Source organism: Barbatula barbatula (assembly GCF_947034865.1).
Source record: "Barbatula barbatula genome assembly, chromosome: 11".
NCBI classification, from domain to species: Eukaryota; Metazoa; Chordata; class Actinopteri; order Cypriniformes; family Nemacheilidae; genus Barbatula; species Barbatula barbatula.
This window is the reverse complement of record NC_136774.1, coordinates 11,921,671-12,065,849: the sequence shown is the minus strand read 5'-3', so window position 1 is coordinate 12,065,849 and position 144,179 is coordinate 11,921,671. Positions and strand designations below refer to the sequence as shown.

Here is a 144,179-nt window from a genome sequence, read left to right as displayed (position 1 = left end):
ACACAAACGTTTATTCTGGATGCAATTAATCACGATTAATTGTTTTTTCTCAATAATGTTTTTAGAAAAAAGATTTATAATAAAAAACAGTTGAACAGTTGACACAAATATATTAATGTAATAAATCAATATGCACTATGAATAACAGTACAGTTTTTAAACAATAGTTTGATCAAGTCATTGATCCACTACACTTAGGTCTCACACATCAATTCTTCTAGAAAAGAAATTAGAAATTAAAAAATATTTTAACAATCATATTTAGTTTTATTTTCAAATAGCAATACTTGTTTCTCGCCATGAGAGTTGCCATACAAGCTGGCATAAGAAAAATAAAAGAATTTGCAACGAATAAACAACGAGCAACAAAAGTCTTGTTTCAACCTTGATTTTAACTTCAATCCTAGCTTTTAAAAAGCAGCCTCTTATCCCCTCATGCCTCTTAGGAGGCAGTTTGTCTGATTAAAAACAAGCTTAACACAGGAGATAAATGAAGATAAAGAAGACCTCTGAACATGAAACACTACAAATGAAACACTCTTTTTTTTTCATCCGTTCCATTGTTGTTAGAATTTCTCATTCACTGCCTGATCCTTACAGCTCTTCTGTTCTGATGCATGAATGCAGCTTTGTGTTATTCCTGCTAGTGTTTCGCGGATATGTGCGTTTGCAAAAACCATCAGTCGGGGGCAGAAACCATTCCATTGACTGATGGATCACAGATCATGACTTTCTGTCATTGCCATGCCTAAACAATCCCTGTTTAGTGAATAATCTGTGCACACACATAATGTACAATGTATAAATTACAGTTTCATATAAAAATGCAAACTCACATGATCCTCAAATTTCTATAGGAGTGTTCATGTGAGTTTCTTCACATCATCGATGGGGTTGATGGCTTTTACCGTTATTTTGGCATGAGTGATATAACCTTATCCATGTCATCTAACCTCTCATCTCTAACTCCATAACCGAAAAAAAAAGAGTTTTGTTGTAACAGCTGAACATACAGTAGATTGACTCCTGTCTTTGTTTGATTCTGTTGTGTCTCAAGCTGAGAAGTGTCCTCCGCACTAAGAGCACTATGCGGTTTTTGGTAGGAAAATCCTCCTTTCGGATGTAGGCTATGCTGTGGTAGATTGCCGTCATTGTCTTGTGCTTTTCAGCCACAGTAAATGTTGCTAGAGGTGGCAGAATTCATTCATTAGCTTTTATCAGTTTGGTGTGTTATTGTACAGTAGTTACTATTAGAAGTTTTCTATGCTCTTATCAGACATGTACGTGATTCTAATGCCAGCTTCTCTTTCTCTCTCTCTTTGTTTCCAGGCTAAAGTAAGAGAACTGGAGGAAAAATGCCGGACACAGAGTGAGCAGTTTAACCTGCTGTCAAAAGAATTAGAGAAGTTTAGGTTGCAGGCTGGGACGTTAGACATCCTGAGCAGCAGTCAGCTGACAGGAGGCGACTTGCCCAGCTCGCCCACTAAACCCCTCTCACTCTCTCAGCTCCTCAACGGCCTCGCTGCCCCCACAGGGAAAGGTACACATACTGATGAAAGAACTCAATTTTATTGACACTTTAATTGTTAAACACTTTCAATGTGTCCTTATACACAGGGGTGGGAAAAATAAAGAATCCACTCCAACATTTGTTTTCCTGAATTTTCTATTTATAGATAGGCTTTCATCATTAAGTGAAATTATTGTTTTATTCTGTGAACTTGTGACAACATTTCTCCCAAAGTCCATGCATTTGTTAGCAGAATAAAACAAAGAGATGCAATGTGTTAGATCTTGAATACTACAAAGAAGTCAAGATGATATTAATGTTAAACAACACTGTGATGTATTTGTATTATATAAGTATTTCACAGGATACCCCTGATGGCATTCTCAGTTTTTCACATCGCTGTTTGTGACTTGTTGTCGCTCCTCATTTTTTCCAGAGCTATTTACAACTCAAGATTTTAAAATTAAGAGACCATTTCTAAGTCCAATTTTAGGTTTTCTGAATTCACTATTTATAAGTTTGTGTTTAGGTAAATTATTATTATTATAATTTTTGTTTCGTTCGTTGCACTACCAACAATATTTCTCCCAAATTTCATATACAAATATTGTTTCTAGTTGCTTTTATTTGCAAAACATGACAACTGGTGACAACAAGATGCTCTGTATTTTTTCAGAAATACTGCAAAGAAAACATGTTCATGTTCACTTTTAAGCAAAAGAACAGTAATATTTGAACATTGTATTAACGAAAAGTTCACGAATAGTTTTTTATGCGATAGCTTTTATCACAGCTTTTATGTGTCTTCGTGTCTTATCAAGCTGTCCGTCTTCCACATTGCAGTTGGATGCGACTCCTGATTTTTATGTGACTCCTGAGGTTTGATTTTGTTGATATTCAACACCGTGGACTGAAATGATATACGCCTAGAAATTATGATTAAATGGAAATTTGGAATGGTCTCTAATTTTGTCCGTGGCTGTATGTAGATAATGAAAGAAACTTTCAAGCAAAGCATCACAGAAAAGTAAATAAACTTGTTACGTTCAAAAGAAAGAGAAAACACTTTCTGATTGTCAAACTCCATTAAATGTAATTATCTAATATGACTAACAACGTCTGTGGTTACTTTACTAAAACACCTGACATCACATTCATTGAAATCATACATCCACTAAAACTATTTTTGCAGTCGGACTCCTACTGTATGTTTCTGTGTTAATGTGCTGGATGTGGAGGAGGATAGAGGTTTTCCGGCGGGTAATGAAGCAATCACTCACCTTCCTGTGTGTGTGTGTGTGTGTGTGTGAAGGTAATGAGGATCCTGTGAGTAAGATCTCCGAACTCATTCGGCCTCTGCAGATGAGTGAGGGGGAGAAGGTAGAGCTCCTGTCTGTCAAACCCACCTTCCTGTCTCGCAGCATGCCCTCCACCCCACGACGGCCTTTTCTCTCAGAGGTGCGGCCTGTCATCGCTGCTGCTGTAAGTACCATCGACCAATCACTCAACTTTTTACTTCAAGGAAACCTTTAATGTCAGTTCTTGTAATCTTGAGTTTAAAGCTTGAATGAAAGATTAGATGTTCAATTGAATTCAACTTTAAATCATAAATAAGTCTTGAGATGTAAATTTGCTATATGTCATCGTAGTTTTCTGAAAGCTGATTTGGTTGTGCACTTGTATTCTGCATAAAAATCAACAAATAGTGTAAAGTATCTCCTCAGTGTGACTGTGATTTTAGGCTGCAATTTTTTTAGACAAATTCTGTTATTGACCAAGTACATAAAAATCTGAACTTTGTCTTACCCCCAAGCAGAGATGGTGAAAAGAGGCAAAAGTTACAGGTTTCAGCTTTAAATAGACACAGGCAAGGCCATCATTAGCTCACTTAAAAATGAAAATTCTTTCATATTTTACTCACCCCCATGAAATCCCAGATGTATATGACTTCACTTGAACACAAATTAACTTTTTTATTTTAAAATGCCATCATGTTACCCATCTAATACAAAATATAAAAATGGTAATGCTCCAAGTAAATGGATTAATAAATGTCTTCTAAAGCTAAATGAAATGTTCGTGAGCGACACGATTTTTAGCTTGTTTCGCAAAACTGAAATGTAAACAAGAAGATTCCAGCGCTAAATTCAATAATGGCAGCATGTTGATAAAATCTCATTGGTTCTCGCATGTCTGGTGATTAGTTGTCATATGTGTTTTGTCATAAGATACGGAAGATGTTATCTACATGTGGTCACATTTGAATTCCTGAAGCAAAGCTGGAGTAGAATCTGAATCAGTCCATGGAATGGCATGGCATAGAACAGAATAGAACAGAAGAGAACAGAATAGAAGTAGATTCTAGACGTGTCTCATGTACCCCAGTGCTTTTGCGGTTATGAGAATAATTACAGTATACAGTGACAGGTTGTGTGTGTGTGTTAACAGAGTGTGTGTGGGTGTGAATAGTCCAATCTGTCTGTTCAGACTGTGGTCTGTTGGCGTTATTGGCTTAATCTCCCACATTATCAAATTTCACACTGGAATTTGCTCTCAATTATTTCACACTTTGATGAAAAATCTTGGAAAAAAGGATCATCCAGTTTTTCAACACATTTATTTGTTCATAGCTCTGTGTTGGGTGTAATCTCTTAGTGCTTTGAGCTACAATATTTAAATGACTACTCTGATCTGTCTTTTTGTCTCCCTCAGATGGACAAAGAAAGCACCTTGTCTCCCAGGTCTAAATCCAGATACACAGGCAAAGTCCGATTGTGTGTTGCTCGCTACAAGTGAGTGAACTTGCTACAGCTGTTGTAATGTGTTACACATGACATGTTATTAGGCATTGTAACAGGTCTAATGTTTATCACTAAAGGGGTTGGCTTTATAAGCGTTCTGGCAACGCATGTTAACTGGCACGTCCCAGGCACGTAATAGACCAAAAATCGAATAAGAATAACAAAAACATGTAGTAATAATTTTGTGAACTTTATTTAAAATGTATATTTGTTTTCCTATTCGTAATTGTTTTACATTCTTTTAAATACAGGGAAGTGTTAAGGGAGTGGTAGTTTTGGTATTATTGTTTCTGTCCAAAAAACTACTTTTTAAAACGTTGTTATTCGATAATCATTTTATGTGAATTTTATGTCTATAAATTTAGTTCATTGCAGTTGTAAAAAAAAAATTTATTTGGCCTAAGTGTTTAAAATCTGTCCTGGGTTTTTACATTGACATGATAAAGTACTTGCACTCTGAGAGCACAAATGACAAAATCTTAAAAAATATCTCAAAATATATTCTGATTTAGCAAAGTGATGATGCATTCACTTTCATTTACTTGGTATCAGATCGTTACCAAATTTTGCAGTATCGCCCATCCCTAACTCGAGGTCCTTTGCCGATCCCACTCGCTACTCTCGACCGCACACTTTCCTGTCAAATTCTTCCATCCTGTCTAACAGCTTGAAAAAGGCAAAAAAAAATATATTCGTATCCTAGAATTTTTTTTGCCCTGAATATACAAATAATGCAAAGCCACGTGTTCTGCAATCTATGTAACAACGTTATTTTCACTGTGTAGTTACAATCCTTACGATGGCCCGAATGAGCACCCTGAAGCAGAGCTCCCCCTGTTAGCTGGGAAGTACTTGTATGTTTATGGGACCATGGATGAGGACGGATTCTATGAGGGTATGTCACGTTTCAGACTTAATAGCTGAATACAACTACTATTTATCACAATGTTTACAAATCAGTGACATATTCTTTCAAAGTTGTGAAACAAAAAAAATAAGTCATTTCCCCACAAGAACTGAGGAGGTTTAATATTCTCTGTATTTTCTTTATATAAACCACTTTGCAACACATAAATAACACCAGTCCAGAATCACTACGTGATTAAAATTTCTTCAATCATTCTTATAAGTCACACATGTTTGTGACTGGATTTTGCAAGTATCTAACCAAAAAAAAGCATTAAATATGCATGTCAACTTTGTCAACACAGTACTTCAATCATCTAAAAAGTACAGTGTTTTTTTCCATTTCCTTAAAAACAGCAATTTTGGACGGTTTTGAAAGGACAGCATTAAACAGGAATTAAACAGAAAGCGCTTCTGGAAAGTGCTTATTTTTGACATCTTGCAAAATTTTCAATACCGCATTTCTCATCGCTTTGTCTGCTCTGTCTCCCTATTGCTACTTTTCATTTCTTCTTCTGCTCTCCAGGGGAGTTGTTGGATGGGCAGCAGGGTCTTGTCCCCTCCAACTTCGTGGACTTTATCCAGGATGAGGAGCTCCCTTCGGTTCCTCTCTTGGACCGCATCAAGGAACCGTCCTACCTCAACCACAGCCCCGCGTCCATGCCGAGCAGCGCCGTGAGCACTCTAAGTACCCTGCTGTCGGAGAAGCTGGATGCCTTGGGCTCGGGTACCGGGACTGGCACCAGCAGCAGCAGTGGAGTGAGCAGCCTGGGCGTAAGTACTTTGGGCATGAGCAGCTTGGGCATGAGCATGGGGCTAGGCATGGACTTCATAGGATCCTGCAGCAATGGCACGGGCACGCTGGACGTGAACATCGACGAGATCGGAGAAGACATCGTGCCTTATCCCCGCCGCATTACCTTGATCAAGCAGCTGGCCAAGAGCGTGATCTTAAGCTGGGACCCGCCGGTGGTGCTGCCCGGATGGGGTCCCATCAACGGTTATAACGTGCTGGTGGATCAGGAAGTTCGCATGAGCGTGCCGTTCGGCGGCCGCACAAAATCCTTGATCGAGAAGCTGAACCTGGCCTCCTGCACGCATCGCATCTCAGTCCAGAGCGTGACGGAGCGCGGGCTCTCGGATCCACTGCGCTGCACCCTGCTGGTGGGGAAGGATGTGGTGGTGGCTCCCTATTATCTCCGTGTGGAGAACATCACGCAGGTGACGGCAGAGCTAGTCTGGATGCCGAGCAACAGTAACTACAGCCATACGATCTACCTGAATGATGTGGAGTATGATGTGGTGAAGCCTGGAGGATACAAGTATCAGTTCTACAACCTAAAGCCCACAACGGTGTATAAGATACGGGTGGTGGCCAGACCTCATCAGATGCCCTGGCAGCTGCCTCTTGAACACAGGGAGAAGAAAGAGGTCTCGGTGGAGTTCTGCACACAACCGGCAGGTGGGTTTTAGCTTTAAATACAAATTAGATTTTACTCAATGTTCATTTTGTATCAACAGGTAGACTGAGACTTAGTCATCACTTAGTCATACTACTAATTTAATGTTTTTTAAAGAGTACTCTATGAATGAATTATACGAAGAACAAGATTTTGTTGTTGTGCTACCACCACTAAGGTGTCCTAACTGATTTTGAGCACGGTTATGAAATAAATAAATGAGATCTTGGAGAGATCTGCCATCTGTGGGCAGGTGACAGAAAGGTTCAAGTGTTTTCATTTTATGTTAGTGAATAGAAGCTCTACGTCTATTTTAGGTCTTTTCAAGCTGTTTCTGTGAAGGTGAACATTCTGTGTGCTTTGATGAAGGATGAGGCGATGACACCCTGTTCACAGCTCGTGCTGTATATATCTTCTGTGATGTATCTATATGCAGAACTCACAGCTGTCAGTGGATTGTGCTTGATCAAGACATGTAACCTTAATGATTGCCTGTAAACTGCCAGACGCACTGTCAATGAATGAATTGTTGTTGGATCAACGTGAAAATTTGTCGAAAAGAAGACATAGTAATAGAAGGCATAGACATAGTAATAGTTTAGATGATCTAACAAAAACAACCAGTGCTTTCATGGGAAGTCTCCAGCTGTAGTAGAAGACTGTGAGTTTCGAGCTATAATGAGCTTCTTAATCTTACCCTAGAGAGCCTCTAAAGCATATGAAGCCATGATTAAAACAACCCTATGACACATTAGTGTACAAACAAGTGCAGCGTCTGCTCCTGTTTCCATACAGCAACTATTAAGCAGACGTCTACCTGAGATGTTGATCCGACGACTTGCATTTTGCTTCTCTTCATCTTGATGCGTTTCCCCAAGGACCTAAGCTTTCCCAGCTTTGGAGACCAGACGAGAGACAGCAGAAGAAATGAATGAATGCGCGATGAATGGAAATGGGCCGAGCGTTTGCCGCAGTAGGGAAGCAGAGCGAGTGGTGATGAAAAAATATCAGAAAGGATATGAGGAATGGGGGGAAATGAGGGGGATGCCCAGAATTCAGCTTCTGAAGGGAGTCCTCTCTCTTTTTTTAGTCCGCCTCCCACGCATGCACACACACACACACACACATATACACACTCGCTGCAGTGCCAAAAAACAGAGCTGACATGCATATGAAGATGGTTTCAGTGAGTTCTCGCCAATCCAGAGAGTGACTGCCATTGGCAGCAGTCGAAACTAAAAGGTGTCAGAGTTAATGCAGGTCCCTGCGGTGCTGTGGCCCTCAGCGGTCACACTAGACATGATTAAAAAAGTATGATTAAAATGACGCTTGAATAGATAAGGAATATGACCTAACAGTTTAGGGTTTCAGAAGAGTCATACAGCACAGTATAAATAATCCTCTTTAGATGGCACATAACCATAAAATGTTTGGTTATGATATATTTCTTTTATGAATTTAAAGGGATAGTATTTATCAAGAATACAAATGTAATCTCTTTTGCAGAAAACAAAAGAAGATATTTTAAAGAATGTTGCTAACCAAAAAACATTGGCTCCCATTGACCTCCTGTATGGACACAAAACCACTGAGACATTTCTCAAAATATCTTCTTTTGTGTGCCACATAATGAATACTCGCATACATGTTTTGAACCACATGAGGGTGAATAAATGATGTCAGACTTTTTATCCCTTCAAATCGATTCTGCATTTGCATTCATTTTCCCAATTCCCACCAGCAGCACAAGCTTTAATAAAACTTAAAGGAACGTGTGCAAATTTAACACCATCTCCAAGCTAGCAATCAATATAACAGAAGCAGCATCAGCAACTGTGTGTACCCAACCCTGAAGAGAAACTACATGAGAAGCATCACCTCCCCTGTGCTACATTTCCTCTTTTCAAAGATCATGAACTTATACTTCAAACTGGAAACAGTCCAGATGTTAAACTTGAATGTGAAATGAAAGGCTTTCTCCTGCTCTCAGTAATTGTGTTTCATTGTTGTGTAAATTAATTGATATTTAGTGTAAGGGACACTGGAATGATGAAACGGACCCTATTGCAGATTATTGGATTTCCACAATAGTGCTTTGCATAACTCTGTCCATGCATTATGTTCTACTCCTCCATGTGTGTGGCAGAGGTCTTTTTTAGGTTAGTTTTTTTAGTTTCATGTGGTTTCATTCATATTTTTCAGTAGCTTTTATTTTTTTAGTCTTCATATTATTTTTTAGCAATTTTGTTTAGTTTTAGTTTTTCTTGTTTAAGATTGCATTTAGTGCGACTCCAATAAATGTTTGTGTTCATATAATATACAGCCACATAACAATTCTAGGGACTTCTCAAAATTTTCATTAAATCAGCCTTTTTAGATGTTCACATTTACATTTACATTACATTTAGTCATTTAGCAGATTTGCATTTTCTGCAAATAAATGCAAAAATTAATATTTTTTGTGGAATTTAGTAGACCTGTTGTCACTAGTTCACAGACTGAAATTAAAACGATAATTTTACTAAAACACATACCTATAAATAGTCAATTCCTAATTTTCATTTAGCTAAAGTTTCAAAAAAATATTTGATGTTTTATTCAATTAACAGAATTTTCATAGTCTGAAAACAACACATTTTGTGTGAACAACACATTCTGTGGGCTTCTTTCATTGTGTGCCACTTCCACGCTGGATGCACCTGCAGACATCTAACCACATAGACGAAAGCCTGAATGGATGAAGACAGCCTTTGAGCTGTATTCATTTACACACCATTGATCCCGTTTCTCTGGATCAGCTTCGCAAATGACATGATCCAAGTTTAGCTCTTGCACAGGCACTCGAACAAAGACATAACTCGCTGGTTAACCACCATAGTGCCATGCACCGTTTGAGAAACTAACCAGCTACTCATGACTGTTTCCCAAAAACATAGTAACTTTGTCGCACTTGTGTCGTTGGAAGCACATTGATTCCAAAACATAGTTGATGACATCACATAGGTGGTGGAGTAAAACCGTCTTCTAATGAATCCGTTTGGATTGATTTGATGTCATATTATTGCCGTAAATAATGTACACTGCATCTGAAAACGAACTCAATTTAAACTAATAACTCTCTATTGTTTTATTTTACGACATTTAACGCATTCAAAAGTTTCCTCCTACGTAACTGTGCCCAGGGATTCCCCAGGGTCCTAGAGCATGGTTGTCTGTCAGTCATGCATTGAGTTCTCCCATAATGATCTATCATGCGGAGGCCAGAGGAGCAATCATGGGGGATTAGTGAGATCCATGAGCAGAATCAAACCTGTGGTCGGACTTCCTGCTTTCTGGAATAAAGCCAAGATAACTTATCTCAATTAGTTGTTTGATAGTGAGAGGTTGTCATTGAGTCAAGAATATTAAGTTTTATCAGATTTAGGACATATATAGGGTAAAAACCTATAAACACAATTCAATGTTGATGTTAAATAAGGTATCTTAGACGTTTATTTCAAAGGTTAGATCACTAAGAATGTTCATTTTGCACTCTTGTTCACTTCAGCAGCGTTACATTAAACATTTGTGATGTTTAGTTATAAGTGAATGTGTGTTGTAGGTGTGAGATGGTGCGGCTCTATTGCCGCTCACACATATAACGTGTATGATAAAAACAATTCAGCATACATAAAATGAGTCCTGACATAGGCAAATACTGTGAAAGTCTGCGGCCAGCTGGCGGCCCTTTCATAATGTGCACGCACCCCCACACATTGCCAGGCTCATTACAAATGCATCATATTTTCTCCATAGGCATGTATGCGTTTTTGCATTACAGCTCATGAACAAACACAAATAGAGTTGCAGTTTCAGTGTATAGCAAAATTTGGTTGAATCTTGGTATATTGTAGCACACTAATTTATGGAACTTCTGTCATGTTTTGTTTGTGTGTATCTTCTTTTTCTCACAGGACCTCCGTTGCCTCCTCAGGACGTGCAGGTTCAGATGGGACAGACTCCTGGAGTCTTGCAAATTTGCTGGAAGCCTCCTGTTCTTACACCTGCCGGCACATCCAATGGAGCCAATGTTATTGGCTATATAGTCTGCACTAAAGGTCAAAAGGTGAGATGACGTTATATCTACTGTAACTAGGGATATGTCCATTTTGGCCTATAACAATTACTGATAATTCTCTATCCTTGGAAGCCAATAACCGATATATCGGAAAATATACATTTTTCCTGAGCCTGGAGTGGACTTCTACCTTTATTTTAAAACATTGACTGCAGAAAACAGGGTAACATTTAGTACAATTTTTCCTAAAAGTCATTTTCCATGCCTATACCGTCGGCCTATACCGATATGGCTGGTAATATATTGTGCATTCCTAACTGTAACATCAGTCATGTAATTTGCATTTAATAGAAAAAATACAGAAAAAAACCTGAACTTTTAATATGTCAGTTTTTTTCTTTTAGACAATGAACAACTGGAAACTCTAAATTATTAAAACCGCTATCAGAGCCATAAAATAGGTCCAGGATCAGTTATTTGAGGTCAGGCATGCTATTTCATATAGAACATATTGATGTGCTTTCTAGGTAACTGCAGGAGTGAGGAATGGAATCATTTCATTTTGCTCACTGGCGCCATCTCGTGAGCATTTCTATCATTGGCAGCCAAATGTCCCAGTGTGCAGTGAGTGTTATGTAATGCAGGGGTTTATAAAAGTAATTTGGACAATCTTACTTAATACACATATTTGAACAAAATATTAGCTGTACAAAAAAAGTCTAGCAGTTATATATTTTTTGACAATTTTGGACAAAACTTCAGTACATTGACAACAATTTTAGGTGATATTCATTTTTCTTATCTCCTTATGTAGTGATATTGTGTAGCCATTCTCCTGGGTCTTGCTTTTGTAAAGCCACTGAAATTCTTCTCAAAACTGATATTCGGATTTTAATCTAATCACAAATACACATCATGCATTGGATCTTTTTGAGACATCTTTGATAATAAGGGCAAAGATGTCAGTTGTGTAAAGTTGGCTATCACTTTTGACCACTACTGTAATGTGGCTGAAATTTTGAATATCTCAAAAACATAAATAAAAATGAAAAAATAAAACAAAATATAAAAACTATAAATATGAAATTCAATATTATCAAAATATTAGTTTTCTAAGGAAACAGTAGCTCATATGAAATATGTTTGCCACAAAATATGTAGTAACATTTTTTCCACAGAAAAATTTGCTCTTGTGGAGCAGTTTAAAATCCTTATCGTTGAGGCCTGCAGATACATTTGTTCATGCTGTATTTGTTTTGTTTGCTTGTTGGTTTGTTTTCAGATAGCAGAGGTAATGTTCCCCACAGCGGATTTCGTTACGGTGGAAGTGAACCGTATCCAGTGTCTGGAAGCACAGGAGGTTGTCGTGAGGACAATATCAGCACAAGGAGAGTCTCAGGACTCTCCCGCGGCCTCCATTCCACACACCGTCCTGGTGCCTCACCACCATTCACACCCGCACCTCCAGTCTCATCCTCCACCTCACCCCCAGCCTCATTCTCAGACACAACCACCCCCTTACCCTCAGGCCTACCCTCCAACCCACCCCCAGCCACATGTCCAACCTCACAGTGCCCCGCCACCCCAACCGCCACACCCTCCGCCTCACCCTCAACCCCCTCAGCATCACATCCACCCCTCGCCCACACAGTACCCCATGTCTAAACCCAAACTCCTACCAAGTGCCAGAGACCCCCATGCCAAAGAGCCAGAGATGGGCAGGCGACTGGGGCAGCCCTGGGAGCCACATCCTCGGGCACCGTCACCCTTACCGCACCGGGGGCACACGCTAGAGCCACCTCACATAGAAGGCCGACGCTCACCCTCTCCCCAGAGGATCTTGCCGCAACCTCAGGGAACGCCCATATCTAACACGGTGGCTCGTGAAATGGCCCGCCAAGCGGCGCAGAGGAACCCTCCAAACAACAGGGTGAGTCCAGAGAAAACAGATGTACTTTGAAAGTAGAGATCCACTGATACTAAATTTATCCACCCATAGGAGTTATATTTACAGATTCTGAAGATTACCATTCTTTAGATGCCATTGATTGGTCAAAACATCGGTACATTTTTATATATGATAGTTGTGATGCGTTTCAGGTGGAGAGGAGGAACATCTTCAGAGAGAGGGGTAATGTCTTGCACTCATTAAACTCGGATGAAGAAGAGGACGGGTACGACTCCCCCCACATCAGGCGAAGAGGAGCTTCTGTGGATGAATTTCTCAGAGGTTCAGAGCTGGGCAGACACGTGAGTCTAGAGATACTCTCAAATGCTCTTCCAGTTCTTCATGTCCTCACCAAGTGGCATCCTTCCTCTCTTGAAGCCAACACGGAAGTGACTTAAACAGCAATTCGTCGACTGGCCGATAGAGACTGGCTCCAAAACAGAGCAGAATCTCATTGAGCCCCGTGTTAAAATGGCCAGAAACAGCAGAAAAAAACATGTTTGCAGCCTGGTAAAAATTATATTTTGGTCTATATAGCTAATTTTACCTTTCATAACAACTGTGAGTAGGGTGATTTAATTTATAACTCACCTGTTTAACTTATATTAAGCCTTAAAATTCAGCAAATTGGGTAAGTGGCCAGTTAGGTTGAGTGACAAGGCGCCTCAGCTCAAACCACATTCCGCCTGTTTGCTCATTATCCGTGGGTGACACGTTACTAAAATGGCAACGGCCGGCTCCACCCACTTTAAGCTTCAAAACAGCTCATCAGAAACCTTGTCCATATGTTATACAGTCTATGGTCCTCATACACAGTCAGGGCCAGTGGTAGAATTCATGAGCACCAGGACAAAATCAGAAGGTTGGACCACTGTTTCTATACATCCAGCAGTATATATTCAATTTAAAGGGATAGTTCATCCAAAAATGAAAATTCATCATTTATTCACCATCAGGTTTGTTCCAAACCTGTATTAATTCCTTTGTTCTGCTGAACACAAAGATAATTGTCAGTAACCAAACATTCCCATTTACTGCCATGGATAGGGAAAAAAATACTATGGGAGTAAAAGGGGATGAGATCTTTTACTTGTGTTCAGCAGAACAAAGGAATTAATACAGGTTTGGAATAACCTGAGGGTTAGTAAATGATACATTTTCATGTTTGGTTAAACTATCCCTTTACTTTAATGATCTCCCTTGTCACAGGGTTTTTAGTGTTCTTAGCTATTTCTGTATTTTTTATATGGTCCTATAGTGGATGTATGAAGTTGTTTTTTTCAACTTAAAAGTTTAAGTTAATCACAGCTATGTATATTGTGTCTAAATGCCTTCGTAAATCTGAACAGTACAACTATAATGTTATATTTAAAAACATAACATTCATAAATATCCTCTCAGCATCATCACTACAGTCATGGTGAGGATTACTTCACGGAGAGCAGTCGGGGCTCGGATCTGTCTGACATCATGGAGGAGGATGAGGAGGAGCTGTACTCAGAGATGCAGTTGGAAGAAGGACGACGACGCAGCATCAACTCGCACAACACGCTAAAGGTATGGAACAGACACCCTACGGGCCGCCGTCTGTCTTGGGCGTGGGCTGCAGTGCCGCAGGCTAGAGGCTGGGACAGACGCAGGGGGATGGAGTATGCAGTGGTCAGTAGGGGTCCTCGGAGGGGGTACTATTAGACAGTTGCCACTTCAACAGTGTAGAATCTGTTTTTAGCAAAAATCTTAAGTTTTATCATTGTTTACTCAGCCTAATGTTGTTTCAAACCTGTATGAATTTCCTGGTTCTTGAGTTTAACTCTCTAATGACATGGGGTTGAGTAAATGGGTGAGTATTTCTTAAAGGTGTCATGAATTAAGAAATACATTTTAACACTGGCTTTTTTATATGAAAGCTCATCGTATTCAAACGAACATCCGGTAAGTGTCAGAACTGAAGACGTCCTTGTTACTGAAATGACAACTTTTATTTAAAAAAAAAGAGCCGGCCCTCAAAACTTGTTGTTGAAAATAAGCTATTATTTGTTGATTTTAATGTTTTTGAATGTAAAAACCATGTGAACGTCATAAGTAGACCTCAGCCAACATTCTAAAATAATTACAAAGGCCAGTTCATGACACCTTTAACGTTAGGCTGGTTTTCAGAAGCAGCGGAGGGTGTTAAAAATGGTAAAGCAATTGGGATTTTAATTTGGGGTTGTCTGATGTCCTGTTTAAAGTTTGAGCATCTGAAAGCTGAGGGTAGTTGGAGGATCTAAACAGATCACCCCATCCTCAGTCTCTCCTGGGTCCTAAAGGTGGGTGGGTTTGCACTGCCGAACTTCGACATCAACCATTTAGCTAGCTTTGTATAAGCCTGTCTAATCATACAAAGCGCAACACATCTGAATGGCTTAAAGTGCAAGTGCATTGCATGAGTAGAAGATCTGAAATGCTTTTATACACTCCACTTGTTTCCAGCTTTAGGTATTGCATCACTATATATTTATATCTAGTAGTATTAGATCTGGATTACTTGATGTTACAGTACATCTAGTAGATACGGTGTTTGTGTTTATACAGACAGGATCAAAGGATTATGAAACAGATCCTATATAAATACAAATTGCATATGACAATCCTACATGTGCAAATATACGTTGTGAATTTGTTTGCTATGCCTGAGGTGTTCCACATCGATTATAATGTATTTTTTTATCATTATTGACAGGTTTTTATATTTGTGTATTGCATAAGCTTGTGTAAAATCGGTTGTGGGACAAACTGTATCATGAGCTAAAATACACATATCATTCCGGGGCGTTTTGGGAATCTCATTTAAGTAACGTTTGCTTAAATGACACGATTATTCACTTTTGGTTTGTTTGTCTCATAGTTACACTTATGTTAAAATTTGCTTTGTTTTGTGTAATTTTCAATCTTGTAAATACGTGTCTCTTCACGGCAAATGTTATATGAAATCTAATACAGTATAATGCAGGGTTACAAACTGTACAGTATGAATATATGAGCAATAAATGGTATGTTGTATTTCAGTTTTTGTCATTTTTGTTTTGAATTATCTTTGGAGACCTGAGCGGCCATTGGAATTGTGGTATGATATATATTCTATAGATTACAAGATTCTGTTTTTGGGTATGTTTTAAATGTAGTGAACTATGCTGACATTCAGCGTGATGTCAAGATACCTGTCAAAACTTCACTTTCAACGTTATATTTTGTTATGAAGCAGTGAAACAAAACTATTGAAAAACAACTATTACTATTTATAATGTGGCTTCTCAAAGGGATAGTTCACACAATAATGAAAATTCGTCACCATTTAGTCACCCTCAAGTTGTTCCAAATCTGTATACATTTCTTTGTTCTGCTGAACACAAAGGAAGATATTTGGAAGAATGTGAGTTTTTTCAGTTCTCATGGACTACCATAGTATGAAAAATAAATAGGGTGTCAATGGTGCTGCAGAACTGTTTGCTTTCCTAAATTCTACAAAGTATCTCATTTTGTGTTCAACAGAATAGATGTAAATGATGTCCATGAACTTTTTTTCCCCAAATATATTTCTTTGTGTTCAACTGAACAGAGAAATGTAAACAATTTTGAAACCACCTGAGGGTGGGTAAATCAATAATTTTTGGGTGAACTGTCCCTTTAATGTAGTAATTTTTACTAACCAAAATATCTGTTAACAGTATTTTTTATTTCAGGTTACTGGCCCAATAACTGTGTATTACATACAAAAAGACAATAACGTTGTCACAATTTGCTTGGCAGACAAATCTCCATATTGTTTGTTTGTTTGTTTGTTTTATTATTCACTTGTAGTTTGTAGATTCTTTCCGTAGATTCCTTTGATCGCCGGTTATTGATTTATTTTTGTTCTGTGTTTGATAATTTCTCATCACGATTTTCTTTTGGGATTCTGCTTTGCCCTCCACAATTAATGTGATACTTTCCAATTCCCATTTTCTGTACGGTTTGCATTTCCTGACGTCTTCCGCCAACAGATTCCCTTCTGTTGCATGTCATGTTCATCACGGAATGAGATTGCATGCCCAACATTCGGCCATGACCTCCGATAACTAATTCTACCTTTATTTTGTCTTTCTTTTCCCATTTTGTTCTCTATTTGCACACTGTTTTATCTTCTCTGCCTGTTCTAACACCATCAAAACAAAAACAATCCCGATTTTAACTTGTTGAAAAACCAAACCTTTGGCTCGTCAATTACCCTCTCTGGCCTCCCAAAGGCGTATTACAGGCGTCAGGACCTCGCCGTGGAGCGTGATAGTTGGGATCTCCAGCGTGAGGTGGTGCGGCAGCGCTCCTTACGCTCCCATAAGCGGCTCCACAGCATCCCGGAGGTGGCAGAAGAGGAACCGGACACCGAGGTCATGGGCCAACGTCTGCGTTTCGAGGAAACCCATCCGGGCACTCCGTGCATGAGCCCCCGGCCTTATGACCAGGACTCTCGGCAGCCAAACCACCTGTCACCCAGCAAGTGTGTCCGTAGGCTGCAAAGGCAACGCTCCTCTCCGCGTTACACCTCCATAGATGAGAGGGCTCCCGGAGGTCCATGCTGGAGCAGCAGCAGTAGCAGACAAACCACCAAGAGCCCGGACAGCGGACTTGACTGTGGCAGTGAGGAGGAGGGCTCGCTCGGATACCGAGGAGGGTACCATTCCTACACGGGGGGCAGCCCGCTGCGGGTGGGCTCTGGCCACAACATGCGGATCATCCACAGCGAGGGGCCAGCGGAGCGTCGTGCGCTGGCTGCCGGCAGGAAAAGGAACCTCGCTCGACAATGCAGCATGGAGGAGGACTTCCTGGACGTCATTCCGGAGAGGAGGAGCATGCGGGAGTCGTATCATCATTACCACTATTATCCGCATCATCACCATCCTCAGCGCAGGTTCCAGAGCGAGGGCAGGCTGAGCGAGGTTGGCAGGACCTATCACGGGGACATTAGGGCCTACTCTGTTGCCAGGCTCAACAGGGCAATGGATGAACCCCTGGTGTGTGTCTCCTACCCCTCCTGTCATCATTCCGCTCTCCTCATCCACCTGCTGCTTTCTGTTCTCATCGACAAGCAATACAGCCATTCTTATTATCATGGTCTTCCACCCAGTCTCTCATTCGTGTGGTTGTAGTTTTTTGGTTCGTCTTTTGCGCCAGATGTTGCTTATAGTTTTTATTTTTATTTCATATATTTTGGTGTTGTTTTGATTGTTTTCTTTGGGGTGTTGTTTTAGCTATGTGATTTATTTGAGAGATGTGACTTTATTTGATTCCTAGATTGTCGAGTGAAATTTTGCAAACATGTAGTTTTGTTTTGATTACCTAAAGGCCATTTCTCAGCGTTTCTTGTTTCTGTGGTAAGAGATTTTTCGAATCAAATAATACTGTTGCTCACGTCACAGTCCATCAACTATATAAATAATTTATTTTACATGGTTAATGTACTTTAGAGCTTAAGGAGTGCAGGAATATCTCATTCAGCAAGGTTTTTGTACTACTATCAAGAATATAGACCATTTTGCATGATGTAAACACTGGTCCAGAATCACTGCTGTTTTCAGTTATTTATTTATTTATTTAATTAATAAAATAATTTTTTATCTTAAATATATGATAAAATCTTAAAAGATATTTGTTTAACATGTTCTGTTTGTTGTAATTTGTTCAAACATTAGAGTAGTGTTAAAAAACTGAAACAGGCAGTCCTTCTGGACCAACGTTGGACTAGCTTTGTTCACGTCTTCCGAAGTGGTCTATAACCAAATATTCAATATTAGTTGGGACCAAATGAGAATGTACAAATTATTTATTGACAAACGATTTGTGTTAACCATATTTAGAATAGGTGATATGTGGTGGTTATGGCCCTTACTACATATGGACATCTGTGGTCCATATATAGTAAACTTTCCAAAACATTCCCAGACGTTCACAAACTGATACGGTGCAGAACAAAAACCAAAATGGTCTTTAATTAAGCATCTGATTTCTGCCAAAACCCTGCTCATATTGTTGTCAGAGTTTGTTTATGTTCTGATTGTTTATGTTAAATGTTTTGCTGGGTTCATCCTCCTTGTTTTGATTCTCACCTGGGACTAGAATTTTTAGAAAGTACCAAACGTATACATTTTTTGGGTTGAATGAGATTTATTGGATATATCCCTTTATGTAGAAACCACACGTTTAAATAACATTTCAATGTTTGCTCTTGAAGATTATAGGGAACTCTCCCTCAACAGGACGCTCGGATCGATATGACAACCATGGCCGTAGGATGAATCACGGCTGCCCGCCCCCTCAGAGACGACCGATCAACGTTCCTTCCATTGGTTAGTGCAGTCACATGATGCTTGGGGTCTACCTGCCTTCCTCAGTCCGGGTCACACCTATTGTCTTTTCTCCATCCCCCCTCTCCCTAATTTATTCCATAATACGGTAACAGTTATGGTGTCAGTACGCCCTGAAGTCTCTAAAAGAAGTTGTTGAATCTGTGGTGTTTATATCACTTCAGATTCACATACTGATTTAACTTCATTCATATGTGTGTTACAGGCCACACTATCACCTATAAAATCATCATTATTTCAATCATTGCTGTTTTCCACTGAAGCACTCAAGCATGTCAGCTGGTTTTCAATCCTGTTCTAAGATCAACATGCCATTTTTTCATTATAAGAATGCCATTCCTGGTCCTTAATCGTTTGGTCCTGGACCAAATGTCATAATCCACAACTAGAGGGGGTGTGGATGGAATACTAAAAATGATTGGTGTTTCCATAGAGATCACCGTGGAGAATAACAGTGAGGGGAGTGAGGGGAACCTCTCACCTAAGGACGATGTTTACTATGCCAGTGTAGCCCGCCACAGGAAATGGCCCGCACAGCGAGCAGAACACCGATATGGTATGTGGCAAGGGCCTCCATGGGAAAAAATGATAAACAATACCAAAACAATTGAGCTAAAATATCAGATAATTGAAGGTGTATTTTGATTACAAGAAACATGAAAACAGAACAGAGGCTGCCCAACGTGGTATAGATGTGCTGGGCACCAGAGCAGTCATTTATTGAGCTACAGTGGCCCCAAAATAATATCTGAAAGCTTTTAATGTCAAAACATGAGATGTTTTAGACAATTAGGTATTTGTGAAGATCTGCTTGTCAGACATTTGTATAGCGTGACCCTATAATCTAGTAGAAAATGGTCAAATCTTGTCACTGGGGCGGTTACCTTTAAAACAGTCCTATTATTTACAATTGAGGGACAGATGTGTATACATTTGGTACCAATATGTACCTCTGGGTTGCTAATATGTAACTTTGAAGAAGAAATATGAACTCTTTACATACTGTACATTTGCAAATGAAGAATTTATTTGCAAATAATTAACGATAACACTTTTGCGTTTTATTGTGTTTTTATTTACTATTACTTAATTAAAACAACTCAACTGCAGTTTAATTGATATTACCTGGAATGTACAATAGAAACATAATTGTAAATAAAAAAATATGAAGTCATCTGTTTTGCAAATAAACATATACAATATATGATTCATGTACACAATTATAAAATATTTTGCCTAATTTTAGTAATCCTTTCAAATGCGAATAACATGAATAACGAGTGCACAGTAGCACTCTCATCTTACTATTTTTAACTACAAAATGTGTAGAGGAATTCTACAGATATACCTTTTGGGGCTGCTATATTTTCAATTCAGCCTTCTACTTTAGGTGATTTGAGTGTGCCGTAAACCGATAAATGTTTGTGTAGGCTATAATCAAGAAAGGGTTATGTATTGATACAAATATCTAAACCACTTTCGTTTCATATTTGTTTATTTATTTGTGCACTTTATTTTTAGTTTTTTAGTTTCACATAATGAGCACTAGGTTGTCAGTCAGGAATAGGAGTTTCAGTTCCCTTCCCTGTGTTCTCATTGTGTGGCCTAAAAACACCAGACAGTGTTTGTGATGACACACCACTCCCCCCAAATTGCTTTCCTTTTTGTTTCCCCCCATCATTGCTGAGCACGAATTAGCATGGATGTTAGTCAGTGTATCAGGACACCTCATAAGCTTAAAGATCTGAAGCGCTGCTTGTGAATGTTCCACACATGTTCATCTCAGTTGTAGGGCTGTTAAGCTCAGTTTTGACAGCTTCACTTCCAGTTTACTGGGATGGTCCACTATTTACATCATCTTATTCTGGAAAATTATTAACCTTAGAGGCACAGAATTTTTACTTGCAGTATTTAATCTGCATTTGTTTGTTATTTTTTCAATAAAACTCTTTATAAGATCAAGATAGAACATATAGCTTTTACAAACATGAAAAGCATAGAAACTAGTCGAGTAAATGCAAACCTGAAACATATATTTGTTTATATTTTACAAAACAAAAGAAATCAGCATTTGGTGGGTCTATCAGTCATTTTTGTCCAGTTATGTTCTTTTAAAAAATATATATAAAATAGCTAAATAAACTCCAAAAGAAAGATCATGTGACGATATATTTTTCAGTTTCTAAACCAGATTTTTTGTTTTGAGCTGGTGTGATAAAATAAATGAATTTTGACTGTCCATATATAAGTCACTGCTTGGTTTATATTGGATCATTTCAGTTAACTAGTAAGTTGGTCCATGTCTGTGTTAGGTCTGTGTGTTTTGCCAGTAAAACAGCAATGTGTTTATCTCAGTTTTTTATGCATGACATCTTTTGAATATGCTTGTATGGTGATTGCCGGTGGTTTTACTAAACAGAGAAAATTATATTTCATGGTATGAACGTCATATAATAGGGTGTGACACATTCATTAGGTATGATTAGTATTTTAATCAGTTTATTAGGTACTGTATTTAGTTTTTAGCAAAGTCGTGCTGCAATGTCATCTTTGCAAATTGAATCCACTAGTCAAGAGTGAACTGATGCTTCTGAGGGCATGCAAATCAATTTTTTTATGATTTTTATTTGAAAATGTAGACAGAAAGACTACGGCATGGCTGGGTTTGGATCTGTTATTTGGGTTCTCTACTTTGCAGATGGTTATGGAGGCCGAGAACGGAGGTCTTCAGACTATTATGAGTTGGAGCGAGACGACCTGCCACGATTATTTGTCGCCATGTTTGACTACGACCCCCTGTCCATGTCTCCCAACCCTGATGCTGCTGTGGAGGAGCTCCCGTTTAAAGAGGGCCAGATCATAAAGGTTCGAAGTCAACAGACTATTTTTAACGTGTGTTTGTCCTCATTTAATTTCACCAATTTGAAGTGTTGCTTATACAGTACTTCACTTCAAATATTTGCTTTAGTTCATAATAGCTGTTTTTGTTCGTTTACATTTTCCATGTGAGTTTTGTTTAGCTGACAAATTGTGTAAAAGTGCATTTACATGTTCCTGCTGTGTTGTGCAGGTATTTGGAGAAAAGGACACAGATGGATTCTACCGGGCGGAGGTCTGTGGCCGCAGGGGGCTCATTCCCTGTAACATGGTCTCAGAGATCCACACGGACGACGATGAAATGATTGACCAGCTGCTAAAACAGGGATTTCTGCCTCTCAACACCCCCATTGAGAAAATAGGTATGAGCTTAGTTAGCTTTTAAAGTCCCCCGTGCTGGACCCTTGCCATCTCAGCCTACTGTACTTCATTTCCCCTCATCTATAATCTTTCATCAACTCCCTCTTTTTTATGTTGTATTTCTTTTGAATACAGTCTGTGCATTGCTTGCCTTTATTGTTTCCTCGCGCTCTCCTTCATTCTCTACTTACTCTTTTCTTTTCAAGTGAACTGTAATAGGTTCAGAGATGGCCGTTCAATTAACCGCAGGTCCCGGAAATCCAAGAGAGGTTTGTGCCTCTTCAGAGTTTCTGTATCAGTTTCATTCAGTCCTTTTTTCTGGTTTTCATTGAAGTGGCTTTTTTATAGCTCACCTCTGAACTTTCCTTTGGCTCTTGAATGACACTTTAATTGTGAGCATGGCTTGTTCGTCACCCATGACACTTCAAACTAATAGAAATATTTACTTGGGATTTACACTGTGACCCAAAATCTGACAGTATGAGTGATAATGCTCATGTTATTTGTTTGTGTCTTGTACTAACATGTTTTATTTACACATTATAGAATCAGCGTCCGAGTAAAATATATGCTCCTGTTGGTTTAATAACAGCATGCGCTGGCACGGACTCCATGCATTTTAAACTTTTATTTCCGGATTCAAATGTGTTTAAATGTTGTATCACACCTGATGTTTCCAGTGACACTACTGTATTTGGTGCTGAATAGCGAATATCAGAATTACAGTATATACAGCCAGGGAAAGAATTAAGAGACCGTTCCACATTTTCACTTATACAAATAATGTGTATGTTTAATATCAAATAAATCCAACATCAGGATTTCCAACAGCAATGTGAAAGACTGATTTTTTGGAAATGAACAGATAATACCCTCCATTGCTTAAAAGTGAAAATAAACTTGTTTTCTTTGCAGTATTTAAGTTCTGAAAAAATACAGAGCATTTTTTCTGTTATTTTGACCCGCTTCTCCAGTTTTCATTTTCTGTAAAAAAGAACAACAAATAGAAACTGTTTTTATTAGAAATTTGGTAGAAATATTGTTAGTAGTTCACAGAATGACACAAAAATGAATTTTCCGCAAACACAAACCTATAGATGGTAAATTTCCGCAGCTGTAAAATGTCTTAAATAATTTTTCACATCATGACTTGTGTATTTGTTTATTTTGAGTAATTCAAGAGAAAAAGTTTTGCATGTGTCACAGAAGAACAACCGCACCATAACAAGCAAATTGATCCTTACAAAGGCTTTGTTGTAGGTCTGTCTAATCTGCAATGTCTTTTTCTGTCCATTTATTGTGTAACTTGTCCTCAGAGCGGAACAAGAGGAGTGGAAGGCAACACCAAGTTTCGACGCGAAGAATGGTGGCCCTGTATGATTATGACCCCAGAGAGAGCTCTCCAAACGTGGATGTGGAGGTACAGACAAAAATTGCCCACCAAATAACGGTCAGCCTGTGTTGTTTCGTTGTAGGGTAATCATCCTAATCGGTTTACTTTAACTGTCTTAATCTTGCAAATGAAATCATATTTTAAAGTACAAATGAGAAAGCATTTAATATTTGGTCTTTATCGTCGACATTTAAATGGAAAGTTTCCAAAATTACAATTACGCACTAGTCCAGATCTGTGTAAATGTCTTTGTTTGGTTGAACACAAGAGAAAGATATTTGAAGGAAGGCTTGTAACCAAACCAATGGTAGTCAAAAGTTTGCTGTCCTACATTTCTCAACATATCTTTTGTGTTCAACAGAAAAAAGAAATAAAATATAGACATTTTCCCTACTATGGTAGTCAATGGGGTCTTCAAACTGTTTGGTTACAAGCATTTTTCCAAATATCTTTCTCTGTGTTCCTCAGTCGAAGATGTTCATACAGATTTGGAGTAAATAAAGGCAGAATTTTCTTTTTCGGGTGAACTGTCCCTTTAACATCACTTACTGTAACAGTTCACAGATGAAAACCAATGCCATAGTGGTAAAGTGAACGGTTTAATAATCAAAATGTGAACTCAGGAACAAAAATAGGGAAATCCAAAAACAGGGAAACATCCTAGGGAATAACAGTACAATCTGCAAACATCCACGGGAGCAAAATACAATAATCCAACAGATAATAAACTGCTACAGAACTAGTAAAAACGAAATACAACTAGACCAGACAACAAATACTGGGTAAAGGGAGAACAGAGTGTCCTGTTGATGAGGTGCAGGTGAAAGTCATTATCATTCGGGTGAGCGGAACAATCAATATGGCCGGAGGAGTGCAGGTGCAAAGCATTTTGGGGGATGTAGTTTGTGAGCTGTTACACTTACAAGGTGGAAAAATGCTGATGCATTAAATAGTGTACATTCTTGACCAATAAGTCCAGAATAGATTAATTACAAGTCAAATAGACTAAACCAATTGCTATGCCAAATGATTAGGCTGTTTATGCATATTTGCATCCGTTTCACTTTGAAAATGCAATTTCATATCAAATGTAAATTATAAAAAAACGTTTGAGTAGTTCTTGGGTAAAACACAGATTCACCAGTAAACCCAGACAAAATGTCATCCAGTGCTATAAAGAACTTGCAGAACAAACCAGGTTGATGCTCAGTAATGAATGGAATCATATCATTAGCATTATAAGTCTTTTCCACCCCATTGTCACTTACTGTCACCTTTGCATTGACCCTGGCACACAGGCCCGCTATGAGGGCAGCTTGCCGAGTGAGGAGGTGAGTGTGGAGAGAGAGACAGTGAGTCTAAACTCACTGGGCTTGTGCCAAATGACACTCTATTTCCTGCTGAGGGATCTCACTGCACTGTAACAGCACATGTACTGTCTGTGGATCTCTCACTCACACGACCCAAAGCTCATAATGCAATCAAAACACATCTGCATTTCATACTTAATGGGTTCAGTTTGAACATTTATGGCCTTCATAATTTGCCGTAATGATTCTCCTAGAAACGGCATAACGGGACGTTTCATTTTCCGTGATGGTAGTATCAGTGTAATGCTATAGTGAATAAAATCTGCATTTAAATGGATTAAACTGTGCACGCATGCTTCTTACAGTTATTATGAATCATTATAATGCATTTATGAAGGCTTTATGTAGGGTTGTTTTTTTTAAGTGCTGTAAGTGGGTGAGTTCCTGTTAAAGGAATAGGGAATGGTTATTTGTGACACTGAGATCTTTGTGTGTCTGCTTTTGCTGTTGTCGGACTGGGGGGGGACACTTAAAAGTTACACAGTCACTGTGGTTTATTATCACAACTCCCAGTTTGAATGAGAGGACGGCTTGTTTTGATTGATCTGTGTTTGTAGTTCACATGTTTGGTGTATGTATGTTGTTTGGACCTGAACTAAACATTTTGTTTAAAATAAAAAAATCGATTATGTTCAAATCTTAATAGATGATTTATTCAATTATTTGTTTATATTGATATTAAGCTTGTGTAGATTGAATATTACATGAAACATGTTTTGGATGGGTGGATTGATGGATGAAGAGAGAATAAAAGATATTGAGATGGATGGATGGATGGATGGATAGATAGATGGATGGGAAGAAAGAAAGAGATATATATGGGTGGTTGAATACATGAAAAAAGATAGAGATGATTGACTGGATGGATGGAAAAAAGAGATATGGATAGATGGATAGAGATAGAGATAGAGATAGAGATAGAGATAGAGATAGAGATAGAGATAGAGATAGAGATAGAGATAGAGATAGAGATAGAGATAGAGATAGAGATAGAGATAGATGGAAAGAAAGAAAGAGACATGGATGGACAGATGAATGAATAGCAAGAGAAAGAGATGGATGGATGCAGGGAGAGAGAATGAAAGGGATTGAGATGGATGGATGAAACGAAAGAGATAGAGATGGAGATGGATGGACGAAGAGAGAAAGAAAGAGATTGATGGTAAGAGAGCAAGAACGAGATAGAGATGGATGGATAAATGGAGATATGTATGGATAGATGTGATGAAGAGAGGAAGAGAGATAGCGATAGATAAATATAGGGATGGGTGGATGAAGAAAGAGAGAATAGGAACGTATGTATGTATGGATAGATAGACAGCTCTGTGACAATATTTTTAATCAAAACTAACTAGTTTATTTTTTTTTCTCAGGCCGAGTTGACGTTTTGTGCAGGTGATGTCATCACTGTGTTTGGAGAGATTGATGAAGATGGCTTTTACTATGTAAGTAGACTATTGTATTTACCCCATCGGTGTTTCATTGCTAGCCCCTCTCTTGTATTTTTCAGATGTTTTCTCAGTTTCAGTGGATCTTTTGTCATCTTGAGATGAATCCCGTTCCACATTTCAGCTTTAAACACAGTGCTAGTAGTCTGGGATTTACATCTAAGTGGGCTCATACAGTAAGTGCAACTTCTGTTTTTCTTTTAGGGAGAGCTTAATGGACACAAGGGTCTAGTCCCCTCCAACTTTCTCGAAGAAGTGCCTGATGACGTGGAGGTTTACCTCACCAACACCCCAAGCCGTCACCCCCAGGACCACCACCCGTCGCGGACAAAGAGCAAAAGGGTACATCCTGTTTCACACTAGTCCTGTCATCCATCCGCTCTTTTTGTAATCTCCTTCCTGCACCGCTGTTTTTTCCCTCTTCTCCGTCTGTGTTTCTGTTGTGTGACCGCCGGTTGCTTTTTTTGATGGATCATTCGAGGAATGCAGAAAACAAAAAGGAAATGGAGACAGTTGCTAAACCAAGAGCTGGCCATAGAGACGTACTATGAAGCATCATAATACAAGGCTGACAAGCCTTTATTTTGATGTAAAATGCTCCATTCAAGGAGAAATGAACTGTTATTGAAATTGCATATTCATAAAGCATTGTTTGCAAAAAAATACACGCAGAGGGACGTGTCAGATTTTTCCTTGTTTATTGTGATCATTTATGAAAAAAAGAAGCACTAAAATAGACTTTATTATTTTTTACCTAAGTGAGAAGTGAAGCATTGTAATAGGTGCTTTATGAATGTACCTGTGTTGAAACGTGAATCAGTTTCTAATAGAGGAGGTAGTTTTGATGTACAGACAATTGAACCCATGTAGAACTGTAAAACATTGCATGCTTTTATTTCAGAATGCTTCAAAAAGACAGTGAGACTTTTTTAAAGGATTGAGAACGGTTAAGAAAAAACCAGAACAAAACCTAAAACCTTTTGTATATGTTTCCAAAAAAATTGTTTTGTATATTGATGATATATATATATATATAAGACTATCAAGCATACAGAAAGTCACAAAACATATGTTTGCATAGTAGAAAGAGATATAAAGAATGATTTTATGTGTAGATGTAGATATTGTACAATGGTCTGTAAAAAAAGAGAAAATATAATGATGGGCGTTCTGCTCGAGTGTCAGGACCCATCGAGATTTTTCTGTACTGAAAGTTTTGTGAATCTTTTCTCATAGTCATTGTGCAGACGACTGAGATGCATTACATCACTGCATTGTTTTTTTTTCTCACCTGCTTGGCAAAACAGAAGAAGAGTGTTCATTTCACTCCGTAACGGCTCGATATTGATCACGTAAGTGAGCAACTGTGGATACCGCACGTCATGTCGTCCCTGTCTAATGCAAAGACGCTGGTCCTTATGTGGCTCCTGGTCTGGGAAAGATATAGATCACGCATAGGATTTCCAATGAAAAGATGTAAAGCGACGTGTGTTGCTTTAGGTGCAAAAACAACCGCAGATATTCACAAAATCTCTCGTTCATGCTGATGTATATGGCATTTTCCACAAACATTGTTTGGTATACTTCTTAGTGTCCCATTACTTTATTTTGTCCATACTTAGCTTATGCTACAGTTATATGAACATGAATATATGTTTATGATTGTTGGAATTGTAAAATACAAATAAATAATTATATCTATTAGTTGTTTAAACATTAAGAATGTGGTGTTCACATAAATACAGTTTAAAATGTCTTATTAAAGGATTTTAGTGTTTTTCATTTATGCATGTGGTGAGACCTCGATTTATCTTTAGTTTTATAAATTTCCCTGACATGCTTAACATTTACTTTACAAATCTATATTATTTTAAGTGTTTAGAAACAAAGTATTTTAGTTTCTTTGAGTTTTGGTAAGTTATCATGTCATATTTTTGCTCTATAATTTTGTCTTTCTAAATTAACAAACTTATTTCTCCTGTAGGTCAAATACAGCATACTGTATCAGAGATTCATAAAATTATATACATTTTATTCTATTTAATGCAATTATTGATATTATTGGTCACACCACATGACATGTGGTCATTATAAGTCATTAACCACTATATATATTATTATAAATTATTAAAGATATATATATATATTTATTTACACATATATATATATAATATATAGGTGTTATTTTGGGGGGTTTGTTAGTTAGTTTTATATTTATTATGGTTCTTTTTTATCACACAAAATCAGGGTTTGTTTATAAAGATTTAAACAAATCTTGGTACTTTTGTGGTTGCAAAAATTGCTAATGACATACAGTAAAATGGAAAGTAAAATTCCTCATATAACCTTTCTGAAGGTTAAGCAAAATAAAATAAAAATAAAAGGACCTAATTTGTACCAAAAATAATGGAAATTGCCATATACCATCACCAACATACTGTACACACAGGAACATTAGTTCACAGCATCAGTAGAAATAAAGCTGTGATTGGTCCACCCAACATCATGCACCCTAACCTATGCATTAGACGGGCACAGCTGGTATCTTCAGTTGTTTCTCTGGGTGTTGTCCATTACAATGTTCGTATTTCACTGCCTCCTACTGTAAGACGCTACAAGTCCATTGTTGCACGGTCAGAACAGGACCCTACCCCTCACCCCTTCTCTTCTTTGTTGTGTGCAGTTTAGTAGGCTCCTAGTGTAAGTGCCGGGACAAACCCTCTCCTCTCCTTATACTGTATACTGTAGCTGTGCACCTTGTCATACTGATCTCAGAACAGATTCACTCAAATTGAAAGTTGGCATGGTAAACCAGGTTATAAATGTGTGTGGCGAGTGCACGTTTCATCCTTATAGTAATGATCAAGACTATCAGATGGGTATATATATTACTTTAACCAATAAGAGAACTAGATTTGGGTTTATCATTCTTGGTTTATCTCAGATTGATTGAATTTCTTTTGAAGATGATGCGTTCTTTTATAAATGAAGCTTTTTTAAAGCAGGTTTGATTTGGCTCCAAGACCCTTGGTGAAGTTACCGTGCTGAAAAGTGATAGATTACTTCAGAGGACTGGTAATTTAAATCTTTTCTCTTTAACACCATTGACATCATAGATTAATTTCTTAGATTCTGAGATTAAATAGAATGGACTTGCCGACGTGTATTGTGCAAATACACAGCAGATATTAATAAGGGCAAAGCATACAGGTTGTGTTCTTGCTGTTGATGATTTCGAAGTGTTTTAAAAACAGTTGTTACAAAATTGTGTCAAGAGTCGGATAAATTTCATTGAATAGATCAAGAAGTTACTAACTTAACTTTATGAGATGCAACATTTCTATAAATTCCCTGTCCATAACAATGACCTCTAACTCATAGATTAGTGTTTTAAGAGCTTCCCCAAATTCTGTATAACACAAAATGTACTCTTCATTTCAAATTGACTCTACGGTGGCCCTGCTGAGACAGAAAGGACTATGAGAGGAGATGGGGTGTCTGATGTACATGACTTTAGATGCTTTAAAAAGCAAAGAAACAGCTTCTTTTCTTTTTAAACATCTCGCCCTGAACTGTCCCTTGCGGGTCTCCCATTAGGTACCCGTGGAAAAAACGGGCCCTCCCGGAAGAAGTGCCACTCCCACAGTGCGCCCGCACATCCCGGGGCCCGGAAGTCCCGTCCGGCACCCCCTAGCCGAGAAAACAGGACTGCTCTCCAAAGGAAAGAATCTGTTGAAAAGGCTTGGTGCTGTTAAATAGTCAAATAAACGTTGCCTCGGATGAGCTAAGGATGTTCGAATTATTGGAGAAAAAAGGAAAATGTTGTTCCAGTCTTGAGTTTTTGTTATCAGCATGGAAAAGAGAATGGGATGTGGTGGAAACTAGGGTTTTCATGACCACTACTTAATGGGGGGTGATATTAGTTTTATCACAATTGAAATCGTAACCCTGCCCATTTTAAATTAAAAGCACAGACACCCTTTTTGTGTTACCAAAATGTCCAGGAGATGTTCTTGGTCAACTTTAAAGTTTAATGATTCATGGATGGAAGGTAAAGAAATGTTATTTAAAACGAAAGAATATTTATTTCAACCCAAGAGACCTACATTATTTTATTATAAATTATCACATATATTTTATTGAATTGTAGAATATTTATTTTCGCACGTGTTTTAAGATAGTCCTAGCACAAATTTTTACTTCTAAGCACAAATGAGAAATGTGGATTTTGCAGTGACCAGACACCACGAAGAAAACCGATATGCTCTCTGACTGGATTTTCAGCCCTGAAAGGTCATGAAATGCCTAGTGGAAGCAAGCCTCCTTATATTTGCCTTATACGATGCACAATGGTTTGTGTTGTGTCCAGTCATTCAAGTGAGATTTGTCCGTGTTGTGTACAGTCACATCAATGCTTCTCATGAACCAGGTGTTGTGTTGTTGCAAATCTCACCAACGAGATGTGTCAAAAGTATGAAATGGGGAACTCTCTCATCTTGCTTCCACTTTACACGTTCTTTGCACAATTTATCCTTCATTTTTTATGAGCTCGGTTATGTCTATTTTCATGTTTTAAAGGGATTAGCATGTTTCTGAGAGAACATGATCGCACATATTCTGCACTTGATGAGAATGATAAATGTGAAATTGTGAATGTATGGCCAAGATAAACCTTCCCCAAAACATTACCAACAGTTCTGCAAGCTCCAAAACATGTAATAGTGATCCTTTTGCTCCAATCTGTACTGTATGTTTTCTCCGTAAAATGTTAGATTTGCGAGTTTGGACCGAGACTGCCAAAAACAGGAATGTATGAGAAACATTCTGTTTATCTTGTACAATTTTACAGCCAAATCAGAGGCATTTAAATTCATCCGAATAACTGTATATTTTATTTTTGTCATTTAGTCATAGATACGTTACAGAGTATCGCTTCTTCATGTTTGAGTGACTTCTGCTCTTTTTGTACTGTTTGTCCATTTGTACATTTCTTTTTAAATGTTTATACTTGCTTTTCAGACTGCCTTTTTTGTACATTAAACTTGATAATCGGACAGTGCAAGCTTTCCTCATGGTGTCTTCGAACCATAATGTTTTCAAGTCTGCAGTTGTGTGCTAGCTTTATGGAAAAGAATTATAAGCCTATATTGATGGTTATCAAATATTGTGTGAGTGTGCATGTGCAGTTTTCTATGAAAATAAATTTGATATTTTATACACATTGTTTACGTGTTTGTTTCACAAACTTTGAAAGCATAAGAGGTTGTTGTACAGTTGCACGGGTGAGTAGGCCTACCTGTGATTTTTTTTGTGCAGGTCAATCAAATATAATCGTGTACTGCCACTAGAAGGCGCCCTTAATTCAGATTTATCTTGACTTTTATTTTGTTTACTTTTCAATGTTTTGTTCAATATTAAAATGAAATCATTTATAAATTTCTAGTTTATTTGAATGGTTTATCATTTTTTGTATTCAAACACAGACACGGCGCTTCTAATTTCGTTGCATTCAATTAAAGTAGCCTGATTAAAGCTACAATAAAATATTTATGCAAGAAACTTTTGGAGAATTGCTATTGTTTATTTGTTCTTAGTCACGCAGCCCTACTTGCGTGTTTTTAATACATTAAGAAACCTTGAGTGTAAAAGTACTCAAAACACGACTGGATGTGCCACAAATAATCTATGTAATTGTCCATTGCGTGTCTAAGTTCAATGTAAAATGAAAGAAGTTTTAAAGTTTGTAAATGAAATGGGACATCATGGGCTGCGTTGTTGCTTTTCTCTTCCCCTGTCAATATAGACCAATCACAGACGTTTGTGATTACTTGATGTGGCGCTTAAACCACACAAGAGACGGTGGCCAGTCAGATTTTCAATTTTCTGCCAGGTACCCATTCTTGTTATAAATATGTGTACGTTTTAATTGATAAGATGTGAAGAATCTCAAGCGCCTCCTCCGGGAGGAGAAGTTTGTGTTCTGCATTCACCGCCCAATGAGCTCAGCCCACTGCTGAGGGTGCGAGAGCAGCGCGTGCTGTTCATCTTCAGTAGAGCTCGAGCGCTGTGAATCAGACTGACGGACTCTTCCAACACGATGGATTACAAACTCCTAATGATTTAGTTTACAATAACATTACTGATCTTTATACCACACTGATCACTTTTCAGCATCACATTCTGATGAGCTACGTACTTAACAAATGACATATGAATTCGTGACTTCGTTATGAGTGCCATGATTTGCGCATTTAACATTTACAGCGCAAAATAGATTCGGTTATTTTGTAACCTGCCTTTGATGCTTGAAACTCCTCTTAAAACAATGGACTTGGTTTGCTGTAAAGTCCTACTTGTCATGACTCTCCTGAGCGTTTTCCAGGTAAGACTCATTATTTTAAAAGCAAAACAAGTTTTCGTATGTTTGTCATAAAGCCACTTGAGAGGTTGGATGCTTTATTTCTTACAGGTTGGTAGTGATACGGTTTCACCGTCCAAACATCCAGGTACAATATTTTATTCTTTTTTTTAACTTTTTTGGAATTTGTAGAACAATACATTGTTACAATTCAAACTATTATTCGTTCTGTTTTGCCAACATACATAAACAATGTGAACTATATACATTGTGCATAACGCGTGTTTTAATTCGTTGTATTTATTTACGATATATTATTTTTGTATATTCTTTCATCATGAATCGGATTGAGAATGTTGTCCCAGTTATGTACTGTAAATCCTAAATGTAGCCTATTTCGGTGTTCATTTAGCCTAAATATAGCAGCCTAAACACAATAATCACACTTCGGGAAATATATGGACGGAAATGGACTTTCCATTTGTTTAGTTTTTATATTTTTCTCGTGTTTTTGTTCTAAACCACTGAAGACGAAAGACGGAAATTTAGTGTAACGATCGTTCTCCTTAAGTTTTGTTCACTGTCAACAAATGTAGACCAACACCCTCTTTCCTTCATTTATACAAAATCTGTTTTAAATGATCAATTTATTATGCATGAAAATAAAAGATTAGACTGAATGATGAAAACAAACAAACCTTCCCTGTAAGATTCTATTATCAAATGTTCATGAATGGCATGTAACTTTGATCCAAATGGCTGATGGACAATAATGTGGTGTATTAAGCTTATAATAGCTTATGGATAGATTATGCCATATATTTTTTATCTAAATGGATAGGAAAAGTTAAAACAAAGTGATAATAATAATAACAATAACAAAATGAAAAATGTAATCTTTTTAGTTTGATAGTCTATCCATATTACACCAGTGAAGAGTCTGAATGGAAACTGTGTATTTTAGTTTCATTGGATTGCAAACTCATACCATAACGATTTATATATGTGTGTGTACATTGTGATTTTTGTGTGTTGTGAACCAGGCCTTGAGGTGTTGGCGACCGCTTCACACTACTGGCCTCTGGATTCAGTGGAGGGCATCTACGGTCTATTGGACCAAATTGGGAACAGAACAGGTCATGTTAATGGGACTAACATAAGTATGTGAACATGCTGTTGTGTCACACTTGCTCTTTCATTCTTTCTTTCTTTCTTTCTTTCTTTCTTTCATTCTTTCTTTCTTTCTTTCTTTCTTTCTTTCTTTCTTTCTTTCTGTGTGTCTGTATTTCTTTCTTTCTGTGTGTCTGTATTTCTTTCTTTCTTTCTTTCTGTATTTCTTTCTTTCTTTCTTTCTGTATTTCTTTCTTTCTTTCTTTCTGTATGACTTTCTTTCTGTCTGTCTGTCTGTCTGTATTTCTTTCTTTCTTTCTTTCTTTCTTTTTTTCGTCTTTCTGTCTGTCTTTCTTTCTTTCTTTCTTCCACAGCTGTCTAACATTCTTTCAAGCTCACGTCTTTCTTAGCTGCACAGATCTGTGTTGCCTTGCAGCTGTCCTCGGTTCTTGAAATGGACCCATTTTGTCATTTGAGTATAAATGTTGTGGAATTACTCAGAAGATTACCTCAATCATCAATGGGGATAAATTACAATGACATTTAAGGGTGTTAAAAGTAAATCACAATCTCTTCCAGTGATTTACCGGTCCACTTTTGTCTGAATGTGTGTGTGTGTGTGTGTACGCTAGTCCAAGATGCAACGCTATTCAAAAAGCTGTGCAATGCTCAGTTCAAAATACTGTAAGTGAATAAAAAGCGCATGTTAGAGAATCATCCACACATCAATTCATTGCTGGATCTTCTATTGGAGTGTATTCCCACTATGAGTACAGTATGGCATTGTTCTGGCTAATTCATAACAAATGGAGAGCTGAGAGAAATTCTCGGGGCCTCTTAGACATTACACATTTGTGGTCGGCTCAGCTTTTCCCCGTGTGTTGAGAGGAGAGATGATTTATTACGCTTGTGCGAGTGTGTTTGTGCATAAAATCATCTATTCGTCACAACTGTTTAGTCATTTTGTCCATCGTGCTTGTCCCTGTCTCATGTCTCTGTGCTCACACTGTATATGTCCTGTATCCCAATCACCTGTTTTGTGTTCTTTCCCTCTCGCTTTCTTTGTTGTTTCCACATTCTCTCCATCACAGCTCTCAGAATCCACAACCACACTGTCCTGACTACCCATAATTCCTCTTCTGTGTATACCAATGACTCCACCTACACTAACATTTCCGCCACAGTAGGTGAGGCTCTCCTGCATATTCACTGCATTCTATTACTGAACGTTTGTTAGGACCCAACGTGATGTAATAAAGCTAGGGCATCGTAGAATGATGATAGATCAGTCTGGTTTGTATGTGGGGTCCTGTAGCTTGTCGCTTTTGTATATCAAAAGGACGTCATTAGGAGAAGAAATAAACAAAACCTTATATTACAGTTTACATTATGCTAACTGAAGCATGTATTGTTTGGTTACATTAAGTTCTGGACTCTTTCTTTGTAAACAACTGATTTTTATTGGACATCTGTGCTTGAGAATCATGCAATATTTTGGAATTCTTGTTGTATTTGAGTCTTTGGAAAAACACAAAAGGAGATATTTTGAGAAATGTTGTTTGGTTACCAATTCTTTAAAATATCTTCTTCAGGTTTTAACAAATACTGTACAGTTCTTCATAAAATCATGCCGATACCTCAAATCTCACTGCATAGATGGATGTTCAGACCTTACTTCTGTATATCTCCTACTCCACAATACATTTCCTAAGCCTCTCTAAACTCATTTTCACTTGCTTTACACTTCTGTCTTTCTGCCGTTGAACACGCTTTTCCACCATCATTTCATTTCTCAATACATCCATTCATGAGGTGGGATGGTGCTACGGCTCCCACTCGTATTCACAGATCCTGAGCTTTTAAATCTAATACAGGAGCATTTACAATACAGTCATTGCAGAGGAACTACTTGCCATTGACAAAACTCATACCGTCTTGACTCATCAGAAGTTGATTTATACAGATGGGAGCGTTTCGCTTCCTCAGTTTGTCAGTTTATTGACTTAGGTGAAGGCTGTGAAGCGCACACATGTTTTTAACATATGGGTCTGGGTGAAAGGTGGGGATTTCCCCTACAAAGTATCTGGTTAGTGTTACGTGAACAAACGGCATTGTAGAAATGCAAAATAAATAACCGTCGTTCATTTCGGCCATTACTGGTTATTCACCCGTACCTAATCGTTCCAGGTTTTGTTTTAGAAGAAAGTGATCATTTCAAGGTTGACATAATCTAGTAATGCGCATGAGGGGATTATGCATTGTAATCTTTACTTAAAGTCATTTCAGAGATTGATTTCAAGTGTTATAATGTTGTGGGTCACTATCTCATGTCATCGTGTAGATATCGTAGAAGGAATGGTGAACAAAGGCATCTATCTGAACGGTGATAATGGGGCCACCTTTCTTCACTTTGGCAACTATAAGGATTCGTGTATTAGTGATCCTACACTGTGTGGACCTGAAGGTAAATTCTTTCCGATCACAATTACATGAATATTATTGAAAATAATATCCTAATATTCACTATAATAAAAATAAGTCACCATAATAAACTATAATAATATATATAAGAGAAGGTAATAATAGTCATGTAAAACTACAACCAACCAAAAAGCGATTCATTGACATCCTATTCAATTAATTTAGGTCAAAAGGACACTAATGGTTCAAATGTTTTTTTTGGCAATACAAGATACTATATTTGTTGCATGAACATACTGTAGATCAGCTTACATAAATCTTTTTGTGCATGAAAGCTGATATCATCTGTTATTCATCTAGTATTGTATCAGTCAACATTCATTTCATCACAATAACACAGAATACATTTTATCCATATTCAGGGCTTGACCAAAGCAAGTTATATTGTTTGTAATAAATTGGCTTGGATCTAATAACAAACCTTTTTGTTTAAAGTTATATATCAGTCGATATTGGAATAAGGACATGGTGTTTGGTAATAGTCAGAGGGTTATGGAAGTCAGACTGTAATGCCAATGGAAGTACTTTAAAACGCCCTGCGTTATTCAATGTGTTGAGGTCATTTTAACCGAAACAGTAAGACATTGCGGATTTTATTGAATTGTGTCACAGCCCGCAAGTATGTGGTTGACACTATAACATTGAAGTTTGATAGTTTTCAGCGGTTTAACAGTCACAATGACACAGCCTTTCTTTGCTTTCTTATACTGTAATGCAATTCATTGGCCTAAAAAAGAGAAAAGACTAGATGTAAAAATTGTATTTGAAAAGAATGAAATTTGTCAAAAAATGAATTGGACAGATAGCATAATGTTTTATTAAATAATTCCGTAGATATCGCAGTAAAAAGTATTATCATGAATTCTTTTGCCCGCTATCCCTGGTACCAGAATGATGTCACCAAAATTCTAGAAATGCTTCTGGGATGCATATAATTATGAAATCTGAGTTTTGTCTTTGTTTTGAAGCACGCTAGCTAATATAGAACCATTTAAGATCAATAACAGCTAAGATTCTTGTACCAAAAGCCACAGAACATCAGTTTGGGTTTCACAGGGATATTAAATATTATTATTGGTACGTCACTGTCTGTTACTCTGCTATGGACTAGATTTTAGTTTTTTACCTTCAGTATTTTTCTTTTTATATCACATTCAGACATGCTCACACAGGAATAGCAATGCTAATCATTCAAACTATTATATATTTGTTATATATATTATATTTTATATAATAATAATTTGATATAATAATATATTTAATTGTTGTTTGTGATATACTCATATAGACCTTCAAATTGTTGTTTTACAGTTATATGGTTAATTTAGGTAAAACACAAAACGTGACTGTTTGTCCTGAACAGGAATCACTTTCTCCTTCTTCTGGAAACACCATGAGGTAGAGTCTCGCTTTGCAATCGCATCCGGTGGTAAAGTTGTGTCAAGCGGTTTCTCCGTCTATTCCAATCCTCATGGAGGGTACGTGGAGTTTTACACAAGAGGAGACTCCAGGACATGGAAAGCACATATCAAACTCCCAGGTATTTGTTTGGAGTGTGTGTATTCATGTGCGTGTTTTTGTGTGTTGCTGCTAGTTCAGGATGTGGAAAGTGTAGGATTGTAAATGGCTTCTGGGGACATGTTTTGCCTTATCTCTAAAGCCAAAAAAGATTTCCCATGCTCTCCAATTTACACACACATGGACTCGTTTTGAAATACGTTCGGGTTTGGAATTACATTTGTGATCTGACCATAAATATTTTGAATATGTAATTATCTGCATAATTATATTGATTACATCCAGATGTCTGAAAGTGCTTTAGGTCAAAATACTTCAGTGTAAACTTTGCCATTGAACTTGTGATGAGTGGTTTAAGTTTGTTTCTGACTTTGACAAGAAATAAAAAATGTGATTGAAAAGTAGTTTAAGGCAAATCATTCAACTTTCCAAGAAATCAATCATCTCTCTTTCATCTAAACTATAGTTTTTCTCAACCGTTTTGGGGAATGACATCATTCCCGGAGTATATTTATGTCTAAAGCACCCTTATTTTTGTAACCATCAGAATATCTGCTCTCCACGGATGGAGGTTGTTGTTGAGTATACTTTAGTAATTAAATTACTCAAAAGACATTAGGTATAACATCAGCTATGAAGTCTAACAAAACAAATAAAACATTTCTGCATTGTCCATCATCATCTTTTTACCGGTTTGTGTTTTCTTGAGAGTCAAACCCATGACCTGGATATTGCTATCAGTTGAGCTGCAGGAAATCTCTTGGCTTCATTGTAACCTGAATAAATCCATTCCACATGCTGTTTACACATCTCCATTTCTTTTCATTTTAAACGCATGTCTAACGCACCCATGGGTAAACCTGGAAGTAATATTCCAAACAGTCAAAACATGGAAATCAAAGTTAAGTTTGTTTGAAATTTCATTTGGATCTTTTATTCAGGGCCCTACTGGACACACGTGCTCTTCACCTGGACCAAAACGGACGGCTTGATGGTATACATTAATGGGACCTTCAGCAAAGGAGACCCCACAGGAAATGTTTCTTATAATTACGGCGACCCCTACGCCGACCTGGTCATTGGCACGGGAAATACTGGAAGTTACGGGCACTACGCAACAGGTGCTTTTGATGAGTTTGTGATTTGGGAGAGGGCGCTGTCTTCTCAGGATATCCGGCTTTACTACAAAGCCACCATTGGTAAGTTATCCTGCGACTCCACTTCACACAAATGATGTCATGTCAACAATGTTCGCTTGGTGTAACCAGGTGCTTTCAGCTGGTCATTGTCATTGTTATGTGCTTTCAGCTGGTCATTTCAGCTGGTCACAGTCATTGACAGGGTTTCTGAAATAAGCTTTAATAGGGGTTTGGTTTCTTAGGATTTCCAGATCTCAGCTTATCTGGAATATTTGTTGTAAATGGTACATCTGTCTTTTATTTATCAAGTTGAAATAGGTGGACCCAAAAAGACATTTGTGACCCTGGACAACAAAACCAGTCTTATGGGTAAATTTTTCGAAATTGAGATTTTTACATCAACTGAAAGCTGAATAGTTAAGCTTTTTATTGATATATGGGTTGTTAAGATGGGACAATATCTGGTGGAGATACAAGAGTGTAAAACTCTAAATCTTAATATAGAGAAAAACGCCTTTGAAGTTGTTAATCCGAGGCACTGTAGCAGGCCATCCACTCACAAAAATGAAGTTTTTATATATTTTGGGTTGAAAATGTACAAAATATCTTCATGGAACATGATCTTTACTTAATATCCTAATGATTTTTGTCATAAAAGAAAAATCTATCATTTTGACCCACACAATGTATTTTTGGCTTTTACTAAAAATGTTCCCGCGCTACTTAAGACTGGTTTTGTGATCCAAGGTACCATTTCAGCCACACTTAAATAAACAGTTCATCATTTACTCACCCTCAAGTCCAAATCCGTACAAACAATGCTTGTAACCATACAGTTCTTGGCCACAATTGACTACCATAGTAGGAAAAGTTACTTTATAAATGTATTTTTTGTTGAACACAAAAGAAGATATTTTGAAGACTGTAAGACAGCAAACAGTTCTGGGGCACTTTTGACTACCATTGTAATTATTCCTTGTAATTTTTCCAAGAAGTGTTCATCTGTGTTCATTAGAACAAAGACATTCATACAGATTTGGAACAGTTGGTGAGTAAATCGTGACAGAATTTGTATTTTTGGGTGAACTATCCCTTTAAAACTGTATAAAACAAGTGCCATCTGCAAACAAATATTGCTTGGCATTTCTCATAACTAAAATGTCTTCTTTGGCATTTTTGCAATGATTTTAACCAGTTGTTGTCAATGTCATTTTAGTGGATTTATTGTGTCTGTTCACACAGAAGTCTATAACAGAACCACCACATGTGCACTTCATTACATTTAATATTTTCAATTACATTTGACAACCATGTCCAAATATCCTTTGTGTTAACCCTTGATCACTTAATAAGCTATTGTTTATATTTTAACAACCTATCATATGTCTTTTGGTGTAATGTAGGCCATTTTTCTTTCATAAATTGTTTTGGTATTTTCTTATATGACATTCATTTTCAGGTGTGGCTTACGTGTGTCGAGACAATTTTTAGGGCCACTGAAGATGTTTGATGACGCACATTAGTTTTTGGTTAGGATGTGCTGAAATGCCATCGATGGCTGAACATTGGTTTTCGTAACATGCTGCTAGACTTTACGGATATGAAACATCTGTGATGCTGACGATTTGCTATTCTACTATTATCGCTGGAGTTATTGCTGTCCCTGAGGGTTATTACACATAGGAAGAGACAATTTCCTAAGGAGACGCTGCTCCACATTCCACCAGTTCTCAATTGGAGCACAGTGAAATACCACATCATAATATGAGAGTTCATACTTGAGTGTGTGTGTCCTTAGGGACAGTTTTGTTGACCACTGGACGTATCTTTTCTTTACATGTATGTGCCAATGGGCTGGCGTTTATATAAGGGGGCTTGTTTTGTTTTAATGAAAAATCTGTCATCATTTGGTTACTTTGGTAAAATGTCGAAATATTTGAAGGATCTCTTCAGCTTTTTTGTTGGTAGTTAATATTTCTTGCTACAGTATAATTGATTGTCAGCATGTTTCTCAAAGCTTCAAAACTGTTCAAAAGTAACAAAAATCTAGTCCGTTCGGCTGTTGTGTGCTACATTTTAGCCAATTATTATATATTTAACTCTTTCTCCAATGATAATGCTGAAACTTGCATTTCGCTGGCAAAATCACTTACCACACACAAAAGAAAAACTGATGGTGTTTTTGCATCAATAGTGATGCGATTTTTTACATGGTAGCAGACTCAGAGCTCGACTCAGAATTTAGCATGCTTTGATAGTTGTACATTCTCCATTTACGGTGTTTGACATGCATTATCAACTATCCTTCTATGGAAAGAGCTGTGAAAGGTTTCAAAATTGCTTTTTTAAGGGGAAAAAATTAAATCATAACAGTTTGTAACTGAATGAGAGTGACTAAATAATGGAGGCACTTTCATTTTGAGATGAACTGTACCTTCAAGAGCAAACAAGATGTCTTCAGTGCGATGGCAATAAGACAGATACAAATTTAAGCTCCAATGAGGCTGCTAATGGTTAACATAAGTCTCCAGAGGATGAGAGAATACATGTGCTGGTTGTGTTGGTCTTGATAGTCTTCTGTAACGGAGACCAGACTACATATTTTGTTGGTTGTGGTTTGAAATGAAAGTTACAATGGACACACTTTTGTGATTATAAATCCAGAATTTAAAAGCATAGCTCACCCAAAAAATTATTCTATCATCATCTACTCATTTCAAACCTGTATGACTTTTTTCTGCAGAACACAAAATAAGATATTTTGAAGACTGTTGGTAACCGAACAATAGCAATACCCATTGACTTGGATTGGTTCTGTGTCCATACTATAGAAGTTAATGGGTGCCACCATTGTGTCCATTCTTAAAAATTTCTTTTTTCTGTGTCCTGTGCAAGAAAGAAAGCCATACAGCTTTGAAATGACAACAGGGTTGTTACATGAAGACAGAATTATCGTTTTTCCGTGAACTATCACTTTTAATCGTATAAAATGTATTCCATGCTTAAAGTTAAATGGATGTCATTGGAATGATTTAGGGCTACTTTTGGCAACGCAGGCGGGCTATTGGCTACCACATTGGCAAGTGTAGAATATACCCCCTAACTGTGCTGATTGATTGTTTGCCACAATTTAAGAAAAGAGCATTTGTTATTGATCAAAAACACAACGAGGTGTTGTGGTAGAAGTGAAAATCTACTGTTGTTTTGCACACGTCCAGATGCAATAAACTCTAATGAGGGACATAGTACAGAGTCATTAGAGAGCTTCTTTGCCAGGGGCTCTATAAACCAGCCTTACTGCAATTGATATCTGTATACAGGGATAGGTATCGCATATGTTTCCAGGTGAAGTATTTGTTGTGTATGAGAGAAAGAACATTTTCTCATGAGTGATGCTTTAGATGGAGTGAGTTTGGCATTGTTTTTTATGTATTATTACAAAGCTCTTTGGAATACTTGATTTTGATTGGTCAGTCTCCGGTCAGATTTTTGTGTGCTGACATAACGCATAAACTGTATTGACTGTCACCCTGGTAACTGATTTCCTACATGTGCATGTAAATACGCTGGTTTTATATCTTTCTTACATTATAAAACAATTTCAACTGAAATAAATATTTCATGTGCATTTTTTATTTGCTGAGTTACTGTGAAAAACAGAATAATGTGCAGTCATCCGGTCATCACTGCAAAATTAACCTTTTCAGAATAAAACAAGGAATAGCGTATTTTTCAACAATGACCGGTTGACTTTACATAATCCCATGCTTATAATATTCTTTATTTATATTTAGTTTTCATTGTTGTTTAGATTTTATTTGGGAAATATACAGTAATCCTTCTTATCATCTGTATCACCATTATACCTAATAGTAAACCTGATTTTACTATACATTTTAAAATGAACATGCCCATTTCTACAAACATTTTAGTTTTACTGTATTTCCTTTGTTTTTGTCACTACAGGAGAGAAAGTGATGTCCACATTCCCGACCGATGCCTCCATCAAAGTCAGTACTGGAACAGATTCTATGGTAAATTTTTCAGATCTGATGTCACTCATACTGTAACTTTCTAAAACCGTGTCTACCAAACTTCATTGAAGACAGACTGAAAACAACTGCATGATGCATTAGTCTGAATTGACCGAAATCTCCTACGTGGTGCACCTGGTTGCCCGCATGTACTTTTTGAGGTGCCCGCCATGCACAGGACTCAACAATAAGAGCTGCACATGAATGATGCTCAGGGCTACAAAAAAGTATGCGCTGAATTAAGTCTGAAACCTTTTTATCCGACAAGAAGAACAATTAAATACGAAAGAAAAACATTTACAGAATACACACCTCAATGCACATCCAGCAATGTATGTGTCTTTTCTTAATTGACGGTATAAATGGACTAACCAACTTGTGCTCCATCTCTGCTCTCTTTACAACAAATCATTTATAATATAAAATATAGCCTATTTATGAAATAAGACAACCTTCAGTTATTAAATTGCAGAAACCAAATTTTTTCTTACTGATATTGGGCACCTGATTATAAGGAAGGTACTTTCGTTGGCCGTTTCGTAATATGCGTCCTTCAGCGGTCTTGTGTCCTCATGTTCTCGCTCTACGTCATCAATAATAAAAGTCTGTTTCAAATATTTAAGAACAGAGAACGCATGAAAGTAACCGGATGTGTTTTTGATATCAAGGATGCATCGTATGCAGCCTAGCACGAATACGGAATCCGCTTGAAGTCCCGGAAGTCACTGCGGCACCTCCATCCAAGTTCGTTCTTCTGAGGCTGCATAGTTCCTGTTAGACGCTGGGTATCGATGTAATACATAACGGTCCACAAACTACATTAGCAACTTAATCAAAACCCATCGAAATCTAATCATAACATGTTCCTGTACAGAAGTTACCATAGCATCATCCTTGAAACCCTTATCTTCCGTAGTTGCTCCCAGTGTGGAAAAGCAACACGGATTAAAATCAGTATAATAATTGCATCGAGGGCAATGATTGGCAAACGTTTTTTGGTCCTACACCTTTCAGAGACGATGTATAATTATAAAAAAACCAATGTATCACTTTACTTATTGGTTGCTATCAGTATTTTAAGAGACTTCCAACCAGCATGACAAAAACAATTTCTGGAGAGGATGGCCTACTCAACCTTTAAAGTGAAGTTAGGATTAATGTTTATTTAAATTAGAGTCACGTTCATGCAGTGTTATTTTACATTTTTGTATCTAACCCTTCTGATACACTATTCTGTGAATGGTTATGGTGGTATAACTAAGATGAAATTTACTTTAAAAGTCATGTATAACAAAAAAGAATGCATCACATTATGCATCACACAATTTAAAGTTTGAAATTATTTTCTTATTATATCCGACAGACCTCTGGATGATTTTATCTCTTTAGTCGTGCCCTCGCTTACAAAAAGGTTGGAGACCCCTGAATTAAGAGATTACCCATTGGCAATAATGCTTAGTAGGTCATGACTCATGACCAATAAACATGAACCGAAAAGGTGGGAATTTCAGAGATATTTTGTTTGACCAATGTATGCAGATGCATCACAGAAGAGAATATAAACTGACCTGTTTCTCTCTCTTTGCCCCTAAAAAACAAAGAAAGTTGATGGATTTGTTATTGTCTTATTTGTTTCTAGAATCTGATTATTTGCGTTTATTGAAATGACCACAAATGCAATATGGAATTTCTCACAATCTCTAACTTCTGCCTCTATATCGCCATCTCTGATGGAAATGTAAAATTACAAGTTAGTTTACATCTGTCTGACTGACAAGATTGACATTTCCTGCGAAATCCAACGCGACAGCTCAATTTATACAAGATTATTATAAGCTCACTGTTGTGAATTGTTGTAAGAGACTTGACAGACAAATAAAGAAAAAAAAACGTACACTAACCCTCTTCTCTTAACAGGTAGTGGTCTAGCTTTTGTTGAAACTAGCAACTTTGTGTTAGCCCATAATGTACTGTTGCTCTTTGTATGACATATCGCTTATTGCTCCCCGAACTCTTTGTAAATCACTTTGGATAAAAGCGTCGGCAAAATGACTAAATGTAAATGCAAGATACGTTTTTTAAGTGGTTGCACTTGTACATGTTATTGTTTATTTTAAGCCGTAAAACCAACAAAATCTCACGTCAAAAATGTAGTTATTTCACGATGTGGCTAAATTCATGAAATTTTCCATACGTTTGGCTAAATTCATATGAATTCGTATGGTCTCATTCTGATATTTTAGTACAATTTGCTTTTGCGCCAGTGACGTTAGATTTAGGGGGGGGGTTAGGGGTGGAGCTTCATTTCTGCTTCTTTTCTTGTAATTTAAAATTTTTGTACGATTCAATCACAAGAAATATTTACACATTTATACGAATTAGCCACTTCATAAAATAGTTACGAAACCCATTAAGATTGGTAAAACTTAATTGCAGCTTTAACATATATTTCTTGTGATCTCTTCATGACTCAGGAGATGACATGGCAAATTCTTTTTTTATATATGTACTTTGAACAACAGAAATGAAACATTTTTGACACAAAAGCGTAGAGTTATAGTAGATGTTTTAGTTGGCATGGTAATTTGGTTTTAGGAGTGGTTAGTGACAAATGTTTGACATTAATTGTGCTACATTCGATTGCCAACTTTGACATCTGGGTAAATCAAAGTACAATCCGTGACATTGTTGGGACCTCTTCTAAATCTCTCGAAGTAAATGACTACATTACACAAAACTAAATCAACTCTCATTATTTCCAAGGCCATCTTGAAACAACGAATGCTGTTTCAGTTTGCTGTTGTCGCAGTGCAACACAAAAATTCTAAACAGCATATGTGTGAAGTAGTGACTGTGAAGTTTATTGGTTATATATTTAATTTACTTCTAAATGCTTCAACAACACCAGCTTGTGATGGAATTATGAAGCTAAATTAAATGAATTTGGAGGTTCAAATATGTTCTCAACTCATAACACTCGTAACCAAGCCTGCGATGCTGCATGTTTATTTGGCAGGTTATGTAGTAACGTTGAGTTACATCATCGTTCAGCCCTGGACTCAGTGGAAACGCAGGTTCTGAGAAAAGGGGGATGAGAGCAGTGCACTCAGAGCGTTGACTTCATTTCGATGGTAGTAAATTACGTCGGGTTTTCAAGACATTGACGTATCCTCTAAAGACTCTCAGCGGTGTCGCGCACACCTCCTCTCGCGGGCCTTTAAACTGTCTGCTCTGATTTGTTTCATGAGCGAGAATGAAGTAAAAAGAAGGTACACAAACACACACTTCGCGGTATATAGACTCACACACTCTTGTTGATTAGGTGTTATGAAGTCTACACAGACGGTGCCCTGGGACCGTCCATGTGTGCACACGCCCTTGGCGGACCGACCAGAACCCAGCAGGAAATGAGGTGGAGGCCGAAGTTGTAAACACAAACAAATTGACATCTTTTGGAACTTTTGTTGCCTCTCGATTCTGAGGAAATGGAAAGAAATTGCAGATTGAATGCTCACGCAAGCGACGCCGCTGCTTGTTATTGAGTAAAGAGGTCAGGTGCTGTAGGGGTTTAAGGAAAGTTTTGTATCTCGGTGGTTGTTGTTTGTAGCTTACGAGACTCAACTGAGCTAATTTTTGTTTTATGTTTCTCCCATAAAAAATAAACACAAACTAGACTATTGTTGACATGCAAGTACTGAAAGAGTATAAAGTTTTAAATATCGGAACACTTGATTAAGACCTCCGCAAAGAATCAACAACTATTACATTTAATGCAGTTGATATTCAATAAAATACGAATGTGCATTATTATTCATATAAATGAAATATGAAATATACAGTCCGGAAGTTAACTCCGGATGAAACCGTCTAAAGATGAAATATAATTCAATGATAAGACAAGTAAATTACAGGAAACTTCTAGAACATCTTTTGAATTTCACTTTTGAACCACACAGAGCCATTACGTGTGATTTCGGTCGTCTTTGTGGATTGCTGTTAATACTATATTTCTGGATTTGTGTGTATGTGTGTTAACAGAGAACCACTGAAAGGTCTCATCCTGTCTCCACAAACCTGGTAGATAAAGTTCATGAACCCATGCGACTAGATGCATCAGATTTTCTACAGTCTCTGTCTTTTAATCTACCAAACAAGACAATACACCAAGATACAGCCAACAATCTCACACAGGTAATTTGAACACGTGCTCATTTAAACAAACATATACCCACATACATTTCATAACAATCTTTTATTTTGCTATGTGTGTTTCAGTCTTTACTCAGGAGCGTGGATGAGGTCATAACCTCCTCAGATTGGAAAGAAAACTATGAAGTATGTTATGTACACATATTATATTGAACTCTCCTTCTGATACCATCTGATTTTTATTATTTGCCACGACCTTCTGATTTGTATTTATACTATCTGTGTCTTGTTTGGGGTTGGAGCAGTGGAGTCCAGTGGTGAGCGGGCTGGTGGAGACGGTGGATAAAGTGATGGAGCACATGGCGTCCAGACTTCAGTCCAGCGCAGACTCTGTGGCCCCTCTGTCTATCGGCGGCATGAGCTCTGTAGCAGGTCTGTACATACTGTACACTCCCACATTTTCACAATATCTGCTCTTAGGAATTCACGACATCTCTTCCTCTACAATACATGGCTGGCATGAAGCATGTGAAGTATGCATTGGAGGTGGAAATTGATCTTATACACACATTGCCGCTGCTAGCCATTTTGGTGCCCTAAGCATAATTCCATTATGATAAGCACAGTTGTCTGTTAGCAATGTTGTCAATAATGTTGCTGTATAAGCTTCTCTGAGAGCAGTACATGTGAATTTGTTTACTAAGCTGATGGGACCAGCGAATGCAGAAACGTCGTTTGGAAACCATGTCACACTCTTTCAAAGGCACGGGACTTGCAACCAACTGAAAATGTAAAAAAAGGATGCACTTCTGTAGATCCTTGCAAATTACAATGCGGTGTAATAATCGTTTCACCTCGATTATTTTGTTTTTGCTTTTGTTTAAACTTATCATAATGTCCCCAAATTAAGAATCACCCAATGTACATGTCTATCATGCATTTTGTATCAACCAACATGAAAGTAAATGAGTTAGACATGAAGCAATGCGTCTCTCTCTCTCTCTTCCTGAATCAGGCCCTATCAACCTTTCTCTTTCTTCTGTTTATCTCTTCCTTTCGTTCTCCATATCCCATCTTCCCCTGTGCTCTGATAAGACTGCGTCTTAGGGTCATGAGCAAATATTGGCCTACACTGTTAAAGTCTTCATGGCATAAATAAACACAAGATCACAGATATAAAGAGAGCAGGATCATTTGTCGGCGAACAGTAGATGATAAAGATTTTACCCAATTGTGACAGCGCTAATTATGTAACAAACCCACATTCACTTCCTTTTGACTTCTGTAGATTATTCCCTGATGAAAATCCCTCAGAACTACAATATGCCCAACTACCGGTTCCCCACACAAGGGAAGAGTTACATCTCAGTTCCAGGAGTGGCTCTCTCAATGCAATGTGAGTAGATAACATATATGATGTAAACCATTGTTTATAATTAAAGGTTCTGCCAAGTGTGTAAAGCACACATACGAAATACCTCGGAGTGCTTGAGACTGAGGTCAAATGATGTTGTTTTCGCACAAGGACAATAGGGCATGCATTTATCGTCTTTCATGTGTTGTTTGTGGCTTAAAGACAATAAAATGACAATGAAATAATCTCTGATGCCTTCCCGCTGCTCTCAGATTAAACCTGTCACTCACACAAATCCCTCGAGGAGAAAGTATTGCGTAATCTAGAGGGGTTTGGTGCACAGTTTCGTGAAAAATAGGGTTACTAACTCGTTTTTAATATGATCAAAAGTTGAGTGTTGCAATGTGTGTTTCCCACGTGGCGGCAGCAATTATGAGGCCATTAAACGTTTTGTTTGTTTGATACCATTTTGGGGTCAACTCCCCTTAGCTTTTTTGGCTCAACGCTGAACCTGAACCCCGATGTTTTTATTATAAATCGTTTTAATAATCTATTAAACCTCTGTTATCAGAAATGGAACATAAACGGCATGCTGGCATTAATGTGCCACTGATCTGCCTCTCCTGCGCACACGGACTCATGTTGTGCACTTCATTAAAAGAACCAAGCAGAGGTTTTATACAGCAATTAAAAGCAAGGAGTGATGGAGCGTGTTGGAGCGGCGGCCAAGTTTCTTTAAGTTTGAATAAACATTTGTTAACATTATGCATTAGCTAATACGAATAACAATAAACAATACATGAGTACTGAAGTTGCCTTTAAGTGTATTTTTTTGAATGCAGATGAGTTTTTAGGAGCAGAGCGTAAAATATTTTCCTCCTCCTCGCGCGTGGCGGTCTCTCAGCGCGTGTGTGTGAACACACATCTTTCCCATTAGATGTGCAATGAGAGGACCACATGCAGGGCCTGTGATAATGAGTCTGTCCACCCTCCGCATTTCAACAGCAGCACAACACATTCTTGAACACAGATGCGCACACGCGCGCGAAGGAATTGCATGTAGATTGCGATCGCGGCAGTCAAAAGTTAATAGCTTTTTAATGCTTGTGTTTGTTTTACCCTGCAGCTCAGACCACAATCGTGGGCCTTTTCTACCACAAGATGCACAACTACTACAATAAGATCAGCCCACTTCAAACAAGGTGACGTGTGTGTGTTAGTTAATGGTGGACTACACAACTTCCTGTATAGAAACATCATCTTATGCTCTGCAGCATCTCTGTATATATTCTACTGTATATTATAGACCTAATAAAGTGAATGAGAATTCCTCATAAGGATAGTAATAGCATTATGTGTGTGTGTGTGTGTGCGTGTGTGCATGCGTGTGTCTGTGTGCATGTGTGTGTGTTTCCTTTTGGACATGTTGTTCCTGTGAGCATGTCTTTAGCAATCTGTCTTTCTTTCTCATCTGGTCACTTTGTTCTCAGTGTCTGATACTCCCAGCCATTAAGTCGACTGATAACACTCGCCTCCCATCTTAACACAGATGTGATCAGTACTGAACTCATTTTAGCTCAGCTCCGGGACTCAATGGCCTCCTTTTACATAACAGCTCTGGCTAACAAAGCAATGTGTGGTCAGGGTATATTCCTGTTGACCTCTAAACATATCAATGAACCTGAAGATGTGACACAGAATTAGTTTTGTGCTTATTACTGTATATTTTTATATCCGTCTTTGCTCTGTCTAGCCCACATTCTGTATATGTTGATCTTTAAGCATATTTTAGCTTAAAGATATGCACATTGATAGAGGTGTAAGCAATAACTGACTGTTTGTCCATGCAGCATTAGTGAAGCAGTGGATTTTAAAGATTATAAAATCCAAATGGCCAGTCACCTTATCTCTCTGAAGGTGGAGCCATATCCAGCGCTGTCACTCAACCTGTCTGCCGAGCCTCTCATCAGGATCGTCCTCACGCACCAGCTGGTAGGAAAACATCATTTGTCATTTCAGTCCGTTTTTATGTTTAGTCGGGTGTTTGTGTGCTTCTATTTGTGTTTAAACTTAAAGGAAATTTTGTGTTATATTTTACTCACCCACATCACGTTCAAAATGTTTTAGGAGCTCCCGGAGTCTTCCGAACACAAATAAAGATATTTAGGTGACATCCAAGAGATTTCCAGGCGTCCTCGTAGACATAAGGGTTATAGTTGTGGTCAAGGTCCAGAAAAGACATACTTAAATTGATCCATCCGCTGCTAGTGGCTCAGTTGAATTGTTTTGAAGCGACGACAATACTTTATGTGTGAAAACCAAACAAAATAATGACTTTTATCAATGAATTGAATTGTCCTCTGGCTTGTCAGTCTATGGTGCACGTTTGACGGAGAGCACTTCGACGCATACGCATTCGGTGGGGGCACATGCCGGAAGCGCATCTCTCTGTTTACAAGCAGACGCACGCTGTATTTAAGCTGATCTTCGCAAAATGTCTGAGGATTTCAATATTGAGGAACTCTTGCACTTTTTTTGCACAACGGTACAAACCGAATGCACATGCGTCAAAGTGCTCTATTGAACATGCACCATACTATTTTTGCTTAATGTTTAATGCATAACAATACGTTGGTGCAAATAGTACCGTTATCTGCCTCTGTTTATAAGTACCAGTAGCATCTAACTACTATTTCTACATAATCCATAGAAACAGCTATTTTCGGTTACATTAAATAACATGTCGCTTAGAAATACTGTTATTTCTATACTGTTAATACAGCTATTTTCCCTTAGTGTAAACAGAACCTACTGCTATTTAAACTTAGCGTAAATAGTCGCTGCCTATTTATTACTGTTATTTATTGTCAGTCCCTGGTCACGATTCACTTTCATTGTATGAAGCGGCGTAGTGTGAAGAAAAAAATGATTACAATTAAATGTAAATTCGCTCTTTACTATGCCTCGTGAAAAGACTTTCAAAGACCATCATTCCTCTGCTGCTCTTGTGGCTTTGTTTTTCGGTGAGCCGTGGGAGCCTTGTTACATGAGAATGCCATCGGTGGTGAGGAGAACCGCCAGCAGTAACCATGAAAATCCATTTCGGTATGTGGCGTCCCTCGCTCCTGTTTTTCAGTCCTGAAGCGGTCCGTGCATTTGGCCAGAAGAAAAGTTGTTCTGAGCGCTATTAAAAAGGAAAAGATGATTTGGTTTAACAAGAAGCCTATTTGGCACGTATGTGTGCAGATGCAACGACTCCGTCGAGGACACGTCCATCTGCCAAATTTCCATGGGAAACCCTTCAGAAATGGACACAGATGGCATGTAGACAAACTTAACCAGTCGGGCATGTTTAAAGAGGGTACTTGCTATAAAAAAGATGAAGAGAAAGCGTTCACTGTAGCATTGGATTTCCCACTTATCACTACAGTCTGTAACATCACATAAGAGATTCTAAACATGGCATTATGTCACAATCCTCTTATACAAAGACTTGAATCTCATAAATAAAAAAAATAAAGAAACTCATCCACTTCTAGCCACTCTAACTCCGTCCTAGAAAAATCACAATTCGCTTGTTATTTGATCAGTCATTAAATTTTCCCTGTGTCTTTTTTCAGTGTTCTTTTTAAAGCACTTTAACTGCATTTAAATCAAAACCATGCTGGCATGCATGTAACTATAGAGACGGACGTTTGTTTTGCTGGCTGGTTCATGCTTTTGTGAGAAATGTTTATTTCAGGGATGTTTGATTTACTGTGTATGTGCGTGTGGGATTGTAAGAAAGCTATTGTAATAAATGACAGCAACCTTCCGTAAGAGAAAGACCCAGTACCTCAGTTTTAAGGTTATGGACGTCACTGGGATTTATGACATCACTGCCCGCAGAATTATAATACGTTTGTTTATTCCTTTATTTTAATAGGACACAAGGTATAGACACAATAGGATAGTAAAGGGTGGAGAGAGGGGATTCAAACTTGGGTTGCTGGAGAACAGAATTATACGAATAATCAAATAATAATTAATTAAATAAAAATGTAATAGTATTATCTGGAATTAGCAAACAAATACTTAAAATGTTTAGGCATTTCAAGTTGAAGTTTTGAATTGAATTGAATGGAATTTTGAATAGGCTACTTTTTCAAAACTATATATCAAACTCAAGTCATACAAATGGCATGAAGCAACCCGCATGAAAAATACTGTAGTATACATTTGTAAGAACTTTTTTAACTCAAGAAATTGTCCAAAACAGTCCTTGTTTAACAATGTTACAATTAATAACTTCTTGCACGCAATGAAACCCTAATTTACGCCTCTTGGGAAAACAATGAATCATGCTTGAATGTTGATCGTTGATTTACACTGGCGTGACATGACGACTTTGAAGTGTAAAATTCAGATTCTTTCCTGTGATACAGAATTATGTTTTATAGAATGTGCCCTATTCCTTAATCCCATAATGACTTGCTTTAGCACACCCATTACCTTGTGAGGGAAATCCAAAAAGGGGTACATTCTCAAAAACAGGGGTCTCGGGGCTCAAAAACAGCAAGAAAGAAATAAGGTAAATGTTACATTTCCCCAAAGTGGGTTTTGGTCAAATTTATGGTACATCAGTGGTACTGGATAAATTGGAGATACAAGCAAAGATACAGCTTACATTTTAACAGGTACTTAGAAAATGTGTCACTGGATTCCCCTTTTTCATTTGTGCTGGTTATAATTTAATGACAACATTTATTTGAATGTGTTTTGTGCATCTTGCTACCATCATTGACGTTGACCTCAATAGAGGCATTGATATCTGGGAAATGTGTCATGGGGAATACACGTGAGCTTTCTTGATCTCTGTGTCAATAATCTGTCTCAGTGTGTGTGATGGAGTAGTGTGCTAAGACCTTGTTTAAGATAAGACCCTTTGTGCTGTGTTTTAATCAATGGCCTATTAGGAAGAATGATCTGACATATTAAATATTTGGGCATGAGGTTCTTCTGTGGCTTGGTGTGTGACAACAATGCTGTTGTGTGTGGAGATGGTTCTCACGGTACGTTTGACCATGTGATAAGAGCGCTGGACTCGATTTGTGTGGATTAATTAAGTTTAAAGTATACTAGAGATAAACAAAAATGAGGGGATGTGGGGATTTACTGTTCTGATGTTTAAAGTTTCAATTATTTTTTTTTTTTTACAAAATTGGTGTTGTGGTTGCTGTAGTTTATAGTTTAAAATGAACAAATCGTCCTTTTGATTTATATAAAATATTGTCCTGTTTGACTTATTGATTGTTGAAGTCAACAATTTTGACCAATGAGAATTTGAGATTTTCACAATTTCATTATATTCTGTAGTCTTTCCTACTAATAAAAAATGAGCAGTTTTGAGTTTTTGCATTCCATTTGACTTTGTTAATAAAACTTTTTAGTTTTCTAAAGAAAGTCCTAAAATGTATGCAATGTAAAGGATCAAACATCACATAATGTTAATGCAAGTTGTCACGGACTAACAATATGTGAATAACTTAGTTTTGGCCAAAATGTCAGAACATTATAATCCCAAGGTGACCAAGAGTTGTGAACATTTGTTTTTATGCAATTTGTGCTTTAGGCTGAATTACTGTTTAATTGTTGATGGGACATATTATGTTTCTATTATGGTTTTAGCCAGTGATTTTAGAGATATCAGGTTTTTTTAACATTCAAGTCAATAGGACTGAAATAGTTGCCTGAAGGTGTTTCAAAAAGCCTCTAAACAATCATGGCTTAAAAATTAGATCAAGTCCCAAATGAACCGGTCAGGCTCCTATCTGTATTGTCTCCCGTCTCTAACGGCTGAAACGCATGGCTTGAGGTGAACGAATGGAAAGAATGATTTCATGTGCAATTCTGGCGGCCCTCAAAATCAAGAGGATTAAATAAAGATTTCTGACAAGCCCCCGCTGCATTTACAACCTAATAAAGCTTTAGCAGAGCGGACACGAACACAGAGAGATGCTGCTGGACGGAGCACGAGCGCACAAGCTGGCCTCGCAGTATGCATGTGCTTGCATTTGTTAAATGTTTACTCTAACCAGTACACAAGATGAAGAGGCCCGACATTCATTGTTTTTATTGCAAAGGACCTAAAACCCTTGAATACAGCTCTGTAATGCGTTAAGATTAATATAATTAGCCATTGTTCTGTGTGTTTGTGGGGTTTGGTGCCCATTAAACTGTCTGTAAAGATTTCTGTGGGAGAATCACTTAACCACGAACAGTTCTGCTCCGAGAAGAATTTCCGATTTACTTCAAATATAATCACGAATTCACAGAGACCTAATGGCTCTTGCAACTTATAAAAATCTGACACACTGTTTGCTGTATGACTGACTTGTTTGTCTAAAGTACAGTGAGGTACTTTAGCCCTTTTATAAGGTACAATAATGAAAGGTCCTGAATACCAAATGCTTTTTATAACGCACACACACTCCTAAACACACTCGTTCACTAACTTGTATGCTTGCTTGGTCACTTGCTCATTCACTATAGATCACTCGCACACTTATTCACTCACTCACCCATTCATTAATTCTCTCTCTCACTTTCATTCATTCGTTTAGAGTCTTTGTCTTAGTTCAACTGCAAGTTGGTCTGATTTACTCTCTCTTTATTTCTCCCCTCATGCTTTCTCAGATGAGTCTTTCTAATCTATAGCAGATGGTTTGGTTCAAGCGATCCTTTTGTAGCCAACTGCCTCGGATTGTGTGGCCTCCTCATTCTCTCTCTCTCTCTCTCTCTCTCTCTCTCCTGAAAACTCATTGACATTAGCTTTTAAAATGGTCAGTTCTGCTTTGCCTTGTTGGTCTGTCCATTAAATCTTTAGATCAATCTCCTATTATAATTTGCACCAAGCAACGTTTCCGCATATAAGAGATTTCCATCAGGGTTAGGTCAGAAATACCATTCAACTTTTAAAGCTTCCTCACACGATCACCTGAGCAGGGCTGGTTGAAGTTTTACTGCATATTTGGCGCTCCGTGGAGGCCTAAACCATTTCCCAGTTTTTCCAGAGTTCCGGAGGACGACTGACAACTGGCTGACCCCCCGGAGGACTTCTCTGGGTTTCTCTTCACCCCGCTCACATACAGATGTTGTCTTACCAGCGTCAGCCAAATATCGCCAAAGCCGCGTGCAGGCGTGTACTTGTGTTTTTTTACAAAGGCACTGTCCCAACAATGCATGAATATATACAATAGACTCGCATAGTAGTCATGTTTACATGTTTCTGATTTATACATGCATAAATAAACTATATCTTTCTGCAAACTTTCGGCAATGAAAGTGTAAGGCTGTTTTGAAATCTTAAAATAAGAACTTTAGATATGCTAATTTAAGTCATGGATCTTGTTTTGTGCCCTGACAAACATGATCAGTCCCATTTCCAACCCTCAAACTGCTTAAAAAGGAAGCTCAAAACTCACGAAGCATTTGGAAATGTGTGTTTTCATTGAGTTTACGCATTCATTAGTCGTTGTCTTCTCCGTGTACAGAAGCAGTCGCTTTAAATTACAGCCCAGCCCGTCCGCAGATTTGATTATACAGCTGTGAATAGAATGGGAGCGACCAAAAACCCACATTTACTCTTCATCATTTATCTTCTCTGTTAAGCTCAGACGACACACCTCTCTGCTTTTAAATTTAGCCCAGTCGGCTTTATTTAGACCGAGCAGTTCTTTAAATATACCCCGGTGTTCTGCCACTACCCGGCGTGCTTTATATTGTGCGTATGCGACTGGGTTTGGTCTCAGTCAGAAAATATGTGAGAGTGTGTGCGAGATGTTTAGCAGACCATTTTTCGAGCGTGTGCTCATACGTATGGGGCTGAGGGGGGAAGCGATTATAGGAATAATGTGTATTTCACCCGAGGGAGTTTAAGCTGTAGGGTTGTTCTTGTGTTGCGTAAGTGATATATAGGATTCATTGGATTGTTTTTGCTCAGTTTTTCCTTCACTTAGTCAGTGAGTTATTCATACAGGCCAAGGGTCCCGGCCCAACATTAGGCTAAGCTCCATTAAAAACACAGATGAACCTGAATAGTTTTTATTAAAATACAGTTTTAACGGCTGTTAGTTTCATTTATTTTGTAATAAAAATGTGACAAAATGTGTGACAGACCTAGGATATAAACAGCACAAAATGTAGACCAGCATTCAATTTCTGACGCATGCTTTCATCCACATGAATTCAGATATTTAAGGTCGAAATGAGTAATTTTATTTCGAGGATCTATTGACAGAAATGCATATAATATACATAACAATGACTTCAGAGGTGTATGAAGACCTTACATAGTGAAGCGTTATGTTTTGATTATCTTAGAATGAGCTATTTCTATCTACATACATAGCCCCCTTACATGGAATTCACCATGTTGTAGCACTAGACAGACAAACTTCTCTAAAGAGCACGTTTTGTAAATATGTTATCTCCTTCGGTAAAGAAGCAAAAACGTGACGACATCTTGGTTCTGTGTCAGCCATCGAAGTGCTTCGAAAGGGAGATAGGAGGAGTGGAGTGAACCGTTGTTTGCAATTCGCAACATCACCACAAGATGCTGCTAAATTACATACACTGGACCTTTAAATGTTGGTCTACAGCTTTAATACATATAAACAAAGCAACAGTGCAGAATACAGACAGTACAGAACAATCTCTCAGTTTTGACCAGGAAATGGGCCACAACAGTATGCAGCAATAAATGAAAAGGAAAATGAAGCAAAACATAATGAAATGAAATGTATTTTAATAGCCCACATTTCAGCATCACCTCCTACACTGACAAGTGCACTTAAATGGGCTATTTATTATCAATAATGTGAAATATTAAATAATTGTGTATAATTTAATTAATGTTCACAAGCTAAGCAATCATAATTTTATGATGTCATAACCAGCATCCCCAAACGGTCCCCACTTTTTTTTTAAATCCCGCCCATAGAGCGATTACTTACCCGGGTGTGAAGTGTGACAGCGTTTGACACTTAAGTGAAGCTTTCAGGAGACCTTGAAAAAAACTCAAAAAGAGCAAAGCCTTGGGCCTATTCTCTAGAAAGTTCTGACATAGTTAGCTTGAAGACACTTTATATTCTGACATAAGAGATGAGACGCTGGATAAGCAAGAAATTATTTGATTTCTCTGTGATTTATTCTGACATGATGTGCTTTGAGAAAAGTTTAACCATATTAAATTGAGCCCAAAGAGCTAAATCCAGCTTATGTGCCTTGACTGTTTTCCAAGACGGTCAATTCGATCCAGGATTTTCGTCCAGATTCGTGTTGTTGTCATTCTCCACATTCTCCTAAATGACAATGCAAAGTTTCGCATATGCTTGGAATTACACATTTCATCCAATCAGAAGAGAGACTTTGACGCCATTGGCACAGATAAGAGTGTTAACGCTTCAATCACCATGACAGCAGAAATCAAATGTGTTTTTGCTCAAGTACGAGCACATGGTGGGTCTGAACAGACCTGTAGTGTGATTACACGACCCGCTGCCATCTGATAGGCTGGTGAGAATGATGTCAGAGCAGCTGCCAAATACCCCAAGCACTCCGCCAAATCAAAGCTTACATAAGTGATATGTACTAGCGAAAGTGCACTTTTCAGTCCCGTTTCAAGTGTTTATATGTTTTTATTCACACAAAGAAGTCATAATCATCTACCTGTGTGATATTGGTCTCTTCACCGTTGGCTAAGTTAGAAAAAGCGCATTCCTCCGATACTGCTTGCTCTTCTGCAAGCCTTTTGTTGTTAATAAAGTGCTGGAGTGTTTCACGCTTCCCTGGCAAGTGCTGAGCACCGCGGGGCAGGGGGGAGCCGCAAACACATGGCCAACCCCATTCGTGTTCATTTGACTGGAGGGAGAGAGAGAGTTAGAAATGATGATGGAGCTGCAAAAATAGGGAGCCGAGGACATGATGTATTTTTGTATGCAAAAATCCCGGAAATAAGCATTTTAGGACTTCCGGATTCATCGCTCCAAAGTCTATGGGTTTTTTGAATGGGTTTTTGGTAGGGCAGGGCAAAATTATCAGGGAGAAGCAGCACATTCAATTCACCATATGGCTTTCGATTCGCGAATAAAAGAATCCAGTAGAAGCGTCTGAACAAGTTCTGAAATTGCAACTCAAAAACTATAAATGACGATGACGTCACAAATATGTTAATGCACACAGTTCCACAAATTCCTAGCGGAAAGACTGCATGTTTGTGGCTTTTCATTTCATTTTATTAATTCACCATTGTAATCTGAAACAAAAGTTCAAAGCTATGCTCCTGGCCTACAAGACCAACACCGGATCTGCACCATCGTATCTCCACTCGCTAATGCAGATCTATGTTCCTGCCAGATCACTGCGGTCTGCAAAGGAACAACGACTAGTGGTACCATCCCAAAAAGGAAAAAAGTCACTCTCCCGTACCTTCTCTGGATCTGTTCTACATTGGTGGAATGATCTACCTGCTGCTACAAGATCAGCAGCCTCGGTTGCCATCTTTAAAAAACGCCTAAAAACGCATCTCTACAGTCAACACGTCGCTGATTGATTTTTCCAAATTTTCTTCCCTTTCCTTCTTTCAAAAAATAAATAAATAAATACAAAAATTACTAACCTCACTATTCTTAGCTTTGTATACTGTGCTAGGCTTTAATGGACTAGTTTGATGCAATTATGTATTTTGTTGTCTATGTTGTTATAATTGCTTCCAATGTTTCCTCATCTGTAAGTCGCTTTGGATAAAAGCGTCTGTTAAATGACTAAATGTAAATGTAAATGTTATGTGGGGGCTCAATGGTGTATGGCTTTTAAGGGTTGCACATGTGTTTGCAAAGCCTACAAAATCGTATCAATGAATAAGCTGTAAAATATTAAGAAAGCTCTCTGCTATGTTGTTATCTATGTGTTATCAAATTCAATGATTAACACTGAAAAACAATGTTGTAATGAATTTCAGCTGCTCAGCCCACTGCCTTGACGGCAGACATTGACGCAGGGAGCGCAAATCCTATTTTCAGTTCTGACATTTCTACAGACTTTCTGTTCAGCCATGGTTCCCAAACACTGGAACTGAGAAAAATGCCTTCAAAGTTTTTTACAGCAGCCACTTACTGCAATTTTGACACTCTTGTTTCTCTGAAACGGGACAAAATTGAACCAGGAGACTGGTCGAAAGATAGAACAGATGTTACAAAGCCCATTTCAAACCTTATCTTAATTTTGACCAAATGTTCAGTTACTGCACTTTGCCTTTGCAGGGCAGTATAGCTAGACATCCAACATCCAAACAATTCCCAATTGACGAAATCGAGCCCCGCCCTACAGTTTCGTCTCTTTCCATAAGTGTATACATATTTTTCTTCTCTTTCTCGGACATACATCACAATTTGAAAGAAAATGGCAGCACAAATCCTGTTTCAGGCCGACGGTAATGTGGGAGGATTTCTGCAGCGGGATAAGGCGGTTTTATTTAGGTAGAAGCCAATAGAGAATATACTTCAGTATGCTGAGCAAACTGCTCCTGTGGAAAGAATTTGGCAGGTTATAAATTGACCGCCTGTTTGCTAACCATAAACATCTTTTCAATAACATTACGTTTTTAATGCTATATTTGGAATTTAATAGAGGAAAAATCACAGACCATTTTACAATAGACAGGATTCATGTTTTCTGTGGTATCAACAAACAGTGGCTGACTGTTGTAATGTTCGGGCTGTTACAGGTGTATAATTGGTTTACCAGGGGAAGGTGCCCCAAGTTTCCCCAATGAGACTTTGCATCTAGTCCTGTTTAAATGGCTTTTAAAAAGCTCACTCAGTACTGCGATCAGTCGTTTTCGTTTTAAAACTCAGTTTTTGTGCGACAACAGGCTAATGTAAACAAGTTCTTCAGCAAATTTATTAAAATGCTAAGAAAGTATGAGAATTTATACACAGTCCCTATCTTGACCGGGTCAGTATTAGTTAGACTTTCCATGCTCTTTGGCCCTCCTGGGTAAAATTAGCCTCTTAGTCACTTATTACTGTTAAAGCCCCTGTCTTTACTGAGAGAACCAGTAAGGCTGAGAGTGAAACAGAGACTATTGTAGTGAGGGAACAGGAAAGCAAGATGATTTAGAGCAAGCTTTTCTGTCTTCTTGTTACAAAGGCCACTCTTTATTGACATGGGGTGGTGCATGTGCTCATATGTTACTTCTTAACTCCAACACAGCCAGAGTTTAAAAGAGCAAAGCAGGGTTAAAAAAATATCCTCATAGACACACATACATTCACTTGCCGAAGGTGCTAGTCTTTTAAAAAAAGAAAAGCAAAACATTTGATAGTGGGGACCAGGGGCGTCACTAGGCCCTTTTTAGGGGGGCTTCAGCTTAAACTTCTGCCCAGCCCCCCTAAAAATTATTTGATTAATTAATTTGTGATCGCTTCAGTCCCCTTTAAAGACTAATTTGTAACGGCGGCGCGCTGTGTCAAGTTTCGGCTCCTCCCCTGATCTGAGTCTGCATGGATTCAGTGCGTTTTTCAATCCGCAGGGGCGCCGAACAGAGCGAACATCAGAGAGTACAAGGTGTGCGTGTGTGTGCATTTATTGATAGATTGCTATGATATGACATCTGCATCGGTGCAGTTCTTGTAATTGCAGTTTACATAATGTTACTGGACCAATACACGGTTGGGTTTCTCATCCAATACCAGTACGTCTTCGCTACAGTGTGGTAGTTGTTTTTTCTTCCAACGAAAATGAAGCGATTAACACCTATGAAAACATACTTTAGAAAACGATCATGATTTATTTTAATTTACTTTTTAAAATTTAAAACATATTATTGTGTATCTCGGCATTACATTGTGCAACCATGCCCAGAAATGGTTAAATACACACATCATTGTCTGAAAGCAACAAATGGCACAGAGAGAGAAACATCATGTGGAGTTATTTTGTTTTGTAATATTAAATATTTTTTTGTATTAAGTAATAATGAATCATTAGTGTATCATGATACATTAGAGTAAGAGTAGAGTAAAGGGATTTGTGTTTTATTTTAAGTAATTGATTTATAGAAGTGGCAAATTGATAATTCATGTTGTTATTTTTAATAAATAGAAATAAATATAGAACAGATTAAACATATTTCCAATAGACAATTACATTAATACATGTTTTGTCTATATTCTTATACATACACTTCTCGAATACAATGAAATAGTGGATAGCAATAAGGTTAGTAGTATACAAACCTACCCTAATAGTCAAATAATGTTTTTTAATCATACCCTTATTGGGGGCTGAGCCCCCCTAAAATGAAAATCCTAGAATCGCCCCTGGTGGGGACCCCCATAAAACGTTGTCTACAGAGTTTTGTGAATGCATGCGTTTTTTGTCTTGAAAATGTGCTAAAATATGTGACTTGTGAGAAATGCATTAAAGCTGTATTTTCCAGATGAACAAACAATAGCTCAGATGCTCCAGTCTCTGCGTCCTACCAGACACCTTGTATTTATATTGTCCAGTTAAGACACACACACAGTACTTCTCCTAACACACTTACAATTACTCAATTACGCTTTTCCCTAGAGGTTTATAGCCTCTTCTGTACCCTTCAGACAACACAGCTGAAACACAGCACAAAAGGTGTCCCATTAGCTAAATACCCTCATTTAACTAATAAGCAGCCCTGGTTGACTTCACTTCAAAGCCATGTGCGTCAATGACAATGGAAAAAAACACAAGCTGTGTTTATTCCAAACAAATCTATTGTTGTGGCCGTGAACAGTCCCATCAGTTAACGCATTGGTCCACATTTTTCTCAAAAGTCTAATAATGATGTCATTACCTTCTGTCCCTTTTTGAAACAGATACAATGACTCCCAAAATGTAGAATCCAATCTCATCATTCTGTTGAGCGTTCCGAATTGCGTTGTCCTTCCTATTTTCCCTAAATATTTTCCTCTCTTGCATTGTTTCCAGCTCAACTGGTTGGTGTGTTAGACATAGTTTCCAAGCCCTCCTAGGCTGACTAGTTCAAATATCTCTCATCCACCCAAGTCATGAATATGTCTCTTGCTGTGTCCTCCATTGAGTCACAAACATTCAGCGAGTTTAATTATTGAGAGGAGACGGACAGCTTTTCAATTGATCGTTGGAAATTGTGGGTGACATTTGGCTAGGTTGGATGTGGAATTACTATTTCTCAACGTGAATTTTGGTTTCGTCTGCGGTTGTTTGGTCTTTGCTTGCGTATGTGTGTGATATATTTAACAATATTGCGTTTCAAACTTTCCAAAACTCAAAAACACGATTTTCTTTTGTTACACTGTGACCTTTCAGCATGCAGCATACGGATTGATACCTAATTCACGTCTGATGTGTTGGATTTAACCTTTCAGGATGAATAAGACATTGAATGAGTCTACTGTACCAACAAGACAGCTGTGATGATTTTTTTATCATTTTATAAATGGTTCTCTTTCTTTCAGAGTAAAGAACAGCAGCTTCAGGCTTTAAACCAAAGCAAAAAAGTGTTCCTCTACTGCGCCTTCCTAGACTACAGGTGGGTTTACAGTATAAAAGGGATAGTTCGCCCAAAAATAAAAATTCTGTCATGATTTACTAACTCTCTAGTTCAAATCTGTATACACGTCTTTGTTTGGTTGACTACGGAGAAAGATATTTGGATGAATGCTTGAAACCAAACCGTTCTTGGCCACCATTGACTATCATAGTAGGAAAAATAACAATAGAGTCAAAAGTGCCCCAGAACAGTTTGCTGTTCTACATTCTTCAAAATATCTTCTTTTGTGTTCAGCAGAACAAAAACTAATTTTTAAGTAATTAAAGTAATTTTTTATTCTATGATAGTCAATGGTGACCAAGAATTATCTGGTTACAAAGCATTCGCCCTAACATCTCTCTCTGTGTTAATCGAAACAAAGAAATGTACACACATTTGGAAAAAGACAGAATCTTTATTTTTGGGTGAACTATCCCTTTAAACAGTTTGTCATGTTTGTTGTTTAACATTTTTTCCAACGTGGAACGCGACTGGGAAAATCTTACAGAATGTAGCAGTTGTGTTTTTACAGTGAATGAGTTCTGGTGCTTTCTGTGAGTTTTGTCATTCGTGAAAAAGTCATTCAGACTGGTTGTAAACAAAAACATACAATTTGTGGAAAAGATCCGCCTCAGCCGAACAATTTGTTCATTAATCATACACAGGTACTTCTCTCATGAATGAGCCAAAGATAGCTAGAAACAATATACTAGGCATAACCTACTGTAGATTTTTCACTCCAAAGAGTCAGAGAAAATCTGTTATTGATAAAGAACAATCGTGTGCAGTAAGAGCCGTAAAACAAACTCAAATGAGCCTGTAAACTATGCCAATTGAGGATCATTTAAAAAATGTAAATCATTTGATTTGACAATCAGTACCTCTTCTTTACTCTCTCTCTCTCTATCATTATATATCATGCTCGCTCATTCTTGAATACTCAATAAATAACTGCACCCGTGACAGACATGAACGATGAAGAAGTAATGAAGCTGGACTACATCCTCTCAAAGAGATGAATGGGATCGGTTTGATTTCTTTTTAATACATTTTGATGAATAAAGCTTTGGTAATACCATTAACACTGAGAATGAGGCTGTTGAATGCACATGGTTTCAATATACGCTATGAAATGCTCCAGAAGATGTAACGCTTAATTAAACACATGCATGTCTGTGTGTTTCAGCTCCAAAGAGGGTGTGTGGTCCAATGAGGGATGTGTGAGAGCTGATGGAAACTTGTCCTTCTCTGTCTGCTTGTGTAACCATCTGACCAACTTCGCCATTCTCATGCAGGTGGTTCCTATGGAGGTGAGACAACCACAATGTCATACAGTCTGCTGTTGTTTTTTTATGTATTGAATGTGTTAGCAGCAGTCTTGATTTGAATGATGGCTAACATGGCTTTAGAGAACGGACTGGTCAGCGCTTCAACACACGGATATAATAATGGTTAAGTGTGCACTGTGAGGCCTGCTTGTAAAGATTTTGAACATTGTGTCCGCTATAATATTAGTTATTTTTTTAATTCAAGTTGTTTTTTGTAAGTTTTGTGAATGTTTATCTAGATTAAGTCAATGCATGAGTCAGGTGTTAATTCAATAATCTCTCTACTGGATTCAGTGCGTTTTAAGACTGACTCAAGCAAATAATGTGTGTGATGTGGTGGAAATGACTAAGATTCACTGGGGGACTTTAGGTGGGGACATGCCCTGACAGAAAAGACATGAATTTCACCATGCGGACAACATCTGTTTTACATGTGCAAAAACACATGTGAAATGTGTGGTTTTGGAACATTTCTGTGTAAATTCCCATTTAAAGACCGATGCCATCACATGTGCAGCATGTGGTGACATGTAAAAAAGGCGATAACGTGGAAAACACAAGTTTCATTTCATGTGTCATTTATATTTTTAAAACAAAAAAATGCCACTACATTTGGTATAAAGTGTGAATAGTGGAGGCTTTTTCATGCACAAAAGGTGGAGATACTCTATACTTTGAGTGGAACCCCCTTGATATTCACTCCCTGGACTCTGTCCCCACATTCCCCCCATTTCCAACCCTGCTTGTGCATAATATAATACGATGATTATTACAGCTATTATTACGTTGGCTGAACGTCTGATGCATTAGGGCAGACTTTTCTGGAAACACTTCAGGACGTTCAAAGTCGTCATCTGATTGGTTGAATGTTATAGGATTTCCGGAAGACATGCATGTCGCGGCCTTGGGCTTTTTTGTGTAAAATAATAAAACGTAGCAGCAGTAAAATTATTAATTTCAGTATTTTTTCGGAAAATCTGAATAAAGTATTTTTGAAGAGAACATTCTGTGAAATTATAATCTTGATATTTTTAATGTTGAGTAATGTCATGTCAAAAATTTTAATCGTTGGGAAATTAATTGTTGAAATCAAACTTGCTCTTTCATTGATTTTTAGATCTCAACTTCATGATGAAATGATGTGACTTTAGCCTGGATTTCACTGATTGACTCGCATATATGATTATTCAGCACAGACCTGTTTTCAAGCCTACATCATTTGTGAATTGTCTCTACTAGTAGATTTGATTTTTTCATTCTACTGATTTGAGCTGTCTAACATTACAGCCCTATGTTCCAAAATTTCTCCAATACACCCGCTCATGATCTTTCATCTTACCAGTCCAATCTTCTCCATCATTAGATGGTCAGATACATGCACATATATTCGAAAAACTAACAGCTGCCCTTGATGTTAGTCTGGTTTCTCAAGAGTCCTTGCTTAAGAAATTAGGTCATATCCCAGCAGGGTCCTCTAAAAACACTGAGACGCTGAGATGATTGCCACACTAAACTGTGTTTCTCTTCCGCCGTGAGCCAGCAGCATGCAGGGCTCGGCGTTTTGATTGGCTGAGGCATTCAGTAAATCAGCTGCAGAGCTTTAGTAAAGAAGACAATTTGGACGCAGTTGAGACGGTTCTCCCGGGGTGACGTGAGGTATTTCGTTGCTAGTTCATTCGAAACCCGGTGTTGAATGCGAATGGCTCTCGGAGGAGAACGCGAGTCGGCGAGTGGGTGGGTTGAGCTCCGTGGGCCGGATTGTCATCTGTCAGGGAATGCTTGTAAATAACAGCTGCCTTTGAAATGCATATTTTGCTAACCCATGTCCTGTTGATTTATTTTCAAAGCTCGAACCTTAAATAAGGACGTATAGTGGGTCTGCGGAGACATTGTTTCACAAAAAAGTCAGATTCCCAAGGTTTGTGCTTTCAGCAACCGTACAATACGAGCCAAACCGAGACACCCAGGTGCAGCTTGGCTCTTGTGCATCTATCCTCTGCATGTGTTTGTTGAGAAAATCTGTCTTCACTCAGTCATGTAATCATCTCCTCTCGCGCTTTGATGCTAATGCCCGCTTCCGCCTGGGCCTCAATTAGCGGCTCACCTCAACGCTTCGAGCCCGGAGGAGCTGGTGCTTTCTTTACCGCTCCGCAGGTCCTCCATATTCCGGGTCTGGTATAATCACAAGGCAGGAAGCGGAGTTAATGTACAATCGAACCCGAGTATGGAAATAGAATCACGAGGGAAAGCAACAGCCTATAGGTTCAACGCACAGATGCAACACTGAGTACCAATTATGGGCTTAATACCAATGGATCACTTCATATCCTGAAAGAAATGAGAATGTTTTGTGTTTTCTTAACAGGTGGTTTGAAGCAGTCTTTTTGTCCTGTTTTTGATTTTCAAGCGCTGCTCTTTTTTTACTCAAGAGATAAAATACGTTTGACACCACGTAACAGATTGTGATTGATGTTAGGCATGTTTGGTTTTGATAAAATTATGATGTAACTGTATTGAGGTCATTTGATATCATGCGAACTAATTCAAGTTCAGCCAATCATATGGGACCTTTGACTTTACAATCAGTGGACCGTTGCCGTGGGATTCAGTGTTTTTCTCATTTACAATAACATCTGGGGCTTGTAAGCCCTCTAAACCCCTCAAGTACCGTGTGGTACACAAGGCCAAATTATTGACATATTGGTTGCCTCTCATTGTCTGTGTCGTATGTATGATTTCTTCACAGCTCTCGAAGGCCCACGAGGTGGCGCTGTCCACCATTAGCTACATCGGCTGCTCCATCTCCATTTTCTGCCTGGCGATTACGCTGGTCACCTTTGCCGTGCTGTCGTGAGTATCCCAAATTGCCATATGTCATATCATACATAAATATGATGTTTACGTCATATGCATTAATGTATGTATTATAGTCCCAGTGAAATAAAAAGTTACATTGCCTATTTTTTCATGAAATATTGTAGCAATTATTGTTAATAGCTTATCAGTGTGGGTCGCTCTCTATTTAAAATGAATGTGCCCTCATAATCTTCAGTTAAAATCAGAAAATTAATTTCACCTTTTAGTGCATATCCATCTTAAATGACTTATGGTAAATGGCTTGGGCGGAGCATCCGTTAACTCCTCCCCTTCAAGTGTCAGTCTGTGGCCAGTTCCATTTTAAATTGCAACACCTGTTTTTATACACCCAATCAAATCGCAGCAAAAAACGCGAGCCACACCCACTATTTTTTTAATTTGATATTCCATTTCACTTGGAAGTGCATCAAAACATGGAAGTTAAAACAATCGCAACTTCCAATTCACTGGGACTTTAATATATCAAGGCGATTAAAGAAATAATCATTTCTGCACACTATAATTACCAAATTAATTTACCAATTAAAAAAATGGCTGTTTTTAGGTTTCCTGTGAAAGTCTATTAGTATTCCAGATAAAAAGCACATAAACCCTTTAATCATTATTATCATCATTGCTTTTCCAAATACTCACCTCTTCTTCTGTTATTTGTTGCTTTGTATATAGATCTGTTAGTACCATCCGTAACCAGAGGTACCACATTCATGCCAACCTAGCGTTTGCCATCCTAGTCGCTCAGATCCTCCTGCTCATCAGTTTCCGCTTCAGTCCTGGAACGGTAAGTCAGTACAACACTGTTTCAGACTCGTTCTGCGGTACTCGACAATGCTTCACCTCCATCTGAAGCCCAATATTGTTGGATCCACACTCTAGCTGACATGTTTACAAACTTTCAAAATGACTTCATTTAAGATGAAATGTGTTTAATTGGGTGTTACGGTACTGGTGTCATCACTGGTTTCATAAACAATAGGTTGTCGTAACTTTAAGAAAAAAGAGCAGATGGCTCCACTGATCCTCTCACATGCCTGCAACATTACGAGCAGATTAATATAATACTGAGTTCATTTGATTACGCCTCATCTATCTGAGGACTCGGCTGAGCTCTCGCTGCGGGCGTTTAATGTCAGCTTTGAGCTGGTATAAACTCCCAGGCTTTTTATTTTTAAATGAATACAGATAATAAAAAATAAAATGTGTTAACAGTGCAGAAAAAGGCACAATTGTATGCTTCAACCTGTTCAGCAAGATGTTTTTTTCACGGTTATTTTGTGTCTAAGTTGTGCTTTTACATTGAATCAAGCTATGTGTGTTCTTATGAGAAGTATCAACGACTTTCGAACGAGTCACTTTAGCTGATTCAGAAACCTGATTCGAATGATTCATTCACAAAGTCGACCGATTCAGCGAACTTTTGTGATACTATTCTCTGCAGCTTCCGTGTAAGATCATGGCCGTGTTGCTGCATTTCTTCTTCCTGTGTGCGTTCGCCTGGATGCTAGTGGAAGGGCTTCATCTCTACAGCATGGTGATCAAAGTGTTCGGCTCGGAGGGGAGCAAGCACTTCTATTACTATGCCATTGGGTGGGGTGAGTCTACCGAACACTGTTGGATAAATCACATTCCAATACACACGTTTGTGCATGAACAAATGAACACAGAAAGTGCCGTGAAACAAATCTTCAGATCGGTTTCAATCGCCTCAAATGACCCAGTGTAGTGTCATACGTGAACCCAAGAGAGTCAAAGGAGATCATCCCACTGCAAGCATCAGTCCTGAGACAGATCAGCCCATTCCCTTTAGCCATGAATGATGTGACCGTGTTTAGAAAAGGGAGGAAAATAAATTTGTATGTAACAGTCTGTTAAAGATATCATTAAATCTTTGCTGGCTCGACGCTGTTGATACCGTCATCAATATTAATTGAGTTGTTCTCAAGTGCGCACATGTGATAATGGGTCACATGTGCTTTGTTCGGGTTTCATTCGCTCTCTTTTTAGTACAATTTATAATGCGCCTTTTGAGTTTATGTTTTGTTATTTAAGGACATTACCAGAGCTACGTATACGTATTTGTATTCAAACACTCACTAGGCAAAAGTTGGCACAGTGATAAATGAGGGCGTCTTCAATGATGGAGTTTGATTTAGTGTCAAATAAATAGAGGTTTGGAGTCGTATTCATAGTGATGTATGTGGATGAAGAAAACAGGCTGCGTTGAACTGAAGTCATTACATTAGATTGAGGTCGAATCCCTCTCTTAATGCTTTCTGGCAAAGGAACACTGCTCTTTATTTATGGTGGCATGGAAATAATCGGCTACAGTCCAGCTGTTCTTATTTTAGCTCCTACAACATGATCTTAAAACTTAAACTGTGGTTTGTGTTTAAACAAAGATATTTTTAGCTTTGGTTATGTTTAAATAAGATTTGTATTACATTAAAAACGTTCACAGAAATAATAATGCCGTAGAGGAAAAAAGATTTGGCACAACTAATTAAAAGTATTTGCCTGGTTAACAAATCGCATATTTTGACATTAAAGTGATAAAATTCTGTCATAATTTACTCACACTTTTGTCATTTCAAACCTGCATGACTTTCTTTCTTCCACAGAACACAAAAGAAGATATTTTAAAGAAAGTTGGTAATCAATCCACACTGGCCCCCATTCACTTCTATTATATGGACACAAAACCAATGCAAGTGAATGGGGGCCAGTTACCGACATTCTTCAAAATATCTTCTTCTGTCTTCTGCGGACGAAAGAAAGTCATACAGGTTTGAAATGACAAGATGGTGAGTAAATGATGGCAATTCTTATTTTTGGGTGAACTATTACTTTAAGGCTGTACTAGTCAAGTTTTTCCACCCGGTTTAATGATATGTCGGCATTTACGTGTGTGAGAAATAAAGTATTAAAAGTTATTCATTTTTGTGTTAGTTAATATAAGGTTAAGTTTCCTGTCAACACCAAATTTTGTTTTGTCCTTTCAAAATGTTCCTCTGTTGCAAATCTGTAAAACACATTCACATGTTTATTTACTCAGGATCCCCGTTGGTCATATGTGTGGTGTCTATGACTTCATCACTGAGCAGCTATGGGGAGACTGGCAAGTAAGTTACCATGACGACACCACAGGTCAAAGCATGGTCAGCAGATGTCCAGTTTAAAGGCCTGTTCACACCAAAACGAGGACGTTATACAGTATTAGCATCCACACCAATGGATGATAACCATATGCTTATTCTAAGCTCATGCAGCCGTGTTAGATTAAAAATGCATGAATCCTTTTAATTTGAAATGCTTTTATTGAACATTAAAATTGATCCCAACTATATTGTTCCTCTGTATCATTTTAGTTGTTGCGTGTACTCTGCTCTTCTCTTTCATTGAGAGTGACTTTTTAGACTTTATAGTTACAGTATCGTTGTTATTATGGGTGTGAACAGGCCTCAAATGGATAGTTCGCCCAAAAATTTATATTTTGTCATCTTTTACTCACCGTCTTGTCATTTCAAACCTGTACGACTTTGGTTCTTCCGCAAAACAAGTAAGATATTTTGAAGAATGTTGTGAAACTAAACACCAAGGGTACCCATTCACTTGCATTGGTGATTTTTTGCGCAATTTAAACAAGGAAAACCACCAAGTAATGGTTCAGTTCATGTCAGGTTTAATTATTGATAGGAAATATGCTGTTTAATTGTGATTTTTGCCAGCGATTTAAAAAAATATCTGCCTTCCCCCATTCATGTAGATAGGACTCTGGACTTGCTTTTAACCGACCAGAGGCATTGCAAACATGGCCGACGAGTGGCATGACTTCTGTAAAATGGACTTTGATGTGGGCCAGTGCTGTTCGGTTTCCAACTTTCTTCCAAATATTTTCTTCTGTATTCTGTAAAAGAAAGAAATTCATACAGGTTTGAAATGACAAGAGGGTGACTAAATAATGACAGAATCTGTTTTTTTGGGTGAACTATCACTTTAAGGTAACCGATTATGTGACATGAATCTGATTTCAATCAGACTTTTAATCATTGTATATTTGTGGTGTCTCTTTCTTTTTGTCTCATATTTGTCTGTACCAGTTGCTGGCTTTCTCTTAAGAATGGAGCAATTTGGGCTTTTGTAGCTCCTGCTCTGTTTGTTATAATGGTAAGTAGCCATTAAAAAAATATGAGAGTTCAGTTTTCTTGATCACATATTTGTTATTACTTAACTATCCCTCTATAACAAGTAATAACCTTTCACATAATATACTGTATGCAAGGACACCAAAACATAAGTTAACCTTCAAAGAGTAAATTATATCCTCAGAATGGCACAAAAACTATCAGTTAATCTTCTGAAAAAAAGCCTGCTGAAAAAAGCAATAGAACCATGCCCAAAACACAAAAGAAAATCTAATGGTTTTAATTGGTAATAATGGGAATTGTAATGGTTGTAATGGAAATAAGCTAATGGTGCATAATGGTATTTTAATGGTAACCAATAGAATTTCTGTAATGGTTTATTTTTCTGCAGAAAAAACTGTAGAAACCATTAAATATGTTATAATGGTTTTAAAGGGATTTGTACTGGCTTTGATGGAAACTGTAATGGTTCTACTGGTTTCTGCTGGGTTTCCCAGAAACCCAACAGGAACCGTAACAGAAATTATAATCGTTTCCATTAAAATAATAACTTGAACCATTAGCTTTTCCATGTAAACCATTTAAAAAAATTGTAGTGTATTTTGGGCATTTATCCCTGCTGACAAAAACAATGGAAACCGCTAAAGTTAAAAATTAAAACCATTTAAAGTAGTTTTGAAAGGATTTGTTTTGGTTTTAAAGGAATGGAAATGGAAAACAATAGAACTTCTGTAATGGTTTCCATTGGGTTTCTATAGTTTTTTTCAGCAGGGATGTGATTTTGGTGGGGTTCTGGCAAATACCCCAAAACACACTATATAAATAAATGTTGTAATGGTTTTAATGGAAAAGCTAACAGTTATTTTAATGGAAACCATTAGAAATTCTGTGATGGGTTTTGGAAAAAAAATTCAGCAAGGAAAAACTCAAACGCATAGTTCATCAAAGATACACCTGTATCTGCACTTATCCGCACTTAAATGGGATTTATGTTTGTTTATATATACTGAGTGAGGTCAAAATCATTATCACAGATGCTGCTGACAGAGTTTATGTTGAACCCTATACGGTATTGCCTTAACAATGTCTGTTAAATCATCCATTCTTGACCAGAAATGATGCACAAGCGTTTCCATGTAATGTTTATAATGCTGTGACCTCTGCCCTCCAGGTCAATATTGGCATCCTGATAGCCGTGACAAGGATCATATCGAGGATCAGTGCTGAGAATTATAAGGTCCACGGAGACGCCAACTCTGTGAAGTGAGTGATCATTTATCTCATATCATGCCTCACATGCTCTGCTTTCTTTCGTGGATTCATATCGCCTTGTGTGTGTTTTCATGTGTGTCCGTCCCTCCAGGCTTACGACCAAAGCCGTGGCAGTACTCCTTCCCATCTTGGGCATATCGTGGATCTTTGGCGTTCTTGCAGTAAACGACCACTCCCTGCTCTTCCAGTACATGTTTGCAGTCTTCAACTCACTACAGGTTAGACATCACTGGATACACAAAACCCAGTTCTTTCTCATGTCGATTAAACGCTGTCCAAAATCAACAGTATGCTTTCCAAACGATGACGGCTTTAAAAAATATGGTACATAATGTTGAAAAGACTTAAGCCTGTTAAGTATCTGGAGCGACTTGTGAGAATGTGAGCTGATGCGAACTGAAGCGACCTCACAACACCTGGTTTTATCTTTTGTTTGTCTTTTTATCTCAAAGGGCTTCTTCATATTCCTGTTTCACTGTCTGTTAAACTCTGAGGTAAGAGCCTGTTTGTGCAGCTGTGTGTTGTTTGCTGGTGTAAATTATAAAGTTTGTCTGACTTCTGCTGTGCACCTGTGACGCTTGTTTAAAGCTTCGCCTAGTGGTGAAGATGTGGTACTGGATTTTTTATGCAATCATAAATCTTCAAATTAAAGGCTTAACTAAAATAGTCTTGTATCTCACTTGTAACAGATTAAGAACTAAAACCGTTTTTTCTAAACAGTGTATTCCTTACTACTGTGTGTATGCAGAGCACCCATAGAGACCCATAGAGATCAATAACTTAAGATATGATTATATACATAAATATTATTTTATATTATTAATATTTATATTAAAATCTAAAATAGAATAAGAGAAATGTATCTTCATTGTTCTTTTTTCTCAATTTTTCCTCTCACAATCACATTGTACATTGCAGTTTATTTGTCAACTACCTATAATGGAAGGAAGACACTTTATGAATTTGTTTAACAAAATAATGATTTAATAATTATATGTTTTAACAGTAACTTTGGTAACACTACCATTTTATCAAATCAAAAATGATCTTCTTCGCCAGCATTTCAAAAAAGTTTAATTGTTAAATTTTTAGCAATTTTCATACCATTATATGTGCTTTTGTCATTATTTATTTATTTGTTTGTCCTTACTTTGTTGTTTCTATGTAAATTGTATTTTTTTATTTTAGAGTTAGTTAATTTCTTCAGTTTTAGATAAAAAAAATTTTTTCTGGTTAAAATTTAGTATCTCAATTTAAACTTGACCCAATCGAGGCTCTACAATCGAATTTGAAATTTTAGAACAATATCCCATTTTATAACCAACAGAAAGAAGACAAACCGTGTTCTTTATTTTGGTATTGCAGGTGAGAGCCGCTTTCAAACATAAAACCAAAGTGTGGACTTTAACCAGCAGCTCTATCCGAAACATTAACGTCAAACCATTCAACTCAGATATCGTAAGTCCTTTCAGACACTTTCTCCAATTCTTCTTTTTGTCTGAAATGTATTTCACGGCTGACTTTCTTGTTTTCCTTCACAGATGAATGGCAACAAGGGAGGTGTTACTCCCACAAAGATGAACACATGGGATAAAAGCACCAACTCAGCCAACCGCATAGATTTGTCCGCGGTATAAAAACGCCGGGTCTTTATTTGCTCGATCCAAAGACAGCAAAGGACAACAGAGTACAGCAACGTTTCCTTGCTGACAGATGCTGTTATTGTGACCCTATATAATCAGAAAAACTCCCAACACAAAGTTCTCTGATGTCATTTCCTCCTGCTGATCATTTCTCTAAAGGTACAAACGATGGATGGACACAAGGCCCTTTTTAGAACAATAAGTGGGTCTGTCGAGGAACCAGTGAACCTTAGTTTAAAACGAACTAGGCAATGTACTAGCTCTCAAGGAATAGAGTCTCCTTAGACAAATGCTAATTAAATGACTATTGGACCCATTTTTTAATTTACATTTTTAAAGAAAATGCAAGTTCCGTCTGAATTTCTTCAACTTTAACTAGAAAAAAATGCTTTTTATCTGACACTAGTTGCTTTAGTTTTTTATTATTCTCTAAAAGTCAAGCGCTGTTTCCAAGTTTAATACAACTGAACATGTTTGTTTTAATCCTATTTTGTAAATAACAAAAGCCAGTATGCCACATCCACAGAGTAACAGTGCATGTAAATGTGCCATCATAGTCATATTTAATGTGTTACCATATGTATATTTTAAATGAATGTTTTCATCATGATACTGCAAGATTGAAGTTCTCATGCTGTATCAGAATACTGTATAAACTCTTATTTGACTGACTTTATGGCTCTATCAGCTATTGTTTGTAGAATCAGACCTAGCGCTAATTTTAGGGACAATTCTGCAGAATTTAACTAAATGGATTTAGTGTGGACTCAAGAGTACTGCACTCGAATTGGTAGCTGAATGCGTTATTAAATTAACCAAAAATAGTGGGAAAAAACACAAGAGGGGAATGATGTGTGAGAATGATGGGGGTTTACATTTCTTTGATCGTCCCCAGCAGATCAAGTCATCCCCAAAAGACAGGGTGAACATTTTCACCCCACACAGTTTTTGTCCAGTTATTTAATATGTTGTGTTTATGCAGTGTATCGGGTGACTTTATGTGCGTTTAACCCACTTTTGTCATTTAAAAGTGCTGACGTTGTTGTTCTCCACTCCATGTATTAAGTGTAGATTGTAGTTACGCTTAATATGTATGGATGTGTCGCCTATGAAGTATTTATATATTTTCATATAACATATTCTGTAAAATTATTGGATAGCGTCAGCGTTATCTCATTACACCCACAGCTTAGAGTTTTTTTCCGATGCTTAACCACAAGAAGTGCCTCAGATTTACAAATTCAAGTAAAGTGTATTGTGGTTTCTTCATAAAATGTGAGCTGCTTTCCTGTGAAGTCTCTATTCTTCTGATTCCATTCCTTGAATTGTATTCTCCTCTGTTTCATCATTTAAGAGGTCTGTTTCAAAAATGTAAGATTATTCTAAAATAAAATCATTTATTTAAGTCTAAAAACTGTGATATGACATGTGAGCTGTACATATCTAGTCTTATGTTGCTACATAAAAAGGTTGAGCATTGAGTAATGAATGCGAATGGCTAAAGTCAACAACATTATTTTGTAAACGATGCAATGATGGGTGATTTTTTCACAGTGAAGAAAGTGACATTGTTTATTGTATAACCTGTGTGTTTTGCTTCTGTGTTCGATGTTTTGTGTCTGTAAACCATTGTGAATCCTTATGGATTTACTGTGACAGGAAGGGAGTGGAAGATGTTGAAAACAGTCGTGCGGGATAAATGACATACAGTAGGCCTACATAGATTCAAATGAGTTGTATTGTGATGATGTCTTCCCATGTAAAATGGAAACCGATTATAAAGTTTTCTATACGACATTTTGATTGTCTTGTTGTCTGTTATATTTTAATAAAAAGTCTTTACTTTTGTAATGTATTCTGGTGTTTAAATAAAAGTATTTTATTAAGTGACATTGTTTATGGTATTTTTTTACATTTCAAGATTAAAACAAAAGTAGCCTACTGTAGCTCATGTTTCTTGAAAAGAGAAAGCAATGGACACGCGCGCATGACCTGGAGCAAAGTTAGCTTCCGGTCTGTAAATTAACAATTAATTTAATATTAAAATTATATTAGTATTAATTTATAATAATATTTAATTCTATATTCATTATATTGAATTACATTAAAACTACTCAGCAGTTATTGATTCTTAATAAAAGTTTGGGCTCAAACCTTAAATGTATAATCATTTTCCCTACTTTTGGGAAGTGTTGATTTAACCTTAAAATAACATTAAAATATCATTATATTCAATCTTAAGCGTTTGGTATGTACCTGGTGTAATTTTTCATCCTGGCAAAACAGCATATTCATAGAGGTCCACGTGCAAAACCAAAAACCGAAGAGAATAATGCACCCTAGACAATAAAAAATAGAGAACCCATGTGTATTTTGTCACATCTTTGCCTATACACGTTTGTCTGATGACTAATTTGTCCTTCGGGGTTAAACCTCTTTATTCACACATGTATAGTAAAGCATCCTACACGTCCGATCACAGATTAATTTTAACAGGGTGGATTTCTGTCTAGATTTAAAAGCAGATTATTAAGATTCATTTTTGCATTAAAAAGTAATGAAGGTCTCAAGTGACCCATCAGAGTGCTGCGTATGAGCTAGATATGTTTTCACATGAATAATGGTCGTCCAATGTCATATATCTATATTTAAGTTAGGGTGGAGATGCGTGTGTCAAATACGTCAGTATGATATTATGAATAATATAACAAAGGCAGCGTGCCCATACAATGTTTTTATTCATTTATGACAATGAATAGGATGATGTAAGTCAAAATGTGACATCCAAAAATTTAGACAATGGCTGGGACTCAAAATTTTGATTTAGAGAAGAAACAACATGGAAATGTGTGTATCATTATGCTGCTCTCTCTTCTGTAATTAAATTCTCCTGGAATACATTTCATGCTCCATGGGTGGAGAAAGCGTACCATCATCTTACTGAAAGCAGAGAAGGTTCTTTGAAAAAACAATGAGTACCTAGTAAAATGGTTCTAATGCAGAAAAAAGATTAGCAAAAATTTGCATAAAATGTGCCATGACCTAGAAACACAACATAGACAAAACCACATGTTACTGTTTAATATTGTTTGTTTCTATAAGTACTATTTCAATCAAAAAGTGTTGACTGTAACAATACTAGTTCACTGGTATCACTTTATACTCATTATTACTATAAATAATCATATTATTTTATTTTAAGATTATAAATATTTTAGTATAACGAAGATAATAATTATTTCCCCTTTTTCATTTTATTTTCTCGCCAATTTAAATAAATTGAATCAGGAAATTATGTAACAAACTCATTTTACCACAAGAGGGCAGTGCTTTCATGTCTAAATTTGTAAGGTCCAGCACTTTTATGCTTCCTCAAAATGTTGTATGTATGTTATAGACATGTTATTGTCTATGTAGGTTCTTTTATTATTTCACCTATTTTTGTATGGAGGACGATACCTGCAAAAACTATAAATAAATGCGGAATATATAAATACACATATTGCTGTTAAAATACGTAAACAAATTATTAAATGTGTGAGAAGCTAAACTCAAAGTAGCAATTCCCCTAATCGTTAATTTATTTCTTTATGTGGTTCCGTATTTATTTTTCCTCCACACAACATGCTAATGAGAGGACGTCGATCATGCATCGGTGGGCGAGTCTTGCCTGCGCATGCGCATTAAGAAGTATGAAGTCTAGGCATGGAATTGTTCTGAATACACGTCAGGACGATATATACAGACAACCCAAGCTTACGACATATAAGCTGACGACATACGGACGCCCAGACACACACAATGACACCCGCATGTCTAAAGAAGTGGAGCAACCTGTTCTAGCTACTGTTATTTTCTGACTACAACAGGATCTAAAGCCATGTCAAACGTAGCTGTTAACTGATGTTATTCGTATAAACATGCATTTACTCTACTTTAAAGCATAAAGCATAAAGCACACGCATTCATCGAACCCAAGTTAATGGGCATGCGCACTGCAGTCAATCGCGCAAGACCCGCCTACTGATGCTTGATCAACACCCTCTCTTATTAGCCTCTTGCGCCTAGGAAAACAAATAAAAGGTTAAGGGAAAATGTTTATTATGAGTTTAGCATTTAGTTAAATATTTTTTCAATTCTCCGACCATTTATGTTATTTATTTAAACTATTAGTTTATCTCACCAAACATTCAATTAATTGTATACATAGTTTATTAGCAATATGCATTTATACACATTTTTATGTATTTGATACCGCATTTATTTATTTATTGTTTTTGCAGGTTTTGCAATATTTGTAAAGACCTTTAAGACAAAATGTGTTAAATAAAAGCGACAGTGTTTTCTCTCTGTTGTAGTTTCAATTAAAGGAAAACCAGAGTCAGGCTAATTCTTTTATTAGCCTCGTTTCTTTTTTATTTGTCCGTTCAGTACTTGTGTCTCTGTAACCCAAATTAAATATAGTTAAAAATAAAAGGGATTTGAAAAAAAGAATAAGACCCAGACATTTACTAAATTTACCAAAAGGATACATTGAACGTTAATAACAACGTTATTATAAGAAAACAAATGGACAAAAATAGATAATAAACACAAATGAAAGTCACAGTCGCAGTTCAAATCACTGGTTTGATAATTACATAATTCTTTAGCAATGGTGATTCATAACATCTAAATATTAAATTCATGTTTTCAACATTCTGTTTTTATGTTTAAGTGCAGCGCGTATCAAGAGGCAGAAAGTGCGCATGCGCGTAAAGCCCAAGCTTTGTCTGTAAAGTACCGATGAAAACAGCGCAACTGAAGCAGTACACAACACCGGGAGCTCAAGCGATCGACACTCCTGACATTCTCTCCGTCTTACATAGTCCTTTAAGACAAGTCCTTTATAAAGACCAGTGCGGGTCACATACTTTTATGCGTAACTCTGTAATGTTTTAAAATTGTACGATGACAATGACGGCGACTTTGTTTTTATTAAGAAGAAGGTAGCAGTACCGAACATGACCAAAGCGGAAGATTGTTTGGGTGAACGGCGGCTCGTGGGAAGCGACAGACGGGTCCAGTTTTCCTGCGGATACACAGACTGACATCCTGATAGCACCAGTGGATTTTACTTCGGAGTTTTACACAAGTTGACGCGATGGAAAGCGTCGGGAAGTTCGAGTTTAACAGGAAAGACTTGATAGGACACGGCGCGTTCGCTGTGGTGTTTCGAGGAAGACACAAAAAGGTAAAAATCAATCTGATAATTATCATAAAGTCGTTATCACTCGATGAAGTACCGCGTGGCGTCTGCGGCGCGCATACGTCATGTCATCTTCACGTCAGTCTTGTTGAAAGGTTTGTGATATCCACAGAAACATGACTTTGACGTCGCTGTGAAATGCATCAACAAGAAAAATCTCGCCAAATCACAGTCGCTCTTAGGAAAAGAGATCAAGATATTAAAGGCGAGTTTGTTTATTAATTTAATCTACTTGAGTAACGTTAAGCGGTCTCTCTCTCTGCTACAGCGCCCGATGATAAACTTGTGTTGTTGTTTTTACAGGAGCTAAAACACGGGAACATCGTCAGTTTATTGGACTTTCAGGTTTGTTTATGCTCTCTGTTATAATCTCAGAAGTGTTTCGTTATTGAAGGGAGAGGTCTGCCATGTTTTCTGGGGTTGAAAACGATATTTACATCTGGAATATCGCATGGCTCGCTGTTGACATTATGGGAGCAGTCCTGCATCCGATTGGTCGGATGTTTAAACTCCGCCCCGTGATGCGTCGATGGTTAAGCGATGAAGAATAAACTGAAGCAATGACTCAGTGACTAATGATTTCATTTTGCATCCTCTTGCATCAGTGAAAACATTGTCAATACAAATAACAAATAAACACTCAAACAAATAAACACACAAAAACTGAGAAACAAGGACAGTCACAACAGGTGTCTATTTGAATACACCTGACACCTGTTCCTGCATAGTCAGCACCTGACAAGCCCAGCACACTCTTCAACAGACTGTCTCCATCATTTGCATAAAGAACAGACATACTGGCTGATGTAGGATATCAGTGTTTATAAATGAATTTAAAAAGGGGAGTCTATGCAGTCAGGCTGGTCATCTGATGACAGATGGCTGTCTCAGGTGTAGGGTGGTGATGGCCTAGAGATTAACATGCAAGGGTGGTGAACATAATGGTTACACGTTTGATCTTGCGCGGATGGGCTTTTAAGCAAGACTAACAGGTTTACTTCAAATTGTCGGCAGTTGTAGACTGTAATTAAAATGTAAAGGATGATTCGATCTCTTTTAACGTCATCCCAGGTTCGAAATAGTTAAAAGTTTTATATTATTAATGACATTCAATACGATAAAATGATTTAGTTAACCTGTATTAAGATTAGCGAGTAAAGGTCCAGTCTATGAAATTTACCAGCATCTTGTGGTAAGGTAGCGAATTGCAACCAACGGCTCACTCCACACCTCCCTTTCAAAGCACAACGGTGGCTTACACAGAACTAAGAAGTCGTCACGTTTTGACTTTTTTATTTACGAAATGCGCTCTGTAGAGAGGTTTGTATGTTTAGTCAAGACATATTACACCATGTCTACACCGGACGCTACATGACAACCTGCTTGTTCTGAATGGGTTTTGTCGCATCTTGCCGCTTCCAGTGTGGACAAAATTTGTAATTATAATAATGGGTTCTTATGCGTTTCTAATTTAATTTGTCCTTTCACATGGCGCCGGTCGTGTCCGGTGTAGACACGGTGTTAGCCTTTGTATATTATATTGCATTTCTTTCAAATGATCCTCCAAAGAATCACACCTTTAACTTTTGACGTTGTGATGCAATTCCTCCTCCGTTTTAGTCATGCACGTGTGGTGTCACATGTTTTAATACGATCAGCCACAAAGGATAGGAAATACAATATGGTGGCTGTTGTGTCTTAAAACTTTAGTGGCAGCACCTTACCACAGCAAATTCAAAGAGTGAGCTCACAATGAGTGCGCATGAATAATCTATACCCGGCCCATCATATTTCACATGCTGTTAGGGGTGTCACATGAGCAATCTGCTAACCTGGAATCAAAGCACCACCCCCTTTGTCTCCAAACGCTTTTATCCAAATCGATTTGAGCAGTAAGTGCTGAAAAGAGCAATGTTCACATGTTTAATCTACTTTCAAGAACCTCTTAGCCATTTGTTTGTCACTGGTTTCTGTATCTGATCAGACAGCTGAGCAGACAGATGTCACGCATTGGATTCACCTGACTGCACAACATGCACCAGGTGGCTGACAAGAAAATTACGCGTACCCTTAGTCAGTGAAACCCAACTCTCTAACGCCCGCATGGAAGTCCGTTGAGACCAGATTTCAAACAGCTTAAAGTTAAACTTCATCTTTAAAAATGTTCAACATAATCAAATTACAGATTTTTTTGTCATGAAACATGGTACCTTTGTATTGTACGTTTATGACTCATAATGTTTTGAGAGTTGTTACCAGGGCACAGCAAATATGTTGATGGAGATTATTGTGGTGTATTTTGCTCTGTGTGAGGTCTTAAACCTCGCCATTCAGTTGACTTTACATTACATCATACAGACTGGATTCATTTCTTGTGTGACTTGTGTACACAAACACACACAGAGGCAGCCACGAGCCATAATAATTCAACCATGCACTTATAACATTAGCTGTTGTTTTTTTTCTCACAAAAACAAGTCTTTGGCCCATGTGATATTTGACATAAATACACAGACACAGAAAGTGTGCTTTTGTCACGCTGGTGGATGAAGTGATTGGGAATCAGTCAGCTGTGGGTAATGACACCTGTTTTTCTCCTAACTGTGGTAACACATGGATATTGGCCAAATAGGATTGTTGCACAATATCTGGACCGTGTAAATGACGATTTCACGCTGGTTCTGCATTTATCAAAGTTTGCACATTGATTTATTTGACATTTAGATTGAAAATTTCAACCGACCTAAACCTCACAGAAGAACACTAGAATTATACAATGTGTTTTAAGTGTATTTTATAGAAGAAATGTAATCGCTAAGCAATCCTAGTCTAGACATTGTTAAGAATTAAATATTATGTAATGGGTTAAAACGTAGCTAATTATATGAATGCCAATGTTTTTAGGTCCATACAAATTGTGTCTTTTGTGATTTTGGCAATGGCACAGTTTGCAAAGATCTTGCTGTGCATGCATCTTTAGAGAGTATAAGAATTAGTTTGAAGGAGAGAGATGAATCGTTGTACAAATGAGATTGTATTGAAAGCCTCTATATGGAAATAGTTTAAGCACTTTTTATGCTAATAGTACAAAGAACACATCTATGTTTACATGCACCGGTTCTGAATCATTTTACAATTTTACAACATTTTACATACAATTATGCAATTTTTACTGACACCCATTGTGATTTGTATTGCTTGCTTATTATTCCTTTTACAAACAACAATAACAAGCTCATTCATAAAGGCTTCATCATAGGCGTCGTATGGTGAGTCACTGTAAAAGTTTTGCTGACTTTTTCAAGGAGCTGAAGCATTCATACCACCGAATCATATGGCGTGACAAAAGTGTGTTGTTGGGTGTTTCATGCATACAGTAAATCATGTTTTTCTAATTATTCATCACATCTGTTTTTGTCGGCAGGAAATTTCGGGATGTGTCTATCTCGTCATGGAGGTGAGTCCAGATGGCACACTGCCCCTCTCGCATGCCAACTGTAAACTCATAATAGACCTGGTGTGGAATAAAAGAGTATTTCACAACCACTTGCAGGATAACCTAACGCTAAGCTTAGTTTGCGCTATTGTGTTATTGTTGTCAGCATAAAGCCATTTGAAGCCCTCATTGATGAAAGTTTGATTTGTTTTTACTGTACGCTCATAGTGTTTGTGTATGTCTTACAGTATTGCAATGGAGGAGACCTAGCAGAGTATTTACACTGTAAGTACGCAAGCCTCATGTGAACATTGACAACGCATTTGTTTTTACATTGAACATGAATGCGTGAGTGACAGCAGATAATGGTGTACTCTGTGAATTGTATGATGAACAAATGATAAATGTATACTGGATTAACCAGTCGAATGAAGGGGCAGACAAGGAAGCGTTATGTTTTTATTCATGTGTTTGGCTAGTGTATAATAATACAACTATTTATATTTTATGTAATTTATGTAAAAACTAATTTATATAATTATATTAAATAACTTTAAAAGCGTGTTTGTTGACAGGTACAATAGATTTCCTTGTCTAGCTGAAGTTATGTTATTGTGTCGAGGTCAAAGGTAGTAGAATAAACGCAGTCAGTCCATTAAAAACATTTGGCAAACTTTGTTGATTAAAGACTTTTTCTATAAGGCAAAAAGGCATGTTTTAATTCGACTTGAAGTTAATCTGGACTTGGACTCGGTCTTGCAAGTGATACATTTACCTAACAAACAACTTGCCTGAGAGTTCCTAAGAAAGCCAATTCAGGAGCTCTGAGAATATCTCCCTTTAAACATGTGCTGCCATAAATAGAACCTCACTGGAAGAGATCTCATCCACACACACACACCTTTGAGTTTAAGCTATTTTATGTACAAGGACAAACGAAGTGTCCCCGTACACCATGTTTACGTTTACACATGTCATTGCACAGATATCTTTCCTCGTAAACCATATTAGCACACACACTAGTTTCTATGTTTTATGGGGACATTTCATAGACTTCCATTGATTTTATATCAGGTTTATGATATATTATGTCCTAAACACCTAAACCTAATACTCATAAAAAACGTTCTGCACTTTAACATTTTCCATAAATATCATTCTGTATGAATTATAAGCCCTCATGGGGAACAAAAATGTCCCCAAGATCAAAATCTACTAATATTACTCTGTGGGGACATTAGGTCCCCATACATGATTTTACAAGTACACACACACACACACTTCAGTATTAAACTAAGCCTTTGTCCCATCATAAAGTTTCCAGCCCAGTCCTGTTTACCTTCTCTTCACTTACTGCTCTATTTTAAGGTCTCATACTTGTAGCGTTTTCCCGCTGACCTCCTTGTGGTCTTTGTTTTACCCTCACCGTACACCAGTCACTGCTGGTACTGCTCAACTTGGCACAACAACCAAGAGCCCCAGCTGAAACTCAACCCATACCCTGACCTCATCCACCTGTCAGACTGCTGTTGTCCACCCTATCATGCAGTGGAAAAACACGGGGGCTAAAAATAAAACTGCATCAAACCAGCATGTTTTAGGGGGGAAGGGGTTAACAGTTGTGGAGGTTTGCAGCTGTTGGGTTTTGTATGAGAAAATGTTCTCATTATAATAATTTCCAACTGCTTTCTCCTGTTTCGCTTCAATGATGCTCTTTGCAAAAAACACGTTTTAATCCTTCTTTCCTCTTTTCTCCAAAGCTAAAGGATCTCTAAGCGAGGACACTATCCGTGTGTTACTTCAGCAGCTAGCGGGAGCCATGAGTATTTTAAGGAGTAAAGGCATCATCCACCGTGACCTGAAGCCACAAAACATCCTCATCACCTACAATACGGGTCGCAGGGCCAATCCCAACAACATCTGCATCAAATTGGGTCAGTGTCTTACCCGAGTATATAAACCTAGTGTGTGAGTCCGTTTTGGCAGCGCCTGGGTATATTTTTGTTGTTGTGTTAGCTCACGTGGTGGTGCGGTTCGGTTCTGTATGCTCTTAAGAGATAAACAGAGTCTTTGAGTCACTACACAGCTGTGTAAAGTTACTAAACATTCCTGTATCTGCTACCAAACAAGTTCCTTAATATAGTCATTACTTTAAACAGATTTTCTCTCTCTGTTTAGCTGATTTTGGCTTCGCACGCTACCTGCAAGGTGACACAATGGCCGCCACGCTCTGTGGCTCTCCGATGTATATGGTGAGCGCTTACAAACATATTCAAAGTGGTCCTAACATTTGTAGGACATTACATTTAAACATGACATGTTCACAGAAAAAGAGGCACGTTACCCAAGTTTGAGAATTTAAAACATGCTTTTTATGAGATATTTTCAAAGGAATTACAGCAATTTAATTTTAATATTAAAGTCTTGTGATGGAAGATATATTGGTCAGGTTGATAGTTGGGTAGAGTAACTCCAGTGGTCAGTATCTGTGCCTAATTAAAAGTCTCAACTTCATTATAAAAAACTTATTAACTAAAAAAATGTTGTTATGTAAATAATGTTTCATTGCAGTGTACTCATGTATCTCATGTGCTATAATCTCATTTTAACTGTTAATATAGTTTTGTTTTCAGTGAATTAATATAATTATAATAGTTTATGTAATTTTGTTATTAATTACTTTTTATTATTAAGTAATATTTTTAATATTAATGTTAAGTCATTAATTATAATTTTTATCTTCAGTTTATTATTATTATTATATATTCTGTTTTGTTTTATTTGGTTATATGCTTTTGCCATTTTATTATTATTATTTTGTTGCTATATAAGTTACATTTATTTTTATTTCAGTTTTTGTTTTCCTTTATGCTCAGTTAATAATTTTGTGATACAGCTAAAACTAAAATAATACAAATTGTATTATTATAAAATATTTTAGCAAACTCTAATAACCTTGTTAAATACAATTCAATTTCAAATACTTCACAGGCTCCTGAGGTTATCATGTCACAGAATTACGATGCCAAAGCTGATCTGTGGAGTGTGGGGACCATCATTTTTCAGTGTTTGACAGGAAAAGCCCCTTTTAAGGTCTGTAACATGCGCGCTCACACACACACACACACACACACAGCATGCTGCAGTAATCAATTAATATGGTTTTATATCTATCTTTAGTCAACGCACTTCCTATTTGAACTGTGTAAATTGATTTAAATGCCTGGTTCATGAAGAATGTGTTTTTAAGCAATGGTGAAATCAGGCACACAAGCACAGAAAATAGTTATTTAGACAAAATGCATGAAATACCACAGAGTTGGTTTCTGTTGCATCAGTACTGATCGTTCTGGAACGGTGTCATTGTGTAACAGACTGGGACCCGTGGTTATTTGGGCCCTGCAAAACATGGTTGTGTCAACTCCTCACCTTCTTTCTAATAAACATAACCATGTGTCTGTAACTAAACACAGCACTGGATTTATTCATTAACACTGATGTACTTATAACAAACGCATTTTATTGTCATTTTGGTGGCATATTTTGGGTTCCACTGCCATCAAAATTTACCCTGAGTTTATTATAAAAATGTATAAAATGTGGTACCCGTGTTTTTTGACAGATTGAGTATCGTTGGTGTAATAGTAGTTTTACTACAAATATGAATATTAATCTATGGTTACTGCAGTAAAACCATTGTTAATGTGTTGTTAACACTAGACTAATGAAATGACCAACTACTTTGGTATCTGTAGTTAAACCATCGTAATGGCAAACCATTTTTGTTAAGGCAGAGTGATCACATTACAAAACACACATTTATTTGCGCAACACTTCTACTAAATATTTCCACATATTGCACTCCATAATAAGTAATGTTTATCATTCTATAAAGGTGCCTTTGTATATTATTAGGGTCCTTCTGCTAATCCTTCGACCAGGTGTTGATGTCCACAGGGCTGATTTATGGGTGAAATCCACCCACATGACCTCAGATCAGACATTACCAGACAGCAATGTGAACTCAGTCTTATCATTTGTATTTTTAGCTTCAGAGTCTGTATTAATTAGGAATCCCTGACTTAGGCGTTCTGATGGGTCATTGAGTTTGTTAAGTACTCATCTCTCATCTAACCTTTGAGTTTATATCGTCCTGCATGGAAATTGTAGACGTTTTAGTGCTTGTTTTTATAGCTATTGGACGGCCTTGTTGGTTTTCCATGAAGGCTTTAAACTAATGTTTAAGTTCAGACCTGGAGTGCATGTTTACATGCCAAACAGTCAGAGTTTACCATGAAGAATGTTGCTGGAACGTCACTGTTGTGAACAGACTCCTCACCACAGACTGCAATGAGCAGATGACTAAAGATGTGTTACATGTAATTATCAGACTGTTTGTAGTTTTACATTTTAGTGAACCAACAAGGTCAAACTGCAATAAACAAACAGCTGTCACAATGCTGAATTTGCTCATGTGTTTGCTAGGGGATGTTTGGGGGGTTGTTACATAAAGACCCACAGGAAAAACAGGATATCGCTATTTAATGTCTTTTTCTTTTTATGTCTAATGCTTGTTATCATTGGTCAATGTACACAGACTCTATTCTTTGCGGATGTGTATTGAAAGTTTGGGCCTCAAAAGCGCACATGCCCAGAAACGGTTGTTTATGTTGTTGCTTTGAAACTGTCTATATAAGACTCTTTTTCACCCAAACATAATCTAAGTTATATTAAGTAATATGCTGGATTTGTAATGTCATGGTGCCCAAATTTTTGTCTCATGAGAAACTCGTGAAATCTGACTCGTAAAAACCAATGAGATTCAATGTGCTGCCATATTTTAACTCAACCATATTTGAAGTACAAAATATGACTTTTCTTTCACAAATGTATAATTTCTTTCCAAGCAACTATTTTTTAATGATCTGGGCTGCGTTTCCCGAAACCTTCTTAACGCTACATCGTTCTTAAGTTATATCTTAAGACCTCCTTAGTTAAATACCTTCTGTAAGTCATACTTTCGCAAGGTTGATATGGACCGCTCTTAGCTATACCTTATCCCTGTTGACGGTCCATTCTACATCGCAATTTCATTTCACAAATACAGTTTAATATCAAATTTGATTTATAACATTTAACAAATACTGCAGCTCTTACATCTTGTTGGCCCAACTTTGTGAAGACAAACACGACGGAGCTACCCCCTCAGACCCGAAATTCAGCTGCTGGCGGCTCTTTGTTTTTATGCCGTGGGGAGTTTTCTGAAGGTGGTTGGGGATTGATATGGGCTGAGTAAGACCTTACTGAAGTCTAGTGAAGGTGTGGACATGTGTGGTGCGCCGGTGCTGGACAAGCACTGTCGCTGCTGGCGGGGGAAGAGGGCGTGTTGGTGCGAGGGGGTAACAATGGCGTGCTCTGAGAGCATGTATCCACACCTGCTCTCAGATCAATTCCCCCTGAGATACCATGTGAGGCCGCTTCTCAGAGAATTGCCAGGGCATTTACCTCGTCGGGGGTCAGTGCAGGCACAGACAGGGTCCTCCCCCGTTCTTTCCCTGTCTCTCCGGACTGCAGCCCCTCTTGCTTTGGCAGCGCTGGCAAAATCATTGTCTTGGTGGGCAGGAACTAGACGCTGCCATGTTCATGGCTATGCTTTCCCAGATTTATTTTTTGTGTTTATTTTAGAGGGAAACTAGAAAAAAGTACACCTTTGAGGTGTCCCACCTCATCCAGCAGTATGGCCATTTCGGCAGAAGTAAAGCCCCACCATAGTGGTTGTTGGTATATCTCGCATGTTTGCACTTTTAAGCAAACAGCCAGTAAATGTAGCTGTTTAACGCAGAAAACGTATAATCGTGATGGTGCGGGACCGCACACTTTCAAAATTCTAAATACATACACACATATTTATTTATGTATACTATTTCAGTGAGCCCTGATAAATGCCGTTTCTAATGCGCTTCTTTATATTGAACATCAATTTCTCAATACTTTACCCTATACGCAGTGAAGGTTAGAGTGAACAATCATTTCTCGAGGCATCGATGTAAACCTATTCAGGACCACCGCCATGGACAGCACCTGCTAGTGTCGCACGTGAGAAGGTTAACCTTAAGCAACATCCTAAGGTATAGTTCAGGGAATACACGTAGATAGGTTTAACAGGAGTTAAGGTGTACCTGTAGAGTCTTCGTAGCACGCTAGCGTTATTGGGAAATGCAGCCCAGATCCCTGAAGTGTTTGGTGTTTTTTTCCTATCGTCACAGTCAGTGTTATTCTTGTTCTCCAGGCGAGTACTCCCCAGGAACTGCGGCAGTTCTATGAAAGAAACCAGAGCCTGAACCCCAGGTAAGTGATCCTGAGGACAGTATGGTAGTCATCAATCAACATGATCCGCTTTAGTGCTGGTGATACTGGCTCAAAGGTCTAATGTGTTACAGTTGTAGACGTGCACAACCAGGATTTTAGTTTGTTTTGAATTGTTTTGTTTTCATTGTTGTGAACATATTTTTTTTAATTTTTATTATTGTACTTTATTAAAGGGATAGTTCGCCCAAAAAAAAAAATTCTCTCATTGTTCCAAATCAATATAAAAATGTCTTTGTTCTGCTGAACACAACGGAAGATATCTGAAAGAATGTCAGTAACCAAACATCCCCCATTGACTCCTATAGTATTTATTTTGACCTATTATGGCAGTAAATGGGGGATAAGATCTGTTTGGTTACTGAAGTTCTTCCAAATATCTTCCTTTGTGTTAAGCAGAACAAATAAATTTATACAGGTTTGGAACAACCTGAGGGTTAGTAAATGATGACAGAATTTTACAGTCGCTTTAAGGATACAGCAGAAGAACAATTTTATTTAGCACTTTTCATTTCTCCTTTCATCTTTCATTTTGGGTAAAACTATTTGTTCCTTTTGCAATAATTGTTGTTGACCTATTCATGAGTTACACTTAGCCTCTCAACTACCGTCGCAAAAATACATTGGAACACAGAACTACGTGTTGGTTGTCTAACCATGCATCAAATTTGTTTTCTAAGTATTCCACGGGAAACGTCTTGTCACCTCAGGCATCTGCTGCTCGGTTTGCTGCAGAGGAACCACAGAGAGCGCATGAACTTTGGTCAGTAGACGCAAACTTAGATCACACACTTTACTCTATGAAAACTGACTCAAAAAAAAGATATTAATGTTAACAAGATGTGCCACTGCCATTACAATTACCGGGGAGGAATGCCATGCTCAATATGGCCGCTCTAGTGAAGGAAGTCCCGCCTTTAAATGAAACGAGCCAATCGTCAATCAATATTGCCTGATGATTCTCTTGTGAGGTGCTTGCCAGCCTGTGGGCATGCACAGATGAAGCGATCTCGAAAAATATGATTTTCAGCACAATAAGCTTAGCAAACCAAAGTTAGGGTTCAGTTCATGTCAGGTTTAATTATTGATAGGAGATTTGCTGTTTAATTGTGATATTTGCCATCGATTTTAAAAAATATATACCTTCCACCATTCAAGAATATGGGACTGTGGACCTGCTATGATTTAAATAGCTGCCCAGAGGCATTGCAAACATGGTAGCCGAGTGGCACGACTTCCTTAAATGGACTTTGCTCAAAAATTGTAACGAATTAGAATTAAAAATACCTGTGTTTTCTATTTCAGATGACTTTTTTCACCATCCTTTCCTGGAAGCTAATTCATCTGTGAGGAAATGTAAGATTTGCCATTTCAATCTTCGAACGCATTCACTCATTTTTCATTTTTATTCCTGCTTTATTCCATATTATAGAATGATAGCAAAACCATCAAACTTCACAAAGCACAAATAGAAAGTGTAAAACACATAAACAGCATCTCTTTTGTCACAATAAGCTTTGTTTTACTCTTCTCTCGTTTGTATTAGCCTCTCCTGTTCCGATGCCCGTGCATCCCAGCACCAGCTCTTCAAGCAGTGGTTCTTCAACATCTCAACTCACTCCTACTCAGGTGACACATCGTGCTTTCGTGTCCCCTAGGTAGATCCTAGACATTAGGTTCCGAGTTGTGTCTTATCTGTTATCACCCTACCCTGCAATACCGTATAATGAAAAATATATCATTTTTGTTTTACAGTATGACACTGAAGCTCAGAAGCCCCTCCCAAAGTCTAACATCGCACAGTCTCCAGGTTCCCTGTTGAAGGACTCATCTTCATCGGAGTCTGATGACTTTGTCATGGTGCCTGGTCAGTTCACCAGTAACATGAAACCACACACGTGTTGACCTACATTGTATTATGTAATAAGAAAAAAACGGTACATTTCTTCATCAAAATGAAGCATCTCAGATGTAATCCTTCTTTTCACTGGTGCAGGTGAACCAGTTAGCGCAGGAGGCCAGGACTTTTTGATGCGCAGCGGGTGAGTGGATGTTTCACATACGTTTGAGTGTTAAAGTGACAAGGGCCACACACGCACAGTGTATAGAGTTACACACAACGCACATAGATGCTCTTCAACTTTAACCTGCACATTCACTTAAATATTTAGTTTCCACTGTGAGAAGTCCGTTGACCTTTTTCGTATTCATTTCAAGTTTTCAAATACATTTAAGTTTTTACCTTGCCATCTTATTCATTTAAAAGATAACATGAATTTGCTATAGTTTAGTGTTTGGTTGACTTTAGAGGTGAGCCATGGATTGTGTGATTTCAGTAGTAAACAAGAGAGTGTGTTTTTCAGACTTGTCATGTCAACAATGTTTTTACTTCATTTGCTAACAATGTTGCGTTGGATTTTGTCCTGTTTCGACTAATTTAAGTGCATTTTTGGTTTTATTGGATTCATATTAGCTGCTTTTGAAAGTTGCCTTTTAACTTAGTTGTGCTAACATAGTTTTGTTTGTGTTTGTGTGTGGACTTTGGGTGAAACACAAACTCTCTGAAGGTGTTCGTAAAATTTTAATAGTGTGAGGTGAAGAACAGACGCCTGAGTGAATATGAGCAGAGAAAGTGGGAATTCTTGAGACAAATGGTCTCAGTGGACATAACATGTCAATCATTCACCCTTCTCTCTCTCTCTCTCTCTCTCTCTCTTTCTCTCTCTCTCTCTCTCTCTAGGCCTGTGGATTATTGTGGCAGTAGCTACAGTCAGTCGGTGCCTGTTCCAGTGCCAACACAAAAACAAAACTACCAGAGGATGGAGCAGCACCTACAAGCATTTGACAGGTTGGCTGTATATCATTAGCTACGTTTACATGGACAATTGTAATCTGATATAAACACGTCAATCAGATGAAAAATGCCCCAACCGATTGAAATTTGAGTCGTCTCTCTCGCTCTCTCTCGGATGTTATAAATTCATAAATGCTCAAATATTCTCCTGCGAATGCTTCACAGATTAGTTTTCTGTGTTGTTTTTTAGGACAGGAGCCCCTCTGTATCACTGCAGCTCAAGAGGATTTACAACATGTGGAATAGCTCAGGCTTCTCCAGAATCAGGAGGATCCAGACCTTATCTACCCTTCCCACAGGGTAAAAAACACTAGAGATATGATCTGATTTGCATATTGGTTTAATTGAGAAGGGGACCCGCGGTGTATGTAGATAGAAATGGCTCTTTCCAAGGTAATTAAAACATAACGCTTCATGATGTAAGGTCTTTATACATTTCTGCAGACGTAGTTATGTAGATTATATTGCATTTCTGTCCAAAGATCCTCCAAAAAATGACACACCTTTAATTTAGGCAAAATATAGTCTAACAGTAGTTAATTTGTATGGTTAATAGATCAAATTACGGATAACGTCTTTAATAAGTCAGCATTTATGTATTTGGTGTATCATGCAGAAAATGATGATCAGATTTTTATTCTTTCACAGTGGGAACTTTTCCTCAATCGCCCAATCAGCAAGAACCTGTTGGCAGTAGGACAGAGACGAATGCTACCAGTAAAATCCTTTTTCACTGAACGTCATATTCATTTTATGACTGCTTGTTTCAGATATCCGAGTCTTATCATCTCTCTTTCGCTCTCACTCTCTGTCTCTCAGATGTGAGGCAAAAGCAGTGTAAGGTCTCTCCTCTTTTCGCTGACCTTTCAGCTAGGGAACCTACCCTGACCCACAGACACATTGGCCACTGGAACAGTCCAGACTGTGTAGTGCACAGAGTGAGTAATTCAAGACACAATAGTCCACAAATACAGCTGCCACTGCAGAAGCATTCAATTGCACACAAAAAATGCACACAAGTCTATCTATGCTTTCACTTCATCTTTGTGGTCTTATGTGAATATTTCATACTACTCTGGTTTTACTTTTTCAAGTTTCTGTAGAGTTGACACCCATACTCTTCAAAAGGAGGTTTATTACTTGATCCTATACCCACAGGGTTGATTCAATTATGCTTTGCTTTTTTTTGTCCAGTTGTTTACACTATTATTAACGAGTCCCTTTTTTCTGGAGAAGTGCCAACAGCTTTTAAAATGGAGTCACTGCAGTCACTCCTGTTCCAAAAAAGTTGAATGTTGTCGTTGGAAACCTCGCAAATTTATGCCCATATCCAATCTCCCATTTCTTTTAAAGATTTTGGGGTGGGTTGTCGTCTCCCAGTTAATTTATGTTTCATGTTTTCATGTTTTTCCTGATCCTAGAAAATTGAATGAATGGAATACGTTATAAAGTCAAATCTGGACCAACATATTATCACTGTTGAACTGACACCTTGTTGAAAAAATACCTTGTCCTAAATTAAATCCTATTTACCATTTTTAAGTACTGATATAAACGGATTCTTAGCTATTGTGTAATGTATTATTTGCCTGCGTTAGTAAATAGAAAAATGCCTTTTAAATTTGTCAGATAACTTTATTTTATTTAAGCACTTTTTATTTACTGTATGTTATTACTCTCCATTTCCTGTGATTCAGTGGGATTTGTATCCGCAACCCAGTTCTGGTCAAGCTACGTCACCGGTTCAGCGAGGTCTGATCGCTCGAAACAAAACCCTGTCAGACCTAAAGGAGTTGGTGCAGGGCCCTGCCGCAGGGCCCCGTGTGTCCTTGTTCAGGCCGGTGGAGAGAAGAGACACTATCAAAAGGTATTAGTCGCTGCAGCATTAGGTTATCATGTTATTCAGTGTCATGTATTGTCACTATCATTCTTGACGCATTGGTGATAATAGATGAGATTTAATAATTGACACTGATTTCATTGTGATTGCTGCAGGCAGATTAAGTGAGTTTGTTTTGTAGGGCTGCGTGAGGTATTATAGTGGTTGGTCATTTGTGTTGTGCAGGTCAGTAAGTACTGGGCGATTCTCAGATAAGATGCTGAAGGCTGTGTTTGGACCTCAGCTAGACAGAGGCAGTTATGATCATTTATATGCTGACAGAGCCATGGACATCCCAGGTATGAGCATGCAATAGATATAAAACAAACCATTTTTACAGAATAATCAATTATTTTTCGTTAAAATTACCAAATTAAATACAGCCGTTCCCTGTGGTTTCTATGATGTGATATTTTACCAAAAAGCCTTTTGGAGCAGATAAGTGTAATTGTTTAACTCTATCTTTCTAGCGCCCCCTTGTGGCAGTGATGTCACAGAACAGGGTTCATGCAGTCCTGCTGGAGCTGTCTTCACATTGGGCACTCCTGAATATGGACGCACGCCTCCTCGTTCTATACGACCAAGACGTTTCTCAGGTGAGAACTCCAAACCTTATCATGCATGAGACGAGACATTTGCATGATATGTTTTATTGTAACTTTATTTGCTTTTAAAGTGGGCACTCCCAGTCCGACAAGCCCTGGCCGGACCTTTGGCCACTTTCACGAGGCCTACGGTTCACCTGACAGTCTGCGCTATGGATACGCAGATCCTGTGGCAATGAACCTGTGTGAGGGCGTGGCCTTTGTGCCACCTGAACTGCCAGAGGAGACATTGATGGAGGTAAAATAACAGGGTTATACATTACGTATGAAATTAAGCTAAAGTTAAAGTGATAGTTCACCAAAAAATTTTTATCCGTTATCATTTATTCACTCTCTTGTCATTTCAAACCTGCATGACTTTCTTTCTTCTGCAGAACACAAAAGAAGATATTTTGAAGAATGTTGGTAACCAAACAACAGCGGTATCCGTTCACTTCTATTTATGAACACAAGACCAATGCAAGTGAATGGGTACTACTGTTGTTCAGTTACCAACATTCTTCTAAACATCCTCTTATACTGTATCAACATATATGATTCTGTTCCTGGATCATGTGATGTAATTTTCTTCCTCTCTACAGGAGGGTCATACAGACTTGCTAAGCCAGCTGCGCTTCATTCTAGCTTTTACCCACTGCATCATGGAGTTCGCTAGAGAAAAGGATGCTGGGATTGATAAGAGCTTGGGACTTGATGCTTCATTTCTAGAGCAGAGCATCGTCGCTGACCAGATCAGCCAGCTGAGCCATGAATGGAGGTGGGTTTCTAAAGAAAGCTGTTCTTTGTGAAATGTATGACGATGATAAATAAAGTACACTGTTGGTGATGTGTGTTTAGCTCTGCAGAGCAGCTGGTTCTCTATATGAAGTGTGCCGAGCTGCTGTCTTCTGCATTACACACAGCGAAGGATGGAATTAAGGAAGGAAAACTCTACCCGTCAGGATCTGTAAAACAAGGTATAACAAACGCTTTTCACAATGGATTCAGTCTTAGCCAATAATAGAAGACACATTTTATGTCTTGTACTCCAGGGTTATATGTCTAGGGTATATGCATGTCTCATGACATAAAACGATACACTTAAGCAAAAACTATTCATATTTTGAGCTAATTTAGTCATGTTTGGATGTAAACAAGATTGTTCTCACTTTAAATGGCCGCACGCAGGCTCCACGAATCTCATCTTTTATATCACATTGGTTGTCGATTCTGTGTGCGCCCATTTTGAGTGAGACCAGTGATAATCTTGGACATATTATTATTTTATTTTGAAAATCCAATGTAGTTCACTTTTAAATGTTATTAAATGTTAATACTTTTACAGTCTCTCTGATGGACATGTCTTTCTTGATCTTTCGCAGTTGTCCGTAAGATGAACGAGCAGTATAAAGACTGTGTCAGCTCCTGTCATTCCCTCACTGAAAAACTCCAGCTGTTCTTCAGCAGCAAGCAAAGACTGATGGACCGCATGAGCAGCGTTACTGCAGAGAGACTCATCTACACACACACCATTCACATGGTACATCCATCCAATACAAGCTCAAGTTAATTACTACTGACAAAAACATCATTGTCTTATAGTATATTAAATATAAATCTGTGATGAATGTGATCAGGTACAGACTGCAGCACTGGACGAGATGTTTCATCATGGAGAAACGTCTGTCGAGAAATACCATAAGGCTTTACTGCTGATGGAGGGGTTGTCTTCAATTATTACTGATATTGACGACTTAAACAGTATTAACAAATGTGAGTATAACATACACTTTCACATACGATTGTTGGGTAGAGAGCTGAATGTTCATCTCATCTCAATGTGTGTTTATATACTGTGTCTGCAGGTAAACTGTGTATCGAGAGACGTCTCTCGTCCCTTCAGCCCAGAGCATGTGTGTGACGGTAACCCTCAGTTGTGGACATTTGCTTTGCTGTGTTAACACCATCCTCTACAGCTCAGTTGCTCAGTAAAACTTACTCAAATGTACAAAATGATTGAAAAAGGTGTGTAAAGACTGTATGGTCTTTTTCAGTCGTATACCTGTATGAACATTAAATACTTCATTTAAGAAACCACCATCTGTTTTGTTCACTTGCGCAAGCATGTTGACTCTAGCTTTGCGTGATGTTTGACTTTGATGACATTTCTTTACTCCAAGTAGTATAACATTTAAGCCGGTGTTGAGCATCAGCCTGGATGTTCTTCATTAATTGGCACTAAAATGTGCTTAGAACATTAGTCTTGTGAGGTTACATGGAATTACTCTGGACTTTGCTTGCATGTGTTTGCATGATATCTGAAGGCAATTATCATTTGAAACCTGTAGTCTGCGACACTATGCAATGAACGGGCTGCTGTTAGTGTTACACTACAGATGTACAGTTCTATTGTGGCATTTGACCAAATTTGTGGCAAACCTTTGTAGACTTACTGATAAAGACTATCTGTTGTCATAGAGGTTTAAGAAATACTTGAGATTTGTATTGTTTGATTATCATACTGTTGTCCAAGTGTATGCAAATTGAAGCACTTTATAAAACCATTTGCTTTCTGGATGTGGGAAAGAAACCACTTCAGAAAAGACAAGTCTTTGATGCAACTGCACATTTTTGTCAGATTAGCCCATGTATGAAGCAAATTGCAGCATTTGTTTTTACTCTAAGCTGCTTTTGCATGTATAAACTGTATGACTTAAGGTGATGTTTTCCCATTTGCTCCAGAATGAAAGACCTGTAAGTGCAGGGATTTTGCACATTTTGGTGGGAGGAAGTCATGACTTGTTTGGTTGTTGTAGTGATTTAGTAGTGCGTGTGATGTTTTGGCCAATAAGCATATTAGTTTTATTTTTTACTCTGAAAAAACCCTCCTCTGACTAACACGGTATCAAACTTTCACAGTTGTATTGTGCCTTGAGAATACAGCTGAATTCAGCTCACTGGATGCTCAAAGCAAATGTGTGACACAATCAAATATACTAACATTTCCCTGTTACTTTTACGAAAGTTTGCTCATTACTTGCATTATTTTTGCACCAACTATAGATTTATTAGAGCTTTCAGGATGATGAAGTCATGATGAAGACTAGTTTTATTACCATTTGCCTCTCTGATAGTAACAAGGTTTCTTATCAGGGTGTTTTAAGGCATTTAGTTTGAATGATGTATAGTAAAATAAAACTTGATTAATGCACATGATATGCAATGTGATGTTAAACTAATTGTGAACAATTTTGTATATTTGTTACAGTATTTACGATCTTTTTTCTGTAATTTGGCTTTCAAAGAAGCCAAACCCAAAACAAGTGCAGAATGCATGTATGTTGTATGGTTGTGTGTAATTTAATAAATTCCAGTTGTATTTTTACTCGATATGTGTGTGTGGATTACTTTCATGTGCACAATGGATTGTCATGTTGAGGATATACATATAAATTACTAATGAAACACGTTATTTCAAACGTTTCTTTTTCTAAAAACAATATGTTTTGATAGTTGTATTTGTTTAAATTTTGGGATCACAGCCATTGTCCATTAACATGTCTATTGTATGGACACAAAACCTTTTTCTCTTTTGCAGAAGAAATTCATACCGATTGATTTTCCTACTGAGGATGGTGAATAAATAATAACCTTATTTTCATTCATTTATTTTTTATGAACCATCTATTTAAGAACTGAATGTTGAGACATAAAAATAAATAACATCAAAAATATACAGCACAATTTTCATTATTGTCTGATATTGTAAATCAATGCCTTGATTATGTGTATATTTGGCTATGTAAAATTAAACCTAAGAACACAGAGGGTTATAAAAAAGAATACAAATATAACACGAAAACCAGAGGAAGCAAAACCTACGATTGCCCCGCCCTCAACACACACGATAGGCTCCGTTCTCCCCTGCAATGATATGATTGGTTACAAGCCCTGTCAGTTATACATAGCTCACGCTCTCACTCTAGTGCTTCCGGGTACTCGGAGAAGAAAGAAAAAAATAAGCAGTCCATCGCCATGTTTCAGACAGAAGCAACTGTCAAACGTTAATAATAGTTTTATTCAGCTTTATGTGTGTGAGAGTATTAACGCAAACACGTTTGTAGTTTATACTCCGAGGACAGAGGTGCAGTGGATGGTTGGAGTGCAGGAGGGGGTTATTACAGTAAGTAGAGAGTGTGTTGATGTTTGTGTTTAGCAGTCGTGCTAACGCGCCGCTTTCTGATGTACATGCTCACATACAGAACGCAACCTCACATACTTACAGCATACATATATGCTTGTGTGTTTATTGAGTGTGTTAACAGTAGATAATGAGAGCTGTGCGTTCATATATGGCGAATACGTGGGTCTGTTAGCTTTAGCTTGTGGCGTGAGCCGTTAATGTGAGTGTGAGCAGAACGCGTCTAACGTTGCTGAAAAACACAGTCCTGTCAGTCATGTAGTGCGGTTTATGCTTTAACAAAATATGTTTTAACAGCACAGCCTAAATGTCATAATTTCCACAATTGTTGTCATTACTACCTACATACCATTGGGATTAATAAGTAATATTAAAATATGTGCGATAACTGTGGGAAAAGTCTGTTATTTTACTACTTTTCTTATTGACATCAGCTCATACCACAGTTTTATTGTAGCAGTTAGTAGTTGCAATATATTGGCGGAATTTATGTTGCAAATTTCTATAATAATGCTATGAATGTGTAGGCAGAGTCTATAGCTAATCGATAATGTGCAGTAACCTGTCAATTCATTGAGATATGCGTGCACCTGCTGATATGAAAATTAACCATATTTTCACTATAGTAAGCATAGTTTAACTACAGTATTTGCTGTAAAGCACACCCCACGCCCAAAATGTACCATATCTTTTGTATAGTAACTACAGTTTGTTACCAATGTATTGATCCACCTGTTTATATTCGACTAAATCCCTATTCCTAGAGTCTAAACATGAGGGAAATATCAGCCTATGCACGAGTTGTGTATTTTAAAAGACAAATAAGCATGCATTACATGTGCCTAAATAGACAGTATTTGATAGTCTCCATTCCTTGTAGGATTTTTCTAATATAATATGCACAAAGCAGAAGCAAAATACCCAACAAATGGAGCAGGGATGGCTCCTCGTGGAACTCAAAAATTGTTATTATGTTTTCATGTGCCCATTTTTAAGGAATATAGACTGTTAGATAGATGTGACAGTTCACTTATCTGCCTATGGAAAATCATGCTTAAGAAAAAAATGTTTTAAAAAGACAGACTTCACATGGGTATTTATTTCAACCACCAAATGTGGACATCAGACATCACTATGGTAAAAATGTTGGTGTGTCCTCGACTAAGGATTGACATAGTCCTATCAGAATTGTCACGTATTGCATATAGTCGACCAATAGTGGAATCGCACACGCGAGCAGAACAGAATTTGTTTAGAACAGAATATACCTTCATAATAAAAATAAGGAATAAGCCAGATTCAAGTCATAATGTGTAAAATAAATGTGCAAAAATAAGTCACAATGTGCAAAATGAATGTATTTAGGCAAAATGTCTAAAATACAGGTGAGCATATATTCAAAACACAAGCCACAAATAGGCTAGTAAAATTAATGGACAGTTTCATTAAACATCACATAACAATGCTGTGCCACTTACTAGACCAGATCTCACCTCAAAACTATTTTCAAAACTGCTCTATAATAATGAATTCGTTTTTACAAACGGGAAAACAGCACGTTCATTACCAATGAACTACCAATAAAGTTACTTTATTTACCACATGTAAAGGAGAAATGCAATAAAGCTGCTTAAAAACTCCCTTTCACCATTTTTCCCATGCACTTTTTCTCTGTCCTCCTGACATGCACACATGCTTTCGGTGCATGCGAAATGACAAATATTTTCAACCTTCGTGGAAGACAATTTTGACATGCAATCGCGCCGCCTGATTCGTGTCATTCGCACATATTTCCGATGACTTTGTATGTAATTTACTTGCGCAATACGCTTAATTTGCGTTTGGTGTGAACCCAGTGTAACACAGGTGTAGCAATTGCAAGTTCGCATTGTTATATTAAATACACGCACAAGCAAACATCTTCAAAAAGCAAGCGTATTCCCCCTCATACCTGCTCAATATAAGCATAAAACATGATGTGTTTCTAGTTCTAACTGTTTCACTGTATGCTATGATGAGAAATAAGGGTCAGTCGAGGAAGGAGGATTGACAGCATGATGCGATCTAATTTAAGTCTTTGTTTTATGCTTTAAAAATAGGATTTCAAGAAATCATGAAGCCATTGTGACTATGTAAAACACAGCAGACATCACATGTTTAATGCTAAAATTGTTACTATTTTGTGTTCAACAGACGACCATGGTATTAACTTTCTGGTGTTGGCTCAACAATTGTTTGTGGGCCTTTTTATTGAAAACAAAAAAATTATATTTAGGTCTGTCCAGTATTATTCTGGTTCTGGATGACTGTGGGTCTGTAGATATGGTACTACCAAGGAAAAAAGTTAATTTAGAGCACTTTTCTCTATTTATTTGCTTAAATATTATGTATGCAAGTTACCTTTATATTGTATTCAGTTGTTAAAGAAGTCTTAACTTTGCAGTTATTATAGGGGAAGGGGGTTGTTTACATTGTTGTTACAAGTTGTTTGCCAATTAAAAGGTTCTGTATTTGACTGCAACTGTCATGCATCCTGATTCTTTCACTTCATCATGTGTGCCACCTCTTTATAAACTATTTGTGGGACAACAATATTCACTCACTATGCCTGTATAAAAGGGCATTTTAAGTCAATCAACTGCAGTATTTCCTCTCTCAATCAGTATAAACTGTGGTAAAAAATACCACCATGTTACGGAAACTGCCGGAATAAATCTGGAAAATACTGTTATATTCATTTATGGTCATACCACGTGCTTTTGCAGTCAAAGAATTTATTCATATATATATATGCACAAACATTCAATAAGTGAAATGGTGTACACATTCATTTACGAGTCATCTGCGGGTGCGTGCAGACCGTGCTGCTTCTCGGTGTTACCGAGGAGAGAAGCGATCCTGCACTGGGTCATAGCCAGATCTCGCGCTCATATCTGCCAGGAGTTTCTGTACTCAACCCTAAAAATATCCCATTTATGTACCTCATAAATAATATTTTTGACGGTGTAGTGCGTGGGCATCTGCTAAATGGCTAAGATTTGACTGGGAGATTGGTAGTCAAATCAGACTATTTGGGATCACCCCTATAAAAATGTAATAAAAAAAGTTATGTAAAGGATAACATTTGCAAGGAATTGCTCATCTGTTTTAAATCAGAAAAATGAAAAACAAATCGTTGTGTTTCCACAGAGTGCTTTTTAATACAATAAAAGTGCCACGCAATGCACCATGGAGGAGGCCCACCAAATGTGCAGAGGAATCTTCAGAGATCCAAGTCGGTCACTGGATCTGAGACCGAAGACCAACAACAACAGCAGCCACAACAACAGCAGCAGCCGATGGTGGTTACCCAGCAACAGCCGGCAAATGCCAATCACCCCCAGTCACCGGTGACATCTTTTGCCCCATCCGCAAGTCCCTCTGCACCACAGTCTCCAAACTATCAAATCATCATGACTCGGAGTCCAGTCAAGGGCCAGAACATGAACTTCACGTTGCAGAACGTTGGACCGGTTGTTTCTGGGAACCAGCAGATCACCCTCACCTCTCTGCCTCTGCAGAGCCCAGCCTCCCCTGGCTTTCAGCACCAGCCCCAGTGGAGGTTCGAGCCCGGGCCATCATCTTATAAACCGGTGAAATCACCCTTGCCCCAGAACATGCAACCCCAGAGTCCCACCCAGCACAGTCCAGTCCCCATACAGGCTATTCCCAGACCGGGCGCTCCTGGGTCTGCACTGGGAGTGTGTGGTCAGAGCCCGACCCGGTTTGTTGAGGCAGGTATAATGGTTAGGCATATCAGCATGACCGGCTCACCTGCAGGTAGTCATTTTGTGTACCAGGATGGAACAGGATTGGCTCCGAACACAGCAGCAGCCGTTCAGCTTTCCTCTCCAGGGACGCCGGTGACAATTAGAGAAAGACGCCTGTCCCAGCCTCACTCTCAAACGGGTGGCACCATCCACCATTTAGGTCCGCAGAGTCCCATCGCTTCTGGGGCCACTCTCCCAACCTTGGGCAGCCCTGGGCATATCACCACCTCTAATCTGCCACCTCAGATCAGTAGCATCATCCAAGGCCAGTTGGCCCGACCCACCCAGGGAATGGTGGCAGGCATGGCAGCCCCCGCGACAAATTCTTTTGGCATTCCTTCCACCATCCCTCCCTCAAGCCCATCACGGAGCAACCCACCCCAGGGCTCCAACCCATCGCTGACTCCCACCAGCATGAAGAAGATGCAGCCGAAGAAGCTAGAAGAGATCTCACCCACAAATCCAGAAGTGGCGCAGTTAAGGAAGCAGTGCCTGGAGCATCATGGGAAGAAGATGGAGAGTCTGAAGGAGGTATTTAAAGAGTATCTGATCGAGCTCTTTTTCCTCCAGCACCTTCAGGGAAATATGATGGACTATATTGCTTTCAAGAAAAAGCCTTGCGTGCCCCTTTCCACCTACCTAAAGCAAAACGATCTCGACCTTGAGGATGAAGAGGAGGAGGAAGAACAGTCTGAAGTCATAAACGATGAGGTAAAATTTGCTTGGGGCATGCTTAAGAAAGGGTGATATTTATGTATTTTTATTTCTTGAAATGTGTTGTTAGTATCAGGACTTTAACATTAATCAGCTAGCAGTTGCTCTTTGTGAGTGCAATCTTTAAAGTATAAATGAAATGAAAAGAAATTTGAAAATTAATTGACGTGAGAACTCTGAAACTCTGAAAGATATATTGGTCTCGGTTTCAATTGTATACAAGATAGATTTTCTGTCTTTTTATCTTTCGTCTGTTTCTATGACAACCTTTCAGGTGAAAGTAGTGACTGGAAAGGATGGACAGACGGTGACTCCTGTTGCTATAGCTACACAACTTCCACCCAACGTGTCTGCAGCGTTCTCCGCTCAGCAGCAGTTTCAGGTGATGAAAGCTTCTTTACTGGGAACCAGTAATGCATGCAAACCATTCAAACAGTTGCTTGAAAATGTTGTCATTATGTGGCTTGAGGGAATTTAAACTTTTACCATCTCACATGCTTGAAAATCAATGTTTCACTATATGTTCTATTTGTGTTCTGTTTTGCAGGCCCATGCTGGGGTGGCGGGTGGCAGCATCTCCAACCCTGTGGACATGGAGGCTTTCAAACGGCAGCAAGCCATGGTGCAAGCAGGTAGGGCGACATTGGCAGCACAAAGATGGAGATGTTTCTTTCTCTTAAGTTTCCTTATTCCCTCCTTTTGTTTCTTTTTGATGTCGCTTTATTTTTCTCCCCTCCTATTTGCTTCTGCTTACTCGGTAATCCAGCGTCTTTTCCCAGCTCTGTGTTTGACGCCTGTAATCCAGAAAACGGGGAGCTTCGCAACGGCTACCCACCGATGTGCAAACATCATTGCCATGTGCCAACTGCTTTTTTGCTTTCGGTTGTCTTGTTGTGTAAAACTTTCTTTCGGAGGGAGGTGTTTTGCGTTTTGAGGGTATTGTGTGTTTTGCATCCCAGATCAGGCTAAGAGGTCCCGGATGGAAGGGGGTCGGCATGGGATGATATTCCAGCACCCTGCTGTAACTCCGTTAGGATCTCCCGGCGTTCCCCTCCAGCAGCTCATGCCGACAGCGCAAGGTAGGAGTGCTGTTGCGTCTCGGGCCAGGTCCGATCTTGTGTCCTTTATTCAGTGCTGCTGGAGGTCAAAGTTCAGACCCAAAGTTGAACCCTTCACCTTTATTTCAAACATCATCTGCCTGTTGGGATTCACTTGTTGCGACTCCGTTCAATCTTAGACCTCATCTCAAACTATCTCAATCTGAGCAGAAGATCCAGTTGAAGATCAATGGAACGGCGTCACTTTGTGATTTGTATTTGATTTTCTCATTAGTTCTTCGAGCCATTCACCTCATGCCTTTACGTTCTTCTTTGCCATATTGGCATCCTTGACTCATCGGACCTCGTCACCAAGATGTCATGTTTCACATCGTTTTTGTTTTCCGGATTTAAGGTTGACCATCTTTTCCTACAAACCACACCCCTCCTCCACTTTTCTAGATCCATTGCATTGTCAACGTGATTCTCAATGCATTTCAGACTTGGTTCCCTTCATCTAGAGAATTTCTTTCGTTTATTGTGACCGTCTTTTCAGTTCGCATCAGATCACATCTTGAGTTTCCATAACATTCACGATGTGAAGTCTGTTTCAGATCTGATGGTGGGGAGCCGAATGTGGCCCTCAGGAAAGGTCTTGCAGTCTCAGTTACATTAAAGCTCTGGAGATGCATTTAATTTGGCGTAGCTGGTGGTAGAAGAGGGACGTACTTAATCTTTCCGAAAGGGTTGTGCCTTCCGTGCTAACCCCCCTGTCATTCCTTTGCTGTACCCTCTGCTTTGCTGTTGTGTAAATGCAGATGTCATGAACAGTCAACCCGCTTCATGCATGGTTATGATTCCTCTCAATGCTTTCGTTGTGTCCATTTTGCTGTCTGTTCTCTCCTTTTTTTGGTTCTCTCGAGTTTTTGCTTTCTTGATTTTCTTTCTTATTGTATCACTTATAGGTAGTTTAATGATAATGCATGATCAGTTTTATTCTTCATAGTAGTATTCTCAGGCATTTTATGAAGTGTTTTAATTTTTACATTTAAGAGTTCTAGTTTTCATTCATTAGAACATGTAAATCTCTCTTAAGTTTTGTTATGTAGTCATTGTGACAGTATCTCTCTTGAATGTTCCCTTTTCTCCAGTGGTGTGTAACACATCGCTGGTAGCTCATAACATCAAACTCATAAAAAATCTAAAGATTGAAGAATTCGATTTTACCCAAAAAGAAACTAGGTGAAGAAAGTAAAAAATTATATATAAATACTTACATGTTAGAGAGGAATATGACGATTCTGTGAAATTTTTGTTCCTTCTGAAGATATGATTAGACATTTTTACAAAGATAAAACCTTTGCTAATATTTTGCCACATATTTTGCCAATTCTTTATCCTCTCTCTATGGAACTCTCTCTCTCTCCTTTCCTTCCTGCTCTCTTACCCCACAAAACAGGAGGTATGCCCCCCACCCCACAGACGGTCCAGATCGGTGGGCAGAAACAGAACCAGCAGCAGTACGACCACTCCAAAGGTCCCCCCGTACAGAACGCAGCCAGCCTTCACACTCCACCCCCACAGCTCCCAGGTCGCCTTTCCCAAGGTGGGCTCCCCATGACGGGGCTGCCCCTCTCCCTTTCCCAAGGTCAGGCCATGGTGGTGGACCAACAAACTCAAGCTGCAGGAGGTCAGCTGCAGATGAAGGCCGCTCAGGGTACCGGAGCTGTGCTGACTCCGGTCATCCCGCATGCACAGCTGCAGGCGCAGCTTCAGATGCAGTCAGGACTCCACCTCCATGTTCAGCAGCAGGTCATGCAGCCCGGCCAGGCAGTGAGTAAAAAACATTTCTCATGATGCCTCCATTCAGTCACTGATCCCATTGTACATTTCATTGTCTTGCTAAACACAAAGGATATTTGGAAGAATTTCAGTAACCAAACAGATCTCATCCCCCATTGACTACCATAGTATTTATTTAGCCTACTATGGCAGTAAATGTGGGAATGAGATCTGTTTTGTTACTGACATTCTTCCAAATTTTATTCTTTCTGTTTAGCACTTTCTTTGTTTATTTTTGGGTGAACTGTCCTTTTAAAGTCATCATCAAAAGGAACTTGCGATTTACTTATTTTCCTTACCGTGACTATTCCATATCACGTTTCATGTATCCGTATGAAATGGCTTCTGAAATTAGAAAAAAAGTAGGGCGGGGCTTTATTTTGCCCTTCCCTTTTTGATTGGTTTGATGTAAGTTGGGCCTGCAGGGGAGGGCTAAAATGCTTGGCCATTGGACAGTCTGTAAAGTCCTACCTCTTTTTTGTTGCTGATGTGATGTGGTTAAGAGTTGTTGTTGAGATGGGCAGTGGAGCTTAACGTTGACTTTAACGTGCAAAATAATAAAAAAAAATAGTGGTGTGCACGGATAAATCATTCTGAGTAAAACCCTTGGAATTTTCTTTTTGAATGCATGAGTTGAATGACAAAAGCTTATTAAAGTTCATTTTCATATATAAACCTTCTATGTAAGAGAAGCTTTTTATATTTTATACATTTATATTGCCAGTGACACATTTGCTTTCTTTTTTTCTTAGACTGTGGCACTTGTGCGACCCGGATCAGATGCCTCCCAGCCTGCCCAGCGTTTGATGTCCAACTCTCTTTCCACCCCTTCTATGTCTCCTGCCCCGCTCACATCCCTAACGTCTCTACCCTCCCCACATCTTTCTGCCTCGGTCAGGACCCCCAGCACTGGTCCCAATCTCTCCCCTGCTGCCCAGTCCAAACTCGCTGCAACAAATGGCACCGCAGGACTTAGGTTTTCCGGGATGGGTCAGTGTCCAATCGGGCAGAACTCGCAGGAATGCTCCCAGGACAAGCAAGCAGAGCAAGCCAAGCTGGTGAGGAACAATTATTATATATAATACTAGCATAGACAGTTAATCGGACGCACAGACCTTGCCCAAGGTTAACTTCAGGTCTGTGTTTATATTTAATCTGGTAATATTTAATTGTGTATTGTATTACATTAAATTAAAACTACTCAGCAGTTATTGATTCTTTGCGGAGGTCGACTGGAAGTTAAGTTTGGGCCACATGTTGCTGTGGTTGAAACCGTCTGTAAGATCTTTAAATGAGCGTCATGCACCTTAAAGGTTGTGTGTGAAATTAAACAGAAACATTTACAGAGATAACTACAACGTTCAAAAAACTCAACGTTTGTATTGTTTAGTGCCAACGAATGCACACTTCCACATTCACATAAAAGGTTTAAAGGAAAACACTCTTTAAATTTGTTGTTTAAATAAGTTGCATGTAATATTTTAGGCAGACTTTCAACTTAATTTTTGTGTCGTTGCAGGAGAGTCATGTGCACCAGCGCATCGCAGAGCTCCGTAAAGAGGGCCAGTGGTCGGCCAGTCGCTTACCCAAACTGCAGGAGGGCTGCAGGCCGAAATCCCAATGGGACTATCTGCTGGAGGAGATGCAATGGATGGCTGCAGACTTCGCTCAGGAGAGACGCTGGAAGATGGCTGCTGCTAAGAAGGTGGGAAAGCATGCACCAAGTATATCAACAAACCACTCCTTCAGTATTAACATAAATGTCACACTGTAAAGTCTGTTCTCACGGCATCAGGCTAGACGTTAGCATATTAGTGTCAATGATGGTTTGTTATAGAGAGGCTGAGGACCGTGTCTTGATTTAAAGTCTTGATTTTAAATTGAGTGAAAATGTGCCTTGTCTGTAGCTTGTTCGCACTTGTGCCCGTTACCATGACGAGCTAAAGAAGACCAAGGAACGAGAGAAGAGGGAGGAGGAGATGAGGCTGCGACACATTGCCAGCACAATTGCTCGCAGCGTTGACTACTTCTGGTCCAATATTGAACAGGTAAATATACTCAATGAGTTCACATACACAATCAGACAGTAGTTTAAACACAGCTTCTTACTGTCTGGTGCCAATATTACTTAATTGAATGTCGTCTTCTGTCTTTCCAGGTTGTCGAAATCAAGCTGCGTTTCGAAGTATATGACAAACAACAGAAAGTATTTAGCATGCCGAAAACACCAAAAAAAGGTGAGGTTGGGTAATGCATGCATTGATACAGTTTATTGAAAATATACATCAGTTCATGCATTCTTTCAAACCCATAATGTGTTGGCAGTGCTAACAAAATATTCTACTGTCTGTGCTGCAAAAATGCTCACCGTATCATGCTTCACACCTTTCTCAACTAAACTTCTAGGTCTTATTAGCATTTTTATTTATTGAGTCTACATTAAATACTATGCTTTGCTACAGGCCAATGTGCTAAACCAGCCCAGCCAGAAGAGAAGTCGGAAAAAGAGAGTAAAGTGGTAAGATCCTCTTCCTTGTGTTATCTTAAAACAGCTGTAACAATGTTTAAGCCTCTGTCTGTCTTTCAGCAGGAGGCTGGTCCATCCCGCAAGAGAAAGTCAAGCACCTCTCTGTCAGATGTAGAGGGTACATGCTCCATTTATGCTTGCTGAGACTGCGTACGTCTGTCTTCATGACCTTTAACAGCGTGTGTTGTTTTGCAGTTCAAGATGAGGAGAGTACAATAGAAGAACAGGAGGCTACAGAGGTCGCAAAGGATCAGAAAGCAGAGCTGGCCGAACTGACTAAAGAAGGTAAGTTTTGCACTTTTTTCTGGTCACCATTATGTCGCCCACAGATCTTTTTTTTTTTATTGACCATTCGAACACCCAAAGTACATTTACAGCTGAAAAAAAGATACATATGTGTGATATGTGTTGTAGCTGAGGTGCCGTTGGATGATCTGGTAAAGCAGTATTCGGGCGCGTACGCCGAGGGATTTGAGTGGCCACAGCCCTGCAGCCAGAGTGAGGATGAAGATAAAGAGGAAGCTGCTGGTCTGTCTACACAACTGTTTATTAAAGCAAAGAAATGCAAGAGAATAAAAAACTGATTTGCAGTGAAAGCCTCATGATTCATGTCTCATTATTATTATTATTGTCTGTTCAGATGCAGATTCTTCATTGGGCTGTCCACACGATGCAGTGCTCATAGACTCTCTGCTGAGCATGGAACAGTACCGCGGGGCTGAGCGATCGGCTACTGGGGCTGAAGGGAAGCCTGCAAAGGATATCGCAGAGGTTGCAGCTGCGACAGACCTCATTCTGCCCAAAGGCAGTGCCAGGACTTCCCTAACCGTAAGTCTGTTTAACAAATGCTGAAGTTTAACCCAATTACTCTTGTCTAGTTGTCTCATGACTCATCACTGATCTCTCGCTCCTCAGGGTCATTTCTCTCCTCTTGAACTCCTGCACGGCTCTCTGAGGGACTACCAGCAGGTCGGGGTGGAGTGGCTGGCAAGCCTCTATCGCAAAAACCTCAACGGCATCCTGGCAGATGAAACCGGCCTTGGCAAAACTGTACAGACAGTGGCTTACTTTGCTCATCTGGCTTGCAATCAGGGTACCACCACCAATCACTTGCATTTATAGAAACAAGGCCATCAATGTTTGGTCAATGTTTTGTCATTGACCGACTGTCATGGTTTTTCAGCTATCTGGGGGCCGCACCTGGTGGTCGCGAGGACTTGTAAGCTGCTAAACTGGGAAATGGAGTTTAAACGCTGGTGTCCAGGACTGAAGATCCTTGTGTACCTCGGCAGCAGAAAGCAGCGCAGATATAAGAGATCGGTATGAACCAGAGAACCTTTTCTCTGTCATTTTTAAATAAGCTTTAGTGGTCTCAATGAAAAGTTAACATTTTTCTAAATACCAAGTGTGTCTTTCTCACTTTCTATGTGTGCAGAGGTGGTGTGAGCCCAACAGCTTCCACGTGTGTGTGACCTCATACAAGCTCCTGCTGAAAGATCACGCTCATTTCCTGAAGAGACGCTGGAGACACCTGGTGCTGGATGAAGTTCAGCTCATCAAAAACATGACTGAGAAACACTGGGAGACCATCTTCAATATCAAAAGGTTAGGAAACATCTGCACAAAGTTTCAATATTCAGTCAGGTTCCTGTTGACCTCTTTGAATCTTTTGTGATTCTTTTTTAGTAGAGCAATTTTATTGTTTATGATGTTATAAAGTGTGATCTTTATATTTGCTTTTCAAAAGTCATCAGAGGATCCTCTTAATCAACACCCCGCTGCAGAACACTCTGAAAGAGTTATGGACCATGATCCACTTCCTCCTGCCCGGAATCACTCACCCGTACCTCAACTTCCCTGTCAAACCTGGCACCGACCAGAACCAGGACTACTGTCACAAACTTGTCATCAGACTACACAGGGTAAAGCCTGACAACACACACACTTTAAGACTTTATCCTGGAAAGATTCTCCATTAAAGTTTGTAATATCGGTCTTATTTGTAGATGATTCAGCCGTTCATCCTGCGTCGTTCTAAAAGAGATGTCGAAAAGCAACTTCCCAAAAAGTATGAGCACATCCTGAAGTGTCGTCTGTCCAAGAGGCAGAAGAGCTTATACGAGGACATTCTCATCCAGCCCAGGTCAGTACAAATTATGCATACATATGGTGCGTTCCAAACAGGATATATCAACCTCCGAAGGGCCTTTTGGTAAGGGGAGACAATACAAAACGTCACTCAAAATGACACGAGAATTTTGATAGGACGCACGCATTAAGAGAAAATTGTGTTTTTCCATCTAGAGTTTACACATCAAGAACTTTACTCTTTGAAGAGCATAGGGATGATCGATTCGGAATGGAACACAGTTCTTGTGTCATGTCAACCTTCAAATTTGTGTATGTTAAGCTCCTCTTGTCCTCTCTGGCCCCCTAGCGCACAGGAGGTTCTAAAGACAGGCCATTTTGTGAGAGTCCTAGAGGTTCTTATGCAGCTGCAGAAAATATGTAACCATCCAGACCTGATCCAGCCCAGAGACACACACAGCTCTTACATATGTCAGCCTCTGCAGTACAACACCCCATCATTACTGCTCACCGCTCTGCAGCAGGACCAATGGAAGGTAAGGAGATGAAATAACCTTTTGTATTGAATAGAGGAAGCGGGTTGTATTTTACACAACTGATGCGTGTCTATTTATTTTCTAGACTGTAGATATGTCTCTGTTGGATCTGATCGGTAACGAAGGCAAATTGACCCGTTATGAGGCGGAGGAGGTTCTTCCCAAACTCAGAATGACCAAACAACTGATTGAAGAGATCTACAACGCACCTGACCCTACACCCAGACCAAGACAGTGCAAAATCAAACCTATGAGGTAGTTCTAACAACTCTAGATGCTTAACCCCGCCCACACCTGTAAAGATCTCAGCAATGGGGTGTAATCACCATTTGTGTGTTTTACTAACCCAGATGAGGTGATGTTGACTGGAGAACTGTTTTTCAGGTTGTTCCTGCCAGTGCAGTATGGTACTAAACCAGAAGGCCGCCTGGTCCCTATGACCACCAGCACCACTCAAGCCCCTCGCACCCCTGCTGTAACTACTGCCTCCACTACTACTACTGCTGCTGCCCAGAGCACACAGCCCAGGGGCAAACCACCTCTTACCACCACTACTTCCACACATGGTAAGATCAGACGCATGCTAAAAAATAAACGTACAAAACCATGCTCTTCTCTACAGTGAATGTAGACTGTAGGCCACAAGACCAGGAGAGATATCTTTAGTGCAGACACACAACTTTTTCACAATCTGAAGATTATGTGAGGTGGCTTACTTGTGTGTACCTTAATTCTTTCTATGAGACATTTGTTTTCCTTCTCTCCCTTGGCATTCCACCTTATTGGTTGGTTTAGACTGTTAACTCCACCTCTTCCTCCATAGTCTCAACAACCAGCAGCTCATCCGGACCGCTCTTAACAGGAGCCACCCCTAATCCCCCCTCTATCCCTCTGGCTCTGGGGATGTCAGGGGTCACCACTTTCCCCTCTATGCCTGCGGTTGCCACCCAGGCCCCTGCCATCCACCCCCTCCAGCCCAGCTTGGTATCCCAGAGGCTGGTGCTCACCTCCCAGGCCCAGGCACGCTTGCCTAGTAAGTGGCCTTGCCACCACCCACCTCAGACCGGTTCCCTCCTGTTATGTCTCTCCTTGCACTTGAATGTTTTCCTCCTTTCTTTACATCCTCAAGCACAACTGTGAAAGACGAATGAGACCAGAGAGTACTGGCTCTGCTGAAGTGAGCTAAGAGAAGAAGCTAAGGAATGTCAATGTTAAGTGATTTGTTCACCCCAAAATAAACATTTCGTTTTGAGACGGTCATCGAACCCTAAAACTTGATCAGTCAACAACTTTCTTCCATGAACTGGCCATTGATTTTTCGATGCACAAATCCATTTATCAACCCTAGAAGTGTCAAAAGCAAGTGTCAAAATCACATCAGCAGATAAACTGTAGTGGTCTCTCTTCCATCTTTAAACAAGCATGACCCCTTCAGATCTCTCTCCAGACTGTACCCGCTGCCTACAGTCCTTCACTTATATCTGTTAATTTTTTTCTGTTTTCCCTTCCACAGTTTACGCACTAAAGCTTTCTTTTCGAACCAGGCCAGGATTCTCAAAAAGCTTTTTAATATTATTTTGCCTCTAATATATAGCTCTTCTCCAGAGCTTTTTATTATCTTCTATCTTTGGGTTTGAAGAGCGTCAAGTATGTGGGTAATGCTCCCCACACCTTGTTCTCTATGCACCTTCTTACTCGCATGGAACTTAAATTTTTTTGATAACAGACCAAAGATTTGCATCAGTTGTTATTTCAATTCTATATGAACCAGTCTGCATTTAAACTTATTTCAGGTGTTTTGTTTTTACCGTTCAAGGGCCAAAATTACACAAATCATCCCGTTTAACCCATCCTGGTTGCGCATGTGCCTTTCTGTGCTCCTCCCTGAACTAACTGAAACCAAGAAATTTGATGGGCCAGTTTGGGGAACCGTTAAACAGAAAGTGTTTTCTCAACCCCCTGAAGGTGGAGATGCAGTGAAGTGTGCTCAGTCGGGTGCGCAGGGCCGCATCCCAGCGACGGAGACCCCCGTGACCCTGCAGTTCCAAGGCAACAAGTTCACCTTGTCCCCGAGTCAGCTTCGCCAGCTAACCACCGGCCAGCCCCTGCAGCTTCAAGGTACACTCGGTAATGTCAAGCCCATATTCATCTTCTTCCTCATCTCGGACTCATTTCACTTCCATATCCAGTCGATTCTTAAAATGTTTGGTTGTTACTTGGTTACATGTAGGTTTACCGAATGTAATTGGTATGTGTCTGCATTAGGTAACATTCTGCAGATTGTGTCAGCACCTGGACAACCTCTTCTTAGGCCACAAGGGCCGGCCATGGTGATGCCCACTGTGCCCCAGGCTGTTCCTGGCCAAAACTCCTCAGGCACTCCACCTCCTGCCACATCCACAACAGTGCAAGGTCAGAAATGTAGTCCGCTTGCTTCTGATTGGCCCATATCAAGTGAGAAGAGTGGTGTGTCTTGTTTTGTTTCTTTGATGTTTAAATATGTGACGTTTCATGGCTGTATGTGTTTTATATAGGAAGCGGCGTGGCAGTCACAGCTCCTGCTATCACAGACACAAAACCTTCCACCAATGCCATGTCAAAAGTGAGTGTGAAAGACGTGTGTTTGAGGAAAGGCAGAAGGAATTCTGTCGAAAGCTTTGAATTTAACTCTGTCTGTATCATATTAGGAGTCGATTGAGGAAAGAAACAGACTGCTGAAGGAGCGTCTGACCTGTTTGTTTCAAGCGAATGAGCGACGGTCATCACGCTCCGTTCTGTATGGCTCCGACCTGATTGAGTCCTGCTCCGTTTATGAGGGACGCCCTCCACCGGCCTTTCCCGCTCCCCAGCATTCCCGCTGGGCCTGGGTGGGCAGAGACAGCTGCATGAGAGCTCAGCAGACGTGTGTGTCCACAGCAGCTCCTCTTCGCTCTGCTATCCTCTCCAACATGGAGCAGCAGGAAGCAACAGGCAGCCTTGTCAAAACGTATGGGCTATGATCCAAAAATTATCAGTCTTATTCTAATGCTGATTTTGGATGTGATTTTATCACTTTGTGTTATCTTATAGATTCTCCTGCATACTTCCTGCTGCTGTGGCCCCTCCACCTCAGTTGTATGCAGCCAATCCTCCGCCTTCGTACAGCCTGGCACAAAAGTCATTCAGACGGCAGCTGCAGGAAGTGTCCGCTTCGTTTAATGCAGAGATTCGTAGTCTGGCCTGTCCCACTGTGGTCAGCTTCTCAGATGTGCATATGCTAGAGATGGATTCAGGTATGTACGGTGGCACTTATCTACAAATATTTTTTTATGGATGGTCCTTGATTAAAAAAACAAATGTGGAAGTTGTTATACAGCATCTGTATAAACACCGTATACAGCATACATAGCATTACATTCCACGTTTCTTGCAAGCTAATTTATTATGGTGATAAAAAATAAAATTCATTCTTTACCTCGTACGTGAACATGATGGCCTCTGGAAGGTGTAAACGACATGTCCCATAATTCCACTCTCCTACATAACATCATTTAGCTTCATTTTTTGTTGTTGTTTTCAAAGTGCGCCATCTAGCGCTCCAAATTTACATATTGTGGCTTTAAAGGCAATTATTTTTAGGATTATCACTAATATATAAATGACCGTATACCAAAACAGTTTGCAATAATTCCATAACTTGCAAATAGAATGTAATTGTTAAAGTCAAATGCACAAATGTGGAGAAAAACCTTGGGGGACTAGGCTCAACCGGGAGGGAAAGTGCTCCTCTGGCATGTTAAAACTGCTCCAACTACACAGATAATAAATACTGCAGCATGGGCCTAAAGTGATGTACGTGGACAATTCTTTTTACATTATTTATTATTAATTTATATTATTTTAATTTAAAAAAAAATCTAAATGTTTATTTCTTATTGCACTCAGGTTAGATTAAACCATCGGAATAAAAGCGTCAGCTTGTAACTTTTACCATAACTTTAGAGAATTTTTTTGGGTCAAATGACCTAAAAATCCCTTTAAAAAAACTAGATGTTACCTTTGTCAGGGTTCATATGGTGCAATTACTAAGACCTATTGTTTCATACAGTCCTGTGTCCACGATAATATTTAGACAATTTTACTATTGCGATAACACAATATCGATAATATTGTTACATCCCTATTTTTAACAAAAACATTTATCATTACACCATTTGAAGGAATATGTTTTTCTATTGTAATAAAAAATGTAACAACAAACGCCTAGAAAATGAAAGCTCACAGAAATGAATGTGTGAATAGACTATAGATTTTATCTTATTAATATTACACAATATTATTTTGTACCCATTCTTATGGGCCTTGAATAAATAAGCTTTATGAATAATTAGCCTTTAATAAAAATATTTGAAAAGAGCAAAAATGTCAGTTTTCCAAAGTTCACAAGACTTTTGACCACTATTTCTTATTTCTGTTCTTTAACCTATAGATTTACTGTGTTTATTATATTATTTCATACTATGTAAAGAGTGTTTCACTACAGCATTACGCTATATATCATACTGAATATGGTTATATGGCAAGTAAATTTCTAAACTTGATTTTGATTTTGAGCTTCAGTTTGGGCTGTAAATCACCTTGGATTAAAATATGGACTTTTTATACTGGAGTTCACTCGGAAGCAATAGAACAAGACTGCAATGCTTCTTGTCTTTTCAATTGCCGATCTGTCATAACCCTATTAGATCCTGGGGAGGTTTTATCAGCTTTGGTATGGTTTAATCTTTCTGTATATATGTTCATGTGTGCAGGGAAACTGGAGGCTCTGTCAATCTTGCTGCAGAAGCTGAGCGCTGAGAACAGACGTGTCCTGATCTTCACACAGATGGCCAGCATGTTAGACATACTGGAGGCCTTTTTAGACCACCATCAGCTGACCTACGTACGGCTAGACGAGAGTCTGTCACTGGAGGAGAGACAGGTGAAACATCTGCACTTTCATGTTTTCTCATCTGTAACTGTTTGGATTTCCTCCTCTGGACAAATATTGGTTATAATACTGGGTTATAGATAAGCATGTGCTTTTCTCTCCCTGCTGTATTTATTTCCACACAGGAACATGTGACACCCTTTCATACAGAGCTTCTATATATGTATGATGTACTATTGACATAACTTTGCTTCTTGGTGGAAACCAATTTCAGGAGCAGGTCAAGAAGTTTAACCGCAACAGGCAGATCGTCTGCACCATCTTGACCAATCGCTGCTGCTCGGCCGTGGGTCATGTGTTTGACGCCGACACCATCGTGTTCTACGACACCGATTTGAACCCGAGCATGGACATGCGCACACAGGAGTGGTGCGACAAGATTGGACGCTCCAAAGACATCCACATCTACAGGTCAGCGTGATGCCGTAGATACACATTAACTACATGATGATAACAGTTCAGTTTGTTGCATTGCAACAAAGCATGAGTTTGGGAAAGGCAAAGTTTGTTGATTTTGTCCTGACGCTTTGCTTGGTCAAGGTTGGAGAGTGGGAACTCCATTGAGGAGAAGCTCCTGAAGAATGGCACAAAGGATCTTATACGAGAGGTTGCAGCGCAGGGCATGGACTACACGCTGGCCTTTTTAACACAGGTAAACACAAATGCACAACCGACTTCCAGGTCAGAGATCAACATGTGTGTTTGACACTAACGTGGACAACGTGTCTGTCATTCACAGCGCACCATTCAAGATCTGTTCGAGGTTGAGGCTGGCTCGGGAGAGAAGGTGGAGGAGTTTGTGGTTCTGCATCAGGACCCGTCACCATCTGAATCCATCCCTCCTCACGTGGCCAGACCGTACATCCAGGCCCTGAACAGCATCCGTCTGGAAACCCAGCACGAAGAGGAGGAAGAAAGACAAGAGAATAAGGTGAAGGGAGAAGAAGAAGAGATGGAAGAAGGTGTGAGTGGGGAGGTGTCACGGTTAGAAGAGCTGGCGGCAGTTATGGAGCAGGTGAGAATGGGTGCTGTGAACATGTGACACCCATGTGTGTGTGTGTGTGAGATTGACTTGTGTTGTGTTGTCCAGCTGACCCCTATTGAGAGATATGCACTTCAGTATCTGGAGTACCTACACATCAGTGAGGATGAACAGATGGTGAAGGTAGGACATCATCACACCAATGAGATCAGGTTAAAGCTTTTGTACGTTTGGGTAATTACTCTTCGTTGGTTTTAGGAGCGTATAGAGGCTGCAAAGAGAACCTGGGAACTTCAGCAACAGCAGAAACTGAAGGTGGAGAGAGAGGAGCAGATGATGCTTGAAGATGAGGAGGATCTGTTTACATACACCCGAGAGGACGCGTACAACATGGTACAAACCTGCGATCATGAATGGTCATCTGCTTATGTGTATTTCAGTGATGTCGTGTCTGACACGTTCTTCATCCTCTGTACAGGAGTATGTGTTTGAGAATGAGGATGGACAAACAGAAATTATGCCGGTAAGTCTAAAATTGTGCTCTTGGAGTTAATGAGTTTCAGATTTAGCTTGTTTATGTTATTTGCGTGATGTTTCTTAAATGTCATTTATTTCATTAATTAAAATATCTTTTCAAAGTGTTTTCCTTTGTTGTTGTTGTAAAATAATTCTTGACTGGGTTCATGTGATTTAGATGCCTAAATTTATTTATTAAACTATTGTAGCCAAGCTTATAGTCGTTTTCAGCTTTATCACGTACATTTTTATATATTTCTTCATTTTAGTTTAATTTTCATATTATTTTTATGTTGCTATATAGACTCTTTCAGCAGCAACAACATAAACAAACAAACGTTATGTGGCCCAAACTTAATTTCCAGTAGACCTCTGCAAATAATCAATAACTGTTGAGTACTTTTAATTTAATTTATTACAATGATTATACAATAAAATATTAATATAAATTAATATAATTATAAATTGTATATAAAGTCAATTATAATATTACTTGCCACTAGCCAAACCGATAACCCAACACGATACATATGATGAAACTCTCTATAAGACAAATTTACCTTTTGTAAATGACTAAATGTAAATGTTATTAATGTATTTTTTTCAGATTATATCTGAGCATACATTTTTTGAAATATCATTGTTTTTCAAATGACATTGAGGCTAATATTTTATCTGATTTCAACAGAAATGTTTTATTTGTTTGTTTTGTTTTAGTAAACTATAATAACCCTGTAACTCACTACCCTGCTGGTCTTTTTCGCAGCTGTGGACTCCTCCAACCCCGCCACAGGATGACAACGACATCTACATCGACTCCGTTATGTGCCTCATGTATGACTCTGCACCCATGCCGGAGTCCAAACTGCCTCCGGTCTACGTCCGCAAAGAGCGCAAGAGACACATGGACCCATCAGGTTAGACCCCGAAACATACGCCGCCTACGTTTGAAAACATACCACGATCAAACCTGATTCTAAGTTTTCCTCACCTCAGCTGTGGGCCGTAAGAAGAAGAAGGGGCACGGAGAAGCTGTGATTCCTCCACGCTCTCTCTTCGACAAGGCCAGTCTGCTCAAGGTCAGACGAGAGGGCAAAGACCAGAAGAAGAACTTCTCTCTGAAGCAACAAGCTCCTTTCGCCAAACCGCTGCCCTCGCTGCTTAAACCAGCCATGGAGGCCGGACAGGACAATCCTGAGTGGCTCATCAGTGAGGACTGGGCCCTGCTACAGGTACACAATACTTCATCACAATTCATCACTTGCACGTGTAGATGGGCTAAGGTTGTAATTTTGTCCTCTGTGTGTTTTGCAGGCTGTGAAACAGTTACTGGAACTTCCTCTGAACCTGACCATAGTGTCTCCAGCTCACACACCTAACTGGGACCTGGTGAGCGACGTGGTCAACTCCTGCAGCAGGATCTACCGCTCGCCCAAACAGTGTCGTAACCGCTACGAGAACGTCATCATTCCGAGAGAGGAGGGCAAGGTAAGAGATCAGTACATGATTTTTGGGTTTAGTCATAAACATCTTTATTTTCCTCAAAAAATGTTTTCTCCTCAGCTAATATATGAAGCTAACCCCAAAAAGAACAAGACCAAGAGCATTTATAAGGTAACTTAAGAATCTTTGAAACAAAGATTGTTTTCTCATATTTGTAGATGTATAACACTTTTTTTGTTTGCACAGTCAAAGAACAGTCGTCCTCTTCGCACGTGTCAGATCTACATGCAGGATGACAACGCTACCCAGATCCAGCTTTACAACAACCGCTTTGAGCTAATGAAAATCATTGCTAGCAAGAGAAGCCCACCCATTAAACCCCTGTATGTACAGGAGACGTGTTTGCAAGATAGTGCTTAAAAATGCATTATTATCTTTGAATTATCACTGTATATTCAGACAAAAATCACCTTCAGTTTTCAATATTTGTTTTGCTTTCAGGCTGGGCATGAATCCGTTCCAGAAGAACCCCAAGCACGCCTCTGTGCTGGCTGAGAGGTATTGACTCATTTTATTATCCAAACCATTTATTGGCTATATTCAATAACATGTTTTAATTGTTGGTTGATTTAGAGAATTACCTACTGACAATTCTGAAATTCACTTTTGATGCGTAAATGTTTCTCATTGTCTCTTTGTTCCAGTGGAATAAGCTACGATAAGCCTCTTCCTCCTATCCAGGTGGCCTCTCAGAGAGCTGATCGAATCGCTAAAGAGAAGAAGGTGAATACTTGTTGAAGAATTTATCATAAAACATTGGATGACCTGTAATTTCCTTCTTTTAAATTCTAATAAAACAGAAATATTACTTATCGGACCAAAGACATGCAAACCAAATATTGCTGATTATAAACTGCAAATTGAAGGATGTACTGTTACTCCAACAAATACAGTAAAAGATCTAGGCGTTATATTAGACAGCAACCTGTCATTTCAAAATCACATCTCAAATGTCACAAAAACAGCCTTTTTCCACCTAAGAAATGTGTCCAAGTTACGAAATATTCTGTGTGTTGCTGACGCGGAGAAGCTTATTCATGCATTTATAACCTCAAGACTTGACTACTGTAATGCGCTACTTAGTGGTTGTCCTGCATCATCAATAAACAAACTACAGTTAGTTCAGAACGCAGCTGCCAGAGTTCTAACCAGGTCCAGAAAACACCATCACATAACCACAATGTTATCAACCCTTCACTGGCTACCCATTAAGTATCGTATTGACTTTAAAGTTCTTTTAATCACTTATAAAGCCCTAAAGGGTTTAGCCCCTACCTACCTAACAGAGCTTCTATCACACTACAACCCATCAGGCTCTCTAAGATCTCAAAACGCGGGACTTTTGATAATACCTAGAATAACTAAATCCTCCAAAGGGGGTCGAGCTTTCTCATACGTAGCACCTAAACTCTGTAATAGCCTTACTGATATTATTCGAGGATCAGACACACTCGCCCAATTTAAATCTAGATTAAAAACGCATCTTTTCAGCCAAGCATTCAATTAATGCAAATATGCTAAATAAATCAGATTTACATAGATGTTATTTACTAGAATAATTGGATTTTTATAAAACACCATGAAGCGTGTTTTACCCTTTCTTGGGTTTTTCGTTTTTCCCCTGTAAAGCTGCTTTGGAACAATGCAAATTGTGAAAAGCGCTATATAAATAAAATTGAATTGAATTGAATCATCAAAATCTCATTGAGATGCCAGGCACAAATGTTTTTGGTCTGTTTACATCAGAGGTCCGCAACCTTTGTGACCAAAAATATATGTAGCCTTTAAATTACTATAACACATGTTATGCATGTGAGTTAGAAGTTAACCAGTTTCACCACAAGGTGGCAATATAGTGCAAATTTAATTTTTAAATATATATATATATGTGTGTGTGTGTATATATATATATATATATGGAAGTTAGCAATTTATAAAGTTTTCTCCCTGGCAATAAGTGGGAGTGTTGCAATAGGAGAGTTGCGTCACAGTGTTGCAGTTAGATTCCAGCTTTTTTCCAGAACTTTTCTTTTTGCGTTTGATGAACTGCCACAAGAGACCGCCTACTCCCAAAATACGGACATCATGCGTAATGCGTAAACATTATGAGACGTGCACTAGCCAGACAGGATTTAAACTATGCCGACTAAAGACCTAAAAGTTTGGTTTAAAGATTGAATATTTATAATTCCTTCTCCGTCTTGTTTAACTGTCCACAACTCTGGGTGTCATCCTTGATTGTAGGTCATACTTTGAAACCCTGTATTTAGTCAAATCTGTTTCTTCCCTCAGCTTTTCAAATTCTCGACTTTTTGATATTCAGGACTGAGGTGTGATAAGTAATTTCCCATCATGCTTTTAGGTCGCACAGTAGGTCTCAAACGGACATTTTCTCCTGCACATATCTCATATAATTTCAATGTCGTTTCATCTACAGAGTATCAAGATTTCAGTTGTTGCTATATTCATGTGTTCTTCTTTCCTCTCCCACAGGCGCTCGCAGAGCAGCAAAAGGCCCAGCAGTTATCCCAACAGGCCGCGGGTGCCGCCCAACCGCAGGGGGCTGCCGCACAGTCTCAAGCTCAGCCACAGGCCGCTGTAGCAGGAGTGCAGGCCGTGGGAGTCCCCCAGCCCGGAGCAGCCGCTGTCCCAAACACTGCGGTACTGGTAAGAGCTTTAAAACGGCATGTTAAGTAATTGATGGATTACTGAGTTACATAATTTATATTATTTCGCTTTGGTTTTGTTGTCTCTTAAGACTGGCACTATAAAGACTGCTGCAGTGGGCACAAGCATCCAGCCAGGTAGAATTACAATACATAACCAGAATGAAATCAATATGTTGCTATTACCTTTATAAGTAGATGTTGTGTTTGTTTAAACTTCAGCGGCCGCTACAGTGAGTGGGAATGTGATCGTGAATACTGTGGCGGGAGTTTCTCCCAGTCAGTTCCAGGCTAACAAGCGTCTGGCGTCTCCTGTAATAACCGGAGCCCTGCCTGTGAGTCTCTCTGAATTTGTAATATAAAAATGAATCCATATTTATACAGGGCAATTTAAAAGGATAGTTCACCCAAATATAAAGGTTCTCTCATTTGTTTACTCATCATCATGTCATTACAAGCATTAAATCCCCCAAAATAATAATCTGTACATTCTTGTAAACATTTATGTAATTTCACATCTAAAATTTCGGACCATTTCCAGTTCCATTTATTTATTTATTTTTTATATCCCTCTCTAAGTGTCTAAAGCAACTTCAGGTGTATTTTTCTTTATTAATGTAATGTAAATATTTGACAAATTACTGTGCAAAATTTTATTTAATGTGTTACTCTTACAGGCTGCTGGAACGGGCACCGCTCAGGTGGTTCACACCCAACAGAGAGCAGTAACTGCAGCAGCTGCCCCGGCAGAGGTTGTCGCCATAGCAACGGGACAGGGCGCGAGGGCCGTCACCCCAGTGACCGCATCAGCAGTGGTGTCTACTAATCTGACTCCAGGTCAGTCCCAAGCTGGTGGCTCCAGGTAGAATACTTAAAATAGAGAGAAATCTATCATTGTGTTCTTATACGGTTTTCTTCTTCACTAGCTGCAGGCATGCAGTTGTCTCAGGGTAAGCCACTCACACAAGCTCAACTTCAGCTCCTCAGACAACAACAGTTACAACAAGCTGCGTCTCCTCAGATCAAAACAGTGGGAAAACCACAGCAGGTACACACAGGATATAAACTGCTGTTTATCTTGCTTTTGCTGTCTAAATGCATTTTCACTTGCCACCCCCTTTGTCTGTCACTTAACATTTCCAAAGCAATAAAGTATATTTCTTAATTTCCCCCATTTGTGTCGTCTCTCTGTGAACTGTTAAAGAAGCAGAAGTTGCAGATGACTCAGCAGCAGGTCGCAGCTGCAGTAGCTGCCGCTCAGGGTCAGCAGGCATCATCCACACAGCAGCCTCAACAGGTGCAGGCGGCAACAGCGGCTCAAGCCAACCCTCAACTAACCGCCGTTGCTGCATCCAGAGCAGGAACCGTGCTTACCGGAACCACAGTCACCAACTTACAAGTCGCCAGACTGGTAAGCCATCTGCTTTCTCTATGGAGTAGAGAGACATTTCATGTTCCTCTTTTCTTTAGTCGCTGTTTTTGTTTTAATCAACAAAAGCTGACTGTTATTAGCGATCAATTGCTATCTCATGCTCACACAAAGCAGCTACTCAAAAAAACGACACTTCCCTCTCAGACACGTGTGCCGGCTCCAGGACCCATCCAGGCTCAGCCAGGTCAAACTGCCCAGGTGACGCTGACCAAACCCCCTCCCGTAGTCTCTGTTCCTGCCGTGGTGTCGTCCGCTGGGGTCACGACCCTTCCCGTTACCGTAGCTAACATTAGCGTTGCCATCGGACAGGCTCAGAAAGCAGGTACAGGCTGGCTCTAAAATAATCAGATTGCGATGATTCACAAGGGTTTACAAAGGCTGTTAGATTAAATCAAGCATTTTGTGTGTCATTTTAGTTATTGTCTTTCTTGTTTGTGCAGGTGGTCAGGTGGTCGCCCACCCGTTCCAGGTTCAACACGTTCAGCAGCTATTACACAGACAGAAGCAGCAGACCCCTGCGCAGGCAGCCGCAGTCCAGAAAGCAGCACAGCCACAGCAAACACAGGCTGCTGTGCAACAAAAGGTGTTTTTATAATCCTGGATCAGTATTATTTCACAAAAACAAATCTCAATGTTCCTTACACTATTCCCCTTCTCTTACCGTCTCGCTGATTATTTGGGGACGCAGCAGGCCACTCAGCCCACAGCACAACAACAGCAGCAGAAAGTGACGTATGCCACCACCCCCCAGCTGCAGCCGGGCATTAAGACGCAGTTCTTTACCACTTCCATCGCACAGCCTCAGAAACCCGCTACAGCACAGCAGATACAGGTAAGCGGACGCTCCTACAAGCACAGTCACAGTCCAGCACGGGTGGGGCGAGCAACTTAAGTAAATGGATGTGGGGCGGCATGCGGTGCTTGTGGCCATAACGCTTAGCTCTGCTTTTGTAGTGATTTTCCCTTCTGCTTGTAGGTTGCTAAGCTTCCTCAAATAGTACAGCAGCAGATAGTGTCCTCACCTCAACAGGTAAGAGTTTGAAGCCTGGGTACATTATGTCCCTGATTACTTGAATATGTTTACAAACATTGCACGGTTACCCCAATTTATGTTTTTGGTCCTTCTCATTAAACTCAATTCTTCAAGTTTTGTTAAAGGCATCTAATTCCTCCTTGTGTGCAGATCCAGGCACAACCTCAGACGGTGGCCCTGGCAGCTCCTGCAGCAGGTTCGGCTCAGGTGCAGGTCCTCCCTGCCGGCACCGCCACGCAGGTGGTCCAGCAGAAGCTTCTCCAGCAGCAGGTCGTCACCGCGGCGGCCGCCTCCCCTCAAATACAAACCCCACCCCTGCAGAGCCCCGCCCAGCAACAGACTGTTGCGGTGACCCTTGCATCTGATTCTCCAGTACAGCAGGCTGCCACTCCTCAGCAGGGCAAAGGAAACACCCGCACCGGGGCCGCCATGCGTTCAAAGACCCCTGCCAAACCTAGCGGTGGCAGCTAAAGAGGTGGACGTATACAGGCACAACATACAACATACGTTTTATGTTTTGTAAAGACGGTAATCCTCAACCATCGACGTTTCAGTAGGAGGGACACAATTTGTAACAGACAGCAGTTGAAGTAAATGTGACTGGCGTGTTCTGAAAGGCCAGTCGTGCTATTTGGACACGTTTTCAACCCCTCTGCACGTGTCAACTGTCCAAAAGCAGGATAGTTCAGACTGAATTCATGTTTAAGACACTTAGTTTTGTACGGAGCTATGAAACGCTTGCTGTTGTTTTTCTACCACGCTACAATGTTTAGGTCATGGATGAAGTGAGCTCGGAACGTAAACGCCACCGACCTTCTGCAACACTTAATTTGCTGCGGCGGGAACTCCAGGGTTGTGGCCATATCTCAATGCTTTTCATAATGTTCAGTCAAGTTATCAATGTCCCCCCTTTTTTAAAGTGAGTGTGATGTTGTCCCTTTGCTGTTTGTGTAGGTAAACAAGTAATAGCCCTTTGAAATGATGGATGGATGATGAACCATGATCATGGTTAGTAAGGCTCTGTTAAGTCAAAATGGCCAACTATCTGAAGTTTGATATGGCTACCGAAAGACAAAGTTTTTTCACTTGTTGCTCGCGTATGTACTCATAGTAAAAAAAATATTTCTAGTATAAGAATTGAGTATTTACATTAGCTTGTATCGTGCAAATCAAAACTCCCCCAAAACGAATTATTCCCATACAGGTTTATTTAGAAACGTGTCATTTGAGAAACGTGACTGCATGGAAACGACACCACCTGAAAATTGTCTGGTGATGTTTGTGTGTTAAATGTTTGTGCTCAGAATGCTATTTAATGTCCACAAATCAACACAATAATCCTGCACTGTAGCCGTTTAGTGCCATTCAAGTTAGTGGCAGCTATGGAAAGTATCTCTCTCCCAACTCGGAAAAATGTGTCATTTTTGAAAACATCTGTGAAACATTTTCTATGTCCTTGTTTTTCTTATGCATAGTTCACCATTCGTCAGTTGAGTCCGACCTCAGGCTGGCTGGAAGTGTGTTTACACTGGCCTGGATCAGTAATTCATAGATTTAGATAAAGACATTTTTCCTCATTTGTCTTCCCCACGATTTAATGTATCGGATATGTTGTCAACACGTACTAAAATATCTCTAACATTGTGGCTTCGAGTCAGAAATTAAACATGTCTTTTTGTATTGATGTTGGGTCAGGAACACATGTAAATAACGGGAGGGGGACCACTGCATTTGTATTTGTAAAGTACTTGTGTATTCATTTTTTTCAGCCTAATTGTATAAAGTGTTATGTTTTTACACACACGTGCCTCGAGTAGTTTCTCAAAGCTGGATCTTTACCGAGGTAAATGTTGCTTATATAGGCAGCGTTCTTAAAATATTTTTTAAACGTCTAGAATTACATTAACTCAGCTGTTTTGCTCAGTTTACACAATATGCATTTCTCTTTGTCAGTGTGAGGATGTGCCGATTGTGTCAGCACAATGGCCAGCCGGGAGTGGACTGTTGCACTACATTCACTCAATACAAAAATATTTGATTCTTTTTTATTCATTTTTAGCAAGCTGCTGTGTTTGAGGGAACAGACATTTGCACGTATACAAAAACAATAAAACCAATGGGATTTCACTTCGCTTTCATAAAAGACCCAAATGATCATGACCGGATGTCCAGTTTCTTTAGGGATCCACTAAGAGGCGCACTTTCGTTTTCATTTAGCCAACACAGTCAGCAGGTAGAAGTGCATCCATGCGTTGAGGGGTCCACAATACGACACACAAGGCATTGTTTTGGCCTCAAGAAACAAGAATATTAGCCCAATCTTTACTACAAAAGGGCCTGTTTATAGTAAAGATTTGGGGTTGGGCTCTTTTGACAAAAAAAAGCAGCTTTATACACTTGCTAAAAGCCACTCGGAGAGAGACCGTGATTTTGAAGAATGTAGGAAAATAAAACCGTTATGGGGCACCTTTTAATATAATTTACATTTTGTCATTTAGCAGACGCTTTTCTCCAAAGCGACTTACAAAGAGTGAATGTGCAACTTTCAACGCACCCTTATCCAAGCACCTCAAAGGCCCATAACTTTAACGGTCCATTGAACCGTTATGACACACCAACTTCATGTGTCCATGACTTTAAAATGCCACAGTAAAAATGTCAGCTTTTTGCTTGGTGCTAGTCAAGGACACTGGCTATAACGCCACTTACAACGCACCCTTGAAGGTATTTAAGATATAGAAACTTAAAGTTGCCCATAAGAGCAACAGCCCTTCGAACAATACTGTGACACAAAATATGTTATAGTAAAAAATTCTGTATTTTGCATCGGCATAACTTTGCAGCGACACTTTCGACGCACCATCAAATATTTAATTTCTCATAATATGTATTTTCACAAATGCCAACTTCATGGGCTTAAAAAGCTACAGTAGAAATGTCTTTACATGAGCCATGAGCACTATAAGTATTCAATAACTAAAACATTGAATGGTGCATTGAAATGTTTGTCGTTATATGTTTGTAGAATTATAACAACTATGCATCAGAATCAGAATGAGCTTTAATTACCAACTGTGCACACAAACACAGGAAACAGAAAGAAAAAGATGCAAACATGAATGCACAGCATAATACATAAGATGTAAAAGCACAGGTTAATTACAGATATGCATAGTCAGTACTGCATATGAAAACGGTTCATACTGTGCATTTTACAAACATAAACATCATTTCAACAATTCTGGCAAAGTGATATTGAGGTTCTGCATCAAGTCCGCTATTCTCTCAAGGGGGATTCAGCTCAGGCCTGAACGCGATTAAGAGAAAATCGAGACGGTCCCTAAACTGAGCGCGTAGAGAAGAAAGCGGAAATACGGAACTTTTAAGGTGGAGCGGACAGCGTCAATATATGGAGGGATTTTCGCGTCAGATTGTAAACTGAAAATCTAAAACTAAAAATCTTAATCTAAAACTAAAAGTCTTAATCTAAAACTAAAAGTCTTAAACCAAAACTAAAAGTCTAAATTTAAATGAATTTGGTATTTAGGATAAGGCATTTGGTATTTAGGATTGGGCGTTTAATCATTTAGCCATTTATGATAGAGGATTTGGGGATTTAGGATTGGGCATTTAATCATTTAGGCATTTAGGATTGAGGATTTAGGATTGGGAAATTAAAGATTGAGGATTGGGCATTTGAGGATTGGGCATTTGAGGATTGAGGAGTGTATGCAAATTAGGAGGCGTGGCCCGAAAACTGGAGGCTGGGTTTGAAATGGCTTTTGCGCAGAGGCACTTTATGGACGCTAGAGGGAGGTCCCAGTGCTAAGGAGCTGATAACTAGTAGCTAATGTTAGCATCTTACCTGCTGCTTTCTCGTCGTCAGACCGATAGCACTTGTTTCACTGGTGACTCTGTGTTTGAGGCCACACATGTTACAACGCTGTCATTAAATTACTATCTAACTATCACACAGTCCTCGCTCTGTTTGGTTACATTACACTGTGCTCCTTAGCACTGGGAGCTCCATCTAGCGTCCATAAAGTGCCTCTGCGCAAAAGCCATTTCAAACCCAGCCTCCAGTATTCGGGCCACGCCTCCTAATTTGCATACACTCCTCAATCTTCAAATGCCCAATCCTCAATCTTTAATTTCCCAATCCTAAATGCCTAAATGATTAAATGCCCAATCCTCAAATTCCCAATCCTAAATCCCCAAATCCTCTATCCTAAATGGCTAAATGATTAAATGCCCAATCCTAAATACAAAATGCCTTATCCTAAATACCAAATTCATTTAAATTTAGACTTTTAGTTTTGGTTTAAGACTTTTAGTTTTAGATTAAGACTTTTAGATTTAGATTTTCAGTTTACAATCTGACCCAATAATCCCTCCATATCAATATGGAGATGCGAATAACAAGCTGGATTCAGAGAGTAATAAAGCGATAATTATATTGTTACACAACAATATAATTATGATACACAGTGCAAAGTTTGTCAAAAAATAACATTTGAATGTTTTTCGCACCATTTACTATTGTATTTATAAATCCGAATAATTACGTCAGAACTACTTTACGAACGATTTACACCAAAACATCGTTCTGCTCGTGTTTCATGAATGAGGCCTATTGTGTACAAATATATGAATGTCATGACTTGATTTTATAAGTTGTTTATATGATTATGAGATTACGAGATAAAGAGGGTTTCGTTGTGTCTGTTTTAAGAGCTTCGGCTTCTCCGTAATCCCTGAGGTCGCATATCAATCTGTGAGGCGCTCGTGTTGGGAACATTTTACAGTTTGAACTTGTGTTATTTTTAATAGGACTTATTACTTATTTACCGTAAGAGTGACAGCAAGACAGAATCACTTGACCCGAATTTCTGGCTTCATTCCCAAAGGCTCGTACGACGAAGCCGACGTTGGTGGATCAAGTTTATGAGCGGTTTCTCTGAGATAGTGCTGGTTTAGTGTGTGTGTGTGTGTGTGTGGTGGTATCTGACAGTAGACATCATTAAGCACACTCACACACACACCTATGCACAGACATTCGCCAAATGGGGGTGAAAGGTCAGGAGGCCCTCCCTGCTCTCTGTGTGTCATAATGGTGGACTCTTTTCAAGCTGTGTGTGTGTGTGTGTCACGGTAGGATGTTATTTATTGGTCATGCTTGAGATCTCATGGAGCCGCCTTGCACTCTCAGTTCCTTCCATTGATCTTGTTTAGCTGTACCGACCACGTCTCAGTGTTCGTGAGGCCCGGGGCAAGCTCACTTATTCAGCATGATTTGACAGAGCGGTTTTGTGTCAACTGAGTTGTTTTTAAAGATGCAGCATTGTTGCGAGGAATTCATGACGGTGCGTGTGCATTTAACGTTGTGTTAAAGTGTTTTATTTCCTGCGCTTAAAGGGATAGTTCGTCCCCTTAAAGGAAAATCCTGTCATCGTTTACTCACCCTATTGGCGTATTATACATGCATGACTTTCTTTCTTTCTACAGAACACAAAATAAGATATTTTGAAGAATGTTGATAAATATAAACCGCCGGTCCCCGTTCACTTCTATTGTATGGACACAAAACCAATGCAAGTCGATTGGGACCGAGGGTTTTCTGTTAACAACATTCTTCAAAATATCTTCTTTCGTGTTGTGCAGAAGAAAGAAAGTCGTTACATGAGAGTGAGTAAATGATGAAGAATTTTCATTTTGGGGTGAACTGTCCCTTTAACGTGCATTAGCTATATAACAGGGATTGTTCACCTAAATGAATTATTCAGTCTAGTCTTTTCAAACCTCTATGACTTTCCGGTTTGTAACCAATTCTAATAGTTTTTGAAGATCTTGCACACATTCGTTTTATATCATTACAGTATTGAATGCCGTGCAACAGTGCAAAAATGCTTTTGCATGTGCCCACAAGCAGACGCACACACACGTGTACATGTAAAATACAAAATGCTGTTTTTCCACTCCTATATCTGTGTTGCAATGAAGCTCTTGTGAGTTCTTCTAGACTCAAACACAGTGTGTAACCAGAGGAAAGGTCACGTCGGCAGTATATCTGCAGTATATGGAAATATCTCACGGGTCTGACTAAATCAACACTGATATGTTAAAGAATATAGATCGCCTCCTCTCCTGGTCTCTCATCTCTTTTTTACATCCACATATTCTTCACCTTTGTGCAGGCGGAGGGTACAGTCCATTCTGTATCGAATGGGACACAAATACAGTGCGACTAAAATACTTTTCGGGTCACTGTATATTTAAACACTCCATTCGCTCACAGTCTCTTCACATCACCTGCAGAGGGAGTCAAGCTGTTTTCATGGTACAAACCTTTACACTTTGACAAATCTGTGTGACAGAACGACGTTTAAGTGCATGAAACAGCATTTCGTGTTACATAAATGTGCTTCTGGGAGAGAGAATGCTCTCTGTGCTAAACATAAAACAAACACAGCCACCATACATTTGAGAGTAGCCTGGAGCTACATGAATCATATCACAAATCTGTCCATAGAAAAACCCTGAGAACTGAATCATCTGTATGAGCAGAGAAAATCATTTAATGCAAATCCTACTCTCTGTAACATTAATACTGTGTATGTGTGGGAGGGTCTGCTTAACCATATTTAGGGAACAGATTTGTACGCAGAAGTGAGCAAAACCTTTTGGTAGAAACACTATAAAATTTAGCAAATTGAATCTTGTAACGTTGAAAAAGTGGGGTATGGTTTTACAATGAAAAAATCCGGCCTCAACTCAAAGACTTTCTAGTGACTGGATAAATCTTCAATTTTTTTGTTGGCTCAGTTTTGTAGATTTTGCACAAAGGAAAATTTGCATTGTGCCAATTGAAAAATTAAGATGTAATTTGTTAATCTTAGTCCTGTGTCAGCCACCGTAGTGCCTCGAAAGGGAGGCGGGAGTAAGCCATTGGTTGCAATTCATAACCTCACCACTAGATGATGTACCTTTCAAATGTGTCATGTTTCACTTTAAAATGCATCACAATACAGAAGTAGCTGTAAATGTGTAACAAAAAGGAACTGTTAAGCTCCCTCTTTCCTCTTTTTCTTTGTGAGTGTGTTTGTTTAGCTGAAACATTGCTCATAAACAAATATCGGGGTCTGTGACAAAACCAGTAACTTATTAATGCAAACACACACACACTAAGAGTAAATTCCTACACACTCATAAACAGGAAGCCAATAACCACACAGCTCCCCAGACAGGTCAATGTTTACTATATCCAAGCTTAAATGTTTCAGGGATAATCCCCTGGACACCCACAGGGTTACATAAAGAGACACAGGCCAACAAACCATTGCATACAGGGGTTGCTAAAAGAGAATGATGGTCGTCAGGGAAACAAAAGGTTGTGGGGACTTCAAGTTTCCATTTCTTGAATGATACGTGAAGAGTTCTAACTATGAAGAAGAACATATCCACAATAATAGACTTTCAGAGAATTTACCCATTTAGCAGGAATAGCAATGTTGCCCACAATGCAAGATCGAATCCCTTGTATGACACGCGGAGAGCTAAAATGACTAAACTGTAGCCCACTTCCAAAGCTTTTAACATTTTTCCAGACAAATTTTCTGGTCGCTACAGCCCTAATGACAAAGACATACAGAGAGTCTTTCAATATGTCCTTCTGTATCTGTTGCATGAGCATAGCATGAAAGAACTTGTATTTCTAAGAAAACTTTAGTAAACAGGTCGCCTAATGCATGTTTATTATTTTCTTTTTGAAATATGCGAATGGGGTTAGATAGTGTTATCATCCACACACATTCACAAAAATGAGTTCGATCAATCATTAAACAATCATCAACAAACATGTATCCGTCATTTACAGACAGTATGAGCTGCGTCTCAAGGTTTGAACAGATCTTAAGTAAACTCATCCTGTGCTATCTGTGCTATGAAGATGAATCAGATATTTTGCTCTTCTAAGTGATATGTGATTGGTCATGATTTTTGGTCTAACATTTTTTAATTGTTTTCAAGTACATATACAAAATGGAAGTTCAGCCAGATCACAATATAGCTATTTTAGGCTATTCTGATACAATGGATACTCATGCTCATACTGAGCAGCAGGCTCTAATAATAGGCATGATCACAGCCAATTATACTCCTTGGAAGTCTTCATAAGCCCTTAACTTTCAAAGATGGTTAAATGAGATGTCTTTTATTACTCAAATGGCACGAACTAGGTCTTGTCGAGCTCATCTCACAAAAAAGATTGGAAGCCACGGACCTCTTGAATGTCTGGTTAAAGAACAATGGTAGTCAATGGTGGCCAAGAGCTGGCAGCCTTGTTGTTTTTCTTGTTGTTTATTTTTGTATTTGTTTAAACTCTAAATAAATCAAGAAATGTTTGTTTATGCATTTTGTAAATATGAATCCAGTATTAAACAGAGCAATATTACACAATGTTAAGTCGTTTAGTAGTAAAATACAGTGTTTTTTTGTGATTTTGGACATACAGGTTTCCAGCTGACATATATTGATAGTGAAATCATTAGTCATATATATATAGACCATATCATGGAGACTAGGCTTAGACTCTTTTTCTTCATAAAAATGTAAAAAGCTATATGTAAAAAGTGTCTATGTTCTGTAGCTGCTATAGCCTTTCATAGACATATATAAGAACATGACATTTATCCTGCAGTAGCCCAGAGGGACTGAGAAATATGACTCGTCTCTGTCCTCATCTGCTCTCCCTGCATATGTGCGTCTGCAAACAGGTTCTGTACCTTTCTGCTTTTATCTTTGTGTCTTTAATGATTGCCGGTTAGTCCAGTGTGCATAATGTGGGTTTTCTCATGTGTTTCCTCAGAGGTGTCAAAGGTCAGTTGCAAAACATACAGACGCACACACACACACGGGGGTAGAGGTCAGCGGTGATTAACAAAGTGAAAAAGACCTTTCCCCTAGAAACAGCTCTCTCTGTATCAATCATAGTCAGACCCCATTCAAGCCTAATAATGCCACTGTAGATTAATGAGACACTGTCAGACACACACATACACATAGAGCATTCAAAATGCTCAGTGGTCTGTGTTTTCCATCAGAGGGAGCCTAAGTAAGTGATTCAGATTTGCTTAAATGTGTCCACCACATGCTGCCCTCAAGCGCGTCATGGTTTTTAAACAGTAATCTGTTGTATGTATATTGTCAGTATTAAGATTGCTGACCGATCAATTTATATAATCTGTAGATATGAGATTGAAAACTCCACCCATCAGTCCAACTCCTCCCCCATCTCTGCTCTCTCTGAGAGTCATCAGGGGCTGTCAGGAGCCATCATTACTCAAGCTGTTTATCACCCACGTGTCCTTTCTCTCTCTCTCTCTCTCTCTCTCACACACACACACATGGACTGTAAATCAAGATCAAATCAAAAGCATTAAATAAATGAAAGGAACGCCTCACGTACTGTATCTGAGCCTGAAGGTTCACTTCAAGCCTCACAGACTTCTGTTTTCAGTAAGAAAGAGCAATGTGTTCTTTGTCATAAAATGCACGAGAGTGAAAGTTGAAAGGATTGTAGTCTAATTTCGGCAAGTGCGCAATAATGTAAAAGCATGTGAAATTTTACATGTCAACTTGATATTAAAGGCATGGGCTGTCCATAAATGAAAATGTGTTCATCATTTATTCACACTCATGTCACTCCAAACCTATAAGACTTTGTTTCTGCTGTTCAACACAAAAGAAGATATTTTGAAGAGTGTTGGTAACCAAACATCATTGTACCCCATTGACTTTCATTGTATAGACACAAAACCACTGAGACATTTCTCATAATATCTTATGTTGGGTCATATTCAGGTTTTGAACCACATGAGGGTGCATAAATGTTTTTTTTTGGGTGAACTATTACTTTGCAGCACAGACATTAAAGGCACCCCATTGCTTACGAATAATTCATCAACATTATCTGTGTTAGCAAACACCACTAATGGTTATGTAGTGCATATGGAATATATAGCAAATGTAAACAGGTGTGGCTGGCCTCTATACTGACCGCAATGGTATGAAACCCCCCCCCCCGGCTGAGTTGGGGTGGAGGAAGGGAATGTGGCATGGTTCAGGGTGGTGAGGTGTGTAATGTACATTCGTCTAGAGATTTTTTTGGTGTTCTGCAGATCTTTGTTTTGTCTGTTTTCGTCTCTCTCACTATTCCCTGGTGAGATCAACATGACTCAGTTTATCTGTAGAGGACAAAGGTGTATTGTATCACCCCGAGACTATACAATACTTGGCTGCCACCACAGGAATGCTCAAGATCACGTTACCGCTTTCTAACAGTGACCTATCAGTTCTGGCTGTTCTGCGCTCTTTGTTGCTGTGATATCCTTTACAAACAACTACTGTGAGGGTCCCGTGGTACAGTGATGGTATCAGATGGTAATACCGTGGTACTTTGATGTATTCTTTGGTGCGGAATGATTACCATATTCATGTACAGTAGTGCTTTTTGGGTCATATCTATCGATTTAAAGGTCCAGTGTGTCATTTTTTGCTGGATATTTTGAAAGAAATGCAAAAACAAATATACAAAACTATAAGTTCACATGTGTGTAAAGACCTACATAATGAAGCGTTATGTTTTTATTAGCTTAGAATGAGCTATTTCTACCCACATTCACCGCGGGTCCCCTTACATGAAATCCACCATTTTGTTTCTACAGTAGCCCTAAACGGACAAACTGCTCCACAGCGCGTTTCGTAAATAAATTATCTCCTTCAGAATGGAAGCGAAAACCTGACTATGTCTTAGTCCTGTGTCAGCCACCATAGTGTTTCAAAAGGGAGGGGGAATGAGCCGTTGGTTGCAATTCGCAACCTCACCACTAGATGCTGCTACATTTCATACACTGGACCTTGAAAGAAACAGGAAAAAATCATTGTTTTATCAAACCTGTATAATTTCAGTTTAATCACACACACACACACACACATATATATATATATTTGAAAGAACATCATATAGTAGTCTGTGCTACTATTATGGTGGTTTTGGAGCCAGACAAATGTCATTTTTATTGTCAGAGATTACAGTACAGGCACTCATTAGGATTGACTGTTTCACACTCTGGGAAGACTTGGCTCAAAATACACCATGCCTCCCCCACACATGTGCACGCACACACATTCATCCATATTTATGGTTCACCCAGTGTCACACGTTATTGCATAGGTCTTCAAGCTAATCGAGCCTCTCTTGCTCGTAGCCCACAGGAATGGAGATGGATCACAAATGAGATGGATTTAACATCTTGATTGTTTCTGTGATATAGCGATCATTTAAAATGCAGACAAATAATGTCTCAGTTTCTAAGATGTTTCTCTTGCTTATTGTTGACTCTCATTTGTAAGTCACTTAGGATGAGGTGTCTGCTAAATGCATAAATGTCAAATAAATAAGACCCCAATAATCTCTCATTTGTCTATTCTTTAAAATACGTCTGCCCTAAAAAAAGAATTAGAATAAACTCAAATTAGAATTAATTGTTTTAAAGAGGTAGTTACCTTATTTATTCACTTTCATGTCATTCAAAATTGTCACTTTTTCTTCTGTGGATCACACATTTCTTTATGTCTCTGTGGTTTTATGTCCATGCGATGGAAGTCAATGGGTCCTGTTTTGGTTGTTCTGGAACGTTCTTTTAACCTTTTGTCTATTCATATTTTCTTTTGTTTGCAGAAGGTTTTGAATGACATAGGGATGAGTAAATAATGACTGGATTTTCATTTTAGGGTGAACTATCTCTTTAAAACAAACTTGCCATTTATCTAAACATTGCTTCCCAAACTGTTGGCTGTGGCAGTATTACAGGGGTGTGGCTTAGGCTAAATCAATCATTTGAAATACTCAATTTAACCATGGAATTACTACAAAAAGCTCAATCTAAAATGCAGTGTGAATAACTAATACAATATATTTATAATAATGTTACTTTCAACAGAATATGAGAAGAAACTGTTTTGCTATCTGCCATAAAAACAATACTGTATATTGTAAACAACGCTGGTGTAATGCTGGTCCACAAGAACCTCCTGTTTCACCACACAAACTTTTGCATAAAATACAACCAACAGAACATTTAAAGCCAATTTAAAATGTTTAACAAATATCTTTAAGATTAAATTATATATGTATACGGTATGTAAAATAATAATAAGACGTAAATAAAAGCTGAAACCGGAAGTGCTTCTGTGTTTACATCTTGTGAGGTGGTCTTTAATATTCTGTACGTTTAGTAAACTGAATGTGTCTGTACTATCTAGACATTTCAGTGTACTAGTGCAATATTTTTCACGTGGGAGCCTAATTTACATGAAACCTTTACAAACTTAAAATAATTGTTGCATAATTTGTATTCATTTTCCTGCCAAGAAAAACATGACAGGGTCCTTGAGGCTTTTGGTATGTCTTCGGGGGCCTTATTACTCTGGTCTACACTGTAAAAAAAAATTTTTACACAAATGTACTGTTTTTTCACGTGTAAAAAACTGTACGTTTGCAGAATTGTATTTTTCATGGCTTTTTTAAAATTCAAAAGAAAAGCACTGCAAATATACAAGAAAAACAGCAAAAACCTGTAGCTTTATGTGGTAAACAGTGTAAACTAGGCTATCCACGTGATCATCTTAAACAAGCTTAATACTTCTACTTTACTATGCACCATAACTGAGACCTGCAGTTCAATTCATTTTAAATTAATTTTATTTATATAGCGCTTTCACAATGTGCATTGTTCCAAAGCAGCTTTACAGGAGAAAATGACAAAAAAAGGCCCAGTAACACAGCACAGTACATGGTGTTCATAGAACAAGCTAAATTATTCTAGTAAATAATATCTAATAAATGCAGTCTCCCGGTGGTTTATTTAGCAGATTTTGCATTAAGTGAATGCTCGGCTGAAAAGATGTGTCTTTAATCTAGATTTAATTTGGGAGAGTGTGTCTGACCCCCGAATGGTATCGGGAAGGCTTTTCCAGAGTTTAGATGCAGTCAGTCCCCAGAGCTGTGAGAGAGCAAGCTTTGAGCGAGCAAGCTTTGAGCAACCTTTCTCTTTTTAGCTCCTGGGGCACAATAAATACGACTTTATCTTGATATTCAGCACTTTTCAGAACAGCTTTGCTTACACTGGCGTTAATGCCGTAACATTGGGGGGGATGAGCCACAACAGCCGCTCTCTGCCTATATCATCTATCACCACAGAGACCAGCATACACAGAGAGCAGTGACAGAAAGAAAAATACACAGTTAACAGCAGATAACCTTGAGACTATATAAGCCTTCACACACTCACTGAGTCTGTCTCAAAGTGAAAAACACTGCTGGAAAATAAATACCAATGAAAGTTACTCTGTCCCAAAACCTTGAGCTGCCAATGGATCACGCTCCGGAAATTCTTTCAAAATGATGCTGCCTTCTAAGATATCACACATATTCTTTATGGATAAAACAATCTCATAATGCATTGTGAAAGCTTGTATATGAATGTATGTCAGTGTATACTGGGGGTCTCAGTCCTTGTGGGGCTCTGGAAGGATTAAATATCGCTGACATTGGTTTGGTTTGAAGTGTGTGTCTATAAACAGCTTGGGCTTTCTCGCCTTCCTCTCTTCCCTTTGTCCTATGTAGGTAATACGTGGGCCCTCTGCACTGACTCACACAACACTCACATTGAAAAGAGAAAAACAACCCACCCTCGGCGAAAGAAGGATGACGTTCTGCAAAGAAGGATAAGAAAGACATAAAAATGAACGCGGTTTAGATCGCTTAACGATCCAAAAGGTAACTCTCTTTCTCTGTCACAGTCTTTTCTCCAGACCTCCCACGCACTATTCCTCGTCGACGCTTCTTGTGCAGATGGAGATGCTTTGAAAGCATTTTGAAGTATTCTATTTTTTCCTCTATTCACTCTGTGCTTCGTTTCATCTCTCTGCCAACTAACAACGCTTTGTACAACCTGAAAGCCACATACGCTTCGTTCTTCACTGTATAATTACCCACAGCGTGAGTGTAGAGTTTGAAATAAGGGTAAATGTTGGCTGAACATTCATTTGGGTAAAGAGGTCGTGGAGTACCTGAGCCAGCCAAGGAAAGCAAATAGAAAATTGTAACTTTGACTTTGATTTCCTTCATGGAAGAATCTTAAATCCGTGCTGTTTAAAAAATGTATAATAACATGTTGACAATATCTTTAATTATTAATCCCTTTACACGCAAATCACAAACAATGAATACTGCCTACTCTAGTGGTCATTTGAAAATCACTTAAATGTGATAATTTGTTTGTTTTTATTAACATTTTTTACTTAAAACGTTATCATTGTAGTTGAATTCTTACCTTGAAATATAACGGTTGTTTTTTCTGAAATAAAACCTCAATGACATTACATGAAACAATTGACATTAAAAAAAACTCGGAAAAAACATTTTAAACCTGTTTACATTGTGTAAATGTAAGTAAAACAATAAGTAAATCTAAATCATTCAAATATTTCTATTAGAATTCAAGTGTATTTTAAAATATTATTTGTAAGTTAAATACTGAGTATGTTCTCGGTTAACTTCAAATTAAATAAAAAAGCCAACTCTTCAATTAAACTGTACATTGCGACATTACATCTCACAACAATTCGCAATGTTAGGTTTAGTGAATTGGTGGCTGTATTTGTTCAGCAGCTTCGGTGCTGCTTTTTGTCTTGTAATCAGGTTTTGTGCAAATTACGTTGTACAAATTGATACAAAAATGACACTTCGGTAGCACCAGAGACCTGGGTCTTGTTATCTTTGCAACATAAGCTACAGTGATATCAACCTTTCAAGATATGACGAGGCTATACGGGTTAAAATCTTGCCTGATTCAATTCCCCTTCTTTCTCCTCAATAATCTCCTGTCCTTACCTCTATTTATGTGTAATAAAAGGTTAAGAATAATGTGCCTTTCATTTCTCTTTGGAAAGTAATAGGAGAGAGAGGAATAACCCGTGTAAGTCTGAACTAATTCTCCTGTTACAGTTCTCCATAAGCGTGGTAATTATAACTGATATAGGTCTTTGTCAAGCAGCCCGAGGGCCTGTTATTAATATCTCCTGACAACACACGCTCACACAAAGTACAGAGGAGCAGAGGAGATAGAGTTATACAACATAAAAGATGGACGCTGGGTAGTGAAGTTAAGACATTCTTCTGCTCTGGATGTGTGTGTCTATGTGTGTGCGTGTGTGTGTGTTCATGAGAAAAAGATTTAAACAAATGGAAGAAAATGAATAGGCTGTGTTGAATAATGTCACTGCTGAGACATGTGGTTTTGGAGCACACACTACACACATTCATTTCAAATACTTCCAAATGTGCCATATTGTGTATGAGTCTGGTGTTTTTAATCTCTGCAGAGACTACTCTGGTTTCCCTACAGTTTGACTGGGATTTGATACTGCTGCGTATTAGAGAGAGGAGATGAAAGACCTTCTCGTGAACAGACGATGGAGGACGTTATTAACCCGTAATGTGCTGGTCTGGGAAAGTTCTTGTTCTGTCAGGTACTTTTATAGATATTTGAGCGCAACATGATATACTTTGAGAAAATAAGGTTTTGTTTAAGGAGGCAGTGGGTTGGGGCTTTTATAAACCTTTGCTTGTCTATGCTTGAATATTAGTACGGTAATGTGTTCGTCCAGTTCTTCTCGAGGTAGTGGGTGTCATGGTCCGATCTTAACGTATTTCCTGTGGAAACAGGAAGCTTGAGAGAAACATCACATACTAAGGCACTATTTTCCCCATTTTGTAGAAAAAGTTACTGTGTAGACCACGGGCGTAAATTTAGACACACTCTACAGTTTTGCTTAGCCAGCGGAAAAGAGGCGGGGCTATCAGGTGCAGTGTGAGCAAAGTTTGCCTCCGGAGACAATTACAATTTCATTTACTTGCATTGTGTAATGCATTTGATGTCATTTGCCATCATCGTATGCTTACTGTTAGTAAAAATGGTGAAGTATTCCATTTGAGATAATAATAGACTCATAAAATGCATACCCTAGATGGTAGAGATTTATATATTTTGTTTATATAGTTTATATAGTGCATGATGTATATCAAGTGTTTCAAGCTTTAGGACCCCCAAATAATATGAACATTTTGTGAGGGAACCCTTTCTAAAATACATTACCATTTATGTTCTTGTTTGTAAGATCCATTTAATCTTTGCTAGATATATAGTAAATGTGATATTAGCAAGGCAACATATTGTTTCCGAGTTTGTAACACAACTTTTGCGCTTTTGTTCTCTGAAATTTTCTAGGGATCCCTTTGCAACCATCTGGAGGACCCCTGGGGGTCCCCAGAAGCCAGTTTGAAACCCCCTGGTGTATTGTACAACTAATTTATAAAAAAAAAAAACTTGTTATTTGGTTGCAGATGGTACACTCTAAACAGTTTACTAAACACATTTTACGTTACTTTTAATATAACTTGTGTTGTCCCTTTTGTTTATTTGACACAAAACAGCATAAAAGAAACAATGTGTTATGAGCACATCCTTTTTTTAAGAGTGTATGAGGGTGAGGATCATACTCATTTCTAGAAGATTTGAATGGACAAGATGAGTCATCATTTTGTGTCCATTTTTCCAGATTAGAAAAACTGACATTTTAAATACATAAACCTTAAACTGGTTGCTTTTGCTTTTAGCAGTTAGCTTATACATGACTGCAAAGCCAAGAGACATGGCATCCAATTTTGATTTCACACGGTATTTATTGCTCTACGCTGCTACAATTTGTTTCATGGCCAAGCCAAAAAAAAAGAAAGTATAATGATTATTTCCCCCAAAAGTAGGGGTGGATTTTCCAAAAGTGGGACGCCCTGTTAGAATGGTTTCCATGCCCCTGACCAGGGTTATAGAATGAGAAACGGAGAAAGGTGGATAGATGGGTCTGCTGTGTGCTGGGACACAATCAGAATAAATCAAGCTAAAGGCCTGGGCCTCCAAAGCACGGCCATTTCATTAGCCTTATTTATAGCCCTCCAGCCCCTCAGATGACCCTCTCTCTCCACCCTTCTACCCGTTTACCATCTCTTTCTCTCTCCTGCGCTCTGTTAACCTCCCACAAAATCCTGGCAATCTCTCCTATCTTTTCTCTTCCATCCTTGAACTTGCATCTTTATCTTTCTCCCCTGTGCATCCACCCATTGTGGTACTCCACCTTTGTTTGGGAGTAAACTGACAGAGCGGCGTAATAAACTGAGCTGGATATGTGCGCTTATTTTATTCAGCCCAGGGAGAATGTGTAGGGTTTACGCATGAACTCGGTGAATGATTCTCCCTTGTTTTGATGCAGCAAGATAATATGTCTGTAACCGCATTGATATTTATGATACGTTCAGCGAATCGTAGCTTGATTAACACTGAAGATTTAGGGCCAGCTACGTTTTTAGACACAGCGGATCATCCGTTCCCAGCGGTGTCCTTATTTTTCTCTTCTGTATTCCATGACATCATCACATAATCCCTCCAGATTTATAGGGTGCAGGAGCGTATTTAAATGCCCTCTCTTTGGGGAAAATGGGATCTTCCGATCGAAAGGCTATCTATCTTCACTCTGTCGTGTTTATGCCAAACAGACACAAAATTAATTTCTCTGTCACTGTGAACTGTAAAATAGCCTGTGGAAATATTGAACAGCTGTACTCTTACGTGGCACAAGGAGGCTTATAAGCTGTTTATTTATGTGCAAATGGCAAATAAACGAAAAACTGATAATTATTTTGGAGTGAACTCTTAATAGCTGTTTATATATAGAGGTTTTCTTCACAACTTTCGTGCGTCTTTCACATTGCTCTTCAGTGACTGTCATTCTTTAGGTGTTTTCGTTCAAATTCGGCAGCAATTGCCACAATGCAGAAATGACGGATTAGATGCACACTAGAGCGGTCTTTTTAATTTTACATAAACAATTTTGATATAAAACAGGTTATCGTTTATAAGCAAATAGTTACATATGACATTTTCATGGTACAAATATGGTCTGGAACTGAACTCCATGATCAGTTCCATTGTTAAACTGTTATAGTGGTTCAACTGGAGGAAGGAACAAGTGTGGGTGGTTGCTCTTTCTGTCTTTGTTTTGCTTTATGTGTGTGTCCACAGATTTCAACAGCTTTGCAGACTCCAAGCTGTACTTGGTACGAAAACCTATTTTATGAGAGTGCTGAACAGCAAAAAGGAAATAAGGAGCTGGCCAGAGTCCAGCAGAAAGCAGACATTGAAATATAAACTGGAATGTGAAGCATGCAAGCGGTCAACAGGGCAAACTGTGTGTGCAAAGGAAGAGAAAGAGGCAGAAAAGGGGAAGTGGAATAACTACACTAATGGCCCTGGACTCCATGTATCAATGGGTTTTGTTTATATTAGCAAGAACGCTATAACCTGAAGTAATTCCAAGTGAGGATAAACATAATGAATATTTTAATTAAAATGCCCAAATTGTACCTGAACTGTGAAGACCTTATGAGTAGTGTTAGCTGTTAGATGATATCATTATCTCAGAAACAATAGAGTGAATTGGAAAGTCCCTATAAAGGAGAAAAACAACCGTGGAGGTTTCAATATGGGGATGTAATTGTCCTCACAATAGGAAAATGTGACATTGCTACATTGTGGTTGAATCCCATTGTGGTTGAATGTACCTGCAAAGTGGATGCCTTACGTTTAAGTGTACGTGAAAAAGGGTTGACACTGCAGGCCCTGAAGCCAGGCCCTTCCTGTAGATAGAGGTTGAAATGTTGAAGAGCTAATGATTTGTCTCCACCGTTACTCAACACACCCCCAAAGTGTGTGTGTGCGTGTAAGATATGAGATTCATATAAAAGGCCACCCCAAAATCTCTCTGTTATTGATGTGCTCTTGTTGTATTTCTTACAATACATTTTCTGTTCATCCTGCCGTCTCCTGTAAGCAAATGTCACCTGCTCCTCATATCCTTGATTCTCTCTCTCTCTCGGATGGTGTGGGGTGGGGAAGATAATTCTGCGGAATGTTCCCCCTGTTCTCTGGTTGCGGTAATGAATGCCAGCTTTTCCGTACGGTGTCTAGACCTAGCGAGTGTACCTCTCTCTCCTTCACAGAATTTGCGATATAATTACAATGATGCTATACATAAACTACACACTGTGCCACAAGTGTGTCTTCTCATTTATTTGATCAGCTATCACATCTTTTCCTATTTTTTTTTTCCTTTTCCTATTTTTTTTGTAGACTAATTATGTAATGGCACAAATGAGTTCATTTTTCTAAAAATGTCACCCTTTTGACTGCTGGCTTCATTTCCGCAGATGAGAAGGAACAAAGAGCGGAATAAAGTGTGTATGTGTGTGTGCTGGAACGGAGTTATATGTGTGGTGAGAGT

At 38.7% G+C, this 144,179-nt stretch overlaps 4 protein-coding genes across 10 annotated transcripts in view; all 4 read left to right on the top strand.

Moving 5' to 3' along the window:
* rimbp2b (RIMS binding protein 2b) overlaps positions 1–27,862 on the top strand; it is a gene marked incomplete at its 5' end in the record, with an annotated part of 90,596 nt that extends 62,734 nt beyond the window's left edge. The window contains 22 exon segments of the mRNA XM_079467250.1: positions 1,058–1,099; positions 1,330–1,540; positions 2,823–2,992; positions 4,223–4,302; positions 5,097–5,206; positions 5,744–6,678; positions 6,680–6,727; positions 10,633–10,782; positions 12,017–12,664; positions 12,835–12,984; positions 14,084–14,239; positions 16,948–17,712; positions 18,930–19,044; positions 19,496–19,618; positions 21,761–21,927; positions 22,133–22,301; positions 22,506–22,568; positions 23,616–23,719; positions 24,991–25,023; positions 26,436–26,507; positions 26,715–26,852; positions 27,818–27,862. Coding sequence (XP_079323376.1) covers positions 1,058–1,099; positions 1,330–1,540; positions 2,823–2,992; positions 4,223–4,302; positions 5,097–5,206; positions 5,744–6,678; positions 6,680–6,727; positions 10,633–10,782; positions 12,017–12,664; positions 12,835–12,984; positions 14,084–14,239; positions 16,948–17,712; positions 18,930–19,044; positions 19,496–19,618; positions 21,761–21,927; positions 22,133–22,301; positions 22,506–22,568; positions 23,616–23,719; positions 24,991–25,023; positions 26,436–26,507; positions 26,715–26,852; positions 27,818–27,844 — 4,476 coding nt within the window. The 3' untranslated portion in view covers positions 27,845–27,862.
* A 4,657-nt stretch (positions 27,863–32,519) lies between these two features.
* Positions 32,520–76,391, top strand: adgrd1 (adhesion G protein-coupled receptor D1). Its single transcript, XM_079468511.1, has 25 exons — positions 32,520–32,892; positions 32,980–33,016; positions 33,912–34,028; positions 36,320–36,442; positions 37,823–37,999; positions 38,919–39,176; positions 43,083–43,150; positions 47,189–47,341; positions 47,426–47,485; positions 47,605–47,731; positions 48,588–48,695; positions 49,780–49,855; positions 50,504–50,645; positions 63,170–63,243; positions 64,430–64,553; positions 67,318–67,421; positions 68,115–68,226; positions 68,884–69,037; positions 70,498–70,564; positions 71,543–71,609; positions 72,759–72,850; positions 72,951–73,077; positions 73,312–73,353; positions 74,225–74,317; positions 74,401–76,391. Exons 1-25 carry the CDS (start codon positions 32,812–32,814, stop codon positions 74,494–74,496), a joined length of 2,679 nt encoding a protein of 892 aa, XP_079324637.1. The 5' UTR covers positions 32,520–32,811; the 3' UTR covers positions 74,497–76,391.
* Positions 76,392–79,254: 2,863 nt separating this feature from the next.
* Positions 79,255–98,260, top strand: ulk1a (unc-51 like autophagy activating kinase 1a). Of its 2 annotated transcripts, XM_079467077.1 has the most exons (27): positions 79,255–79,735; positions 79,863–79,955; positions 80,054–80,095; positions 83,175–83,207; positions 83,435–83,471; positions 84,947–85,120; positions 85,365–85,438; positions 86,178–86,279; positions 89,476–89,534; positions 90,233–90,315; positions 90,858–90,908; positions 91,099–91,181; positions 91,308–91,419; positions 91,549–91,594; positions 92,293–92,400; positions 92,597–92,706; positions 93,055–93,123; positions 93,226–93,344; positions 94,104–94,273; positions 94,472–94,584; positions 94,756–94,881; positions 94,962–95,128; positions 95,472–95,647; positions 95,728–95,846; positions 96,252–96,409; positions 96,507–96,642; positions 96,735–98,260. In XM_079467077.1, the coding sequence occupies exons 1-27, from the start codon at positions 79,646–79,648 to the stop codon at positions 96,788–96,790; spliced, it is 2,706 nt and encodes a 901-aa protein (XP_079323203.1). In that variant the 5' UTR covers positions 79,255–79,645; the 3' UTR covers positions 96,791–98,260. The 2 variants fall into 2 exon arrangements, with proteins under 2 accessions (XP_079323203.1, XP_079323204.1); XM_079467078.1 differs by lacking the exons at positions 79,863–79,955; positions 80,054–80,095 and having other exon boundaries at positions 79,506–79,735; positions 96,735–98,258.
* A 593-nt stretch (positions 98,261–98,853) lies between these two features.
* ep400 (E1A binding protein p400) lies at positions 98,854–126,523 on the top strand. Of its 6 annotated transcripts, none has more exons than XM_079467619.1 (53): positions 98,854–99,052; positions 102,260–103,590; positions 103,868–103,975; positions 104,141–104,225; positions 106,090–106,463; positions 107,225–107,530; positions 107,992–108,177; positions 108,380–108,520; positions 108,631–108,709; positions 108,935–108,990; positions 109,063–109,117; positions 109,195–109,284; positions 109,414–109,527; positions 109,640–109,827; positions 109,915–110,092; positions 110,183–110,319; positions 110,435–110,604; positions 110,747–110,921; positions 111,006–111,142; positions 111,437–111,623; positions 111,709–111,878; positions 112,008–112,189; positions 112,447–112,656; positions 113,589–113,750; positions 113,889–114,035; positions 114,158–114,225; positions 114,311–114,609; positions 114,693–114,895; positions 116,414–116,583; positions 116,807–117,003; positions 117,133–117,244; positions 117,332–117,607; positions 117,683–117,757; positions 117,833–117,967; positions 118,053–118,097; positions 118,857–119,007; positions 119,087–119,322; positions 119,405–119,578; positions 119,654–119,704; positions 119,780–119,916; positions 120,035–120,091; positions 120,238–120,316; positions 122,087–122,260; positions 122,352–122,397; positions 122,482–122,594; positions 122,937–123,096; positions 123,186–123,307; positions 123,464–123,670; positions 123,836–124,013; positions 124,132–124,274; positions 124,380–124,523; positions 124,668–124,721; positions 124,875–126,523. In XM_079467619.1, exons 2-53 carry the CDS (start codon positions 102,292–102,294, stop codon positions 125,193–125,195), a joined length of 9,063 nt encoding a protein of 3,020 aa, XP_079323745.1. In that variant the 5' UTR covers positions 98,854–99,052; positions 102,260–102,291; the 3' UTR covers positions 125,196–126,523. The 6 variants fall into 6 exon arrangements, with proteins under 6 accessions (XP_079323745.1, XP_079323747.1, XP_079323746.1 ...); XM_079467621.1 differs by having other exon boundaries at positions 109,060–109,117; positions 113,589–113,741; XM_079467620.1 differs by having other exon boundaries at positions 109,060–109,117; positions 124,383–124,523.
* The last annotated feature ends 17,656 nt before the right edge of the window (positions 126,524–144,179 follow it).

What these genes read in the sequence shown, in the direction of transcription:
- ep400 (XM_079467618.1), top strand. Translation starts at nt 102,292, where the DNA reads ATGCACCATGGAGGAGGCCCACCAAATGTGCAGAGGAATCTTCAGAGA. An exon ending in CCGCTCAGCAGCAGTTTCAG is followed by an intron (nt 103,976 to 104,140) that starts GTGATGAAAGCT and finishes TCTGTTTTGCAG; the next exon opens with GCCCATGCTGGGGTGGCGGG. An exon ending in TCATGCAGCCCGGCCAGGCA is followed by an intron (nt 106,464 to 107,224) that starts GTGAGTAAAAAA and finishes TTTTTTTCTTAG; the next exon opens with ACTGTGGCACTTGTGCGACC.
- adgrd1 (XM_079468511.1), top strand. Translation starts at nt 32,812, where the DNA reads ATGCTTGAAACTCCTCTTAAAACAATGGACTTGGTTTGCTGTAAAGTC. An exon ending in TTCACCGTCCAAACATCCAG is followed by an intron (nt 33,017 to 33,911) that starts GTACAATATTTT and finishes GTTGTGAACCAG; the next exon opens with GCCTTGAGGTGTTGGCGACC. An exon ending in TGTTAATGGGACTAACATAA is followed by an intron (nt 34,029 to 36,319) that starts GTATGTGAACAT and finishes GTCATCGTGTAG; the next exon opens with ATATCGTAGAAGGAATGGTG.
- ulk1a (XM_079467077.1), top strand. Translation starts at nt 79,646, where the DNA reads ATGGAAAGCGTCGGGAAGTTCGAGTTTAACAGGAAAGACTTGATAGGA. An exon ending in TAATTCATCTGTGAGGAAAT is followed by an intron (nt 90,909 to 91,098) that starts GTAAGATTTGCC and finishes CGTTTGTATTAG; the next exon opens with CCTCTCCTGTTCCGATGCCC. An exon ending in TTATCTACCCTTCCCACAGG is followed by an intron (nt 92,707 to 93,054) that starts GTAAAAAACACT and finishes ATTCTTTCACAG; the next exon opens with TGGGAACTTTTCCTCAATCG.